This window comes from Henckelia pumila, chromosome 4 (genome assembly GCF_033568475.1).
Source record: "Henckelia pumila isolate YLH828 chromosome 4, ASM3356847v2, whole genome shotgun sequence".
NCBI classification, from domain to species: domain Eukaryota; kingdom Viridiplantae; phylum Streptophyta; class Magnoliopsida; order Lamiales; family Gesneriaceae; genus Henckelia; species Henckelia pumila.
Window position 1 is genome coordinate 180,262,402 of NC_133123.1, and position 144,179 is coordinate 180,406,580.

Genomic DNA, 144,179 nt, shown 5'->3' on the forward strand with positions numbered 1-144,179 from the left:
ATCGACAGCTCAATCAGAAAACGATGAAGAATAAGTATCCTCTTTCGCGGATAGATGATCTGTTCGATCAGTTACAGGGTACTTCTGTTTATTCGAAGTTTGATCTACGGTCGGGATATCACCTGTTGAGGGTTAGAGATGAGGATATCTCTAAGACAGCATTTCGTACACGGTATGGACACTACGAGTTCTTAGTAATGTCGTTTGGATTGACGAATGCTTCAGCAGTCTTCATGGATTTGATGAACACAGTATTTCGCGACTTTCTGGATAAGTTCGTGGTAGTGTTCATCGAAGATATCCTTGTGTATTCTCGCATCATTGACGAGCATGTTTTCCATCTCCGTACAGTATTGCAGATATTGAGAGAGAGGCAGTTTTATGCTAAATTGAGCAAGTGTGAATTCTGGATTGATAGAGTTTTCTTTCTTGGTCATGTGATTCACGAGACGGTGTTTCCTTCGATCCTAGTAAGATGGAAGACATTTTGAAATGGTCGCACCCGACGATATTTTTGGAGATTCGTAGTTTTTTTGGGATGGCAGGCTACTACCGGAGATTCGTGGAGAACTTTTCTCAGATTTCTAAGCCTTTGATGCAGCTGACGAGGAAGGATGTACCTGTCGTTTGGACGTCGGAGTGCGAGGAGAGTTTTCACGAGTTGAGGCGCCGTCTGACTACAGCTCCAGTGTTGGCTCTACCGTCTGGATCAGGTGGCTTTGTAGTTCACACTGATGCTTCTATCTAGAGTTTGGGATGTGTTATCGCAGAGAGGTCATGTGATTGACTATGCCTCTAGGAAATTGAAGATTCATGAGGAGAACTATCCCGTACACGATTTGGAGCTTGCATCCATTGTCTTTGCTCTTAAGATATGGCGTCATTATTTGAACGGTAAGAGGTTCGAGATCTTCACAGACCATAAGAGTTTGAAGTACTTTTTCACTCAGGATGAGTTGAACATGAGGCAGCGTCGTTGGATGGATTTGCTAAAAGACTACGATTGTGAGATCAAGTACCATCCAGGAACTTCTAATCCAGTTGCGGATGCTCTTAGCCGCAAATTGTACGTGAGTTCGCTTCACACTAGCTCAATTGCGCGAGTGGTAGAGGAGTGTTGTTCCTTGGGTTTCACTTTTTGGCATAAGAAAGAACAGCAGGGAGTTCGCATTTCGTCAGTGCTTGCCGAACCAGCCTTGTATACTCGTATATGTGAGTTGCAGACCGTTGATCTGAAGACGCAGAAGTTAGCCCGTTTGGCTCAGGATGGGAATACTTCTGGTTTTCATTTGCAAAATGATGTTCTATTGTGTCTCTCTGGACGTGTGGTAGTTCCTAATGATTCCACATTATGAGAGGAGATTCTGTCTCAAGCTCACCGTAGTAGATTTTCTGTACATCATGGTAGCATGAAAATGTACAAGGATCTACGTACGAGGTTCTGGTGGAAAGAAATGAAGCGCAATGTTTATCAGTTCGTGTCTCGATGCCTTGTATGTCAGCAGGTCAAGGCAGAGTTTCGACAACCCGGTGGTTTGCTTCACAGCTTAAAGATTCAAGAATGGAAGTGGGAGCATGTGACGATGGATTTTGTCACCTACTTGCCTATGTCTTTCAGAAATTGTGATGCTATTTGGGTTGTTGTTGATCGATTGTCGAAGTCCGTGCATTTCTTGCCTTACAATCGGGACTTTACTTTCGATCGGATGACACGTTTATACGTGCAAGAGGTTGTTCATCTGCATGGAATTCCATTGAGTATTGTCAGCAAAAGAGTTCCGAGGTTTACCTCTAGGTTTTTGGATAGCTTCCAGCGAGCTCTGGGCACTACTCTAAGTTTTAGTACCGTCTACCACCCAGAGACCGACGGGCAGAGTGAGAGTACTATTCGTACTCTCGAGGATAGGCTTCGAGCTACAGTGATGGATTTTGGTCCAGCGTGGAATGACCACTTGGCGTTAGTGGAGTTTGCTTATAACAACAGTTACCACAATAGCATTGGCATGGCTCCATTTGAGGCTCTTTATGGACGTCATTTTCGTACACCCTTGTTTTGGGACGAAGTTGGCGAGCGTCAAATCGAAGGTCCTCAAATGATTAAGCAGATGACCGATGAAGTGGAGATTATCCGTAAGAGGATTAAGGCAGCCCAGGATCGACAGGCTAGCTACGCTAACACTCACCGCAGACCATTACATTTCAATGTAGGGGAACATGTGTTCCTACGAGTGTCACCTTTCCAGAAGGTGATGAGATTTGGACTCAAGGGCAAGTTGTCGCCGAGATTTATTGGTCCGTTCGAGATTCTTGAGAAAGTTCACGTGGCTTATCATCTAGCTTTGCCACCGTATCTTTTCAGTATCTATGATGTGTTTCACGTGTCTTTGTTGAGGTAGTACATGGTGGATGAGTCGCACATCTTGCATCCAACTGAGGTGAAATTGGACAAGGATCTGTCCTATGTGGAAAGACATCTCCGAATTCTCGACAAGAAGGAAAAGTACTTTGCAATAAGATCATACCTCTAGTGATGGTGCAGTGGCAGCACAGAGGAACTGAAGAAGCAACTTGGGAACTTGAGATCCGGATGCAAGCTAAGCATTCAGAGTTGTTTTGATGTTTTGTACTTTTCTTTGTAAGAAAGATTTGTACATTGTAATGTTCAGTTGTAATAAAGAACAATTTTTGAATTTTCGGGTTTTCCTCTAGACTTAAATTTCGAGGACGAAATTTCTTAAGGGGGGGAGAATGTAGTGACCCATATCCAGAATTAACAATTAATGAGTAATTAATCATGTGATCATGTTTAGATTTAGTAAAACATGATTAAGGAAATTCCAAATGGATTAATGGAGTCCAAAAATGGATCCAGGACACTCGAAAATGGCCGGAAAGGTTCCGAAGGTTCGGAGGATCCGAACCAGGTTAGGAGGCTCCAAACCGGAACGGAGGCTCCAAACCTGAGCTCGGAGGCTCCGAACTTGCATGTCCAGCTGTCCGAGAAAAATACGTCATTGGTGACATAACTGATGGGACTTCGGAGGATCCGAAGTCAGGATCATAGGATCCGAAGGCGGGTTCGGAGGCTCCGAACTTCGCCTATAAATAGAGGGTCCAAGAGCTCATTTCACTCGTACCTCTCCTCTCTTCTCTCTCGATTTATAGGCCTTTTAACTCAGATCTAGGGAGTTCTAGATGTCCTATGGGGAATCCGGAAGTGGCATAGCGATCCAGGTGTCGTAGCAGAGCTGTGGCCTAGTTTTGAGGCAAGCGGCAGCAAAGGGCTAACGACGGACGCAGGTATAGCTTTGGCCTCCTAAAATTATTTAGGAGTATGGAATAGCTTAGTTAAGGCTTTTAGAGCTTAATTATTGATGCATGGGTAATTGTGTTGTAGTAGCAGTAGACTGGACTAGTAGGCTTAGAGTCTAGACCAGTGGTGCTAAGAATTGCCTGCAATTGATAGAGGTACGTAAGCACTAACCGAGATAGCCGGCATGATATATATGTTTACATGTTGCATGAGTATGTGCTATATGTTTTACCATTTTTTACGGCTTTAGCACATGCATATTTTTACGGTTGACTGCATCTGGTATGATGTGAGTCATTGATAGTTTCCATCGGTGAGGGGTTACTCCTTATGGATTCGTGTCTGGGGAGACTCAGCCCCTGGTTTTGCTATCACTAAGAGCGGCCTCGACGGTGGGTTTTGACTCTATAGTTGATAGGAGAATATACGAGTACCCCGCGGAGTCGCTCTCTTAGCACGGTACTGTATATTCATGGCGCCCTGAGTAGACTGTTTTAACCAATATTTTAAAGTCATTTGCTTGCTGCATATTAGTCTATATATCATTGCTTCCGTATTGAGCGTTGTCTCTCACGCCCCTGTGTTGGTTTCTTTTTGGATTCCTTGTGGCGGGGCAGGTTTGAGGCTGGACGGTCCAGGTGACTCGCAACAGGTTTGAGGTTGTTACCTGTTGCAGCGAAATTTTAGTGGTATGGTTTGTTACCCTAAGACTTTCGATTTGGTTGTATAAGAGTATTTATACACTAATTTTGTCGTCGGTTGTATTATGCCTATTGAATTTGTTGTATTTTAAACATTACGCTCTTTATGCTTTTAATGTTATTGCATGCGCTATTTAAACTCTGATTAGGTAATGGATCCGGGTAGGGTCGCTACAGAGTGAGAGGCATGTCATCACCATTCTTCTCTTTTCTTCCTCCTCCTTCACGCTGACACCGCCATTGAAGCGCCCATTTGAGCTTTTTGATTTCATTTTGTACTCAATCCATCCGATAGAATTTTAATCCGAAGGCAGATTCATGATCACGGCTGCGAGAGCTCCGTTGTACCGTATGTTTTTATTCGATCAACTATACTCCGATTTTTGGATGCCATTAGAATTTGATGATTTTTGGATATGTTGTTCTTGAGCTACCTTATATCGTTTATTTGAATTCAGATCGGAAAAAGAACGTTGTTCGGATTTGTTATGATTTTTAGGCTTAAATTAAAAAATGGGGTATTGGATTTTTTTGAATTTTTGGAGTTGTTCTTGTTGATTTATTGTTGTTTAGCCGAATTACTTGAGTACATATCAAATTAGACGTTTTGGAGGACTATATTGGAGTGGCCTTGGTTTTCGAGTTTTTCCAAGAGCTAGAATGCTTCTTATAGTTGCTCCAAAGTCTAGAGGAAGCAAGATATACTGCATTCACCTCGATCGGGAGAGTCGGTGAGATTGCGGTGATATATCTTGGCATCGGGATCCCAATTAAAGAAGAAATTCCCTTTGATTATCTGATAGATAATCTTGAACCCTGATGACATGCATTGCATTTTATTGCATTTGAATTGAGTTATTGTTATTCATTTTGTTGATATACTATGTGGAATTGCATGTCTGGTTGTTGATATATCATGTTTTGATATATTAGTTGATATTTCTTGTTATGTCTCTTTTAATGGGAATGTTATTCTCACTGGAGTTATCCGGATGTTTTCTTGTCTTTGTATGTGTGTTTGGCAACAGGTGGGGCAGGTTCGAGTCAGAGACAACATGACTAGACTGAGATTGTAATGATAGAAGTGAGGACTTGGTGTTAGAGTCGTTTATATAGTTCAAACTCTTTTGAACATGTTACGTATATTTTGAGATTGAACTAGTTTGTATCGATGCATGTTCTACCCTTCCGGGTTTATGATCAGCCTTAGAACTTTATGTATTGTTCGATACTGGATTCAGGTATTGTATCATGTTAGATTATTGATGAAATGCATGTTGTATATTGAGAAATGAGGATTTTGAAGTTGGTTTGGAGTTGTTTGATCTGCTGCCAATGTTTTATTTTTCAGAATTTTAGCAGGGAACGGACCCCGTGCCTATGTCCGTGTAGGGGTCCGTGTACCCTCGCATCTTGTTTATTTTGGAATTTGTTCATGCACGGACCCCAGACTACAGATTAATGCACGGACCCGGGCACGGAGGGTGCACGGGGTCCGTGCATGTATTTTAAAAGAAAATTCTTGACTTTTTTGGTCCGGACTCTCTGTCGATTATTGAATGATTATTTGATTAGATGATTAGAATCAAGGTCCTCACATTAAGTGGTATCAGAGAGATAAGATCTTGGACTGATTAGAAGTGAGCGGGGTAGATCGCGTCTGCATGATTTGAATTCTCGCATGTGATTGAATTATTTAAATGATTATTTAAATTTCATGAGAGCATGCTTATTTATTCCATGAATTATTTGAATTACATGATTATGTGATTTAAACGGTAAAACATGATATATTAGAAATGCGGATTTAAATATTCCTGATATGGAATGAAATTTTTGAACAGAGATTAGGGACACGAGATTGTTGAAATTGAGATATTTGTGTCCTAATTCTATTGAATATGAGATATGTTTTCTCGATGAATTTTGAACAAGAAACATTCAGCAGCGAACCCCGATCGAACAGAATTGTTCTGCGACTGAGAGAATGGATGCCACATCGACACCGATGGAAGCTTTACTGATGAGGTTTCAGTCGTTTAACCCGCCTACTTTGAGGAGTACTGAGAATGCTAATGGTTGTGAAATCCGGTTAGAAGAAATAGATCAGTTGTTTGATTCTCTAGGATACACCGATGACCGACGAATTTGGTTAGTTGTGTACGAACTGCGGTATTGCGAAAAGTTGGTGGATATCAAACAAAAAATTTGGAGAATCAAGGTACGGTCATTTCGTGGAGTCTGTTTAGATCCGAATTTCTTCGACAGATTCCGTTTCAACATGTGACTGGATATAGAGGGAGTAACTTTAGAGAACACCTTCAACCAAAGGGTCAACAATTCAAGAAATCTGGGAGCAGTTATTTTAGCTCCAGCGGATCGAAATAGTTTGGTTCAGGACAGAGTTCTGGATCTTCGGGTATATCTTGCAGCAATTGTGGAGGTCGACACCTCAGTGAGAATTGTGTTGTAATTCGTGGAAGCTTTCATATTTGTCATCAGCCCGGACACTATGCTAGGATGTGTCCTCAGCGAGGTGCTGATCGATCACAGAATGTTTATTCTTTTCAGCTACCACAGCATAATCTATTGGAAGTTGATCAAAATTTTAATCAACCTCCGAGGCAACATACCTTAGTATTTGCTCTTAACAAGGATCCGTAGACTCAGGCTGCACCTGATGATGACATAGCAGGTAACCGTTGATTTTGGTTTTTTTGCCATTTTGAATGATAGATATTAGGTGTTTTCCCTACCTTCTTATCTGAGGAATTTTGTTTGTGATGCGTTCTATGCCTTTTGAGCTTTTGAATTCAGTAGTTGCAATTCTTCGTTTGAGAGGAGGAATAGAGTTGCTGCAAGGTTAGTCCAAAATTTTGAACTTTTATTGAATGGGGATGTGATTGAACTGGGCAGTATGGTACTGAAGTATCAGATCTTGTTTTTATTTTTTGTTTAGCTGCTTTTATCAGTACAGGGCAACCGTGAATGGTTTTCAGAAAGTTGTCAAAATCAGATCTGAGAGGATAGACGAGTGGGAATCCTCTGGTAATAATTCTCGATTCAAGGATTTCTTTGATATTTGTTCTGTCGAATGACCGTTTGTTACAGAAATGTGCGGAGTAATTTTAGATGTTTACAGTTGATGTCCTGAATTGTAACCTGATTTGGTTGATATACCAGTGGTTATAGAATTTGCAGACGATGATATATCCGGATGAGCTTCCAGTTTTGATTCTGATTTGTAAGATCGAATTCAGCATTGAATTAAGATCAGAATATCATCAACTGAGGATTCATGAAGAAAATATTCTACAAATCGCTTTCAGAACGAGGAACCGAATCTTTCAGAAGTATTAGTTGAATTTAGGATTTCTTATCGATTATTCTCTTATTCTGTTCGAAGAGTTGTACTGATAATGCAAAGCATTTGAGAATCGTCTTACAGATTTGCGTGTCGAGCACTTGTATGCTATAATTCTATCGATGTCTGAATTCTGATGGGATCGAGTTGTCTTTTCCTCGATCATATTATCTCTGAAGCTGGAATTTATGTTTTCACCTCAAGACCGGAGCTGATATGAATTGACCTAGATTGTCATATGTACCTGAATTTGAACATTTTTTGGTTTAGCGAGTTCTATCGCAGATTCTTCGAGGGATTCTTATCGTTGTTAAGCCGATTTCTCAGCTAACTTCGAAGAATGTATTTTTGTCTGAACCGAATCTTATGAGATCAGTTTTATTGACCTGAAGAAGAGATGGTTTAGCACTTCAGTATTCTTATTTCTTCTGTAATGATGATCTTACAGTGCATTTCTTTTCTTATTGAGATTGGAGGTGTATTCTGTGGCGCCTAAAATCCAATCTACTAAATCACGTGCATTAAATTTGATAAATATTAGGATTATTATTTTTAGGTTTAATTGATTTAAATTCTTTATTTGAATTATGTTCTAATAAAATATTTTTATTATTTATTCAATTATTTATTTGTACTAACTATTTAATTAATGTTTTTAATTGTATAAGTTTATTTGTCAAAATAATTTTTATTATGCAATTTAATTGTTTTAATATTTTAAAGGTTTAAGCTTGCATACTTAAATGATTTTAATTAATTGTTTAGTTTATTCATTTAAATTATTTTAACTGTTTAACTTATTTGTTTAAATACTTTTGGGTGTCCAATTTATTTATTTTAAATAACCTAAGTTAGCGATTAATTATTTTAAATGCCTATATTATTTATTTAAATTCTTTTTAATTTTCCAAATCATTTTAAAAGTTTTATTCCGCTTGTGTATTTATTCAAATTGTTTTTTTTTAAAAAATATTTGTCTAGTTTGTTTAAAATTATTTTAATCGCTCTATTTGTTATTTAAATATTTTACTCATTGCCGTGACATCAGAGTATTTAAAGTGTTTAATTATTGGATTTTCAGACTTGATTATTTGCAAAATTTGGACCTAACACATTTACTCTCACCATATAAAATACTGCATTTTATATAGTATTTACCTACACACTTAAATATATGTGTTGAGCCGGTCCATTTCTATTTTTTTTTTCTAAGCCCTTTTACACGGCCCAAAGGAAGGGATTCCCACAGCCCGAGTTCCGACCCATTCTCATTTTCCCTTCTCCAAGCCTTAACCGATAACCCATTTCATTCTTCTTCTCCATTTCCTCTTAAGTGATCGACGTTCCCTCATTCCATTTCTAGCTTTGGGCTGCCGCAGCAGGGCATTTTTCCGATGAGATTTTCCATCCAGGCGAGCTGCTCGAGTTCCACCATATTTTCCTCGGCTCGATTTCCAGCTCAACAGAGTTTTCCCCATTTTTGATTTTAAGCGTGAGGCAAGATTATGGGTTTTCTTTGGCCACCAAGTAGATTATTACATTGTGTGCTTTTTTTCTTGCGTGTTTATGAATTTTATTTGATTTTATGGGCTGTCCATGTATTTTGTGCATTTTCCAAGCATGCCATCGGTTTCTCTGTTTCCCTTGCTTTAGCCATTTAGATTACTGATTCCCTTTGTCGTGTCTCCCTCGCTTGCATTTTGAAATTTCTGGACTTGGGAGCTCGATCAATTTTCTAATTTATTTAAGGGTCGCTCGATGTTTCTGTTTTCTTTTTTTAGCGGTTCGAGTCCATTTCAGATTCCTTTGGAGTTAAATACATGCTTATGATCTATTTATGTTGTTTTCTTGAGTTGGGCATGTGTTGAGAAAATAAGTGTTGATGAATGTGTGTTTCTGCCTTGTTCACGAATTCTCACTGTATTGGGCGTTTCTGGTTCGTTTTTGTTGCGTGGTCCTGGATGGTGATTTAGAGGCTGCTGTGGTTGAGACGTAGCTCACATGGCAACACTTAGGAAGTGTGAGTTTGCTAGCAAGTGTTAGGCGATGGGGCTGTCGATTGGAGGTTGTAGGAGTTGGATTTTCTGGGGGCTAGAAGCAGGGCTGTTTCGAGTTGGGGTTAGGCTTGAAGCAGGGCTGTTTTGAGTTGGGGTTAGGCTTGAGGCAGGGCTATTTCAAGCTCGGTTTTGGACAGGGACAAGGACAGGGACAGGGGCAGGGGCTGTTCTCGCCGAGTCGTGCTAGGCTTGGGGAGCTGCCCTTGTGGTTTAGAAAGATGCTATGGGTGGTCAAGTTAGAATATAATCTGGAAATTCAGAGGAGCTTGTTTGAAGGTCTAGAAGAGGATCCTAGTGGGACGTGCATGAGCAGAATTTTGCTAAGTAACATGGCTGTCCGGAAACTGATTTTTCAAAGCAATGTTATAATCATGTTTTAGTTAAGGGCTAGGGTTTGGGAATAGCCCAGGATTCTATGGAAAGGCCGTTTCAAGCGGGAACTAATTCGGTTAAGTTTTGGTAGATTTCTAGGCTATTGAATGTTGAGGTGCAGGATTTTAGATGTTAAGTGTGGCTGTCTGGAAACATTATTGACAGAGATTATTGGATAAGATTTGTACCTCGAGGATGACTTCCTAATTAAATATAGAGTGCATGAGAACCGTGTTTTCAAGTAGAAGTCGTTTTGTCTAAGTGTTGAGTAAGTTATAAGCATTTCAAGTGGATTGCTCGGGATATGTCCTAACTGCCAAAAAGTAAAGTCTAGATTCTTAGCTATGGTTTGCCACCTAAATCACCATCCTTGTCAACCATCTTACATCATTTACTTGTGAATCGAGTAATCGAGTAAATATTTTCAAAGAAAGTCATTTCCATAAATGCATGTTATATCTTTGAGTCGAGTCAAGTAAGAATGAAAGATAATATTTTTGAACGAAGTGAGTTGATTGTGACTATAGAAATGACATGTATGTGTGGGGTTGGGAGATGTTTTGACCTACCTTACCACCTGACGTGTATGTGTGGGGCTGAGAGACGTTTTGGTCTACCTTACCAAATATTTGACGTGTATGTGTGGGGTTGAGAGAAATCTTGGCCTCCCTTACCAATTACAGGAAAATATTGGGTTGGGTGATATTCTGACCTCCTTGCGGCATAGTGCACTGCAGCCATGATCATGATCGAAATCACAGGGTCACAATTCAAGGATTTAAGTTCGCAGTTACAATTACAGTTAAAGTTTCAATTTCAGTTACAGATCAATTCTAATTTGACTCGACTTCGTTTATATTCAGTTTCAGTCACACATGAGATTAAGTAAAGTTTAAGAAATTTCCCAAGCTAAAATGTGTGAGTTCGTTGCATGCATTACATCTCATTCTCATTTATCATTCAACTTTTCGGAGTAAGTTTCAAAGTATATTAAGTAAAAGTATTTTAAGTATTAAGCATGTACTTTTAAACCCTCATTATTTCCCTCATATTCTTGTTGGGCCCCTAGGCTCACTACATCTACTTGGTGCAGGTAAAAGTTATCATCGAGATTGTGGGGCAGGACTTTCGAGTGGACTGTGATGCGGGCACGACACATCCCTCTGACCATGCCAATCTTCCGCAAAAGTTTATTTTAACAATTTAAAGTCTTTTATTTTGTTGATTGGATAAATGATATTGTAAGAATTTATAGAATTATTTGTGGGCATGTAAATATGTAATTGCTTAATCTTTTGTTGTTCAAAATGTCGAAGTTCTTCTCCGGTTCTCGTTCCTTTCTCGGTCTAGTTTATTTAGTGTTGTTTGATTTTCTTTAAAATTTGATGTCTGTGACAGGTGGTTTGTTATTTAAATAGACAGGTCATGCCGAAATTTTGAAAAATCCATATTTTATTTAGTTTAATTATAAGAAGTAGTTAGGGTTGTTTCATATTCTTATTCAGAGGAAGTACGTGATAGCTTAGGCTTCGAGATAGTTGAAGTCGCACGAGACTCAAATGTCTGATTCTTGATTTTGAGCTCGCAGCGATCTTATTGCTTGAAAGATGTGTTCTTTATTTTATCTCTTAGCGATATCTCTCTCTTTTGAGCAATGATTACTGCACTTCCGATTTAGAATTCGAAGCAGATAGGAGGTCTATCAGAATTTTCTTTCGAACCGAATCCGAATTGATTGAGAAGATCTAGGAGTACGGGAATCTTATTCGAGTTTTCAGAATTCGTTAGGAAAAGTCAGATCTGGACACGGTCTGAGTTTCAGGTTAGTGTTGATGCCTTATTTGTGAGAAATCGTATTGTTGTGCCAGATGTTTTGGTTTGAGACAGCGTATCTTGAGATTGGCACTTTGGAGTCTATTCAGTGTTCTTCCAGATGACCAAAAGATGTTTGATGATTGGAGAAATCATATCGGATAGAGGATGATAAAGAATGAGGTTCGAAGTATGGCTTCCGATGTTCTGAACTATCCCTAGTTGATAGATGAGAGAGATAATGATCTGATTGTCGGTTGTACAGTTTATTATGTTCAGAATGGAGAGGGGATTTCTTTTCAATGAATATTGTTCCGAAGCTATCAATCAGTCTGAAATTGAGATGTCACCGAAGTATGTTTAACCGATTGATGAAATCTGCTACTGTATTCCATACAGAATGAATTTTTGACTCGACCAGATGATTTAATTTTGTCGGAAGGATTGTCAAATTGCTTGATTTGCCGAATTTAGTCTTTTCAGACAGAGATCCTCGAGTCTCCCTTTCTTTGGGCATAGTCTTCGAAGAGGCTTTTGTTATTTGATTACATCTGAGTTCAGTTTTATATCCTCAGAACGACGGATAACCAGATCATATGATTTAGATTTTAGAAGATATTGTAGAGCCGTAGTGCTTGACTTAGCACTAGTTGGCAAGATTCTTCACTCCTTGTGAAGTTGCGTAAAACATTGCAGCTATCTGATGATTATCTTGATGGCATCTTTCGATGAGTTGTACGAGCAGAAATGAACATCTCATTTGTATTGGGTTGATTTTTCTGAGTCCTCTGAATTGGGATCAGATATGTTTCGAGGTTCAGATAGAGAGATGAAGATTTCTGTCAAGAGTGAAGACGACTTAGTATAGATAGACGAAGTATTCGAATTTCCGACGCAGATCTTTATATTTTTTTATCAGGGAGACCGAGTAATTTAGAAGAATTCTACTTTCGGAGGTTCTGTCTGATTCGAGAAGAGAGAAATCGTCTACAAGATTGATCGATTCTTAGGAGATTCTGAAGAAGATAGGCGATCTTGCCTTTAGACGTGCGTTTGTTCCGTCTCTTGTTGCTAAATTTCCATATTTCTTTTGATGATGAGACCGAATTTGATGAGTTATCGAGTTGCTTTGACCGATCCCGATTTTTGACCAAACAGTGAAGCAGCTCCGGAACAACAGATTCAGTTGTGATAGTACTGTTGAGCCGATACGGATTGGAAGAAGAGATGTTTGAGACAGAGTTTGATTTGGAGCAAAAATTTTCTAGACTTATTCTGAGAGGTGAATTCTTATTGCAGTCTTTTGATTCTATCCCTTATCTTATGCGATTGAACTGTATTCGATTTCGAGGACGAAATTAGTTCTTAGAGGGGGATAATTGTAACACCCCAAATTAACTTAATCGAGATTATAGAAGATTAAGATTGATAATAAGATATTAGGAAATTTGAGGATTTAATTGATATTCGATCAGTGACAGAATTGAAATTTTTGAAAAATTCAGTGACCGAAGTGAAATTTCCCTAATTTTACTTGGTCATTCATATTTAAAGGAGTGAGAGGCATGTCATCAACATTCTTCTCCTTTCTTCCTCCTCCTTCACGTCGACACCACCATTGAAGCGCCTCTTTGAGCTTTGTGATTTCATTTCATGCTCGATCCGTCCGATAGAATTTTAATTTGAAGGCAGATTCACGATACGGCTGCGAGAGCTCCGTTGTACCGTAAATTTTTCTTCGATCAACTATACTCCGATTTTTGGATGTCGTTAGAATTTTATTATTTTTGGATATGTTGTAACTTGTCCAGATCGGAGCTACATTGAATCGAAAAAAAGGTGAAAGTCAACATCGAAACGAAAATGGACGAATACTCGAGTTCAGATTGATTCTCGAGTCCCTAAATCACATACATGCATGATTACTTGTTTTGTTTGATTTCATGCATTATTTGAATTATTTGAATATGTTTCGATTTTCATATGCATTCATCTTGAGCCGAATTACTTGATTACATATCAAATTAGACGTTTTGGAGACTATATTGGAGTGGCCTTGGTTTTCGAGTTTTTCCAAGAGCTAGAATGCTTCTTATAGTTGCTCCAAAGTCTAGAGGAAGCGATATACACTGCATTCACCTCGATCGGGAGAGTCGGTGAGATTGCGGTGATATATCTTGGCATCGGGATCCCAATTAAAGAAGAAATTCCCTTTGATTATCTGATAGATAATCTTTAGCCCTGATGACATGCATTGCATTTTATTGCATTTGAATTGAGTTATTGTTATTCATTTTGTTGATATACTAAGTGGATTTGCATGTCTGGTTGTTGATATATCATGTTTTGATATATTAGTTGATATTTCTTGTTATGTCTCTTTTAATGGGAATGTTATTCTCACTGGAGTTATCCGGCTGTTTTCTTGTCTTTGTATGTGTGCTTAGCAACAGGTGGGGCAGGTTCGAGTCAGAGACAACATGACTAGACTGAGATTGTAATGATAGAAGTGAGGACTTGGTGTTAGAGTCGTTTTTATAGTTTGAACTCTTAGGAACATGTTATGTATATTTTGAGATTGAACTAGTTTGTATCGATGCATGTTCTACCCTTCCCGGTTTATGATCAACCTTAGAACTTTATGGATTGTTCGATACTGGATTCATGTATTGTATCATGTTAGATTATTGATGAAATGCATGTTGTATATTGAGAAATGAGGATTTTGAAGTTGGTTTGGAGTTGTTTGATCTGCTGCCAATGTTTTATTTTTCAGGATTTTAGCAGGGAACGGACCCCGTGCCTACGTCCGTGTAGGGGTCTGTGTACCCTCGCATCTTGTTTATTTTGGAATTTGTTCATGCATGGACCCCAGACTACATATTAATGCACGGACCCGGGCACGGAGGGTGCACGAGGTCCGTGCATGTATTTTAAAAGAAAATTCTTGACCTTTTTGGTCCGGACTCTCTGTCGATTATTGAATGATTATTTTATTAGATGATTAGAATCAAAGTCCTCACAATAAATAAGGGTCCAAATTCCTCATTTTGAATTGCAAAATATCCTCTCCTCTCCCGGTAATGGCTCTATTTTAAGGGCATCGCGACTCTTTCTTTAAGAGTTGGAGTAGGAAGTAGTATTTTTTATAGCGGACAGTGTCTACAGCATTAGCTAGGCGGCAAAGCACTGGCAAGGCATCCAGGGGTCGTAGCTAGGCTATGCCCAGGCTCTGGGGCATGCAACATCAGTGGGCTGACGACGGACGAATGTATGACTTTGGTTCCCTATAGTAAATAGGGAGTAGGCTATGGCTTAATTAAGGAATTTTGAGCCTAGTAGATGATGTTTGACGTTAGATAATGCATGGTATTTATGTGTTATAGTGCTGCATTGATATGAATCTAGGAGGTGTTCGAAGATTCATATTGTTTCAAGAATTGTCCCGTGATTTGCCGTCAAGAATTGAAGGATTTGGAATTCATGGGAATCGAGTTGGACTATTTGAAGATCATTTTGGTGGAAGTTATAATAATATTGAAGTCCAAAAAGATCAAGGAAGTGAAGAAAACCTTGGAGAAAATACAAAAATAAATCAGCAAGTCCGTAGCCTATGCGCGCCCGCGCCATTCAAGTTGCGCGTCCGCACATCCGAGTGAATTTTGTTGATGCTAGATAGAACCATATGCGTGCCCGCGCCGTTCCAAAACCACACACTTCGGCGTGTTTGTTTGTGTGCGTGGAATTTTGAGTATTTTTTATATTTTGGTAGTATTTTTCCTATTTTAAGTGTTATAAGTATATTAGGAAAATTCTAGATGATATCTTTGATATCTTTTGCAATATTTTTGCATTATCTTTAGGATTTTGGAATTATAATCCAACTAGGAAATCTTTAGTCTAATTCTATTAGGATTTCTAGTTTATTTTCTTTTATATATATTGTAAACTTCTCATTCATGAGAGACAGTTAATTATGATTTATTGAGTTATTGATTTTTATCAATTCTTAAAATTCTTTTTAGAATTTTGCCAAAGCTTTGCTTGGTTTTTATCAAAATCAAACTTATCAAAGTTTAACAACTTTGTGGCGTTTGTCAATTGATTATCTTCGTGGATTGTTAGAAACAAGTTTTTTGAAGGTTCCGTTGTGAATAATTGTTTTATTCTCGTGATTATCAATTGCTAATTTCAAGTAAATTAGAGGTGGATATCCAAAAACTTACCTGTTCAAAAGATCGAGACAACATTATAAAATCTTTTTGTTATTGAATTTAGGGTACGATTTTAATATATTCATGTTTGCCTTTCATGCATCCAAGATTCACATCATTTGGTATCAAAGCTTAAGGTTCCATTGATTCAAGTAAGTCGTATCTTTTTATTTGTTCTTCTTATCTATTCTTCGTTCTTCTTATTCGTTATTCGTTTCTTATCTTTCGTTCTTCGTTCTTCGTTGGAGTCTATCCTTCGTCGAATTTTTGTGTCATTTCTTTTGATCTTGTTGCCCAAGTTCTTGTGTCTTGTGCTACAATTTATCTCGAAAAATAAAAAAAAAGAGTAAAAATAAAAAATTTCAAAAAAAAAAAGGAGAGTTCAAAATCGGTCAACAAAAAAATAGAAATGACCGAAGGCTTCAAAAAAATTTATATAGAAGAAGCAAGATAACTTGTGGAAAATTTCTTGTGTCTTGAGTCTTGGGTACCAAGTCTATTTCAATCTTCATAAGTCAAGTCCTTGTTTTTGTGAAATCTACGTGAGTCGATTGATAAGTGTTTACAAATTTTGAACTGAGTTTGATACACACAAAATCACAAAGCATAAAGCTATTCCATATTTTGAGTGAAAAAAAAGAATATTTGAGTGAATTCATTTGGAGTGACTTGTGAGATTTTGGGTGAGGAATATTTTATTACTAACCTTTTTCTTGCAGGTACAATGCTTGAAAGAAAATTCCATGGGTATGATAGTAGTAGGGGAGAGAGAAGAGTTGATGGGTATGGAGATGAAAGGAGATATGATGAAGGAGATATGAGAGATTTTGACTATTATTTGGATAGGTTGAAGAAAAATAAAATTTCATCGTTCCATGGAGATATGGATCCGGAGTCGTATTTGAATTGGGAGAAAATGGTAGAATTTTAATTTGAAGGTCGTGATTTTTCTGAAGCTAAGAAGGTTAAACTTGTCTTACAAGAGTTTGCCGACTATGCTTGCACTTGGTGGAATAAAGTGGTGATGAATAGAAAAAGGCATAGAATGAGTCCTATTTCTACATGGGATGAGATGAAGAGAGCTATGCGAAAACGTTTTGCTCCTAATCACTGTGAAGCTTCCAAACGTGAACATCAAGGTACATCTAAACTTTAAAATTCTAGTACCTTTGATATTGCATGCTTATGGTGTCATAGAAAAGATAAGCATGATATGAGCCTATGTTTTAAGGAGGCTATGATGAAAATGGCGGATTCTCGTGTAGAGATTGAATCTAATGTTGTCGTAGAGGTTGAATCAAAAGTTGAAGTTGAATCAAGAATTGAGGATGAAACTTCATTGATTGATGATGTGAGTGTTGAAATTTGTGCGGTGAATGGCTTGATGAAAAACCTTCTATTGTATATGGTATGGTTGATAGTGGTGTTAGTGTTGGCAAATGTAAAGTGGTAGGTGAAACGACCCTAACTCTCTAATATAAATAAATATGCGGAATTTTTTTTTTTTTTTTATATACTTACTAAGTAAAAATATGTACATGCATGCCCATACATATATGCACAGAATAAATAGATTTAAAAATAATAAACTAAATAAAAATGCAACCTTTAATAAATTGAATATCTGAGTCAATCATTTAATAAAATATTGACATAAGCAAAAACAAATAAAAATTGCATGCACTGAAAATATTTAAGTAAAATATCCCATACTGTCAACCACTGAATATAAATAAATAAATGTATAACATGCTAAAATATTCAAAACATGCATAAAGACTCAGACGACTATCACGGTCACGGGGTCACTGCATGTCCGCTCATATGTCCTCGCCGCCGGTGGGTACCACATCCTCCTCTACGTACTCACCTGCACCATACCAGTGTAGTGAGCCTAGAGGCCCAACATGCTAACATAACAAGGGTTTAAAATAATTTAAATCACTTTAATACTAATACATTCATATACATGAATGAGCATGCTTAAAAATATCATGACATAACATAACTTAAATTAACTTAAATATCATAATCATACATAATACATAAACATTGTTGAGCAAATGATTTTCTAACATCGCAAGGTTGTATCCATAGTGTAACCTTAAATCATACATTAAATACTGATCAGCGTGGAAACCAACGTACGTGGCGGTGACGAATCACCTCTTAAATTGGCAGTAAACTGCCCTTCAATAGTTCACATATGGGGACGAATCCCCCTCAAATTGTCACACTACTTCAACTTCCAACATAAAAATTATTTTTCTTTTGCTCAACTTTAAACATTAAATCATGCATAAAAATTATTTCATGAATGCATGTACTTAAATAAAATGTGTGTCCTTCATATATATTTAATTTAATTTTTATACTAACATATAAATACTAAAATAACATTCATGCATAAAATAATTAAATATATATTTAGGACACATGCACTTTCTCATGGTTTGTACTGAACTGCTGGCCCTAACACTCAGGCTCATTTTCTTAAATTCTGGCCCACTAACACTGAGACTGGCCCATTAACATACTTAAGCCCAATAATTAATTATTCTAAGCCCACTTAATTAATTAAAGCCCATTAACAAACTTAAATGTAGCCCATTAATTTAATTAATCTAATTAGCCCAATAAAACACTTAAATTTAATAATTAACTTAAAATTAAAAATACCCAAGCCCAATTAACTTAACCCGGACCCGGACCCAACTAACTTAACCCATGACCCACGGACTTGACCCGGACCACTAACCCGACCCGAAACCCTCATGAAACCCTAGGACCCGTCGCCCTATCCCCGTCTCGGCTGCGGCCGTGAGCAGCAGCCACTCCGTGGCTGCTGCCGGCCTGCTCCGGCCGCCCCTGGCCTAAGCACTGCCGCCCAGACGTAGCCCACGTCTGGGCGGACCTAACCTGCACCAGCCCCCAGCCCCCAGCCCCATGCAGCCTGGACCCCCATCACCGAACCTCCTTCTCCAAAACCCTAAACTTGCGCACTCCTGGAACCCGATCGACCTAGCTTGCTTCCTGGGCTCTTTTGGCTTGAAAACACTCGAGCCACTTGAGTCCAGACCACCCTCACACCACCTAGGAATCCTTGGCCAGCAGCTAGACGCACCCATGACTTAAAAACGTGAGCATGATTCCACAAAACATGAACAAGGTGCATAACAACCAAAATTAAACGAATTTTCTAAAATTTCCTTGAATAATTCTAATGCATACACATGCACACTATTAACCACTGATATGACACGAAAATTTGAGAAAGAAACATGCCTTGCACCGTTAAAGGAAGAGATAGGAGCATGTAGAACGAATCCGGGACGACGGGACGACGAGCAACCTTGAAACTTCGAAGCAAAATCGGCTATGGAGCCTTGGAGATTTCTGATCGATGAAGAAGATGAAGGAGAGGGGGAGATGTCGGCTGAGGGTTTGGAGGCGTGAGGGTTGGGTAGGTTTAGGGTAAGGTTTTAATTTAAAAATAGGTTTTTAGGATAATAAAATATTAATAGGGATTTTTAATTATGAAATATATAACTTAAAAACTCTAACTAATAATTAAAATCTGATAAGTAATTTAAAAATCCCGAAATAAATAATTAAGGGAATTTTAAAGATAATAAAAAGTCATTATTTTGGCTTATTTTGAATAAAAACGGACTCCTAAAATTATATAAAATTAAATACTAAAAATATTGAGGAAATAAAACTCAAAATAATATTTTTGGGCTCTTAAAAGGCTCATGAAATAAATTGGATAGAAAGTTGTCATCTCGTCCGTCCACGGTCCCGTCTACGCGATAAAATAATTCAAATACTAAAAATCATAAAATCACCAATTATGGGTTAAATGCTTAAAAATAAATTAAATCATGCACAAATAATTCACATAATTATTTAACCCATTATCTAAAATTTTAAATAAATAAATTTCCTAATTATGCATGCGAATTTACGTATTTAAAAATACCGGGTGTTACAATTCTCCCCTCCCCCCCCCCCCTTAAATTGGATTTCGTCCTCGAAATTAAAGTACTTACCCGAACAACTCCGGGTAGCGAGTCCTCATATCTGCCTCGGTCTCCCAAGTAGCTTCCTCCTCCGAGTGATTCAGCCACTGGACTCTGACCATCAGTATAACCCGTGTCCTCAATCTGCGCTCCTCCCTAGCCAAGATCCGTATAGGCCTCTCCTCAAATGCTAACTCCGGTGTCAACTGAAGAGGCTCAAAATCCAACACATGTGACGGGTTCGAGATGTATCTCCGAAGCATGGATACATGGAATACATTGTGCACTGCCGCTAGCCCTGGTGGTAGAGCTAAACGGTAGGCCAACGTGCCAACTCTCTCCAAGATCTCGAATGGCCCTATATATCTCGGATTAAGCTTGCCTTTCCGGCCAAATCGCACTACTCCCTTCATAGGTGACACCTTCAAGAATACATGATCACCTACAGCGAACTCCAAATCTCGTCGTCGAGTATCTGCATAACTCTTCTGACGACTCTGAGCAGTCCTCATGCGATCCCGAATCTGTGTCACAATATCAGCTGTCTGCTGCACAATCTCAGGTCCAAGTAAAATCCTCTCACCAACCTCATCCCAATGCACAGGAGATCTGCACCTCCTCCCGTACAATGCTGCATAAGGAGCCATACCTATAGACGACTGAAAACTGTTGTTATAGGTAAACTCCACTTATGGCAGTCTAGTCTCCCACGAGCCCTGAAAGTCGATGACACAAGCTCTCAGTAGATCCTCGAGAACCTGGATCACTCTCTCAGACTGACCATCTGTCTGGGGATGGAACGCTGTACTGAACAAAAGTCTAGTCCCCAATGCAGTGTGCAAACTCCTCCAAAACGCAGACGTAAATCTCGGATCTCTGTTTGATACATTCGACACTGGTATGCCATGCAGTCTAACAATCTCCTTGATGTAAAGCTCTGCATACTGTGTCAACGAGTAAGTAGTCCTCACCGGTAAGAAATGAGCTGACTTGGTGAGTCTATCCACGATCACCCAAATAGCTGTGCAACCTCTGGCACTCCTCGGTAAGCCAACTACAAAGTCCATCGTAATATTCTCCCATTTCCATTCCGAAATAGGAAGAGGTCTAAGAATTCCTGCTGGACGCTGATGCTCTGCCTTGACCTGCTGACAAGTCAAGCACTCTGACACAACTCTTCCGATGTCTCTCTTCATCCCGGGCCACCAATACAATAACTGCAAATCTCGATACATCTTCGTACTTCCGGGGTGAATGGAGTACGGAGATGTGTGAGCCTCTGCTAAGATCTCAGCTCTCAACTGATCGACGTTCGGTACCCACATCCTACCACGGTACTGAACAATGTCATCCACAACTGTATACAGAAGATTACCCTTGGCCTCATCTCTCTGTCTCCATCGCTGCAACTCCTCATCAGTAGACTGTCCATCCCTGATCCGATCTCGCAGAACTGGCTGCACCTTCAACACTGACAAGCTCGGTGCATGACCACTCGAGTAAAACTCCAAATCAAACCTCTGAATCTCACTCTGCAGTGGTAGCTGCACTGACAAACACGATACCACTGACGACTTCCGACTCAAAGCATCGGCCACTACATTAGCTTTACCTGGATGGTAGCTAATGTCACAGTCGTAATCCTTCACCAACTCCAACCATCTCCGTTGCCTCATTTTCAACTCCTTCTGAGTGAAGAAGTACTTGAGGCTCTTATGATCAGTGAAAATCTTGCACTTCTCGCCATACAGATAGTGCCTCCAGATTTTCAAAGCGAAAACCACTGCCGCTAACTCCAAGTCATGCGTCGGGTAGTTCTGCTCATGAATCTTCAACTGCCTAGATGCATAAGCAATAACCTTACCACACTGCATAAGTACTGCGCCTAAACCTAGCTTAGACGCGTCGGTGTATACCACTAACTCCTCGTGTGGTACTGTCATCTCTAAAACCGGTGCAGTAGTGAGTGCTTCCTTCAGCTGATCGAAGCTCCTCTGACAGTCTGAACTCCAAATAAACTTTGCGTTCTTCTTGGTTAAGGAAGTCAAGGGTACTGCAATAGAGGAAAAACCCTTGATGAACTTCCTATAGTATCCTGCCAAACCCAAGAAACTGCGAATCTCTGAAGCATTCTTCGGAATACCCCATTTCTGCACTGCCTCAACCTTCGACTGATCCACTGTAATCCCATCTCTCGAAATAATGTGGCCAAGAAATGCCACCTGCTCGAGCCAAAACTCGCACTTGCTGAACTTGGCATACAAACGATGCTCCCTCAAAGTTTGCAAGGCTGTCTGTAGATGCTGTCTATGCTCCTCAACGCTCCTAGAGTAGATCAAGATATCATCAATGAAGACTATGATGAACTGATCCAAATACGGCTGAAATACCCGGTTCATGAGATCCATGAAAACCGCTGGAGCATTGGTCATCCCAAATGGCATCACTAAGAACAAGTAATGCCCATAACGTGTCCGGAAAGCAGTCTTGAACACATCTGCCTCTCTAACTCGCAGCTGACGGTAACCAGATCGCAGGTCGATCTTGGAGAACACCGAAGCTCCCTGCAACTGATCAAATAAGTCCTCTATCCTCGGCAGTGGGTACTTATTCTTCACTGTGACCCTATTGAGCTCTTGATAATCGATGCACAGTCCCATACTGCCATCCTTCTTCTTCACAAATAACACTGGAGCTCCCCATGGAGAAAAGCTAGGACGAACAAAGCCTTTCTCTAATAATTCCTGTATTTGCTCCTTCAACTCTTTCATCTCGGTAGGAGCAAGTTTGTATGGTGCCTTAGAGATAGACACGGTGTCTGGCACTAAGTCGATGCTGAACTCCACATCTCTCACTGGTGGAATTCCTGCAACATCCTCCGGGAAGACGTCCGGAAAGTCACGAACCACCTCTATCTCTGATAATGATCTGCTAGGTGATTCTGTGGCCGTGACAATACTTGCTATAAAACCTTGGCAACCCCGTTTCAACAACTTCCTCGCCTGAATAAGAGATATCACATGAGGAATATCACTGCTCTAAGATGCATGAAAAGTAAACGGGTCGCCTCCCGGCGGTTTCACTGACACTGTCCTCCTAGGAAAATCAATCGAAGCTCCATTGACTGTCAACCAGTCCATACCCAATATCAAATCAAATCCACTCAGTGGCAAAACCACCACATCTGCGCGAATGGAGTGCCCCTGAAGCTCCAACTCCAGTTCTCGAATGACACTAGAGTTAGAAATAATCTGTCCTGACGGCATAGTGACATCATAACCACTGTCAACAATATCGGGTGTGATGCCTACCCGTCTGATAAACTCCAGGGAGATAAACGAATGCGTAGCCCCTGAATCTAGCAACGCAAACGTGGAGTTGCCTCCAACTAGAATTCTTCCTGCACGCAGAAGAATCCCAACAATTTCATACCACTACTAAACTTTCCCTAAAGAGTCGCTAAAACCCTTAATTCTAATCACAAGTAAAACATGCTTCTTATTCTAACATGAAAATAGATAATCCAAATAACAACAATTCCACAGAAAATGAATTTCTTAACCAAAAGAAGAAATTATAAAATACTAGAGGTAAGATATACCAGTGATCAAGGAGGTGTCTGGATCTGCCTCCTCTGCCTGCATGACGAACACTCTACCAGCGGTGTTCTTCTTCCTCGGGCAGTTAGCTATCTGATGCCTTGGCTCCTTAAAGTGGAAACAAACTCCTGCTCCCAACAGACAAGGTCCCGAATGCATCTTCTGACACTTCGGGCAAGTAGGAAAACCTATAGCATTAGGGTCCCCGCCCTTCAACTTCTGTGGCCTCTGCTGCGGATTCGGGCCCTTAGACGGCCCAGTAAACTGCTTCTTTGCAGAAGGCTGCGAAGATGGTCGCTGATACCCCGACTGAATCTATCTCTTCCCCTGCTGCTCTCGCTGCATCTCTCTCCTACCCTCCTCTGACCTCAGTGCTCTACTAACTGCCGCCTCATATGTAGCGACGTCCATCATACGTACGTCGTGCTTGATATCCGCTCTCAGTCCCTTCACAAACTGCCTCATCTTCTCCGGTGGACTGTTTGAAATCAGAGGCACAAAATGACAGCCCCTCTCGAACTGGATCACATACTCAACCACTGACCTGTCCCCCTGCCGGAGACTCATAAACTCCCGGATCATGAGACTCCTCACATCCTCCGTGAAATACTTGGCGTAGAAGATACGCCTAAACTCCGCCCAAGACAGTGTAGGAAGGTGTACTCCCCTGGAAGCACCCTCCCACCAAAGAGCTGTGTCTCCCCTCAACATATACGTCGCACAGTTCACCCTATCCGCATCTGTGATCCCCATATATGCAAAGATGGACTCCAAAGAACGAATCCACCCCTCAGCCACCAAAGGATCGGTGGTACCAATGAACTCCTTCGGCCCTTTCTTCTGGAACCGCTCAGCTACGTCCTCCTCATGGGACATTCTAGGACGTGAAGCCTGCTGCTCTAACAGCGCAGTAACCCCTGCCATCAAAGTAGCATTGGCCTGCTCCAATGCTGCAAGTGGGTTCTGCGGAGGTGGAGGTGGAGGTGTAGGTGTCGATTCCCCACGTCTGTTCATCGGTCTGGGAGGCATTCTGCACCACCACATATTTCTTTACGTAAATCGTCATGCATAACTAAGTGTTTTAACATTAACGCTAACTTAAATTCTTAAAAGTAAATCATGCTATAAACATTTAAAACTTACAAACCGGTAGCGTGGATTTCTGAGCTCGCATAGCAGTAATGACCCCTCCAAGGAACCTGGCTTTGATACCAACTGAAACGACCCTAACTCTCTAATATAAATAAATATGCGGAATTTTTTTTTTTTTTTATATACTTACTAAGTAAAAATATGTACATACATGCCCATACATATATGCACAGAATAAATAGATTTAAAAATAATAAACTAAATAAAAATGCAACCTTTAATAAATTGAATATCTGAGTCAATCATTTAATAAAATATTGACATAAGCAAAAACAAATAAAAATTGCATGCACTGAAAATATTTAAGTAAAATATCTCATACTGTCAACCACTGAATATAAATAAATAAATGTATAACATGCTAAAATATTCAAAACATGCATAAAGACTCAGACGACTATCACGATCACGGGGTCACTGCATGTCCGCTCATATGTCCTCGCCGCCGGTGGGTACCACATCCTCCTCTACGTACTCACCTGCACCATACCAGTGTAGTGAGCCTAGAGGCCCAACATGTTAACATAACAAGGGTTTAAAATAATTTAAATCACTTTAATACTAATACATTCATATACATGAATGAGCATGCTTAAAAATATCATGACATAACATAACTTAAATTAACTTAAATATCATAATCATACATAATACATAAACATTGTTGAGCAAATTATTTTCTAACATCGCAAGGTTGTATCCATAGTGTAACCTTAAATCATACATTAAATACTGATCAGCGTGGAAACCAACGTACGTGGCGGTGACGAATCACCTCTTAAATTGGCAGTAAACTGCCCTTCAATAGTTCACATATGGGGACGAATCCTCCTCAAATTGTCACACTACTTCAACTTTCAACATAAAAATTATTTTTCTTTTGCTCAACTTTAAACATTAAATCATGCATAAAAATTATTTCATGAATGCATGTACTTAAATAAAATGTGTGTCCTTCATATATATTTAATTTAATTTTTATACTAACATATAAATACTAAAATAACATTCATGCATAAAATAATTAAATATATATTTAGGACACATGCAATTTCTCATGGTTTGTACTGAACTGCTGGCCCTAACACTCAGGCCCATTTTCTTAAATTCTGGCCCACTAACACTGAGACTGGCCCATTAACATACTTAAGCCCAATAATTAATTATTTTAAGCCCACTTAATTAATTAAAGCCCATTAACAAATTTAAATGTAGCCCATTAATTTAATTAATCTAATTAGCCCAATAAAACACTTAAATTTAATAATTAACTTAAAATTAAAAATACCCGAGCCCAATTAACTTAACCCAGACCCGGACCCAACTAACTTAACCCATGACCCACGGACTTGACCCAGACCACTAACCCGACCCGGAACCCACATGAAACCCTAGGACCCGTCGCCCTATCCCCGTCTCGGCTGCGGCCGTGAGCAGCAGCCACTCCGTGGCTACTGCCGGCCTGCTCCGGCCGCCCCTGGCCGGAGCGCCGCCGCCCACACGCAGCCCACGTCTGGGCGGACCTAACCTGCACCAGCCCCCAGCCCCATGCAGCCTGGACCCCCATACCGAACCTCCTTCTCCAAAACCCTAAACCTGCGCACTCCTGGAACCCGATCGACCTAGATTGCTTCCTGGGCTCTTTTGGCTCAAACCACTCAAGCCACTCGAGTCCAGACCACCCTCACACCACCTAGGAATCCTTGGCCAGCAGCTAGACACACCCATGGCTTAACAACGTGATCATGATTCCACAAAACATGAACAAGGTGCATAACAACCAAAATTAAACGAATTTTCTGAAATTTCCTTGAATAATTCTAATGCATACACACGCACACTATTAACCACTGATATGACATGAAAATTTGAGAAAGAAACATGCCTTGCACCGTTAAAGGAAGAGATAGGAGCGTGTAGAACGAATTCGGGACGACGGGACGACGAGCAACCTTGAAACTTCGAAGAAAAATCGGCTATGGAGCCTTGGAGATTTCTGATCGATGAAGAAGATGAAGGAGAGGGGGAGATGTCGGCTGAGGGCTTGGAGGCGTGAGGGTTGGGTAGGTTTAGGGTAAGGTTTTAATTTAAAAATAGGTTTTTAGGATAATAAAATATTAATAGGGATTTTTAATTATGAAATATATAACTTAAAAACTCTAACTAATAATTAAAATCTGATAAGTAATTTAAAAATCCCGAAATAAATAATTAAGGGAATTTTAAAGATAATAAAAAGTCATTATTTTGGCTTATTTTGAATAAAAACGGACTCCTAAAATTATATAAAATTAAATACTAAAAATATTGAGGAAATAAAACTCAAAATAATATTTTTGGGCTTTTAAAAGGCTCATGAAATAAATTGGATAGAAAGTTGTCATCTCGTCCGTCTACGGTCCCGTCTACGCGATAAAATAATTCAAATACTAAAAATCATAAAATCATCAATTATGGGTTAAATGCTTAAAAATAAATTAAATCATGCACAAATAATTCACATAATTATTTAACCCATTATCTAAAATTTTAAATAAATAAATTTCCTAATTATGCATGCGAATTTACGTATTTAAAAATACCGGGTGTTACAGTAGGTGAGTTTGTAGGTGTTGAAGAGTCATCTAATATTTTTGTGGTAGATTAGAGTCATATGGATCTTCATAGTGGGACTAGTAATTTGTTGGATGAGTCTTGTAATATTGCTATTCAATTGAGTCCAAAATAATTTCTTGAGGATCAATTGGAAATTGAAAATTTGAGTGATATGGCTAAAAAAAAGAGTGATAAAAAAAGTGAGATAGCCATAAAAAAAGAAAAATAAAATTTAGAGGTCGAAAAAAAAGTGTAAAAAAGAGTGAGGTGGCCTTTGAGAGAAAAAAAGAGAAGAAAAAAAAAGAGAGGAAAAAGACCAAAAAAGAAAATATTATGGTCCAAAATTGTGAGGTTGAAAAATTTGTGCAATTGAATAAGATCTTTAAAGTAATTTTGTACAAAGAGGTTTTATCTCATTGTCATGATATAGCCGGTTCAATCCCGAGCATCGTTTGTTCTTATTTGCAGGATTTTGGAGATGTATTGATAAGAAAGCAAATGAGATACAATACAAAAAGGCTTAACATGTTGGATCTATGCAAAGTTGAGCAAGCTCTAGGTGAGGTTAGATATTTGAGAGTTGTTTCATTCGAGAGGTATGATTTAACTTTAAATATTTAATACCAATCAAATGTCTACTTTCAAAGGTATGGTCTAAATTCTAAATTGCTTGGATTAAATTTATTTGTTGAGAGATTTGTGACTATGATATCTATGAAATATGATTTAATTTCAAATAGTGATCTTAAGTCTCTTGAAATTTTGCATACTACAAGATTGAATGATTTGGATCATATTGATGTGTTGAAGTCACTTTTTGATCTCAAGGTGTTTGAAGAATTGAAGGATTTGGAATTCATTGGAATCGAGTTGGACTATTTGAAGATCAATTTGGTGGAAGTTATAATAATATTGAAGTCCAAAAAGATCAAGAAAATGAAAAAAACCTTGGAGAAAATACAAAAATAAATCAGCAAGTCCGAAGCCTATGCGCGCACGCGCGTCCGAGTGAATTTTGATGATGCTAGACAGAACCCTATGCACACCCGCGCCTTCCACTCGCGCGCCCGCGCCGTTCCAAAACCACACATTTCGGCATGTTTGTGTGTGTGCGTGGAATTTTGAATATTTTTGATAGTTTGGTAGTATTTTTCCTATTTTAAGTGTTATAAGTCTATTAGGAAACTTCTAGATGATATCTTTGATATCTTTTGCAATATTTTTGCATTATCTTTAAGATTTTGGAATTATAATCCAACTAGAAAATATTTAGTCTAATTCTATTAGAATTTCTAGTTTATTTTCTTTTATATATATTGTAAACTTCTCATTCATGAGAGACAATTAATTATGATTTATTGAGTTATTGATTTTTATCAATTCTTAAAATTCTTTCTAGAATTTTGCCAAAGCTATGCTTGGTTTTTATCAAAATCAAACTTATCAAAGTTTAACAACTTTGTGGCGTTTGTCAATTGATTATCTTCGTGGATTGTCAGAAACAAGTTTTTTGAAGGTTCTGTTGTGATTAATTGTTTTTTTCTCGTGATTATCTGTTGCTAATTTCAAGGAAATTAGAGGTTGATATCCGAAAACTTACTTGTTCAAAAGATTGGGACAACATTATAGAATCTTTTTGTAATTGAATTGAGGGTACGATTTTAATATAGTCTTGTTTGCCTTTCATGCATCCAAGACAGTATTAGCTAGGCGGCGGAGTTCCGGAAAGGCATCCAGGGGTCGTAGCTAGGCTATGCCCAGGCTCAGGGGCATGCGACATCAGCGGGCTGATGATGGACGAAGGTATGGCTTTGGTTTCCTATAGTAAATATGGAGTAGACTATGGTTTAATTAAGGCATTTAGAGCCTAGTAGATGATGTTTGACATGTTAGATAATGAATGGTATTTATGCATTATAGTGCTGCATGGTAGGCTTGGACCTAGAGGGGAGCTTCTAGGATCTGCCTTAGTAATGTACGGAAGTATTATTTGAGATATCCAGTTTGAATATGCATGTATTATGCGTTTGCATGTATTAGGTGATTGCATGTTTTATATGTCTTTATATACAGCATGTCGTGACTGTATGTTGCATACATAAGTATATTGAGCCTGTATCCTTATGGTATCTTGTATTAGGGTTTTTACCCTATCCTGTCAGTAGATGGTTGAACACATAGATTCCTGTTAGGTCACCGATATCAGTTGGACACTTGAGCTCGTGTCAGGTCACTAATATGTTATGTGTCATTTCTTACAAATCATGCACTTGCCACGTATGGGAGTTTAGAAAGTGGAAGAACATGTCACCTAAATTAATTAGCGTTTATGGAAGATTTAGCCAATAAAGATCTTATTGAATTATTTGTTCTGTTAATAACGTAGTGGTTAGTGGTTTCTAATTCTTAGCATTAATTTGTTATTCTGTTATTGTAAATGGTAAGACTATTTCTTTTATAAATAGTCAGGAGCTTATGGAATAGGGTCCGTTTGATACGTAAGATGAGATTATTAATGGAAAGATTAAAAAAAGATAAGTAAAATGATATTTTATAGTTGTGATAAAATTATTTGTGTTTGGTTGAGTTTTTATTTTCAGGACTAAAACTAGTAACACATTTCATATGACAGAATTACCCCTTCCCCACTATCAAATTTACTTCCACACAGCCTAATGACTCATCCTGCGTCAGTCGCCTCTACCTCACCTTATGAGTTTGCATAGCATCTCTCGAGATCTTCGATTTAAAATCTTAGCGTGATCCCCACCAGACCTATGGAATGGGTGAGTTATAAATATTTTGAGAAATCAATTCAAATCTCAGTCATAAATCTTCGGCAATTTTTTTAAATTTTGAACTTCGTAAACAATTGGGTGGGCAAATATTTTCTTTTGGAGAAGCTTTAAGTAACTCTTTTCGAAGAGGTAAGCGATTAGAGAGACTTAAATTTGCGGATTTTTTTAACAAATATTTAAAAACGCAAAGTTAAAAAAAATATTCTCAGGTGAAAGTTAATATTGGAAAGAAGAGTCGTTGTCTTTGTTACTGTATAAATGTGGACTAAGAATACCTTCTTAAAAGAAGGATTCCAATCTGCCGTTTTCACGCATGCACAGTGGAATTTTACCGGGCCCGAGAGATATCCTTTGTGCGTTAAAAATCCAGTCAAACGTTGGAATAATAGCTAATCTTGCCTCTATCACCCTTACCAAGTTTAGTCCATGAGCTAGTTTTCTTGAACTGAATATCTTGGTACCCAGTTTATTTGCATTCATGCGCATATAATAGTGTATACTCATACTTTCGTATTGAGCGTGTTAGACTCACTTCCGGTTGTTTTCTGTTATTTGGATATCTAAATATCTCTTAACAACAAAGTAAACATATTGTTTTCAAATTCCCTAATTTGTTTGGAGTGAAAATCAAATGATTTTCATATGCCAATTATTTACAACTAGAACTTTCTTAGTTATCATCTAAAGTTTCATTTATTTAAATTTTTCTTTGACCGAATCACAGTTTCATATTATTATTTTTTTTGTTTTTTCAGCAACCTAAGTTTCATTTATTTATATTTATATACATCTATGAGATTTTTTCACAAAAAACGTATTCAAAAAGCTATATCCCAGTCCTATAGGCTATAGGCTATATTGTTAAATATTCGAAAACATATTTCTAATAACTGAAAAAATAATATATCAATATCTTGTAAAATTTGTGAAATTCTTTTAAAAAAATTCTTAAATTTATAACCGATATAATAATGTTTGAAAGTGTATCGAATATCGATTGATAACTAAAGAGATCTCTTCAAAACAACCCTTTTCACACGATTTTTTTAAATACAATTTTTTTTTTGTTTTTACTGATTTTATATTCAATTCTTCATTATAGAATTAATCATTAAATTCAAACTATGATTAAAATAAATAAATTCTTGGTCATGTCAATAACCAATAAGCCCAGTTTATATAATGAAAGGAATTTAATGATTCTAATATATTTCAAAAGGCATTTCGGATTATATATTAGAATTTTTTTTTAGACATGATTACATATAAAACTATACAACTATATTGTGAAATTTTTAGCAAATAAAAAAAAATCATTTTAAAGATGAGTTAAAATAATTAAATTCTCAGACTAAAAAAAAAAACTATATTAAATTCCCCCTTGTAATTAAATAAAAAAATTCAAATTTCGTGTTTCACTCCCAAGTCCCAACATGGAATAGCCTTGTGGGATCAATGTTCTAAAAAACGCTAGGTGGTAGGTGGGTGGTGGCCTACCGCCTAGCGCCTAGCAGCCTAGGCGTTTTTTTTAAAAAAAACCTAAATAACTAATATCTTGAGATATTTATGAGTTCTACTATAAAATTTTTTTTATGTCTTATATTTTTTCAGCTTTTTTATGAAATTATTTTAGAATTTTTTTTAGGTAAATTATTTTAGAATTTTAATAATATAGTGATATAGTAATATAGTAAATAGTCATATATATTAATAAATATCAAGTCTTCATACATCTTTCTATATTATAAAAGTTGAGGCCCTTAGTGGTCCAACTTGATGACACCAAATAGTTTTTACAAAAATACTCATGTCCACTTAAAAACAATTTATAATTTACTCATAACTACCACATCTTATCCACTTTTAAAAGTTCAAAAATTCAAATATAATCTTTGACAAATCAAAGATTCATATATTATTTAAGAAAATTATATCCTTACCATCTTTATTATTTTACACATGCAACGCGTGTGCTCCGTCGCTAGTGATATTTAAACATCTTCAAGATGTGACTGGTGGGACAAAGTTAGTCGACGGTCGTAATTGTGAGTTTGTGGCCCTTTCTCTTCTTTTAATTTAAGTTTGCTTTATACTTTAAAAAAAAATTTAAAAAAAGATTTATTATTATTTATTAATGGGTAAACCGCCTAGGCAGCAGGCGCCTAGGCGGTGCCTCAACCGTTTAGGCGGCCAGTAAATCGGGCGACGCTCACTAATTGGGGCAGCGGTCCGCCGTCCATCGCCTAGGCGGGGATTTTTAGAACCCTATGGCCCCGTTTGGTTTTAAAAGCTAGGCCAAAAAGTACTTTTTAAGTGTTTTTCATTTAATAAAGTGTTTGGTTGATCAAAAAAGTGCTTAAATAAGCATTTTTTTAAGTCAAAATTAGAGCTTTTTCAAAAGCAAAAAATTATAGCTTAAAAAAGTGCTTTTTTAAAAAAATGTTTACCAAATTCAAACGGGGCCTATGTGCGATAAACCAAAAATGGGTTTTAATTTGTTCAATCTACCTTGATAATATTATCGTATTATTTTCACGGTAAATTCAATGACTATCATTGCATTTTTTTTAATGTGAGGTCAAATATGGTCCCCACATATTTGAATCAATGATAATCATTAGTTCTCTAGCGGAGAGTAATACGCTCATTGTAGGATCTCGTTAATTCCAAAACTTATTGAATCTTTTCGAATTAAACAAATTCAACTATTATTTTGTTTTATTACCAAATTAAGGATTCTAGACACATTGTTAATATTTACAACAATTATTGTCATGCGTGAGGTAAATACATTATCATAACTACCCATCCACAGGAGCACCGTTATGTGTACATAAAATATAAAATAAGAATATATTATAAATTTAAAACAAACATATAGGAAACATTCAATTAAGGAACCATTTTCTATTGAAATCAGAACTATCAAATGAGAAACTATTTGGATAGATAAAAAATTTAGATGGATTCCAGTGATGGGATTCAAATGAACATCAAATGATTTGATATGCGAATTAATTCCAACAAGAACTTTCTAAGTTATCATCTTAGGTCATTTATTTATATTTTTCTTCGACAGAATCATAGTTTTATTATTATTATTATTTGGTTTTTTCAGCAACCTTTCAAGTTTCATTATCATCTAAGGTTGTCTCTTCCACGAAAGTACTGAGAGAGACATCATATGCTTTTTATACTCCAAGAAGACCACATTGCACTACCACTAAAAAGCCATTTTTTCCCTCGAGAAAAGTCAAAAAAATATTGGGGAAAAAAAACCCAATAAACTTTGGTGATGTCTCTCAATCTTGACTTAGAAAAGCATCTATTTTTATGTGATCTCAAAACATGTAAAAGATTCATTTGCTATGTAGTTGTTTCTCAAGTTCCAAAATATGATGATTCTTGATCATCTACTTGTGCTCCTATCTCTAGTTTCTCTCTGTATTCTCCCACAAATCAGAGCTTCATCTTCTCCAATCAGTGAAATCTCGTGCCCTTTCGACTTCAAATATGTTTTGAAACTTCCATGGGATTCATCTTCTTGTCGAGATAGGAACTCAAAAGAAGAAGATGAAAGTAGCAATTGTTGCCAGACTCTTAAAAGTTTATATGGTGTAGCTTTCGCTGAACACCTTAGAGAAACATCTCTTTTTCGATTGCCGGATCTTGAAACGTCGGTTTCTTGTTTATTGGATTTCCAAAAAGTGCTTAGCTTCCTAAGGCTGCCTGAAAATCTCACTTCTTTGTGTTTTCAGGCCTCACAATTCGTTAACTCTACTGACATGTGTGCCGGAATTCAGACCGGCGCCGACTGGTTTTCAGTTGTGGGGTCGGATACGTCTCTAGAAAAGGGATGTAGTGAAGATTTATCAGACCTTACTGCCTGTGATTCATGTGTGCTCGCTGGTTTTAAGGTTCTGGCTCGGTTGATGAGTGTAGATGGGAATCATTCTCATTCAAAAGGCTGTTTTTACTACACAATTCTTTATGCTGCAGGAAAAGTTAACAAGTTTGGCCCTAAGAGTAATGGAGCACTTTCCTGCATTTTTGGTCTACCTTTGAACTTGAAAAAAGATGCAAAGAAGTGGGCTCTTGTTTTTGGCTCCATCGGGGGGAGTTTTATTGTCATAGCAACGATTTTTTTGATCAGTTTTATTCTGAGTGGGACTTATTGGCGAAAAAGGGAGAAAATTTCAGAGATTTCGTCGGTATTGGATCAAGATTTAGAAGAGAATGCTTTACTGAACTGGAGACCAAAGGCTGATCCGTTCTGGTTCGGTAGTGAAGTTCTTGAAAAGGCAACAGACTACTTTTCATCTAAGAATTTCATAGGACAAGGCCGGTTCGGCGTCGTTTACAAAGGGAAGTTACCTAATGGAACCATGATTGCTGTCAAGAAAATCGTGGATTCAGATTTTCAAGGGGACTTCGAATTCTACCGCGAAGTTGAGATCATCAGTGTTTTAAAGCATAGAAACCTTGTGCCTCTTCAAGGATGCTCGGTTTCGAGTGGAGATGCTTATAGTGAAAGAGACAGCCAGAAATACTTGGTATATGAATACATGCCAAATGGGAATTTACATGATCATTTATTCCCTCTGCGAAAAGGTAAATTCAGATATGGGAAGAAGCCAATGACTTGGCCTCAGAGAAAGAGCATAATCGTGGATGTGGCAAATGCAATAGCTTATCTTCACCATGGAGTGAAGCCTCCAATATATCACAGAGATATCAAGCCTACAAACATACTGTTAGATTCATGTATGAGAGCCAGAGTTGCAGATTTCGGGCTCGCAAAACAAGGACAAGAATCCGGATCCCATCTCACGACTCGTATAGTAGGTACTCACGGTTACTTAGCACCCGAATATGCTATGTATGGGCAGCTGACAGAAAAGAGTGATGTTTATAGCTTCGGAATGGTGATTCTTGAAATAATGTGTGGCAGAAAGGCTCTTGATTTGTCGGAATCGACGTTTTTGATAACAGATTGGGCGTGGCCGTCGGTGAAAGATGGAAAGATAGAGCATGTTTTGGATGCTTCATTGTTGGAAGAAGAGGGAAGTGGAGGAAAGAGATATCCAAAGGTGATAATGGAAAGATTTGTGAAGATTGGGATATTGTGTGCTCATTTGATGGTGGCTTTGAGGCCTACAATATTGGATGCTTTGAAAATGTTGGAAGGAGATATCGAGGTGCCAGTGATTCCTGATAGGCCATTTTATGCTAATAACAATATGTTCAACTCTACTTACAGAAGAGAGGGGATTTGAGAGTAAATCGATTCCAAGTTTTGAATCATCTGCAACACTAGATTCAATCTACTAAAATTGTAACATGTAATAATACAGAAGATTTCATGTGAGTGGGATGGACATGGAGTTGCTGTACAAAAGTTTATGGCTCGTTTGTTTTTTTGGACAGGCGAGGTCTAAGTTGCCACTTGCATTGTTATGTTAACTTAGTCACTATGTAGCATAATCATACAACATTTTAAATCAGTTTTATTTTTGTCCTTCAACGGGGTTTATGTAATTAAGGGTGTAACCTAATGGACAGAAAGGGAAAAAATTTCCTGCATTTTTTTAAATATATATTATATATTTACTTTTCCATCGCTGAAAATCATGAAATATGCTAGAAAAATGAATGCCTCACCCAACTGATGGAGTAAGATACCAATTTTATACCTTTTAGCCTACTCTAACAATCATATTTATTGTATAAAAAATATATCGATATCATGAATAAGAACAATACTTTCGCAGACAATTTAGATGAAATTTGTTTCCTACAAACAAGTAGGATTAAAATGTTTTCAGGGGGATTGGAAACAGCTTTCATGTTGGAACTACTTCAATACACTTCTGACAAATATTTACACATTATGGAGAAAAGTTCAAATTACATCTCCACACATGAAATATGTGATTCGATTACTCCACCAATAACCAAGTCTCGTCTCGTTCTTGACCAGCTAAAATTTGTGATTCAATCCTGTATAGTTTATGCTCCCCCTATGCAATTCATACACCATATTAACCTGGAAAATATTGTTTTAATATTTTCGACACATTAAGACTAGCTGATATAATGCCCATGATACAACAACAAAACAGGCATATATTACATCAAAAGACATACACGATGTTTGGAGGACAATAGCGACAAGGCTATGTCTTCGGTGGTGGAAGTTGCTCCCTAAGAAAGGGAATTTCCACCAGTGTACCAACGGCATTCTCACCAACACTTACAGAGTCTCCCTCTGAAGCCACTCTCCTCTTGATATATCCTAGTCCAAACAGCTCAGATCCTTTCCTACCGGCTGTGAAGCTTGTCAGTTTGCCAACCTGCAGTTTACAGCATTTGTTCGCAACTTTAGATGTTGAAAAAATACAGATGACAGTAACATTGAAAACGAAAATCAACTCCATCAATGGTTGTCCATTTTATACATGGAGAAATTAAAGCTCCCAGAAAAAGAATTTTTAATAATAAGCTTCTTGGGTTTTTACTTCAAAAAAATTGGTTTTGCATAGCAGAGAGAAGAACATGGGGATGACCTTTTTTCCATCAAAGGTAATAATATTGCCTGGTTCTGCTGGGGATGATAAACGTAAACCCCATAATCTCTGCTTGACTCCATCATAAGTTACAAGTCTAGATATGGTCTCCTGTCCTTTATAACACCCTGCCAAAGAAATCCATGGGTTCAAAAATCATATAAGCTTTCACTTAAGAAGAAATGTTGTTAGAAGTGCCACCTTTATTTAAAGAAACTGCCCTCCAGAGACCTGCCTCCAAAACATTATATTCATCTGTGAGTTCTTTGCCAGAAGCAGGGCGTCCTGCAAAAGTTAAGCATGTAACGTCTGCAAGAAATAGACCATAAATATGACAAATATAACATGACATGTAAATGAGAATCCCAAGGGGTGACACAAATTTCTGAAAATCTAAGATCCCAAAACATAGTAAAGAAATACTGTTGGAAAAGTGGCTCAACGTCAACGAATTACAGAAAAAACACTCACATGCCAAAATGTCCATGATCAACAAAAGAACAAAAAAAAAAGAGCCAAATTAATGACTTTAAGAGTATTTACCTTTTAAAATCCTCAATGTTTCCCAAGCATTAGCACCCAAGGGAACTGCTCCTTGACCTATAAGAGTCTTCCAGATAGATCCAGCAGCAGATGGAGACATCAATAAGGTAAATCCTTCTTCTGAAATCGTACTTCCTACTGCCACAGTCAAAGGCATACCACCGACCTGCATAACACAAGGAGTTCTATTGCTTCCTTTTGCATTAGATATACCAATCAATGAAAAGAATAGCAGAATAAAATAACTGTAACTACTCACATTCATCATCTAGATGTGCGTCTTATTAATTAAATAAAAACCGCATCTAATCTTAACTACATTCTTTTCATAACTCTAGAAATGAGTCCGCCGTTTGACAAACTATAAAAAAGTAACATCTTTCAGGAAGCTCGTAAGCTAGAAATGCAACCCAAAGAGCTCACGATGACTTCACAGACGATGGTAGCAAAAACTTCATTGTTACTAATTCATCCTTAACTTGAATTTCCAGTTTTGAATAGAGAAACCCAGAACCAGAGTGTCCACGGCGACTTGTGATTTAACACACATGTTGCATGTGCATATCTAATCTCAACTTTGCAGAAAATATAGCCACGATTCCAAGGCAATTGTATCTCAGGACACATTTACAAGAAACAATTAGTTTTATTCGGTGGGAAAAAATGAACTTGACAAGGCTTCAGCATCTTGAAACTAAAACTTACATTGTAATGCTTGTGAGAGCCATATGGTTGACCAACAAGATTACCCATATTCAAATCCTTCATCATCTGTTTCCGCATCACAAATCAGCAAAAAGAGAAGATGCCCAAGGACAGAAATGTAAACACAAAAAGGAAAAGATTCAACTAAAAAATTCAATCAACACACATACTTCAGTGCTTTTAGGTCCCAATAATGCAAACATCCTAGTCTGGTTGGTAATATCTTGAATTTCCACTTTGTCAGCAAAAAATATGTACCTTCAAAACAAAGATGTTTGCAAACAAAGAGATGAAAAACTGTGATTGGACAGCCAATGGTGTGTGCATTCGCATGTATGAATTACTGAATCACTTATTACCAACTTTTCAATCTTAAGGCTTATAGCCCATGATTTATATTGGTGGCATTTTATAGCCCATGACATAATTCAACATTTAAGATTCAACTAATTAGTTTACTCAAGACTGATTGTAAAAGGTTCAATAGCATTCACAGAACAACACAATAAAATTAATTCTGACTCACAAAACCAGTATTCAACTTATCAGTATCGCTGTCCAGAAGCACCCTATGTCACAAAAATATCACTATTCATAACAAAAAAAAAAAAAAAGAACTGGTACAAGAATAAATTTCTTGGATTGCCTTGAGTTCTGAATGGAAAAAAGAAATGTTTTGTGATAGTCACTGTAAAAAAGGAGAATATATCATTAATTCAGCACACTTTACGCGTTGAGTACAACCCCTTTATATTATATAATTAAGAAATACGAATCAAGATCCCTAGATTTTAGATGTTAGGATCAATCTATATCTATTTACAGAGAAATATATCCTAACAAAATACAAAGGATTCTATCACTTATAAAAAATGAGATTTGGTTTTGTCCAACCTAACTAAATATTTCTACATTCCCCCTCAGGCTGGACTATAATAGATGTTGATAAGACCAAGCTTGCGGACAAGAAATTCAAATATATTATTTGTTAGCCTTTTAGCTCAAGTAGCTTGACTAATTGTTGTGAAGTAGGAACATATCAATCTCGATTGTACCTTCCCCTGGTTATGAGCTACACTGTTGGTTGAATTGTTATCACAATACAGTTTCATAGGATTTTAAATCCTACTTGCAATTCTTCCATCACTCACTTAACCAAAAAGAGCTCACATTTTCCATGAGTCATAGCCTATATTCTGCTTCTACACTAAATCTAGCCACAACAGACTGTGTGGCTACGATATGTTACCAGATTCCCCCACAATATCGTACAATATTGTGATGATAATAATCAATCATCAATCGAACCTGCCCAATCAGCGTTAGCAAATCCCTTTAGACTTTATCCCTAGTTTTAGCAAAGAATAAGCCTTCTCCAGGTGCTAGCTTCAGGTATATCAGAATACAATACACAATATCGAGATGGCCCTGACATGGACAGAATTCACCACACTATAGGCAAACAAACGATTAAACATATTACACATTATCTCAAACAGGAGTATGGAAGGCCAACTATCTGTGGAATGCATGTAATGGCTGATCAAACTGACCGCGAATGCAGTATCCGACCTTGTATGTGAAAGATAGATAAGTCTTCCAACAAGGCATAGATAATTTCCCTTGTCAGACAGGTCTTCCTTCTGACATTTTATCTTTATTACCAAGTTCAACCGGAGATGAAAACTTGTTTATTAATTCCAGCACACTTGCAACCCCCTTTAAATGATTACACAATACAAACCAAGATTTTATGGATCACATTATATCTATCACAAAGAAATATATCTTAACCAAATTAAATGGATTCTAACAACTATAAATAAATGAGATTGATTTTATACAATCTAACTGAATATACACTTACACTCTGCGTCTTAAACAATGCCAAGAAAAAAATGTCACCGTCAGATTGATAACAGAAAGATGCATCCTCGCTGATAAGTGCAATTTTCGCACTTATATTTTTTATATATGATTTAGCTTGTCTTTTGTCATTTATCAAGCGATATTATGTGTGTTTTGTGCTGTTTGCAGGAATTTAGGTAACAATCATTTTTAGATGGGGTTAAAAGATGTGAAATAAGATGAAACGAGGAAAAAGAGATATGAACGAAGCGAAAGGAAGTGCGAGAATCGAAGTCGGAGCAAGAAATCAAAGAGCAAGGATTGGTGCACCCGTGCTAGGCGAGAAATCACGAAGAAATTTTTGACGCTGAACAGCTGCCCTGTGCCCTCTTTACAGCGCACCTGCGCCCGATCACAGAACACAGGTTTCGTTACTGCAGTCTTTCAAATTTTGGAAACTTTTCGTGACGGTTTAAAAGGAATTTTTGGGCGTTTTTTGGAGGACTTTTCGAGGGTTCGCAGTAGGAGACGACGGTTGGAGATTATTCGCACGCACAAGAACAAGAGAACTTGGTACGAAGACAGAAGACAGAAGACGACGGCATCCGGAGACGAAAAATCTTATTCTAAATTCGTTCTTGTTCTTCTTTTATTCTATATTTTTACTTTGATGGATTGTTGGAAGAACATGGGTTGTTTTATTTTTAAATTCATCATTACACAGTTGGCTATGAACAAGAGATCATGCACTGATCATCCTATTCAAAAATTTGTCTCATACAATGCTCTATCACCAAATTATCATGCATTTGTTAGTAATCTTGACATCATAAAAATTCCAAAGTCTATTCATGAAGCTCTTAAGAGACCAGAATGGAAAGCTGTTGTTGGGAGGAAATACGAGCATTGGAGAAAGCTGGTACTTGGGAAATATCAAAATTACCAGCTGGAAAACAACCAGTGGGTTGCAAGTGGATTTTTACAGTTAAACAGAATATTGATGGCAGCATTAACAGGTTCAAAGCACGACTTGTTGCAAAAGGATTCACTCAATCATATGGCATAGACTACCAGGAAACATTCGCTCCAGTTGCAAAACTTAACACTGTCAGAGTATTGTTATCTCTTGCCTCGAATCTTAACTGACCATTACACCAACTAGATGTAAAGAATGTTTTCTTAATGGTGATCTCGAGGCGGAAGTGTAAGAAGAATTAAAGAGAAAAATATAACTCTTATATCTTAATAATGATGATTACAATGATTTATATACACAATAGTTAAGATCTAAATTAGGAATATTAAATCCTAGAGAATATTTACTCTAATATAAATTCCACACAATCTGGGATATACATTGATTAAATAATTATAATTATGCACACAATCTTCCTTGATAAGGAGTAGATTTTCTGACACTCCCCCTCAAGCTGGGGAATGAATATCGTTCATTCCAAGCTTGCTTAATAGTCTCTGGAAACCAGCCCCAACCAATCCTTTGGTAAATATGTCTGCAAGTTGCTCTTTCGTAGAAATGAAGGGGATGCAAATCAATCCACTTTTCAGCTTTTCTTTTATAAAGTGTCTGTCCACTTCAACGTGCTTTGTACGGTCGTATTGTACCGGATTATGAGCAGTATTAATTGCTGATTTGTTGTCACAATAAAGCTTCATTGGATCTTTCCATTGAACCTTCAAGTCTTCTAAAACAAATTTCAGCCACAATAATTCACATATACCAAGAGCCATTGCTCTAAACTCAGCTTCTGCGCTGGATCTTGCCACAACGTTATGTTTTTTACTTCTCCAAGTCACGAGATTGCCTCCTAGAAAAGTACAGTAACCTGAGGTAGATCTCCTATCGATTATAGAGCCTGCATAGTCTGCGTCTGTGTATGCTTCAAGAGTCAACTCACCTTTCTTGAATAAGATACCCTTTCCCGGTGTGCCCTTCAAGTATTGAAGGATCCGATGTACATCTCTAAGATGTGGTTCTTTGGGGTTGTGCATGAATTGACTAACCACACTAACCGCATAAGCGATATCAGGTCTTGTGTGAGATAGATATATGAGTCTTCCCACCAGTCTCTAATAAGATCTCTTGTCCACGGTTGGGTCCTCCACACTATCACCAAGCTTGTGGTTGAACTCTATGGGTGTCTCTGCTGGTTTGGCACCCAACTTACCAGTTTCCATCAACAAATCAGTGGTGTATTTCTGTTGAGATATGAAGATTCCTTCTTGCGAATACGCTACCTCAATTCCCAGAAAATACTTCAGCCTTCCATGCTTTTTTATTTCAAATTCTTTCATCAAACAGTTCTTCAAACTCTCCATTTCCTCCCAATCGTCACCTGTGACTATAATGTCATCAACATAGACTAATAATGCAGTCACTCCCCCTGAACTCGAGTGTTTAACAAATAGGGTATGATCACCATGACTCTGTTTGTACCCAACATTGAGCATTGCCTTGGTAAACCTCCCAAACCAAGCTCTTGGTGATTGTTTCAATCCATACAAAGACTTTTTTAATTTGCATACCTGTCCTGTATTTGATTCAAACCCCGGTGGATCGTCCATGTAAACTTCCTCCTCAAGTTCTCCATGTATAAAAGCATTTTTGACATCAAATTTCTGTAATTTCCATCCCCGAATAACAGCCAAAGATAACAACACTCTCACAGTGTTCATCTTAGCAACAGGCGCAAATGTCTCAAGGTAATCGATGTCATATGTTTGAGTGTAACCTTTGGCGACAAGCCTTGCCTTGTATATTTCCAATGAAGCATCTGAATTATATTTGACTGTGAATATCCATCTACACCCCACTGTTTGCTTTCCCTTTGGCATTTTCACCAAATCCCAAGTCTTATTTTTTTCAAGTGCTTCCATTTCAGCCTTCATGGCATTCTTCCAATTCTGATCCTTCAATGCCTCGGATACTGTTTTGGGAATTTGGATTGAGTTTAGGCTGGTGAGAAAGGCTTTGTGATTGGGAGACAGATTCTTGTAAGACATGAATAGGTTTAAGGGGTGTTTAGTGCATGATCGGATTCCTTTTCTAATAGCAATTGGAACATCATCATTATTTTGATCATGGACATTCGAAGTATTATCAGTACAAGGTTCAGGGATTACCTCATTAGGGTCATGAACAGGGACTGATTTGGGTGATTGGACCTGCACTGGTTTGATAATTGGTCTCTGCCTTCTTGAATAAACCTGCAGTGGTTGAGTAGAGTTTTGAACTTTACCTGTAGGAGGTTTGGATTAGTGCTGAGATCTGGAGGAGCAGTATAATGAGGTGATTTAGGCACTAAAGGTTCAGTGTGTAGCTGGGTAGGTGTGTGAGCTGTAGGTGTGGCAGGAAGATCATGATTGAGGGGGAAAAAGTCATTTTCCTTATCATTTTCCTTATCTTCTGTCAGTGAGATCTCCCTCTAAAGATAAGGACTACAAAAATAGGAATCGTCTTCGTTGAAAGTGACATCGGCAGAAACATAGACTTTCCTTGTGGGAGGGTGGTAACACTTGTACCCTTTTTGAGTGGAGGAATAACCCAGAAACACACATTTAAGAGCCCGAGGATCAAGCTTTCCTCTGTTATGAGAGTGAAGATGGACAAACACAACACAACCAAATATTTTTGGAGCAAGATTGCAAGAAGCATTAAAATCTGGAAAGAATTTCAGCAAGGTATGCATGGGACTTTGAAAATCAAGAACTTTAGTAGGTAATCTATTGATGATATGAGTTGATGTTAAGACTGCCTCCCCCCAAAATTGTTTAGGAACATTTTTTTGAAACAAGAAGGCTCGAGTGACTGCCAGAATGTGACCATTCTTGCGCTCAGCCACCCCATTTTGTTGGGGTGTATTAACACAAGAAGATTCATGTATTATGCCTTTTTTTTGGAAATATGGTGACAGAACTTGATTAAAATAGTCCCTAGCATTGTCAGATCGCAATCTTTTGATGTCCCTATCAAATTGGGTTTTAATCATGTTACAAAAGATGGGAAAAATGGTGCTGACCTCCGATTTGTGTTTCATAAGGAAAATCCAAGTGACACGGGTACAATCATCAATGAAAGAGATAAACCATCGAGCCCCGGATATGTTAGAAATAGTGGACGGCCCCCAAACGTCACTGTGAATGAGATTAAATGGAACTGTGGTTCTTTTATTGCTTACTGGGAATGAGACTCGTTTGTGTTTTGCTAGTTCACAAACATCACACTTAAAATTATCAATATCCAAATCTTTAAACAATAAAGGAAACATAATCTTAATGACTCTAAACGATGGGTGACCAAGACGAAAATGTTGGAGCCAAATCTGGTCTTTATTGGATTTAGAAACTCTGAAAGCAATGAGACTGGGAAGGGGTTCATAACTTTATCCCAACCACTCGATTCTTCAAGATAATTGAGACCATTCTTTTCTCTAGCATGTCCAATCATCCTCCTCGTGCCCTGTTCCTGAAAAACACAATGAGAACCATCGAAAACAGCATTGCAATTAGAGTCTTTTGTGAGTTTTTGGATTGACAACAGGTTTGTAAATAGTTTAGGGACATGAAGGAAATTTTTAAGAGTGAGAGTTTTGTTTATAACAATGTCTCCTTGTTCTGCTACTGTTGTTGCAGAACCATCAACCATTGTTATCTTTTTTTGCCTTGGGCAAGTCTTATATGTGACAAATTTTTGTGGACAGTGGGTCATATGATCTGTAGCTCCTGAATCAATAACCCAAGAGCTAGTGGTGATTGTATCCAAGACATTAAAGGCATGAGAAGAAGAAGATATACCTGAGAACGCCAAAGTGCAAGTACCTGTTGTGGTGGGTTTTTCCAATGATCCCAGGAAACTTTTTAGTTTCTCCATTTCTTCTCTGTTGAATTCAATGGGTGATCCTTGAGAGTTATCTTCTCCAGCCTGTTGATCACTAGCAGCTGCATATGCCTTTCCTTGTCTCTTTAGATATCCTGCTTTTGTTGTCCAATTTTTATTTGAACTTTGTGGCCTGCCATGAATTTTCCAGCATTTGTCCTCCGTGTGATTATCCTTCTGACAGTGAGAGCACCACATCGAATTTTTATTGCCTGATTTTGATGAAAAAGTAGGCTGTTTATTATCCTTCTCTGTCGGCTGCTCAGCCCTAAAGTTCCTGCCTTTTGTGGTTGCAAGGGCTGAACTATTATTCACTGAATTGTGTTCTATCGTAACACATCTTCTTCCTTCTTCAGCTCGAACAATTGCAATTGTTTCGTTTAGTGTTGGCAGATCCTCTTTTCCAAGAATTTGTACTCTCACCGCATCAAATTCAATATTTAATCCAGCCAAGAAGTCATAAATTCGATCTTTTTCAACCAACCTTTTAAGAAGTGCTGCATCATCACTGCATTTCATTTGTATGCATTGGTAATGATCCATCTCTTGCCACAAACTTTGTAGAAGATTGGAATATTCTGTGATTGACCAACTTCCTTGTTTGGTTGATGAAATCTTTGTCTTGATTTCATAGATTTGTGCAGCATCTCGAACTTTAGAGTATGTTTGCTTCATTGTCTCCCTTATTTCTGCTGCAGTGGTGAGGAACATGCATGTGTCACTGATTTCAGGCAACATAGAATTCCATAACCAGGACATCACCATTGAGTCTTGTTCATCCCATGCTTGAAATCGAGGATCTTCCTCTTTTGGGCCCGTACCGAGTAGATGACTCAGTTTGCCTTTTCCCTTCAAGAATGTTCGAACCAGTTGAGACCACTTCAGGTAGTTTTTCCCATTCAGCCGATATGCTGAGTGAATGTTTTGCAGCTCACCGGTAGGCGTCAAATTGTTGCCTTCATTCGATGGGATCTCTTTGGTGACCTTAGCGCTGTTATTATCAGACACTTCTGACATATTTGTGTACCTACTGGTTACACGATTGAAGGTAATGGAGTGATCGACCATATAATGGTGACGATGTGAAGCTTTAATAAAAATTTTGGATTTTTTTTAACCTAAAGCTTTGATATCATGTAAGAAGAATTAAAGAGAAAAATATAACTCTTATATCTTAATAATGATGATTACAATGATTTATATACACAATAGTTAAGATCTAAATTAGGAATATTAAATCCTAGAAAATATTTACTCTAATCTAAATCCCACACAATCTGGGATATACATTGACTAAATATAGGGAATCCAAGGCACTCTAATTTTTATGAATAAGCTAATATGGTGTCGTGATCACTTTTTTACAAAGTATCGACCTTTCTAAATGATTATTGATGTCGTAAATAAGCAAATTATTTGTCCACAAGTCAATCAAAATCCGTATAGGTGTTTTAGCATAAGCATATTAATTAGGGAATCCAATGCACTCTAATTTGTTTGAATAAACTAATATGGTGTCGTGATCACTTTTTTACAAAGTATCGACCATTCCAAAGGATTATTGATGTCGTAAATAAGCGAGTTATTTATCCACAAGTCAATCAAAATCCGTATAGGTGTTTTAGCATAAGCATATTCAATAGGGAATCCAATGCACTCTAATTTTATTGAATAAGCTAATATGGTGTCGTGATCACTTTTTTACAAAGTATCGACCATTCAAAATGATTATTGATGTCGTAAATAAGCGATTTATTGGTCCACAAGTCAATCAAAATCCGTATAGGTGTTTTAGCATAAGCATATTAATTAGGAAATCCAATGCACTCTAATTTGTTTGAATAAACTAATATGGTGTCGTGATCACTTTTTTACAAAGTATCGACCATTCCAAAGGATTATTGATGTCGTAAATAAGCGAGTTATTTATCCACAAGTCAATCAAAATCCGTATAGCCGTTTTAGCATAAGCATATTAATTAGGGAATCCAATGCACTATAATTTGTTTGAATAAACTAATATGGTGTCGTGATCACTTTTTAACAAAGTATCTACCATTCCAAATAATTATTGATGTCTTAAATAAGCAAGTTATTGGTCCACAAGTCAATCAAAATCCGTATAGGTGTTTTAGCATAAGAATACTTGAATAAGCTAATATGGTGTCGTGATCACTTTTTTACAAAGTATCGACCATTCCAAATGATTATTGATGTCGTAAATAAGCGAGTTATTTATCCACAAGTCAATCAAAATCCGTATAGGTGTTTTAGCATAAGCATATTAAGCAGGGAATCCAATGCACTCTAATTTTTTTGAATAAGCTAATATGGTGTCGTGATCACTTTTTTACAAAGTATCGATCATTCGAAATGATTATTGATGTCGTAAATAAGCAAGTTATTGGTCCACAAGTCAATCAAAATCCGTATAGGTGTTTTAGCATAAGCATATTAAATAGAAAATCCAATGCACTCTAATTTTTTTGAATAAGCTAATATGGTGTCGTGATCACTTTTTTACAAAGTATCGACCATTCAAAATGATTATTGATGTCGTAAATAAGCGATTTATTGGTCCACAAGTCAATCAAAATTCGTATAGGTGTTTTTGCATAACCATATTAATTAGGGAATTCAATGCACTCTAATTTATTTAAATAAGCTAATATGGTGTCGTGATCAGTTTTTTACAAAGTATCGACCATTCCAAATGATTATTGATGTCGTAAATAAGCGAGTTATTGGTCCACAAGTCAATCAAAATCCGTATAGGTGTTTTAGCATAAACATATTAATTAGGAAATCCAATTCACTCTAATTTTTTTGAATAAGCTAATATGGTGTCGTGATCACTTTTTTACAAAGTATCGACCATTCGAAATGATTATTGATGTCGCAAATAAGCGAGTTATTGGTCCACAAGTCAATCAAAATCCGTATAAGTGTTTTAGCATAAGCATATTAAGTAGGAATCCATTGCACTCTAATTTGTGTGAATAAGCTAATATATGGTGTCGTGATCACTTTTTTACAAAGTATCGACCATTCCAAAGGATTATTGATGTCGTAAATAAGCGAGTTATTTATCCACAAGTCAATCAAAATTCGTATAGGTGTTTTAGCATAAGCATATTAAATAGGGAATCCAATGCACTCTAATTTTTTTTAATAAGCTAATATGGTGTCATGATCACTTTTTTACAAAGTATCGACCTTTTTAAATGATTATTGATGTCGTAAATAAGCAAATTATTGGTCCACAAGTCAATCAAAATCCGTATAGGTGTTTTAGCATGAGCATATTAATTAGGGAATTCAATGCACTCTAATTTGTTTGAATAAACTAATATGGTGTCGTGATCACTTTTTTACAAAGTATCGACCATTCCAAAGGATTATTGATGTCGTAAATAAGCGAGTTATTTATCCACAAGTCAATCAAAATCCGTATAGGTGTTTTAGCATAAGCATATTAAATAGGGAATCCAATGCACTCTAATTTTTTTGAATAAGCTAATATGGGGTCGTGATCACTTTTTTACAAAGTATCGACCATTCAAAATGATTATTGATGTCCTAAATAAGCGATTTATTGGTCCACAAGTCAATCAAAATCCGTATAGGTGTTTTAGCATAAGCATATTAATTAGGAAATCCAATGCACTCTAATTTGTTTGAATAAACTAATATGGTGTCGTGATCACTTTTTTACAAAGTATCGACCATTCCAAAGGATTATTGATGTCGTAAATAAGCGAGTTTTTTATCCACAAGTCAATCAAAATCCGTATAGCTGTTTTAGCATAACCATATTAATTAGGGAATCCAATGCACTCTAATTTGTTTGAATAAACTAATATGGTGTCGTGATCACTTTTTTACAAAGTTTCTACCATTCCAAATAATTATTGATGTCGTAAATAAGCAAGTTATTGGTCCACAAGTCAATCAAAATCCGTATAGGTGTTTTAGCATTATGCACACAATCTTCCTTGATTAGGAGTAGATTTTCTGACAGGAAGTATACATGGAGATACCTCCTGGATTTGATGATCTCACAAGTCCCAACAGTGTTTGCAAACTCGAGAAATCTTTATATGGTCTTAAACAATCACCAAAGGCTTGGTTTGACAGATTTACAAAAGCTGTGAAGCAATTCGGGTATGGTCAGAGCCAAGCTGATCAAACCATGTTTGTCAAACAGTCCACCTCAAATCAAAGGGCAATCTTTATTGTCTATGTCGATGATATTATCCTAACTGGAGATGATTTTGCAGAACTCAACAAACTCAAAAACTTACTCACCAAAGAATTCGAAATTAAGGACTTGGGGAACCTCAGGTACTTTCTTGGCATGGAGGTGGCTAGATCGAATAAGGGAATCTTAGTTTCACAACGGAAGTATGTGATGGATCTATTGAAGGAGACTGGGATGCTTGGATGTAAACCAGTCGATACACCCATGGATCAAAATTCAAAACTAAGAACTTTGGAGACAGTGTGGAATTCGACAAAGGAAGATATCAATGATTGGTTGGAAAACTCATCTACATGTCTCATACTAGACCAGACATTAGCTTCGCTGTCAGTGTTGTAAGCCAGCACATGAATAAACCAACTGAAGAACACATGGAAGCAGTTTATAAGATCCTACAGTATTTAAAAAGAACACCTGGTCAAGGTTTGTTTTTCAAAAAGACAAAAACAAAAAGGTTGAGATATTTACTGATGCTGATTGGGCTGGATCTATAGAAGATAGAAGATCAACTTCAGGGTATTGCACCTATGTTTCGGGAAATTTGGTTACTTGGCGTAGCAATAAGCAACCGGTAGTGTCCCGGGGTAGTGCAGAAGCTGAATTTAGAGCATTATCACTAGGCAGATGTGAGGGAATATGGCTAAAACGATTGCTGACTGAACTGAACATACACATGTCTGGGTCTGTAAAATTATTCTGTGATAACTAGTCTACCATCAGCATAGCAAAAAAACCAGTGTGTCATGATCGAACTAAGCATGTGGAGATTGACACACTTTGTAAAAGAAAAACTTGAAGCAGGAATCATCTCTCTTCATTACATCCCAACAAGTCATCAAACTGCAGATATCTTGACAAAAGCATTGCCTAGAAGACAACTTGAGGAGCTAAAATCCAAGCTAGGATTACTCAACATCTACAACCTAGCTTGAGGGGAGTGTTGAAATCCTTGCATATTTTCTAGATTTACACCCTGATATTTAGGGATTGATTTGATCTACTTACTAAATTAAACTTGTTAATTATGTCTTTGATTTGTACATATCTTTTCCTTTTATAGTTGCTGGTATTCTAGCTGTATAAATGTTTGTACAATTCTCTTTTCACGTAAGAAATAAAAATTTCATCTTCAGAATTTCTTCAATTATCATCTCGGTTTGTGCAACCATGAGAATTTATCGTATGAAAATAATAAAAATGTGTTGAATCCTCCACCAGGGTTCAATGATCAAAGGGTTGAAGGTAGACCATCTTTGGTGGAATTAGTGAATAATTATGTGTCAGAGTCAACAAAGAGATTTGAGAGGAATGAGAATAGACTTGATAACATTGAGACACACATGACCAACATTCATATCTTGAAATTAAAATCGGTCAACTTGCAAATGTCTTAAATAATCAGCATATAGGGGTTTTCCAAACAATACTGAAGTAAATCCAAAAGAGCAGTGTAAGCTCATTATTTTAAGAAGTAAGAAAGAGATTGGCGTAGAAGAACCAAATGTAGAAGATGACGAGAACCAAGTAGAAAAGATTGAGGTTGAATTAGAAAAAGCTAAGAGTGAGAATACTAATGAGCCTGCGGTTGTGTATGAGAAACTGTCTGTGCAAAAACCAGTTCTACCGTATCCTCAACGGTTCAAGAAAAACGCATTTGTTGATGCTTTGGAGCAAATGCCACACTATGCAAAATTCATAAAGAATGTGATGTTGAGAAAGAGAAAGTTTGAAGAATTTGAGACAGCGGAGTTGACTGAGGAGTGCAGCACAATCTTGCAAAAGAAACTGCCACAAAAATCAAAGATCCAGAGAGTTTCACCATTCCTTGTATTATTGGCGGTGTAACCGTTAATAGAGCATTATGTGATTTAGGAGCAAATATTAATTTAATATCTTTGTCTATTTTCGGGGTCTTGGAACATGATGAATTAAGTGAATCGTGTTGATGAGAATGATTGGGAACTTAGAGAACAATTTTTTGCTCTTGAAAGTTTGCCAAATGAAAAAGAGTCCCATTATCGGCTTGAAGAATTACTCGAGGAGTCCGCAAAAGAGGTGCCACTCTCTACTTCCGAATTAAAAGAGTTGCCGAGTCATTTATGCTATGCATTTTGGGGTGAAAATTCGACTTATCCGGTAAATTATTGTCTTCTTTGGGATGGTCGATTTCTGATATTAAGGGAATTAGTCCCACTATTTGCATGCATAAATTTTAATGGAGTCGTATAGTTCGTATGTTGATCATCAAATGAGGTTAAATCCTGCGATGAAAGAAGCAGTAAAGGCCATTACACGTTTGGTCTGTGTAATGCACCGGCTACTTTTCAACGATGCATAATGACAATTTTTTGGCAATTTTTTAAGCAGCTACATTGCATTCCTATAAATGATACATAGCCTCAAAAAGATTCAGTTCCAGATCATTATGTCATATAACAAGAGAGGCCATTTCTTTGGTGAAAGAGGGGAAGGAGGACGCTAGTGTTATGTAAACTCAGGAATATAAAAGTACAAAAGCATGCATGAGACAACAATTAGAAGCTAAAGGAAAGGATGGTAAATGCAGACTGAAAAGGAATATCAATAACATACTTCTTCAGCATTTCAATTATGATTCCACAAGTTGTTGGTGAGACCACCAATACTATTGCATTTTTCTGTCGATGTAACAACACGGGAACAAATGAGTATAAGTTTGTAGGAAATATTGGAAATCAACTATCTGTTAAAATTCAAAAATAGAGATTACCATGACCCATGCATGAGAAAGGTCGATTGTTCGAGCAGTTGGCGTCACGAAAACAGCATCACAACCCTAAAAGTATAACACGACAATCAACATCCGAGCCAAAACAGAGTCTTGCCTCTCTTGGAGCTTCATAAAATGAAAATTGTGAAAAATGCCAAAGGCTACCTGGCCTTCACTAAGACATTCAAAGTTTGCGGTAGTTTGGTTGTGCAGAAATTGTATTCGATCTCGCCCACTGACTTCATAAAAAATCAATACAAGAGTAAAAAAACAACCATTATATCCAAGATAAATTTAAAAGAGAATGTCGATGTATTCAATTGAGTTAATTTATAACATATATGCCAAGCATAGTTTTTACTTTAGGTATATAAATATGGAAACCATGAATGAAATCTATCAAACCGGATTGATAAATTAGTAATTCTGAGCACATAAGAAGAGTATTTGCGCTATGTAACCATCCCATCTAAACGTTTGACATGGTGGAGAAAAATAGCATTTAATAATTAATCTCTTCAATTTGAACGCTCATGGTGGCGAGATTAATTCCAATTCTAGGGTCATTTGCGTGAAACTTTCCTAGGTTTTTTGACAAGATTTCATACCATGTTAGATGATGATGTCATTGTAGAACTGAGTTGTTAGAGAGCAAAAGTTATATAATATTTATTCCTGTAAAAAAATTATGTTCTTTTGAAGCAACTGATTGTGTAATGATTTGTCAAAAAAGTCCAGTAATAAAATGAGAACCAACTTATAGATACGAATTTTATTTCTGCCGAATATAATTGGAAAGAGTTACCTCTAATTCTGCCATAATTTGAAAGATCCACAACCTAAAAAGAAAGAGAGCCAAATCAAATTTGTGGGACAAAGTCAATTCATTCAAAAAAATAATGTTTTGATTTCTAAGCTATAAATTAACAGGTGAAACAGCGGTGACAGTCAACACAGAATAAGAAAGAATGCAGAAATATTATCAAGCTAGGAGTTAAAAGAAAAGTTGCATATCGCAGAAGACTTTTTTACTTCCTTGAAAAGAAGCAACCCAAAACATCAAAGCGTAAACAAATTAACTTTTATGCATGTGTTCAGTGTACTGAAACTTTTGTGATCCACACCATGCTGGTATTACATTAGCTATTTTACTACCTGAGGAAAAGCAAGCACAAAAAGGTGTCGACAAAAACTAATAAAGGAAAAGAAGTGGTTCAGTCGCTGAGGAATTACAAATGGTTTCTACTTCATTCACTAAGAAGAGCCAGGTAAGTATAATTCAATTTTACCCATCTACATACCACAACATCATTGTTCACAGCATCTAATGCCTCATCATCATTTTCAAATTTATTTGTCATCCAATCTTCCAAGACTTCTGGTTCGACTTCTGTAGTTGTCTCCTGAAACAAAATCCCAAGAAACTTTACCAAGTGAGAACAAACAGATGCACTATTATTTTCCTTGGGAAGCAAAGGAGCATTTAAACTCTAAACATCCTATGTGATACCCTGGAAAAAATGCAAAGCAAGCAACACAAAGCATTTTGCTCAATTCCGGCACACAGTGAGGTTATCAGTAGTAATTCAGTAGTCGAACAAGACGTGCCTTTCCTATCTTTAATAACAGGAAATTCAATAGCTTGATGATATTTTTTTACGGCAGGGATTAGTCACTCACAACGTCATGCAACATAGTAACTTTAGAACTATCCATGTAGTTGAAATTTGATGATTAATAGTTTTAATCAGCCAAAACATGCAGTTAAAAAAGAATGAATTCAGAGGATTTTGACTTCCAATTAATCAGCAACCGAGACAGAAAACCGTCAGGGACGCATACGGAAGGGTCGAGGTCTATGGGCGGAGGAGAGAGGTCGAAAGGCAACGCGCAAGAAAGATACAGCTTCTTCCAGTGGACGCTTTTGCAGCAGCGAAACGCGTCGTGTGGGAGCTTCGGAAACAGTGCCGTATTCGGGAACAACCGGTGGGGAGAGCAAGCCGGAGAGGTCAGGAGCACGGCGGCGGATGACATTTGCGTCCCTTTCCGTTCAACGGATTATAGCTGGCGGCACGGAATGTTTGGATTTTGAATCGTCGTTAATAATCTTCTGAAAATGGTATTCATTTGTTCAATATATTTAGCGACGGAAACTGTTGGATTTTGAATCCGTCGCCACTAATTTTGTACATTTTCTGAAATGGGTATTTTTTTTTGTTCAACATATTTAGTGACGGAAACTCGTGTATTTAGAATCCGTCGCTAATAACGTTGTACATTTTCCGAAATTAGTATTTTTTTCCTTTTTCCTATGTAAATATATGTAAACCACTAAAAAGAACAATGATTCTATTTTTCCTTCTTTTAATTAGTGATTCTGCTATTTATTTATAGCAAACTAGTGTTTTGATACACGTAATTTTTTATACAAAGTTTTCTTGTAATTTAAATTATCAAAATTTACCGGAAAATTTTGGTAATTTTGGGATAATACATTAATATATCCTCATAGTTTCTTCATTTTTCTGTTATGTACTTCAAATTTTTCTTGTACCAATTATGTCCCTGATTTTCTAAATTATTTCCCAAAATTGTCTATAAAACTGAATAATTCCTATTTTGTCCATGTTTATATATATATATATATATATATATATATATATACAGAAATTTTCAGCTGCCCAATCAATGCTGCTCAACTCGTCTCCGACAACTAAAATCCGGTACCGTGTTTTAGTGATATGAAAAATTAAAAAAAAACAATTAAAATCCGATACCGGGTTTTAGTGATCGGGAACGAAGTGGGCAGGAATTGTTGGGCAGCTGAGAATTACTATATATATATATATATATATATATATATATATAGCCTATCATGCTTCCGTAAAATAAAATAAAGTTATTACCTCTTTGACCTGAATTGTTGCTGCCTGATTATATCCACCGGGTTTTATAGACTATTCCTTACAACCTAACCACACGATCGCAACTGATGGTTCCTGTCGTAGATCTCTTCAGCAACAACCAGCATAGCTCTGTTTTGTTTACTACCTCAAGACGTATAGTAATAGACTTAATTTGTGAATGAAAATAACATGATAAGGAAGAACCTGGAATTTTATTCAGACATAACAAATATTATTACATTAGTAACCTCCTGTAAAAGAGGAGATTACTTGTTTAGCTACTTATAGTAGCGGAAATTACAAAACACATAAACTAGAAAGAGAAATATTACAATTTTATTTTGAAGAAAAATGAAGATAATGATCGATGTCTTCATCTTCCTTCAGCTTGATATTTATAGAGATCCTTCACGGATTTGAAATCCAGACTTCAAGCTTGCTTACGTCTTTACATTATTGCTGACCAGCTGTTCTCGTGATTTATTGCTGGCACCTTCTTTTGTCGGGTAGTCCTGAGTGTTCTTTCACATCTAGTTGTGGTTGGGTCATATATTTTCTTTTATTTTTGTCGGGAAATCTTTGGTTTTTGAGGTCCCCGAGGAAAATACTTTGTGTGTGGGCCTTTTCCACTTAGATTTGTTTCTATAACTTGTTTTCGGTCAGATCATGGATGAAAACCCTTCTCGAATTCTGGCTCCTTTTAGTTTGGGCAATTTGGGCAGATTTTTTCTATCCATCTTCTCACATGAGTCATGTTGCAAAATTTACGGCGAGTTTCTTTATTCCCCTGTAACTTATTGTTCCACAGAAAATTTCTTTTCTTTCAAATGTATCTTCTGAAAATCATGTAGTTTTCCCTGTCATTGTATTTAACAAGAATGATCCGTTAACTGAATTCTGGTAAAATTTGAACGAAAACTTGACTTTTTCCATCTCTGTGAGACAGACCCATATTTCTCATGCTCTCTTGGTAGAGATTTTCTTCTTCACTAATTGTGGCAACTAGGGGCGTTTCTTCTGTTGGAGGGTCCTTAATAAATTTTTGAGCATTTATGTCTGGCCTCCTAAGTTTGATGAAGTGAAAGGCTTCATGTGAGCATTTCCCAGCTGGTTTTGCTGTTAAACTAAAAAAGTATATTTCCAGAATATCTCCTCTTGACAAATAGTCATTATTTGCCCAAGTTTCATGAACTGCTTCCTGGATCCATTTAGGTAACAAGGATATCTCAGGGAAACCTAGTGAGGTGATATAAACCAAGGCAAGGGCCACAAAATCATACCATAGTTTAACATCTTTTGGATGTGAGTTGGGTTTCATCCATGTAGCGACCCAACCCGGATCCATCTACCTAATCAGAGTTAAGAGCATAATTAAGCATGCATTAAATAAATTGCTGCGGAAGACTTAAATAAAAGCAGATCGGCAGAATACAACCGGTTAATCAAATTCGATTATACAACCCAATCAAATAAATAAGCCTAAAGGGTAAAAACCTACAGCTAATCCTGTTGTCTTCACTGGTCACTAGCTAATCCAAGCTCCTGGTGCTCAATCCTGCACCTACATCTGCCCCGTCGAATAGGGTGTCCAGATACACTGAAAAGACTGGACGTGAGCTCTAATCTCAATACGAAAGCACATGTAAAACATACAAATATGATGCATGCAAATGATAAGGTATCCATATCTGGGATAACAGTATACAACTGCTCAGTAATGGCGCATAGGACATGAGTGGTACAACCCGAGGATCAAACCCTGCGTACACTGCTCATTCCTAACGGACGTAGATCGTGTCTCATAGATGCCAATGCCGACTAACCCGTCGGTCGTGGGGCGCTCAACATCAACCGTCCGAACAGGGCTGAGCGGCCCTACATGGCTCATCTCAAAAGATGGACATGAACAATATGATATGCACATGCTGCATAATAATATGACACACAAATACAACATATAAGCATGCAAAACCCGCTAGCTATCTCAGTCAGTACTTACGTACCTTACTACAGGCAGCCCTAGCAGTTCCACTCTAGGTTCCAAGCCTATCATCAACTCTACAATGCAAATACCCATGCATCATTCAATAAGCTCTAAAATCTTTAACTAAGCTATTGCATACTCCCAAATAATTCAGGAGACCATAGCTATACCTGCGTCCATCGTCAGCCCGCTGATGACAATTGCCTCAAAACTAGGCCACAGCTCCGCTACGACGCCTGGATCGTTATGCCACTTTCGGAATCCCAAAAGGACGCCTATAATTCCCTAGATCTAAACTAGAAGGCTAAGGAATTGAGAGAGAAAAGAGGAAAGGTGCAATTGAAAATGAAATATCGGCCCCCTATTTATAGGCGAAGTTCGGAGCCTCCGAACTCGTCTTCGGAGCCTCCGTTCCTGACTTCAGAGCCTCCGTTCCTGTTCTGAGCCTCTGATCCTGACTTCGGATCCTACGAAGGCCCATCAATGATGTCACCAATGACGTATTATTCTCGGACAGCTGGCCATGCAGTTCGGAGCCTCCGATCTTAAGTTCGGATCCTCCGAACCAGTTCAGAGCCTCCTAACCTGGTTTGGATCCTCCGAACCCTTCGAAACCTTGGAACCTTCCCAGCCATTTTTGAGTGTCCTGGATCCATTTGTGGACTCCGTTAATCCATTTGAAATTTCCTTAATAATTTTTTACTTAATCTAAACATGATTATATGATTAATTACGCATTAATCGTTAATTTCGGGTACGGGTTACTACAATCCACATCCTTGGATATTTCCTGCAACATCAACCCGAATTGTAGCCGGATTAATTCCTACTCTGGTTTTTCATTTCTCAAAAGTTTGTTGATATACCTGAAATGGAGAAATTGTACTTTCGTTAGTATCAACCTTAGTTTTTCCTTTGTCAGTTTTAGGTCTAAGGTTGATCTCTCCCTCTTCAATCCCCGAGGTGGAGGGTTGTGTAGTAACCCGATTCCAAAAATAAGTGATTAACTATCTAAGCATGTTTATAATGGTTAAAACATGATTAAGAAATTATCGGATGAGATTAATAAGAATAAAATCGGATTCAAGACGTTCGGAAATGGTCCAAAGGGTTCCAAGTGATCGAACAGTTCGGAAGGTCCGAAGTTGAGCTAGGAATAGTTCAGTGGTTCCAATCCCTTCGGAAGCAGGATTAGAGTTCGGAAGTACCGAGCAGTTCGAAAGCTCCAAATTTTAGATCGGAAGCTCTGAATCTTTTTGCAATCAAGCAAGGTATGGGTTTTGATTTGATTATTGGACGTGACAGAGATCGAAAGCTCTAAACTAGAGATCGAAAGCTTCGAACTAGAGTTCAGAAGATCCAAACATTGTCGGAAGCTATGTTGTCCAATGATAAGTGCATTTTGTGCATTTAATTTGTTATGGTTTTTTACCTGACTTTTGTAATTTATTGGTAGATATTTTGTGAATTGCTGTTGTTTTTGTGCTTGTAGGAAGTAATGGACTTTGATGCGTTTAAGTGGATTTCAGCCTAAAAGATGGGAGTTTTAAGGAAGAATCAAGAGCTGAAAAAAGAGAAAAAAGGCTAAATTCGAGGTCCAGGCGCGCCCGCGCTTATTCAAGGCGCGCCCGTGCAATGTGTGAAGAAATTGGTGGAAGAATGCGAGCTGACAGCGCGCCAATGCCGATCCTTGGAGCGCCCGCGCCGTCCGGTGATTTTTGAAGAGTGAATGTGCGAAATAAAGGCGCGCCCGCGCCGTCGTGTTTTCTGAATTTAGGAGTCTTAGTTTTTATGGAAACTTTTGGGTTTTTCTTGGGCTTATTTTGGACGATTTCTAGGGCATATAAAAGGGATTTTTTTGAGTCATATGGGCATCTATAAGCCGCCAATACACACAATATTCTTGAGAGCAATTTTGTGAGATTTTAGATCGAGAATTGAAGATTGCTTAGAATGAAGATGAAGACTTTTCGACTAGACACGAAAGAAAGAATACGGCTTTGTTATTTCATCTTTATTTAGTACTTTTGATTGTTGAATTATGTTTGAGATATTGAACATTATTTGGTTTGCTATGAATTTGAGTATGAACTAAACTTTTCTAGTCTAGAGGTTGACGTAGCTTGGTTGAGACATATTAATGAATATTTGATTTTAATGAATTGAATTTTTGTAGATTAATTGTGTTTCTAGAATTGAATGTCTTCTTAATTTACTGGTCATAAATTGAGTTGTTATATTTAATTGGAATCGGGCACTCGGGAGAGGGGATTTTGAATAGGATCAATAGAAACTATACTGTTAATTGTATATATAGCTCGGGAGAGTATATAACTTTAATAGAACCTTTGAGGAACATCGTTTTACAAATAGCATTGCATCTAGATTTTTTATAGGGATATTTAAATCGAACTGTAGTTGATACACTCTATTTGTTGCTCGGGAGAGAGGAATAGAATAATCTAAGTGTTCTTGGTTATTAATTGAAAGATATTCATGAAATAGATTATTTAGGATTAAATATTGTCGAGACCAAGTGAAATCAAAACCTCTAGACCATTTCTCTCTGATTGATAATTTCTTTAGATTTGTGTGTGTGTGAGCTTGATAATTCTTTACTATTTATTTAATTTTTCAGCAAATCTCCAAAGTTTAATTTTCTAAATAAAATTAAGACTATTTTAATTACAAGTATTGAATATTTTCATAATACTCCTCGTGGGATTGACACTTTACTCATTCTTTACTAAAACTTGATAATCGTGCGCTTGCGAGCATAAATTTCGCAACAAGTTTTTGGCTCCATTGCCGGGGAGTAATTTTTGATTTTGTTTAGTCTTGTTACCAATTAGTCTAAGTTTTAATTTAGATCTTTTATTTTATTTTATTTTAAAGTACTAATTGATTTCTTCTTAATTTTAAATTGTAGTTTATGCGACGATCTCAAAGTGCGAATTCTTTACTGTTTGATCCAGATATCGAGAGAACTGCACGTGCTTTGAGAAGAGCTTGAAGAGAAGAAATTGATAGAATGGCTGAAGAAAATGTAAATCAAGCTCCCCTGGTGTCAATTAGAGATCACTTCCGGCCGATGATCCAGGCTCACTATTCTGGAATCGCTCGAGGGACCATTAACGCCAACAATTTTGAACTGAAGCCGACCTTGATCAATATGGTTCAACAGAACCAATTTAATGGGAGAGCCACTGCTGATCCTCACCTACACCTATGCTGTAACGCCCCGTTTTTATCTTAATTGAATTTATTTGAGTCAATCAGAGATTACAGAGTTCTCGAGCCGGTTTGATTTTGATCAGGGTCCTTTTTGCAAAAATTGGATTTTTCAGGGACTAAAACGCAATTATCGGTTTTTATAGATATTTATAAGGCTTTTGGACCCATTCTCTTCTCCATCACCTTCCTCTTCACGCCTCCCTCCTCCATTGTTGAAGAAATCGATTCTTCAAGCTTCCAGATTTCATCCCGAGCTCGATCCGGCCGTTGGAATTTATTTCTGAAGGCAGATTATCGATCACTGCAGTGAGAGCTCTGTTATATTGTAAGTTCTTCTACGATTGGATACATTCTAGTTTTTGGATGTTGTTAGAATCGTTCGAGATTCGAGTATGTTGTTCTAGACAGAGTTCTGATCGTTTATTATCTGTCGGTTTTGAATTAGAGCGACGTTCGGATTTGTTATGATTTTTGGAAGCCATTTTCGAAAATGTGGATTTTTAGATTGATGGGTTTGCTTTGTTATTGTTGTTTTGGGCATTGATATGAGTTGATATCGGTATTGAACTGCTGTCTGCATTTCCGGTTTGTTCAGTTTATAGTCGTTATGCCGTCGGTTTGAGTTTTGGGTTTTCGAATCGTTTTTGTATTGATTGAAGTCTTGGCGTGTGAGTGATCGTGGTTGTTGATCAACTCTTGAATTCTTACAGATTCGTTGGAGTTTGTCGAGCCCTGTGTTAGCAGCATTGTTCGTCGAGAGTTGGACGAAGAACGGTATAAAGAGTTTTCCTTGAACCGTTGCCTTGTTGTTGTTAGATTGTGTAGTTGTTTATACAATCTCTTTTGTAACTTATCCAGAGTTGGAGCTACTGCATTGAAAGGTAAAAGCAGTCATCGCAGCGGGATAGCATACTCGGGACTGTGGTTCTCGAGTTTTCCCTTTTGAAATCACGTACTTGCATCTACACTTGTTCTAGCATGAGGAACTGGTGTTTTGTTTGATTGTTTTGGCTTATGTTTTATGTTTCTGTTATGCATTCATCTTGAGCCAATCTTGTTTTCAGCGGGCAGAACCGCCCTTTTTGTTTAGACGTTTGGGAACTATGATTGAGTGGCCCAGGTCGTAGTCGTTTCGTCTGGTGCTAGCATACTCATTATAGTTGCTCAAAGTCTAGAGGAGTGAGATACGTGGCACCACCTCGATTGGGAGAGTCGGTGAGTTGTTACGTGATCTTACCCTCGGGATCCCAAAGGCACAGCTGCAATCCCTCGTTATCAGATTTAATATCCCTGTTTAAAGACATGCATTCATTACGATGTTATTGATTTTGTTATTGTATTGAAAGCATGTTTGTTACTTGTATTACTTGTTATGTTGCTTTTACTGGGAATGTTGTTCTCACCGGTTATCCGGTTGTTGCTTTGTTTTGTATGTGTACTTGGCAACAGGTGGGGCAGGAACAAGTCAGAAGAGGCATGGTTAGCTTCGAGGGCAAGTAGGAGAAGTGAGACTCGGTTTAGAAGTCGAATTAGCATGTTTATCTAGTTTAATATTGGAGCATGTTAGAACTCAAACTTGATATGTTTTGTATTCGAACTCGATTTGTATTTTGGATTTTGAAACTTAGAATTGATGCATGTTCTACTCTTTCTTGTAATTGAATACTTCGTTGTTGAAAAGTGTTAGTTGGATCATGTCGGAGCCTTTCCGGGTGTTGGATTGCACTTTTGGAGCCTTATTTTGAGCTAAAACAGCAGGCCATGCGCGCCCGCGCCTGGTGAGGAGCGCCCGCGCGTTCTGCTCTCTCGGAGGCCCGGGCAGGGCTGTATGCGCGCCCGCGCGTCACCCTGTTTAAAAAAAAAAAAAAAAACTTTGCTTTTAATCTTAGATCTTGTATGCGTAATTATTGTTTATTCTAAGATTAGATGATTAGAATCGAGGTCTCACATTAAGTGGTATCAGAGAGTTAAGATTCTTGGTCGAACTAGAGTGAGCGGGGTAGATTGAGTCTGTGTGCAATGACTTCTCGCATGTGTTTGAATTATTTAATTGTGTACTTAATTCCATGCGAGCATGCTTTATTGTTTGAGCATTATTTGAATTACATGGTTGTGTGATTTAAATTAATAAAGCATGATCTACTTGAGATATAACTGTTTCTGTTCTCGACTGGTATTCGGTATTCCAAGCGGTTGTAAGGGCACTGATGGTAGCAATTGAGATATCTCGTGTGCTAACCTTTGATTATCAGATGGGTCCTCGTCGAGTGATAAACAGAAACACACCACCAGTTATCCCTGCGACTGAGCAAGCTAGCACTGAGGTTGATCAGTTGGATGCTTCAGCGACTCCTATGGAAACCTTGCTGAAGAGGTTTCAGTCGTTCAATCCGCCATTGTTGATGGGTTCAGAAAATCCAGTTGACTGTGAGAGTTGGTTGGATGATATGGATCAGTTGTTTGATTCCATTGACTACACAGATGACCGCCGAATCAGGTTAGTAATTCATCAGCTGCGTGGTGGTGCTAAGAGCTGGTGGATCATGACAAAGAAAGCAATTGAGAGTAGAGGTACAGAGGTTACTTGGACTCTTTTTAAATCTGAGTTTTATAAGCGGTTTTTCCCTATCTCGTATCGTAAGGATAAGGGAGCAGAGTTTGCAAATCTGAGGCAAGGGAATCTGAACATTGAAGAGTACGTGGCTAAGTTCGATAGTCTGTTGCGTTTTGCACCGCTAATTGCCGGAGATGAAGAAGCTAAGGCAGATCAGTTCATCAACGGGTTGAACCCCGATGTCTTCACGTTGGTTAACACCAACAGGCCTAGCAACTTTGCGGATGCCATGAATTACGCAAAGGGAGCAGAAGCAGGCTTGTGGAGGCAAAGAGGTAATCAGGGGGCACCTCAGCAGCAGAGGCAGTATCAGAACCAACCATCTCAGTACCAGAATCAGCCACCTCAACATCAGAACCAGCAGCAGAGGTATGAAGGTGGAAACAGTGGGGGAAACAGAAAGGATCAGTACAAGGCAAGAGGTAAACAGTTCAAGAGACAGGGGAACAGTTCGTCCAGTTCCAGTGGTTCGAAGCAATTCGGTTCAGGACCGAGTTCTGGGTCATCATCCTTGTACTGCAGCAAGTGTGGAGGAAGACACTCACCGGATCAGTGTGTGGGAGTCTTCGGAAATTGTAACACATGTCAGCAACCGGGACACTTCTCTAAAGTGTGCCCTCAACGTAATAGAGATAGAGCTCAGAGTGGGAGTTCGTCTAGACCTGCAGCTCAGCCGGAGAGGCAGTCATCTGCAGTACACTCTTTCCAACCCCAGCAACAGCAGAACAGACAGGGAGGTAGCTCTAGTGCAAATCAGCCTCCGAGACAGCAAGCACGAGTCTTTGCATTGAAAGAGGATCAGGCTCAGGCAGCACCTGACGATGTCATAGCAGGTAAATGTTCGATTTTCGGTCATTCTGCTCATGTCTTGATAGATACAGGTGCTTCCCATTCCTTTATCTCTGAGAAATATGTGTTATTGCATGCTTTGCCAACTGAATTGTTGCCTACTGTAGTAGCTTTTACTTCACCTTTGGGTGGAGGAATTGTTTCTGTCCGACTAGTCAGGAACTGTGAACTTTGTTTTGAGGGAAATTTGTTAGAATTCGACTGTATTGTACTTGGACTGTCAGATTTTGATTGTATTGTCGGGATAGATGCTTTAACCAAGTACAGGGCGACAGTTGATTGTTTTCTGAAGGTTGTCAGGTTCAGACCTGAAATGGCAGACGAGTGGAAATTCTTTGGTAAGGGTTCTCGATCTAGAATTCCTTTGATTTCAGTGTTATCTATGACTCGTTTGTTACAGAGAGGTGCAGAAGGATTTTTGGTTTATGCGGTTGATGTACTGAAATCTAGCCCAGCTTTGGTTGACTTACCAGTGGTTAGAGATTTTGCTGATGTGTTTCCGGAAGATGTTCCTGGATTGCCACCCATTCGAGAATTCGAATTCAGCATTGACTTAGTGCCAGGTACTCAACCTATTTCAAAAGCTCCTTATCGTATGGCACTTGTTGAATTGAGAGAGTTGAAGGAGCAGCTTGAGGATTTGATTGCCAAGGGATACATCAGACCTAGTGTATCGTCTTGGGGTGCTCCTGTTCTATTCGTTCGGAAGAAGGATGGTTCTATGCGGCTCTGTATCGACTACCACCAATTGAATCAGGCTACAATTAAGAACAGATATCCTTTACCCCGAATAGATGACTTGTTTGATCAACTGCAGGGTTCTTCTGTCTACTCTAAGATTGATCTGAGGTCAGGCTACCATCAGCTGAGAGTGCGAGAGGAAGATGTTCCTAAGACCGCATTCAGAACGAGGTATGGTCACTTTGAGTTTATAGTCATGCCGTTCGGTTTGACTAACGCTCCACCTGTTTTTATGGGTTTGATGAACCGTATCTTTCAGCGTTATTTAGATGAGTTCGTCATTATTTTCATCGATGATATTCTTATCTACTCGAAGAACCGTACTGACCATGCAGAGCACTTGAGAATCGTCTTGCAGATTTTGCGAGTTGAGCAGTTGTTTGCCAAGCTATCGAAATGCGAATTCTGGTTAGATCGAGTTGTCTTTCTCGGTCATATTATTTCTGAAGATGGGATTTCTGTCGATCCCAGCAAAATCGAAGCGGTTATGAATTGGCCTAGACCGACATCAGTACCTGAGATCCGAAGCTTCATGGGTTTAGCTGGTTATTACCGTCGTTTCATCGAGGGTTTCTCATCTATTGCCAAGCCTATTACCCAGCTGACTCAGAAGAATGCGCCTTTTGTCTGGACTCCAGATTGTGAGGCTAGCTTTGTTGATCTAAAGAGGAGACTGACCAGTGCTCCAATTCTTTCTATTCCGAAGGGTACTGGAGGGTTCACAGTCTATTGTGATGCTTCTAACCGAGGTTTGGGTTGTGTTCTTATGCAGCATAAGCATGTGGTGGCGTATGCATCAAGGCAGCTGAAACCGCATGAGACTCGTTATCCGGTCCATGATCTTGAACTAGCTGCGATCGTCTTTGCTCTGAAGATCTGGCGTTACTATCTTTATGGTGAGTCTTTCGAGATCTTTTCTGACCATAAGAGTCTTAAGTACTTGTTTTCTCAAGCAGAGCTGAATATGAGACAGAGGAGATGGTTAGATCTGTTGAAGGATTTCGACTGTGAAATCAAGTACTATCCGGGGAAGTCTAATGCAGTTGCAGATGCCTTGAGCCGAAAGCTTTGTTCTTTATCTCTTTCTACTATGAGTGTTTCCCAGTTGATCGATGATTGTTGCACTTATGGTTTAGAGTTTGAAACAGATAGGGAGACTATCAGAGTGCTTGCTATTCAAGCCGAGCCAGAGTTGTTTGTTGCAATCAGAGAAGCACAGAAGTATGAGCCGAGCATCCAGATTTCAGTAGAGAAAGTCAGATCGGGCCATCAGTCTGAATTCCAGGTTAGAGATGATGTTTTGTTCGTGAATAATCGTATTGTTGTGCCTGATATTTCGGAGTTGAGACAGCGTATTCTCCGAGAGGCTCATTGCAGTCGGTTTAGCAATCATCCTGGAGGTCGTAAGATGTACAGCGATCTGAAGAGTCAGTTCTGGTGGAAGAGAATGAAGGACGATGTTGCAAGATTTGTATCTCGGTGTTTGAATTGTCAGCAAGTGAAAGCAGAGCGGAAGCGACCAGGTGGTCTTTTGCACAACCTATCTGTTCCTGAATGGAAATGAGATCACATTTCTATGGATTTTGTCACGAAGCTACCACGATCCGTTCGAGGATGCGATGCTATTTGGGTAGTGATCGACCGATTGACGAAGTCTGCGTGTTTTATTCCATACAGGATGACGTATCGTCATGATCAGATGGTTGAGTTGTATGTTAGCAATGTTGTGAGATTGCATGGTGTGCCGAAGTCGATCGTTTCAGACAGAGATCCTAGATTCACTTCTCACTTCTGGCACAGTCTTCAGGGGGCACTTGGTACTCGATTGCATCTGAGTACAGCTTATCATCCTCAGAAAGATGGACAGTCAGAGCGGACTATCCAGACGTTGGAGGATATGCTGCGAGCGGTAGTGCTAGACTTTGGCACTAGTTGGCAGGATTCTTTGCCTCTTGTCGAGTTTTCTTACAACAACAGCTTCCAAGAGAGTATCGGTATGGCGCCTTTTGAGGCTTTGTATGGTAGAAAGTGCCGATCTCCGTTGTTTTGGGATGAATTGTCCGAGTCACCAGATTTGGGACCGGAGATGCTTAGAGATATGGCAGAGCAGGTTAAGATCATTCAGACCAGAATGAAGTCAGCTCAAGATAGACAGGCGAAGTATGCGAATGTCAGACGTCGACCTCTGAGTTTTGAGCAGGGAGACCGTGTATTCCTTAAGATTTCTCCGTTCAGAGGCACCGTCAGATTCGGTAAGAGAGGAAAGTTATCTCCGAGATTCATCGGTCCGTACGAAATTCTCGAGAAAATAGGCGATCTTGCCTACAGACTTGCACTTCCTCCGTCTTTATCTGGTATTCACGACGTTTTTCACGTCTCTATGCTGCGAAAGTATCAACCAGATATTTCTCATATCCTTCAGCCTGACGAAGCCGAGTTAGACGAGACCCTGAGCTATTTTGAGCGACCGATTCAGATCCTTGATCGGAAAGAAAAGCAACTCAGAACCAAGTTGATTCCATTGGTGAAAGTGCAGTGGAGCCATCACGGCGTCAAGGAAGCGACTTGGGAGACAGAATCTGACATGAGACAGCGATTTTCGAAGTTATTCGGATGACGTGAGTTCTTCTTACTGTCTTTAGTTCTTTATTCTATCTTATGAGTTATGGTTCTTGTGGATTCGAGGAAGAAATCTCTTCTTAGTGGGGGAGAATTGTAACGCCCCGTTTTTATCTTAATTGAATTTATTTGAGTCAATCAGAGATTACAGACTTCTCGAGCCGGTTTGATTTTGATCAGGGTCCTTTTTGCAAAAATTGGATTTTCAGGGACTAAAACGCAATTATCGGTTTTTATAGATATTTATAAGGCTTTTGGACCCATTCTCTTCTCCATCACCTTCCTCTTCACGCCTCCCTCCTCCATTGTTGAAGAAATCGATTCTTCAAGCTTCCAGATTTCATCCCGAGCTCGATCCGGTCGTTGGAATTTATTTCTGAAGGCAGATTATCGATCACTGCAGTGAGAGCTCTGTTATATTGTAAGTTCTTCTACGATCGGATAAATTCTAGTTTTTGGATGTTGTTAGAATCGTTCGAGATTCGATTATGTTGTTCTAGACAGATTTCTGATCGTTTATTATCTGTCGGTTTTGAATTAGAGCGACGTTCGGATTTGCTATGATTTTTGGAAGCCATTTTCGAAATTGTGGATTTTTAGATTGATGGGTTTGCTTTGTTATTGTTGTTTTGGGCATTGATATGAGTTGTTATCGGTATTGAACTGCTGTCTGCATTTCCGGTTTGTTCAGTTTATAGCCGTTATGCCGTCGGTTTGAGTTTTGGGTTTTCGAATCGTTTTTGTATTGATTGAAGTCTTGGCGTGTGAGTGATCGTGGTTGTTGATCAACTCTTGAATTCTTACAGATTCGTTGGAGTTTGTCGAGCCCTGGGTTAGCAGCATTGTTCGTCGAGAGTTGGACGAAGAACGGTATAAAGAGTTTTCCTTGAACCGTTGCCTTGTTGTTGTTAGATTGTGTAGTTGTTTATACAATCTCTTTTGTAACTTATCCATAATTGGAGCTACTGCATTGAAAGGTAAAAGCAGTCATCGCAGCGGGATAGCATACTCGGGACTGTGGTTCTCGAGTTTTCCCTTTTGAAATCACGTACTTGCATCTATACTTGTTCTAGCATGAGGAACTGGTGTTTTGTTTGATTGTTTTGGCTTATGTTTTATGTTTCTGTTATGCATTCATCTTGAGCCAATCTTGTTTTCAGCGGGCAGAACCGCCCTTTTTGTTTAGACGTTTGGGAACTATGATTGAGTGGCCCAGGTCGTAGTCGTTTCGTCTGGTGCTAGCATACTCATTATAGTTGCTCAAAGTCTAGGGAGTGAGATACGTGGCACCACCTCGATTGGGAGAGTCGGTGAGTTGTTACGTGATCTTACCCTCGGGATCCCAAAGGCACAGCTGCAATCCCTCGTTATCAGATTTAATATCCCTGTTTAAAGACATGCATTCATTACGATGTTATTGATTTCGTTATTGTATTGAAAGCATGTTTGTTACTTGTATTACTTGTTATGTTGCTTTTACTGGGAATGTCGTTCTCACCGGTTATCCGGCTGTTGCTTTGTTTTGTATGTGTACTTGGCAACAGGTGGGGCAGGAACAAGTTAGAAGAGGCATGGTTAGCTTCGAGGGCAAGTAGGAGAAGTGAGACTCGGTTTAGAAGTCGAATTAGCATGTTTATCTAGTTTAAGATTGGAGCATGTTAGAACTCGAACTTGATATGTTTTGTATTCGAACTCGATTTGTATTTTGGATTTTGAAACTTAGAATTGATGCATGTTCTACTCTTTCTTGTAATTGAATACTTCGTTGTTGAAAAGTGTTAGTTGGATCATGTCGGAGCCTTTCCGGGTGTTGGATTGCACTTTTGGAGCCTTATTTTGAGCTAAAACAGCAGGCCATGCGCGCCCGCGCCTGGTGAGGAGCGCCCGCGCGTTCTGCTCCCTTTCTCGGAGGCCCGGGCAGGGCTGTATGCGCGCCCGCGCCTCGGGTGGCGCGCCCGCGCGTCACCCTGTGTAAAAAAAAAAAAAAAAAACTTTGCTTTTAATCTTAGATCTTGTATGCGTAATTATTGTTTATTCTAAGATTAGATGATTAGAATCGAGGTCTCACATATGCACTTTCTTAGAGATAACCGATACTGTAAAAATTAATGGTGTGTTTGAGGATATTATATGTTTACGCTTGTTTCCTTTTTCTCTAAGGGATCAAGCAAGGAGTTGGTTGCAGTCACTGCCGCTAGGGAGCATTACTACATGGGAGGATATGGCGGTCAAATTTTTTGCAAAATATTTTCCACCGGCCAAGTCCACCCGGCTGAAGATTGAGATCATCACCTTTCATCAGTATGATTCAAAACAACTATATGATGCATGGAAAAGGTATAAAGATTTGTTGAGGCGTTGTCCTAATCATAATTTTGCAGATTGGGAAGAAATAGAGCTTTTCTACAATAGGTTGAACAAGCCTACAAGAATGTCCGTGGACTCTGCTGCTGGTGGTACCATATTTTCCAAAGACCCCATTCAAGCCTATGAGATGCTGGAACAAATGACTATCAATAGTTATCAATGGTCATCTGAATGTATGAGAGTCAAGAAGGGAGTGTATAGTGTTGATCCTCTCACTTCCATCACTGCACAGCTATCTGCGTTGAGTACACAAGTTGCTGCTCTGAACAAGGTGAATGTATGTGAACCTGCAGGTGTGTCGGTTGCCATAGAAGAATCTCATCCACCTGAGGAAGCTCAGTACATAAATCCCAGAGGCTACGAAAATTATTGAGGTAATCCTACGCCCAATACTTATCATCCTGGTTTAGGTAATCATGAAAATTTTTCCTATGCCAACAACAAAAATGTGTTGATTCCCCCTCCAGGATTCAATACAAACAAGGGTGAAGGAAAGACGTCTTTGGAGGATGTTGTCGCTACATATGTCAATGAATCTAACAAGAGGATGTCGAGAACTGAGACTCGAATGGACAACATGGAGACATATATGTGCAGTTTGGGGGCTATGATGAAATCTATGGAAACACAGATTGGGCAGCTTGCAAATGCTTTGAAAGATCAAAATCGAGGACAATTTCCCAGAAATACTAAAGTGAATCCAAAAGAGCAGTGGAAAGCGGTGGAGTTAAGAAGTGGTAAGAAATTAGAGGTTGAAGAGAGAAGCGATGAGCAGAAAAAAGGCAAAGAAGCTGAAGAACCAGTGGAGGAGGAAAGTGTTGAGGAGAAAAAGAAAGAATCTGAATCCAAACCAATGTACAAGCCACAGCTTCCATTTCCACAGAGGTTCAAAAAAAAGGAACTTGATGAGCAGTTTTCCAAGTTCCTAAACATCTTCAAGAAGATACACACCAATATACCATTTTCAGATTCCTTGGAACAAATGCCCAATTATGCCAAGTTCATCAAAGATGTGATGTCCAAGAAGAGGAGACTACAAGACAATGAAGTGGTGAATCTGACAGAAGAGTGCAGCACAATCCTGCAGAAAAAGTTGCCACAAAAGCTTAAGGATCCAGGGAGTTTTACTATCCCTTGTTTTATTGGTGATTCTAAGATAAATAGAGCTTTATGTGATTTAGGAGCAAGTATAAATTTAAGTTGGAGAAGTCAGGGCGACCACCATCACATTACAGTTGGCTGATCGGAGTATCACATATCCACGGGGTATTGTGGAGGATGTTTTGGTGAAGGTCGACAAGTTCATATTTCCAGCAGACTTTGTGATTTTGGACATGGATGAAGATGAAGAAACTCCCTTGATTTTTGGGAGACCTTTTCTAGCTACTGCACGCGTGCTGATCGACGTCCACAAGGGAGAGCTCACACTTCAAGTTGGTGGTGAAGCTGTGATTTTCAATATTTATCACACCATGAGAGGACCAAATGAGGTAAGTACATGTAAAAGTATTGAAATTATTGATTTTCATAATTCTTTTTCATGTGCAGGAATCACTGATCCACTAGAAACATGTTATGTTTGGTGGCGGATAAGGTATTTGATAAGGAAGAGGATTGGGAGCTACATGTACAAGAAGCATTCCTTGAGGGAGCTCCAAAAGAAAAAATGGTGAGTACTAAGGAATCTGAAGCATTGGAAAATAGTGCACCAGAGGTATCTGCTGAAACTCATGATCTTAAATAATTTCCTGCACATCTATGTTATGCATTCCTTGGTGAAAATTCTACTTGTCCTGTTATTATTTCTGCTCACCTGTCTGCTGTAGAAAAATATAAGTTGTTGAGAGTATTGAGAAATTTTAAAACTGCTTTAGGATGGTCAATTTATGATATTAAGGGTATTAGTCCAACAATATGCATGCATAAAATTTTGATGGAAGAGTCTTATACTCCTTATGTTGATCATCAGTGGCGGTTGAATCCCGCCATGAAAGAGGTAGTTAAGAAGGAAGTTTTAAAGTTGTTGAAAAATGCGGGTGATATGAATCTTATGTATGAAAGGCAACACGATTTCAATGAATCGCACCTCAATTCGATAACAAAAGAATTCAATAATGTTGTCCTGACTTTGAAACAAGTAACAGATTTTGGAATCTCCACCTCTAGTTGAACCTGTAACTAGCAACAGAGAATTCACGATAGAAAACAATCAAAGATTCAATTAGACCTTCAAAGGAACCTGTCTTTGACAACCGAATTGAAAATCGATTGACAAACACCACAAAGCTATGAAACTTTGTTAAGTTTGATTTTGGGTAAAGCAAAAGCTTTGATAAAATTTTAAAGAGAATTTTGTATTGAATAATCAATAATCTGAAAATCTTAGTTATCATTAAAATAATGAATGTTGTAGTATTTATATTACAACCCAAAATATTGAAAGATAACGCAAAATAAATCAAAAAGATATCAAAGATATCTCCTAAAGTTTCCTAGTAGGAATAAAAGACCTAAAATAAACAAAGTAAATCCAAAATATTAAAAATCCCGAACACACACACAAACACCTTCGATGCATGTAAAAGGGCATGGCGCGGGCGCGCCGAAGTTGCGCAGACAATGGTGCGGGCGTGCGATAAGGTAGCGCGGGCGCGCCGAGAGCTCGCAAAACATCGTCAATTTGGCATCCGTAAGCGCGGGCGCGCGATCATGAGGCGCGGGCGCGCTTCTTCTTCGCAAAATAATGGTGCGGGCGCGCGAGTCTGGGGCGCGGGCGCGCCTTGGCTTCGAGCAGGGTCTTCAATTTCTTCACTTTCTTGACCTCTTTTGACCTCAATAAGATTATAACTTCCTCCAAATTGAATATCAAAAAATCTAACGCCCTCTTGTGTCTTCAACAACAAAGATTGAAGTGCTTCCTTAAAATTCTGAGCTCGGCCTCTCGTAACCGGTTCTCGTGGTTTCTCCAACGGATCCTTAGTCACTTGATCAGCATGCGAGCCATACATGATCGCATCATCCTTCCCTTCTTGAAAAGGATTTGTCCTCAAATCTTGATCATCACCTACATCAAACGGAGATAAATCAAAAACATTAAAAGTAGCACTGACATTATACTCACCTGGCAAATCTAATTTGTAAGCGTTGTCGTTGATGCGCTCCAATACTTGAAACGGTCCATCGCCTCTAGGTAGAAACTTTGAGTGTCGTTTTTCAGGAAACCGCTCTTTCTTCAAATGCAACCACACCCAATCTCCTGGTTCAAACACAACTCTCTTCTTTCCCTTATTTGCTTGCTTTGTATACTGCAAATTCTTTTTCTCAATGTTCGCCTTCACTTTTTCATGCAAATTTCTCACAAATTCCGCCTTTTTCTTACCATCCATGTTAACCCTTTCACTCATAGGCAAAGACATCAAATCCAATGGGGTTAAAGGATTAAAACCATACACAATTTCAAAGGGTGAAAAATTTGTAGTAGAATGCACACTACGATTATATGCAAACTCAACAAATGGCAAACATTCTTCCCAACTCTTCAAATTCTTTTTAATTATAGCACGCAACAAAGTTCCTAACGTTCTATTAACAACTTCAGTTTGACCATCCGTTTGAGGATGACATGTAGTCGAAAACAATAGTTTAGTACCAAGTTTGCACCATAATGTTTTCCAAAATTAGCTCAAGAAACGAGTATCTCTATCAGACACAATACTCCTAGGCATGCCATGCAATCTAACAATTTCATTAAAGAACAATTCAGCAACATGAGAAGCATCATCAGATTTATGACAAGCAATAAAATGAGTCATCTTAGAAAATCTATCAACCACAACAAAAATTGAATCCCTCCCCTTCTTAGACCTCGGTAGTCCTAAAACAAAATCCATAGAGATATCTACCCACGATTCACTAGGAACGGGAAGTGGATTATACAAACCATATGGATGTTGCCTAGACTTTGCTTTCTTACAAGTCACGCATCTTTCACAAATTTTCTCAACATCATGCTTCATATGTGGCCAATAAAAATGTTCATGCAAAGTTTCATAAGTTTTAGCCACTTCAAAATGTCCCATTAAGCCACCCCCTGAAAGAGTGGGTGCCCGGTGAGCCAACTTGTGGCTAAGGGCTTTGATGACTCTTTGTATAAACAATCTTTTGTTTAATATTATATACACTTTTATTAATGGCAATGACTTTATCTTTCTTCATATTGTTATATTGTGATATACTATTGTTGTTTTGATAAAGACCTTGAATATACTATAGTGTATGTAAGATGTGGTAGAACATGGAGATGTCTATCATGAAACAGATCTTATAGTCACTGTATATTCTAAACTGTTCCTAGTCGATTGAGCCGTCCGATAATAAGGATAAGGATCGCTCGAGTTTGAGACTAGCATTTGCGATGCAGAGTACCACGTTTCATTGGTAAGAAACATAGAGATGTTCGAAGCATGCAAATGGATATTCATATGATGAATGATCGAACTACCCTATCCGGACTTTCCAAGTGGTTATCACTTATCGAGTGGATAAAGTCCGCGGTTTTGGTTGTACACCATTAGTCCTTACTACTTGAAACATCATTGAGACTCTATATGCTAGTACTTGAAAGAGTAGGTGCCCAGTGAGCCAACTTGTGACTATGGGCTTTGATGACTCTTTGTAAAAACAATCTTTTGTTTAATATAATTTACACTTTTATTAATGGCAATGACTTTATATTACTTCATATTGTTATATTGTGATATACTATTGTTGTTTTGATAAAGACCTTGAATATACCATAGTGTATGTAAGATGTGGTAGAACATGGAGATGTCTATCATGAAATACATCTTATAGTCACTGTATATTCTAAACTGTTCCTAGTCGATTGAGCCGTCCGATAATAAGGATAAGGATCGCTCGAGTTTGAGACTAGCATTTGCGATGCGGAGTACCACGTTTCATTGGTAGGGAACATAGAGATGTTCGAAGCATGCAAATGGATATTCATAGGATGAATAATCGAACTACCCTATCCGGACTTTCCAAGTGGTTATCACTTATCGAGTGGATAAAGTCCGCGGTTTTGGTTGTACACCATTAGTCCTTACGACTTGAAACATCATGGAGACTCTATATGCTAGTGCTGTGCTTTGACTCGTTTACCGACTCTATGGGGGTCATCAGGTGTCGAGATTGGGTACAGTTACGACACATATAGGAGTCGATGCATTGTTGTCAAGGATTCACCACATACTTGCGAGTGTGGATATCCAATGCGATCTGAGGAGATATTAGTGTGACAAATCTCTGGCCAGAGTACTTGATGTGATTTAAGAAATGGTTTCTTAGTAGCACATGCGATGTCACTAATTTGATCTTCAAGATGTATTGCATAGTTATCGAATCTTGAGCGACTCTCGATATACCAATGGTTGTTGATTCGATCGGGATATTTGGATGAAGGGACCGTACTGTACGCTAACCAAAATCTACTGGTTCTTGTAGGCACTATCAGTGATACCTAGGGAATCATGGGGCGATGTTGCTAGGCGCTTTACCATGATTCGTTGGGCAAGTCGGAAAGTGTTGTTCCGAGTCACAAGGAGTTGTGAGCCCACGGCTAGCTGTATCCCTGAACCATTGAGGGTCACACAGTGTAAGGGAGTTTTAATCCCCGTTGAGATAGTTAAATTTAAAGAGTTAAATTTAATGAACTAAGGAGTTGGACTTCTTAAATAAGAGTAAGGGAGTAGGATTTCCTAAAATGACATAGGGATGGACATTTTTGGAAACCACTGAATTCGGATTCAGGAAAATTTATCTTGACTTTAAAATGTGCAGAAATGGTTTCTGTGCACATTGGTAAAATCGGTTTATCAATCGGAGTCACGATGAATTTTATATTAATTTCTGAACATGCGGGCTTTGCTTGTCGGGCCTCAACTTATGACTAATGGGCCCTAAGGTGTTAGTGGCCTGCATTATAAATAAGTTATTGCAGTACAGAAATTACATACAATAGGTCATAATTTTGAGAGCAAAATTTCGAAACCCTCATCTCTCTCAAACAATTCGGCCGCCCCCCCTTTTTGCTCTGTCAGAGAAATTTCCGGTCTGTGATTTTGAATCGCAGTCTGAAATAACGAATCAGATTCGTTTAATCTCTTCGCAGAAAAACTTCTGATAGATTTTCTAGTGCAATCTATCAGAGGGATTTAAACCCCATTCGTGGACCTGATTGAAGGAGTTCATCGGTTCCAGGGAGAGACAACAAGAGCAGATTAATTCTGTTGGTGTCCAATAATCTCGCTTCGAGATTGAAGGTAAAATTTGATTAATTGTTATTTGAATTTTACACACTTATAATTTAATCGTTGAACGGTTGATACCCACACTATGGAATTGTTCCATAACAAAATTTTTAAACTTCCGCTGCACCGGGTATCAATCGTGATTGATCTGACCGCCAGTTTTCCAACAGTGGTATCAGAGCCAGGTTGCTCAGATCAAACGATTAAATTAATCGATTGTACAAAATTTTTGAGTCTCGGTTTTTGAAACAAAATAAATATTTTTAAATAAAAAAAAAAAAATTTTCGGGGCAAAACCCGGGCAGCGATTGGATCGCTGCCCGGTGGGGCAGCAATTGTTGCTGCCCCGGGCGGCGACCGTCGCCGCCCAGGGCGGCGCACGGCGCTGCCCTAAGGGGGCAGCCGGGCTGCCCCCGGCCCGCGCCCCGGGTGCGGGCCGGCCCGGGAGTGTACCGGGCGGCCCGCGGGAAAAATTATATTTTATTTAAAATTAATTTTAATGTGTTAAAATTTTATTTTTGGTCCGGTCAAAAATTGTTTTTGATTGGTTCACGAGATTTCGGATCGAATTGTTCGAGTCCGTAAATTTTAAAATTGATTTTTGGATAAATTTGAATTTTTGGAAAATTTTAATATTTTATCCTTAAATTGAATTTTGAAATCAATTATTTTTGGTACAATTGATGATAAGATATGATCTTATAATATATTAAGTAAAATATGATTTTATCTGTAAAATTGGATTTTATAGATAAAATATGATTTTATTTGATATAGAGATAAAATATGATTTTATGTGTAAAATATGATTTTATATATAAAATATGATTTTATCTTGTTTAAATTTGAATTGCCACTGCATGTTATCCAATAAATTAATTTTGAATTAAATGTTATTGGATAAGGATGATCGATTGCCATGACCAATTTTGTAGGTGTATGTTAGGAATTTACATTTTGTTTTATTGTTGTTGGTTTTATTAATGGGCCTGGTTTATGGCCCGATATGAATGTCATATGTAATAAAAGTGGGCTTGGTTTATGGCCCGTTCCCACCCCTAAAAATGTATCCCCTGCTTGTCATTGTTATTTATTGTAAATACATTAGATTTAGTGGGAGATCAAGATTTGAAGATGGTGGTCCCAGCAGACAATAAAGACTGAAGAAATGTAAATTGGAAGCACATGTAATAGGATTGCATTGCATACTGCATATTACCTAGGATTGGACTAAGACCCGTGATTGGCAACCACGGGTCAATTAGAAATGGAATCGATCATCCTATATAATATGATATTATGATTGTATGCATGTTTAGACATAATTGCGTGAATCCGGCAAGCATGCAATAAATTGAATATGATGAGACAAATATTTTATAATTAAAAATCCCTCATTTTAAATATGATTTAAAATTGATATCAAGATAAATAAAGGAAATTTAAATTTGTTTAAATGTTCCTACCTTCCATCAACGGTCAATGTATGTGATGCTACCCGCGGATACGGTCCGGCTCATATTATTGGGGGGGCCCGTCCGTCGGAAAGCTGTACATTGGATCGACACATGTTGTAAGTTGGGTGGAACTCCCATGGGATCGGCTCATATTATTGGGGGATCCACATGGCGACCGTCCATCACAACTTAATATTGATGGGTCATCTTGACATGTCACTTTAAACGGCGTCATATTATTGGGCCCTTATTGGACATGAGGTAAATACATGGGGGTTGCTTTGGAAGCAATTGGGCTCTACCTTTTGAGAATTATGGTTGGCTGATATTATTCGGGACCATAAGTTTGTCAATTGGACTCCATGTTCTCACTAAGGAAAAGTTTCCCGTTTTCACTAGAGGGTGGTGAAATCGTTAAAATAGTGGGAGTGAGATTCATAAAATAAAATTCGCCAATTTTATGTCTTAGTAAATTGCTTAAACAATCATTGATATATGTCTGTTTTTCTTTTCAGTATTTCATACGATGAATTCGCGTAATCCTTTATTCTCGATCCTCGAACAAAACAAGTTGACTGGCGCCAACTATACGGAATGGTTCCGGAAGTTGAAGATTGTCTTAACTTCGGAGAAAATGCTCTACGTGTTAGAGAAAGCACCTCCGAAGGAAGCACCAGCTGATGTAAGTCCGGAGGAATTGGCCAAGCTTGATGCATGGTGGGACCATGACATCAAGACCAAATGCTATATGCAAGCCTCGATGTCTGATGAACTCCAGAGGCGATTTGAGGACACGGTGAATGCTGCTGACATTCACGCGCAACTCAAGGAACTTTTTGGGGCTCAATCGAGGGCTGAAAGGTTCGCAACTGTTAAGGAGTTGATGACGTGCCGCATGCGTGAAGGGACTTCGGTCCGTGATCATGGGGTACGAATGATTTGGCTCATACAAAAGTTGGCGACCCTTGATTTGGTGTTGGAGCATGAACTCAATGTGGATTTACTGCTTCTGTCTCTTCCTTCTTCATTTGATGGATTTGTGATAAATTTTAATATGAACAAGATAGAGGCCACCCTTGAAGAGATGGTCAATATGCTCGTTACATATGAATCCACACTTAAGAAGGATAAGCCCGTTTTCTTGGTGGGCTCCTCATCTTCTGCTAAGAAGGGGCCAAGTATGAAGGGCAAAAAACGTTCTGCCCCACCCAAGAAAGTCGAGCCCGAGAAGAAGCAAAAGACAAAGGCTTCAAACAATGGAAAATCCAAGGATGTTTGCCATTACTGCAAGAAGCCGGGACATTGGAAGCGTAACTGCAAGGAATATCTAGAGCAGTTGCGAACTGCAAAGGGTATGTTCTATATTGAAATTAACGTTTCGCTTAACACTACTTCTTGGGTATTGGATACCGATGTGGATCTCACATTTGCAATGATTTGCAGGTGATGACAAGAAGTCGGAGGCTTAGAATGGGTGAGACCCAGCTGAGGCTCGGGAATGGTTCCAGAGTTGAAGCTACAGCCGTAGGAGACGTTTGTTTAATTTTGCAGAACGGTTTTAAGTTATTATTAAGAGATGTTTTATTTGTTCCAGATTTAATTAAAAACATTATTTCTATTTCTATGCTTGATAGAGATGGTTATTCTTGCAATTTTGTGAATGGGATTTGCAATATTTACAAGAATGAATGTTTGATTGGAAATGGACAACTTGAAAACGATCTATACAACTTAAAACTAAAAGACGTTCCAATAAATTATATTGATAAACCGGCGACAACAACAAACAAAAGGAAAATCGATAGTCAAAACCCGGCAAACCTTTGGCACGCTAGACTAGGTCATATTTCCTCAAGGAGGATGAACAAGCTAGTGGGAGAGGGCATGTTTGATATGTCTGATATTAACTCTCTACCTACTTGTGAATCCTGCCTAAAAAGGGAAAATGACTAAATCTCCTTTTAAGGGGAAACCTGAGCGTAGTCAAAATCTGTTGGATTTGATCCATACAGATGTTTGTGGTCCATTTAGAGTTGGGACTCAACATGGCCACACCTACTTCATTACCTTTACTGATGATTATTCAAGATATGGGTATTTATATTTAATGAAATATAAGTCTGAAGCATTTGAAAAGTTCAAAGAATTCAAGGCTGAAGTAGAAAACAAGCTAGGTAAAAGTATTAAGGCACTTCGATCGGATCGAGGTGGAGAATACTTGAGTACCGAGTTTTTGGACTATCTGAAAGAGAATGGGATTCTCTCTCAGTGGACTCCTCCTATGACACCACAGCTGAATGGTGTATCGGAGCGTCGTAATCGAACTTTGTTGGACATGGTTCGATCCATGATGAGCTTCACTGAGCTTCCACCTTCGTTTTGGGGATATGCGCTTGAAACGGCGGTATTGTTGTTGAACAACGTCCACACTAAAGCAGTGGACAAAACACCATACGAGTTATGGAATGGCAAAGCTCCTAAGTATTCGTACTTGAGGATTTGGGGATGTCCTGCTTACGTAAAGCGGACAGTGGGAGATAAGTTGGATAGTCGATCCAGCTTATGTTATTTTGTAGGGTATCCGAAGAATTCAATCGGATATTATTTCTATTATCCTGCTGAAACAAAGGTGTTTGTTTCTAGGAATGCCACCTTCTTGGAGAAGGAGTTCTTATTGGATAAGAAAGGCGAGATGATGGAACTCGAAGAAGTTCGAGAAAAACCCGAAATACAAAATAACGATCCTACACCTCAGGAACCATTGCTGGACACGCCTGAACCTAGAAGATCCGAAAGGACTTCTAGACCTCCTGTTCGATATGGTCTTCTTCTTGAAGGGGATCAAGATGAACCCGACATTGGATGTGATCCAAGAAACTTCAAGGAAGCAATTTCTGATGCGGATTCAAATTTATGGCTTGAAGCTATGCAGTCTGAATTGGATTCAATGCATACAAACCAAGTTTGGTCTTTAGTAGATCCTCCTGATGGAATTGTTCCAATAGGGTGTAAATGGATCTACAAGAGAAAGCTTGGGCCTGATGGTAAGGTATTGACCTACAAGGCGCGATTGGTGGCGAAAGGTTACACTCAAAGACAAGGAGTTGACTATGATGAAACCTTTTCACCAGTTGCAATGTTCAAGTCCATAAGAATCCTTATTGCCATAGCTGCATGGTATGACTATGAGATATGGCAAATGGATGTGAAGACTGCTTTTCTTAATGGAGACATTAAGAAAGAAATCTATATGAAGCAGCCAGAGGGGTTCACATCCATGGGAAGCGAGCATAAGGTATGCAAGCTTCAGAGATCAATTTATTGTCTAAAACAAGCATCAAGAAGTTGGAACCAGAAATTTGATGAAACAATAAAAGATTTTGGTTTCATCAAGAACCCGGAGGAACCATGCGTGTACAAGAAAGTAGTTAAGGATGCGGTGACATTCTTAGTACTTTATGTTGATGACATCCTACTCATTGGGAATGACGTAGGGATGTTGCAGTCAACAAAGATATGGTTATCAGGTAGATTCTCGATGAAGGATTTGGGTGAGGCATCCTACATTCTTGGGATACAGATCTATAGAGATAGGTCTATGAGAATGATAGGACTCACTCAATCAACCTACATCGATACCATATTGAAACGGTTTTCAATGGATGGGTCCAAGAGAGGACATCTACCCATGTGTCATGGAGTTTCTCTATCCAAGTCTATGTGTCCCAAGACTGATGCAGAGATAGAGAATATGACACATGTACCATATGCGTCAGCTATAGGTAGTATCATGTATGGGATGATATCTACCAGACCGGATGTAGCATTTGCTCTGAGTGTCACGAGCAGATATCAGGCTAATCCTGGTCAAATGCATTGGAAAGCCGTGAAGGACATTCTTAAGTACTTACGAAGGACTAAGAATATGTTCATGGTATATGGAGGACGAGATCTGAAATTGGAAGGCTATACCGACTCTAGCTTCCAAAGTGACGTGGATGACTCGAAGTCAACCTCTGGATTTGTGTTCATGCTCAATGGCGGTGCTGTCTCTTGGAAGAGTTCCAAGCAGGACACCACAGCGGATTCCACCACCGAGGCTGAATACATTGCAGCATCAGCTGCTGCTAAAGAGGCCGTTTGGATGAGGAATTTCGTCCAAGAGTTGGGCGTCATTCCTGAATTTGTTGGTCCAGTCCCGGTGTACTGTGACAACACGGGTGCCGTTGCTCAAGCAAAGGAACCAAGGTCTCATCAAAGATCCAAACACGTACTGAGGAAATACCACATCATCCGGGAGATTGTGGAAAGAGGAGACATCACTGTCGAACGAGTGGCCTCTGCAGACAATATCGCTGATCCGCTTACTAAGCCCTTGCCAGGACCATTGTTTGACAAACATCGCGAAGCAATGGGTCTACGTAGTATGACTAGTTGGCTATAGGGCAAGTGGGAGATTGAAAGAGTAGGTGCCCAGTGAGCCAACTTGTGACTATGGGCTTTGATGACTCTTTGTAAAAACAATCTTTTGTTTAATATAATTTACACTTTTATTAATGGCAATGACTTTATATTACTTCATATTGTTATATTGTGATATACTATTGTTGTTTTGATAAAGACCTTGAATATACCATAGTGTATGTAAGATGTGGTAGAACATGGAGATGTCTATCATGAAATACATCTTATAGTCACTGTATATTCTAAACTGTTCCTAGTCGATTGAGCCGTCCGATAATAAGGATAAGGATCGCTCGAGTTTGAGACTAGCATTTGCGATGCGGAGTACCACGTTTCATTGGTAGGGAACATAGAGATGTTCGAAGCATGCAAATGGATATTCATAGGATGAATAATCGAACTACCCTATCCGGACTTTCCAAGTGGTTATCACTTATCGAGTGGATAAAGTCCGCGGTTTTGGTTGTACACCATTAGTCCTTACGACTTGAAACATCATGGAGACTCTATATGCTAGTGCTGTGCTTTGACTCGTTTACCGACTCTATGGGGGTCATCAGGTGTCGAGATTGGGTACAGTTACGACACATATAGGAGTCGATGCATTGTTGTCAAGGATTCACCACATACTTGCGAGTGTGGATATCCAATGCGATCTGAGGAGATATTAGTGTGACAAATCTCTGGCCAGAGTACTTGATGTGATTTAAGAAATGGTTTCTTAGTAGCACATGCGATGTCACTAATTTGATCTTCAAGATGTATTGCATAGTTATCGAATCTTGAGCGACTCTCGATATACCAATGGTTGTTGATTCGATCGGGATATTTGGATGAAGGGACCGTACTGTACGCTAACCAAAATCTACTGGTTCTTGTAGGCACTATCAGTGATACCTAGGGAATCATGGGGCGATGTTGCTAGGCGCTTTACCATGATTCGTTGGGCAAGTCGGAAAGTGTTGTTCCGAGTCACAAGGAGTTGTGAGCCCACGGCTAGCTGTATCCCTGAACCATTGAGGGTCACACAGTGTAATGGAGTTTTAATCCCCGTTGAGATAGTTAAATTTAAAGAGTTAAATTTAATGAACTAAGGAGTTGGACTTCTTAAATAAGAGTAAGGGAGTAGGATTTCCTAAAATGACATAGGGATGGACATTTTTGGAAACCACTGAATTCGGATTCAGGAAAATTTATCTTGACTTTAAAATGTGCAGAAATGGTTTCTGTGCACATTGGTAAAATCGGTTTATCAATCGGAGTCACGATGAATTTTATATTAATTTCTGAACATGCGGGCTTTGCTTGTCGGGCCTCAACTTATGACTAATGGGCCCTAAGGTGTTAGTGGCCTGCATTATAAATAAGTTATTGCAGTACAGAAATTACATACAATAGGTCATAATTTTGAGAGCAAAATTTCGAAACCCTCCTCTCTCTCAAACAATTCGGCCGCCCCCCCTTTTTGCTCTGTCAGAGAAATTTCCGGTCTGTGATTTTGAATCGCAGTCTGAAATAACGAATCAGATTCGTTTAATCTCTTCGCAGAAAAACTTCTGATAGATTTTCTAGTGCAATCTATCAGAGGGATTTAAACCCCATTCGTGGACCTGATTGAAGGAGTTCATCGGTTCCAGGGAGAGACAACAAGAGCAGATTAATTCTGTTGGTGTCCAATAATCTCGCTTCGAGATTGAAGGTAAAATTTGATTAATTGTTATTTAAATTTTACACACTTATAATTTAATCGTTGAACGGTTGATACCCACACTATGGAATTGTTCCATAACAAAATTTTTAAACTTCCGCTGCACCGGGTATCAATCGTGATTGATCTGACCGCCAGTTTTCCAACAGTACTGTGCTTTGACTCGTTTACCGACTCTATTAGGGTCATCAGGTGTCGGGATTGGGTACAGTTACAACACATATAGGAGTCGATGCTTTGTTGTCAAGGATTCACCACATACTTGCGAGTGTGGATATCCTATGCGATCTGAGGAGATATTAGTGTGACGAATCTCTGGCCAGAGTACATGATGTGTTTTAAGAAATGGTTTCTTAGTAGCACATGCGATGTCACTATTTGATCTTCAAGATGTATTGCATAGTTATCAAATCTCGAACGACTCTCGATATACCAATGGTTGTTGATTCGATCGGGATATATGGATGAAGGGACCGTACTGTACGCTAACCAAAATCTATTGGTTCTTGTAGGCACTATCAGTGATACCTAGGGAATCATGGGGCGATTTTGCTAGACGCTCTTACCATGATTCGATGGGCTAGTTGGAAATTGTTGTTCCGAGTCACAAGGAGTTGTGAGCCCACGGCTAGCTGTATCCCTGAACCATTGAGGGTCACACAGTGTAATGGTTTTTTAATCCCCATTGAGATAGTTAAATTTAAAGAGTTAAATTTAATGAACAAAGAAGTTGGACTTCTTAATTATGAGTAGAGGAGTAAGATTTCCTAAAATGACATAGGGATGGACATTTTTGGAAACCACTGAATTCGGATTCAGAAAAATTTATCTTGACTTTAAAGGTGCAGAAATGGTTTCTGTGCACATTGGTGAAATCGGTTTATCAATCGGAGTCACGATGAATTTTATATTAATTTCTGAACATGCGAGCTTTGTTTGTCGGGCTTGAACTTATGACTAATAGACCCTAAGCTGTTAGTGGCCTACATTATAAATAAGTTATTGCAGTACAGAAATTACACACAACAAGTCACAAAATATTTTTAAAACCCTAGCTGCATTTTTAATAAGTGGCCGCCCCCTCCCTCCCTCTGCTCGAAAAATCCAGTCTGTGAATTTTGAATTGCAGTCTGGTTTAACGGATCAAATTCGTTAATATCTTCGTAGAAACTTCTGATAGATTTTCTAGTGCAATCTATCAGAGGGATTAAATATCCGTTCGTGGACCTGATTGAAGAACAGTTCGTCCATCAGTTCCAGGGATATACAACAAGAGCAGAGCAATCTGTTGGTGTCCATAAATCTCGATTCGAGATTGGAGGTAAAAATTTATAATTGTTATTTAATTTTTACACACACAATTTAATCGTAAGGTTGATACCCATTATGGAATCGTTCCATATAAAAATTTTAAACTTCCGCTGCACCGGGTATCAATCCTAATTGATATGATCGTCTCGTTCTCCAACAGTGGTATCAGAGCCAGGTTGCTCAGATCAAGCGATTAAATTAATCAATTGTACAAAAAATTTTTAAGCCTCGGTTTTTGAAACAAAATAAATATTTAAAAATAAAATTTATTTTTTTCGGGCAAAAACCCGGCAGCGATTGGATCGCTGCCCGGGGCAGGGGCAGCGATCGTCGCTGCCCCGGGCAGCGCACGGCGCTGCCCTGCGCAGCGTTGGGCGCTGCACAGGGCGGCGCACGACCCGACCCCATTAGGGCGCGGGCAGCCCGGGAATGTCCCGGGCGGCCCGCGGGAAAAATTATTTTTAATTTTTAAATTAAATTTTAATATGTTAAAATTCTATTTTTGGTCCGATCGAAAATTGTTTTGATTGGTCCACGAGGCGTCGGATCTAATTGTTCGAGTCCGAAAATTTTAAAATTGATTTTTGGATAAATTTGAATTTTTGGAAAATTTAAATATTTTATCCGTTAAATTGAATTTTGAAATTAATTATTTTTGGTACAATTGATGATAAGATATGATCTTATGGATATATTGAGTAAAATATGATTTTATGTATAAAATTTGATTTTATAGATAAAATATGATTTTATTTGATAAAAAGATAAAATATGATTTTGTATGTAAAATAAGATTTTATATATGAAATATGATTTTATCCTTTTAAATTTAAATTGCCATTGCATGTTATCCAATAAATTAATTTTGAATTAAATGTTATTGGATAAGGATGATCGATTGCCATGACCAATTTTGTAGGTGTATGTTAGGAATTTACATTTGTTTTTATTGTTGTTGGATTTATTAATGGGCCTGGTTTATGGCCCAATATGAATTGTCATATGTAATAAAAGTGGGCTTGGTTTATGGCCCGTTCCCACCCCTTGAAAATGTATCCCCTACTTGTCATTGTTATTTATTGTAAATACATTAGATTTAGTGGGAGATGAAGATTTGAAGACGGAGGTGGGCCCAGCAGACAATAAAGACAGAAGAAATGTAAATTGGAAGCTCAATGTAATAGGATTGCATTGCATACTGCATATTACCTAGGATTGGACTAAGACTCGTGATTGGCAACCACGGGTCGATTAGAAATGGAATCGATCATCCTATATAATATGTGATATTATTGTTGTATGCATGTTTTAGACAAAATTGTGTGAATCCGACAAGCATACAAAATTTTAAAAATCATGAGACAAATTTTCAAAATTAAAATCCCTCATTTTAAATATGATTTAAAATTGATATCAAGATAAATAAAGGAAATTTAAATTTGTTTAAATGTTCCTACCTTCCATCAACGATCAATGTATGAGATGCTATCCGCGGATACGGTCCGGCTCATATTATTGGGGGGGCCCGTTCGTCGGAAAGCTGTACATTGGATCGACACATGTTGTAAGTTGGGTGGAACTCCCATGGGATCGGCTCATATTATTGGGGGATCCACATGGCAACCGTCCATCATAACTTAATATTGATGGGTCATCTTGACATGTCACAATAAACGGCGTCATATTATTGAGCCCTTATTGGACATGAGGTAAAAACGTGGAGGTTGCTTTAGAAGCAATTGGGCTCTACCTTTTGAAAATTATGGTTGGCTGATATTATTCGGGACCATAGTTTGTCAATTGGACTCCATGTTCTCACTAAGGAAAACAGTTTCCCGTTTTCACTAGAGAGTAGTGAAATCGTTAAAATAGTGGGAGTGTGATTCATAAAATAAATTTTGCCTATTTTATGTCTTAGTAAATTAATTAAACAATCACTGATAATTGTCTGTTTTAACTCAGTATTTCATTACAATGAATTCGTAATCCACATGTTCTCGAACAAAACAAACTTTCTGGCGCAACTATACGGAATGGTTCCATAAAGTTAAGAATGTCCTAAGTTCGGAAAAGATTTTCTAAGTGTTAGAAAAAGGCTTCTCCGAAAACAGCCCCGGCTGATGTAACTGCCGAAAGGTTGGCCGAACTAGAGAAATGGTTGGACCATGATCTCAAGGCCAAATGTTACATACAAAATTGGACAAGTCTAAACAAGTTTGCCATCACTGCAAGAAACCCGGTCATTGGAAACGTAACTACAAGAAATACCTCGAGCAGTTGCGAACTGCAAAGGGTATGTTTTACATTGAAATAAATGTTTTTCTTAATACTACTTCTTGGGTATTGGATACCATATGTAGATCTCATATTTGCAATGAGTTGCAAATGATGATAAGAAGTAATAGGCTAAGGATGGGTGAGACCCAGTCAAGGCTCGGGAATGGTTCCAGAGTTAAATCCATAGCTATGGGAAATATTTATTTAATTTTGCAGAACGGTTTTAAGTTAATTTTGATAGATGTTTTATTTGTTCCAGATTTGATTAAAAACATTATTTCTGTTTCTATGCTTGATAGAGATGGTTATTCTTGCAATTTTGTGAATGAGATTTGCAATATTTACAAGAATGAATGTTTGATTGGAAATGGACAACTTGAAAACGATCTATATAACTTAAAACTAAAAGACGTTCCAATAAATTATGTTGATAAACCGGCAACAACAAACAAAAGGAAAATCGATTGTCAAAACCCGGCAAACCTTTGGCATGCTAGGCTAGGTCACATTTCCTCAAGGAGGATGAACAAGCTAGTGGGAGAAGGCATGTTTGATATGTCTGATATTAACTCTCTACCTACTTGTGAATCCTGCCTAAAAGGAAAAATGACTAAATCTCCTTTTAAGGGGAAACCTGAGCGTAGTCAAAATCTGTTGGATTTGATCCATACAGATGTTTGTGGTCCATTTAGAGTTGGTACTCAATTTGGCCACACCTACTTCATTACCTTTACTGATGATTATTCAAGGTATGGGTATTTATATTTAATGAAATATAAGTCTGAAGCATTTGAAAAGTTCAAAGAATTCAAGGCTGAAGTAGAAAACAAGCTAGGTAAAAGTATTAAAGCACTTCGATCGGATCGAGGTAGAGAATACTTAAGTACCCAGTTTTTGGACTATCTAAAAGAGAATGGGATTCTCTCTCAGTGGACTCCTCCTATGACACCACAGCTGAATGGTGTATCGGAGCGTCGTAATCGAACTTTGTTGGACATGGTTCGATCCATGATGAGCTTCACTGAGCTTCCACCTTCGTTTTGGGGCTATGCGCTTGAAACGGTGGTATTGTTGTTGAACAACGTCCACACTAAAGCAGTGGACAAAACACCATACGAGTTATGGAATGGCAAAGCTCCTAAGTATTCGTACTTGAGGATTTGGGGATGTCCTGCTTACGTGAAGCAGACAGTGGGAGATAAGTTGGATAGTCGATCCACCTTATGTTATTTTGTAGGGTATCCGAAGAATTCAATCGGATATTATTTCTATTATCCTGCTGAAACAAAGGTGTTTGTTTCAAGGAATGCCACCTTCTTGGAGAAGGAGTTCTTATTGGATAAGAAAGGCGAGATGATGGAACTCGAAGAAATTCGAGAAGAACCCGAAATACAAAATAACGATCCTGCACCTCAGGAACCATTGATAGACACGCCTGTACCTAGAAGATCCGAGAGGACTTCTAGACCTCCTATTCGATATGGTCTTCTTCTTGAAGGGGATCAAGATGAACCCGATGTTGGATGTGATCCAAGAAACTTCAAGGAAGCAATTTCTGATGCGGATTCAAATTTATGGCTTGAAGCTATGCAGTCGGAAATAGATTCGATGCATACAAACCAAGTTTGGTCTTTAGTAGATCCTCCCGATGGAATTGTTCCAATAGGGTGTAAATGGATCTACAAGAGAAAGCTTGGGCCTGATGGTAAGTTATTGACCTACAAGGCGCGATTGGTGGGGAAAGGTTATACTCAAAGACAAGGAGTTGACTATGATGAAACCTTTTCACCAGTTGCAATGTTCAAGTCCATAAGAATCCTTATTGCCATAGCTGCTTGGTATGACTATGAGATATGGCAAATGGATGTGAAGACTGCTTTTCTTAATGGAGACATTAAGGAAGAAATCTATATGAAGCAGCCTGAGGGGTACACATCCATGGGAAGCGAGCATAAGGTATGCAAGCTTCAGAGATCAATTTATGGTCTAAAACAAGCATCAAGAAGTTGGAACCAGAAATTTGATGAAACAATTTTGGTTTCATCAAGAACCCGGAGGAACCATGCGTGTACAAGAAAGTAGTTAAGGATGCTGTGACATTCTTAGTACTTTATGTTGATGACATCCTACTCATTGGGAATGATGTAGGGATGTTGCAGTCAACAAAGATATGGTTATCAGGTAGATTCTCGATGAAGGATTTGGGTGAGGCATCCTATATTCTAGGGATACAGATCTATAGAGATAGATCTAAGAGAATGATAGGACTCACTCAATCAACCTACATCGACACCATATTGAAACGGTTTTCAATGGATGGTCCAAGAGGACATCTACCCATGTGTCATGGAGTTTCTCTATCCAAGTCTATGGGTCCTAAGACTGAAGAAGAGATAGAGAAAATGACACATGTACCATATGCGTCAGCCATAGGTAGTATCATGTATGGGATGATATCTACCAGACCGGATGTAGCATTTGCTCTGAGTGTCACGAGCAGATATCAAGCTAATCCCGGTCAAATGCATTGGAAAGCCGTGAAGGACATTCTTAAGTACTTACGAAGGACTAAGAATATGTTCATGGTATATGGAGGAAGAGAACTAAAATTGGAAGGCTATACCGACTCTAGCTTCCAAAGTGACGTGGATGACTCGAAGTCAACCTCTGGATTTGTGTTCATGCTCAATGGCGGTGCTGTCTCTTGGAAGAGTTCCAAGCAGGACACCACAGCGGATTCCACCACTGAGGCAGAATACATTGCAGCATCAGCTGCTGCTAAAGAGGCCGTTTGGATGAGGAATTTCGTCCAAGAGTTGGGCGTCATTCCTGAAGTTGTTGGTCCAGTCCCGGTGTACTGTGACAACACGGGTGCCGTTGCTCAGGCAAAGGAACCAAGGTCTCATCAAAGATCCAAACACGTACTGAGGAAATACCACATCATCCACGAGATTGTGGAAAGAGGAGACATCACTGTCGAAAGAGTGGCCTCTGCAGACAATATCGCTGATCCACTTACTAAGCCCTTTCCAGGACCATTATTTGACAAACATCGCGAAGCAATGGGTCTACGTAGTATGACTAGTTGGCTTTAGGGCAAGTGGGAGATTGAAAGAGTGGGTGCCCGGTGAGCCAACTTGTGGCTAAGGGCTTTGATGACTCTTTGTATAAACAATCTTTTGTTTAATATTATTTACACTTTTATTAATGGCAATGACTTTATCTTTCTTCATATTGTTATATTGTGATATACTATTGTTGTTTTGATAAAGACCTTGAATATATTATAGTGTATGTAAGATGTGGTAGAACATGGAGATGTCTATCATGAAACACATCTTATAGTCACTGTATATTCTAAACTGTTCCTAGTCGATTGAGCCGTCCGATAATAAAGATAAGGATCGCTCGAGTTTGAGCCTAGCATTTGCGATGCAGAGTACCAAGTTTCATTGGTAAGGAACATAGATATGTTCGAAGCATGCAAATGGATATTCATATGATGAATGATCGAACTACCCTATCCGGACTTTCCAAGTGGTTATCACTTATCGAGTGGATAAAGTCCGCGGTTTTGGTTGTACACCATTAGTCCTTACTACTTGAAACATCATTGAGACTCTATATGCTAGTACTGTACTTTGACTCGTTTACCGACTCTATTAGGGTCATCAGGTGTCGGGATTGGGTACAGTTACAACACATATAGGAGTCGATGCTTTGTTGTCAAGGATTCACCGCATACTTGCGAGTGTGGATATCCTATGCGATCTGAGGAGATATTAGTGTGACGAATCTCTGGCCAGAGTACATGATGTGTTTTAAGAAATGGTTTCTTAGTAGCACATGCGATGTCACTATTTGATCTTCAAGATGTATTGCATAGTTATCGAATCTCGAACGACTCTCGATATACCAATGGTTGTTGATTCGATCGGGATATATGGATGAAGGGACCGTACTGTACGCTAACCAAAATCTATTGGTTCTTGTAGGCACTATCAGTGATACCTAGGGAATCATGGGGCGATGTTGCTAGACGCTCTTACCATGATTCGATGGGCAAGTCGGAAATTGTTGTTCCGAGTCACAAGGAGTTGTGAGCCCACGGCTAGCTGTATCCCTGAACCATTGAGGGTCACACAGTGTAATGGATTTTTAATTCCCGTTGAGATAGTTAAATTTAAAGAGTTAAATTTAATGAACAAATAAGTTGGACTTCTTAATTATGAGTAGAGGAGTAAGATTTCCTAAAATGACATAGGGATGGACATTTTTGGAAACCACTGAATTCGGATTCAGAAAAATTTATCTTGACTTTAAAAGGTGCAGAAATGGTTTCTGTGCACATTGGTGAAATCGGTTTATCAATCGGAGTCACGATGAATTTTATATTAATTTCTGAACATGCGGGCTTTGCTTGTCGGGTTTGAACTTATGACTAATGGGCCCTAAGCTGTTAGTGGCCTACATTATAAATAAGTTATTGCAGTACAGAAATTACACACAACAGGTCACAAAATATTTTTAAAACCTAGCTGCGTTTTTAATAAGTGGCCGCCCCCTCCCTCCCTCTGCTCGAAAAATCCAGTCTGTGAATTTTGAATTGCAGTCTGGTTTAACGGATCAAATTCGTTAATCTCTTCGTAGAAACTTCTGATAGATTTTCTAGTGCAATCTATCAGAGGGATTAAATATCCGTTCGTGGACCTGATTGAAGAACAGTTCGTCCATTAGTTCCAGGGATATACAACAAGAGCAGAGCAATCTGTTGGTGTCCATAAATCTCGATTCGAATTGTTTTTTAATTTTTACACACACAATTTAATCGTAAGGTTGATACCCATTATGGAATCGTTCCATATAAAAATTTTAAACTTCCGCTGCACCGGGTATCAATCCTAATTGATCTGATCGCCTCGTTCTCCAACACCCCCATGTGATTCCCTCACAAGTAATTCACGAATAGACGACTTAGGAATACATAACTTATCCTCCTTAAACAAATACCCATCATGCATTAAGAATTTATCTTTTAGACCATGCAAACATGACGCATATATCTCACCAAAATCAAGATCACTAGTATATAACTCTTTCACATACTCAAATCCTAAGAATTCAGAATCTAGAGTAGATAAAAGTACATACCTTCGTGATAGAGCATCCGCTACCACATTTTCCTACCCTTGCTTGTACTTGATAACGTAGGGAAAAGTTTCCACAAACGCCACCCACTTAGCATGCCTCTTGTTTAGTTTTTGTTGTCCTTTGAGATGCTTCAATGATTCATGATCCGTATGAATCACAAATTCCTTTGGCCTCAAATAGTGTTGCCATGTCTCAAGTACCCTTACCAACGCATAAAACTCCTTGTCGTAGGTAGGATAGTTCAAGGACGCCCCACTAAGCTTCTCACTGAAGTAAGCAATCGGTCGCCTACCTTGCATCAAGACACCTCCAATTCCTACACCTGACGCATCACATTCAATTTCAAAAGTGTTAGTAAAATCAGGTAATACAAGTAAAGGAGCATTAATTAATTTATGCTTGACAATATTAAAAGACTTCTCTTGCTCCTCGCCCCAATGGAATGGAACGTTCTTTTTTATCACTGCAGTCATAGGTGCCGCCAAAGTACTGAAATCTTTCACAAATCTTCTATAGAAACTTGCAAGACCATGAAAACTTCGAACTTTACCAATAGAAGTAGGCGTTGGCCAATCTCAAATTGCACTTACCTTGTCCTCATCAACTCTGACACCTTGGGAACTCACAACAAAACCAAGAAACACAAGTTCTTTTGTACAAAACACACACTTCTTCAAGTTAGCATACAATTGTTCAGCTTTTAGTGTGATTAGCACAATTCTCAAATGTTCGACATGCTCATCCAAATTTTTGCTATATACCAAGATATCATCAAAATATACCACAACAAATTTTCCAATATAAGAACGCAACACATGATTCATCAATCTCATAAAAGTGCTAGGTGCATTAGTTAGTCCAAAGGGCATAACCAACCACTCATACAAGCCGTATTTGGTTTTAAAAGCAGTTTTCCACTCATCACCTTCTCTCATCCTAATTTGATGGTAACCACTTTTTAAATCAATTTTACTAAAGACGCTAGAACCATGCAACTCATCCAACATATCATCTAGTCTAGGAATAGGATGCCTATACTTGATGGTAATGTTATTAATGGCTCTACAATCCACACACATTCTCCATGAACCACTTTTCTTAAGAACTAACAAAACAGGCACAACACATGTAGTAACCCAGATTCCATTTTAAGATAATAATATGTTAAACATGATTAAGGGTTAGTAATTAACTGATTCCGGAGTTTAATTTGGGCTTTAGATTTTGGGCCGGATCGGAAGCTCCGAGCCCAGATTGGAAGCTCCGATCCTAGCCACTTCGGAACCTCATTGGAAGCACAGAGATCGGAAGCTCCGATCCTGGAACGGAAGTTTCGATCTCCAGCTGCCAGCAATGCTCGATGACTCAGCCGCGAGTTTTGACAAGAGTTGAACGTAGAGCAGATCGGAAGCTCCGATCGCCCGATCGGAAGTTCCGATCCCGACGTGTCACACATGCACGCAGTGAGCTGGATCGGAAGCTCCGATCCTGAAATCGGAAGTTCCGATCCTGGCCGGGAATTTTGCCTATAAATAGGGCTTCTCAGATTCATTTCTAAATACGAATTCCCGAGTTTCTTTCTTCAGTTATATAGTGTGAGATATACACTTGAGGGCCCTATAGGTTATAATAGAGGTTCTGGAATAACCAAGGTGTGGTTATAGTCATCCGGGACTAGCGACTTCAAAGGGCTAACTACGGACGAAGGTATGGTCCGAGAATCTATTTAAGTTTTGGGAGTACTTATTAGCTTAGTTAAGGATTTAGAATTTATGTAGTGATACGGTGAACTTTTGAATATAGGCTTGGAACCTAGGATCCTACTTTACTTGAACTAGCCTAGAGGTACATACACATTGTCTGAGATTGCCAGCGAGTATACATGTTTATATGTTGCATTTATTTGGAATTATTATATGGCATGAGATATGATTTACCGTTTTCTTTATTCATATGTCATGTGCATATACACGTTGAGCCTATACCTTGTTATACTTGACTATAGAGCCGCTCAGCTCTATACTTGATAGTCTGTCACTGAGAGTACCGCGACGGCGGGGGAATTTATGTCTGTTTACTCTGGTGTACTAGACGAGTGTGGTTGCACCCAAAGGTTGATCCGTGCGGTGGCAGCACTTATGTGGCACCGGTACTGAGCATGATTTTCGGATGACCCGTTACCAGTCATCATGTTGCATGCATCATATATTTACGTGTACTCATGTTTATGTACTGGGCATTAGCGCTCACGTCCTAGTTGTTATCTTGGACACCCTATCCCATGGGACATGACGCAGGATGGACGGAGCTGGTAGTTCAAGGCAGGACTAGGGAGCAGGAGCCTTGAGGATTTTATTATACAGCAGGGTTCGATATAGCTGTATAATGTTTTCTGCTTAAGTTTTTCGATTTGGTTGTATCACTACAGATTTAAGCCTGGATTTTATTACTAAGCTGATATGTAATTTATGGTTTTATTTCCGCATGTTTTACTCTATTAAGTTATTTCGCTGTATTAAGTTTAATGCATGCTATTAGTTGCCAGTTAGTAGGTGATACCATGCAGGGTCACTACATTTTTGGTATCAGAGCATGCTGAGATTTTGGGATTAGTACTTGGGATTTAGTTGAGTCTTGAGTAATTCTTGCGCATTGGGATTTTAATGTGCAATTCTTTTCAGGATATGGCTGACGAGAGTCACGGTAGTGTTGGCCAGGGAGGTGGTCATCATCATCGTCATCACTGCCATCATGATGATCAACATCATCATCATGAGGGTAGACGTCGCTACTCTATCAATAAATTCATGCAAGTAGGACCGAAACCCTTGGTGGAAGGCGAGAATCCTGAATAGGCGAGGAGTTGGATGTCTAAACTCGAGAGTACTTTTCGTGCTTTCGATTGTACTGAGGATCAGAAATTGGAAGTTCTAGAATTTGTTCTAGAGGATCGAGCACGTTTTTGGTGGGATGCCAAAGCTGTTTAGGCACGTACTGAGAGAGGACAGGTGACTTGGGGGGATTTCTGTCAGGAGTTCCAGAAATTGTATTTTCCTCCGGCTGTTCACCAAGCACGATCTATGGAGTTGCTTACTTTGAGGCAAGGATCAATGACTATTGATCAATATCAGCAACGATTTCTTGATCTGCTACCTTTCAGTCCTCATATTAATGAGAGTGATGCATTGAAGTATGATATCTTTCTACAAGGTTTGAACCAAGATATCTACTCTCAGGTTTTCATCTGTGATGACCCGGTATCTTTTGAGACTTTGGTGAACCGTTGCCGTCTTGTGGAGACTAGCAATAGGCAGGCACAATTGTTGATGCCAGCACAGCCTAGTGGATCTTTTGAGCCTCGAGCTCAATCTGTTGTGCAATCCGGACCTACGTCTTCTTCTACTCCTACTACTTCATCTGGATCTCGTGGTTCACGAGGTATGTTCCATTTTGGGAAGAAGAAGAAGAAGGAGGAGTTTTGTAGTCATTGTGGAGGGAAGCATCCTGCAGCTTCATGTCGGAGAGCTACTGGTGCTTGTTATATTTGCGGTCAGCAGGGACATCTGCAGAGAGATTGTCCTCAGCGCATGGGTTCTGCTAGTTGATCGGGATCACAGGTTGGATCTCAGGCTTCTATTGTTCCACGTCAGCAGCCAGCACCACAGAGTTCTTTTGGTTATCGTCCCCAGACTCAAGGGCAGGTGTTTGCTCTATCTCAGGAGCAGGCTACAGAGGAAAGCGATCGCATGTTGGTAGATACCTTTCTGTTATGTGGTATTCCTGCACTTGTATTAATTGATACTGGAGCATCGCATTCCTTTATTTCTAGTCGCTTTGTTAAGAGACATAGATTACCTTATGTATCATTAGATATGGATTTAGTTGTATCTACTCCATTGGAGCAAGAGATAGTAACTAAACGTCTAGTGATGGGTTGCCTTCTGGAGTTTGAGGGTAATGTGTTAGCAGCTAATTTGATGATATTAGCGATGGCAGATTTTGACTGTATCTTGGGAATAGATATGCTGACTTTGTATCACGCTACTGTGGATTGTTATCAGCGTCTGGTACAGTTTCATTCGGTTGAGGGTGATAGCTGGTATTTTTATGGTGAGGGTGCGCGACCTCTGATGCCACTTGTTTCGGCTCTGAAGGCATGTCATGTCTTGGAGTCAGGTGGGGAGGGCTACGTCATCTATGCAGTTGATATGTCCACGAGTAGTACGGGTATTGATCAGTTATCGGTTGTCAGCGAGTTTTCTGATGTATTCCGTGATGAGATTCCTAGTTTTCCTCCGGTGCGAGAGGTTGAATTTGGTATTGATTTAGTACCAGGAACTACACCTATATCCCGAGCACCTTATCATCTGGCACCGTCAGAGATGAGGGAATTGAAATAGCAATTACAGGATTTGCTTGATAAGGGATATATTCGTCCAAGTGTTTCTCCGTGGGGAGCACCTGTTTTATTTGTCAAGAAGAAAGATGGATCGATGCGATTATGTATTGATTACAGGCAGTTGAATCGTGTCACCATCAAGAATAAGTATCCTTTGCCGCGGATTGATGATCTGTTCGATCAATTACAGGGTACTTCTGTTTACTCGAAGATAGATCTGAGATCTGGATACCATCAGATGCGGGTACAAGACTCGGATATATCTACGACTGCTTTCAGGACCAGATACGGGCATTATGAATTTCTGGTGATGCCATTCGGTTTGACGAATGCACCGGCAGTCTTTATGAATCTGATGAATCAGATATTTTGAGAGTATCTGGATAGATTTTCCATCGTCTTCATTGATGATATTCTTGTCTATTCTCATGACAAGGATGAGCATGCACAACATCTAAGGATTGTTTTACAGACGTTAAGAGATAAGCAGATGTATGAAAAATTGAGCAAGTGTGAATTCTGGCTTGATCGGGTAGTGTTTCTCGGTCATGTGATTTCTAATGAAGGGATATCTGTAGATCCTAGTAAGATAGAGGCAGTGCTGAACTGGTCTCGTCCGATGACGGTTGCTGAGATTCGTAGTTTCTTGGGTCTAGTTGGATATTACCATCGGTTCATCGAGAATTTTTCACAGTTGGCCAGGCCTTTGACTCAGCTTACTCGGAAAGATGTTACCTTCATTTGGTCCTCGGATTGTGATGAGTCATTTCACGAGCTGCGTAGACATCTTACTACTGCACCTGTGCTAGCTCTACCTTCTGGATCAGGAGGTTACGTTGTCTATACTGATGCCTCTGGTAAGGGGTTAGGATGTGTTCTGACACAGCATGGACATGTTATTGCCTATGCTTCTCGACAGTTGAAAACGCATGAGACTAACTATCCAGTGCATGATCTCGAGTTGGCCGCCATTGTATTTGCACTCAAGATTTGGAGGCATTATCTTTATGACGAGAAATTTGAGATATTTACGGATCATAAAAGTTTGAAGTATTTATTCACTCAGGCGGAGTTGAATATGCGACAAAGACGCTGGATGGATCTTCTGAAGGATTATGATTGTGAAATCAAATATCATCCAGGTTCTGCTAATCTTACTGCTGATGCCTTGAGTCGGCAGGTGAGACTTTCTGCACTTCAAACTAGTGAAATATCTCATATGATTCAGGAGTGCTGTTCATTGAGTTTTACGCTCAAGCACAAGAAAGGGAGAAATGAAATTCGGTTGTATACTATTTTGTCTGAGCCAGCATTGTATTCTCGGATCAGAGATGCTCAGATATCTGATGTTAAGACTCAGCGTTTGGCACGTTTAGCCAATGGAGTTAATACATCTGGATTCCATTTTCAGGCAGATGGTTTATTGTGCCTATCTAATCGAGTGGTTGCACCTAATGTTGCGGAACTTAGGAATGATATTCTATCTCAAGCTCACAGGAGTCGATTATCTGTTCATCCTGGAATCATGAAAATGTATAAGGACTTGCAAACCAGATTCTGGTGGAAAGGGATGAAGCAAAGTGTGTATCAATTTGTTTCAAGATGTTTGGTTTTTCAACAGTTCAAAGCTGAACACCGACGACCAGGTAGATTACTACAGAATCTTGATATTCCCGAATGGAAGTGGGAGCATGTAACTATGGATTTTGTTACCCACTTACCTATGACTTCACGTCAGTGTGATGCTATCTGGGTCGTTGTTGACCGTTTGACAAAATCAGCACACTTTATTCCTTATAACTGGGAGTATTCTTATGATCGCATGACATGTTTATACATCTAGGAGATAGTACGATTACATGGGATTCCAGTGAGCATAGTCAGTGATAGAGACCCGCGATTTACCTCATGTTTTTGGGGTAGTTTTCAGGAGGCATTGGGTACCACTCTGAGTTTGAGCACTGCATATCATCCGGAGACTGACGGGCAGTCAGAACGGACGATTCGTACGCTGGAGGATATGCTACGTTCTTCTGTCATGGATTTTGGCTTATCTTGGCAGGATCAGTTATCTTTGATCGAATTTGCCTACAATAACAGTTATCATCGTAGTATTGATATGACACCTTTCGAGGCATTGTACGGTCTACGGTGTCGTACTCCATTATTCTGGGATGAAGTCAGGGAACGACAAGTCGAGGGTCCTAAATTGGTGCAGCAGATTGTAGACAAGGTAGATTTGATCAAGCATAGGATCAAAGTTGCTCAAGATAGACAAGCTAGTTATGCTAATATTCATCGCAGGCCACTTCAGTGTGAGCCTGGTGAATATGTGTTTCTCCGAGTATCACCTTTTAGAAAGGTGATGAGATTCGGCGTGAAAGGCAAGTTGTCTCCTCGTTTTATTGGACCTTTCCAGATACTGGAAAAGATCGGAGATGTTGCATATCGTTTGGCTTTACCGCCAAATCTTTCCAGTATACATAATGTTTTTCATGTGTCGTTACTTTGACAGTATATAGCTGATCAATCTCATGTGATTCAGTCTACTGATATTCAGCTAGAGCCAGATCTGTCTTTTGTTGAACGACCAATCCGTATCCTAGACAGGAAGGAGAAAGTTCTTCGGAACAAGACTATACCACTTGTGATGGTACAGTGGCAGCGCCGAGGTATTGAAGAAGCAACTTGGGAAACTGAAAGTCGTATGCAAGCGGAATATCCTGAGTTGTTTGCTTTGTACTTTTGATTTACCATGTAAGATGTAATTACAGTTGTTGTAATAAAACATGGTTTGATGTTTCATATTGTTATCTTGATTTGTCTTTAGATGTTATTTCGCGGACGAAATATCTAAAGGTGGGGAGAATGTAGTAACCCAGATTCCATTTTAAGATAATAATATGCTAAACATGATTAAGGGTTAGTAATTAAATGATTCCGGAGTTTAATTTGGGCTTTTGATTTTGGGCCGGATCGAAAGCTCCGAGCCCAGATCGGAAGCTCCGATCTTAGCCACTTTGGAACCTCATCGGAAGCACATAGATCGGAAGCTCCGATCCTGGAACGGAAGTTCCGATCTCCAGCTGCCAGCAATTCTTGATGACTCAGCCGCGAGTTTTGACAAGTGTTGAACGTAGAGCAGATCGGAAGCTCCGATCACCCAATCGGAAGTTCCGATCCCGACGTGTCACACATGCACGCACTGAGCTGGATCGGAAGCTCCGATCCTGAAATCGGAAGTTCCGATCTTGGCCGGGAATTTTGCCTATAAATAGGGCTTCTCAGATTCATTTCTAAATACGAATTCCCGAGTTTCTTTCTTCAGTTATATAGTGTGAGATATACACTTGAGGGCCCTATCGGTTATAATAGAGGTTCTGGAATAACCAAGGTGTGGTTCTAGTCATCCGGGACTAGCAACTTCAAAAGGCTAACTACGGACGAAGGTATGGTCCGGGAATCTATTTAAGTTTTGGGAGTACTTATTAACTTAGTTAAGGCTTATATAATTTATGTAGTGATACGGTGAACTTTTGAATATAGGCTTGGAACCTAGGATCGTACTTTACTTGAACTAGCCTAGAGGTACGTACACATTGACTGAGATTGCCAGCGAGTATACATGTTTATATGTTGCATTTATTTGGAATTATTATATGGAATGAGATATGATTTACCGTTTTCTATATTCATATGTCATGTGCATATATACGTTGAGCCTATACCTTGTTATACCTGACTATAGAGCCGCTCAGCTCTATACTTGATAGTCTGTCACTGAGAGTACCGCGACGGCGGGGGCATTTATGTCTGTTTACTCTAGTGTACTAGACGAGTGTGGTTGCACCCAGAGGTTGATCCGTGCGGTGGCAGCACTCATGTGGCGCCGGTACTGAGCATGATTTTCGGATGACCCGTTACCAGTCATCATGTTGCATGCATCATATATTTACGTGTACTCATGTTTATGTACTGGGCGTTAGCGCTCACGTCCTAGTTGTTATCTTGGACACCCTATCCCATGGGGCAGGACGCAGGATGGATGGAGCTGGTAGTTCAAGGCAGGACTAGGGAGCAGGAGCCTTGAGGATTTTATTATACAGCAGGGTTCGATAAAGCTGTATAATGTTTTCTGCTTAAGTTTTCGATTTGGTTGTATCACTACAGATTTAAGCCTGGATTTTATTACTAAGCTGATATGTAATTTATGGTTTTATTTCCGCATGTTTTACTCTGTTAAGTTATTTCGCTATATTAAGTTTAATGTATGCTATTAGTTGCCAGTTAGTAGGTGATACCATGCAGGGTCACTACAGCACAAGGTGACATGGACTCACGCACAAAACCTTTATCTAAAAGTTCACTTACCTGTCTTTGCATCTCTTTTGTTTCCTCCGAGTTGCTCCTATACGCTGGACGGTTTGGCAACGCACTTCCGGGCACAAAATCAATTTGATGTTCAATCCCCCTCAAAGGTGGTAAGCCTTGAGGCAAATCCTCCGGAAATAAATCTTTAAATTCCTGCAAAAGAGAAACAACAGTGCTCGGAAGATTTCCGGCTATATCACTTGTGTTAAGGAGAAACTCCTTATAGAAAATCAACACAAGTGGAATATGCACATGTAAAATCTCTCGCAACTCACTCTTTTGGGCCATAATTATTTTTTTATCGGCCTCTTTCCTCTCAATTTTTTTTTCATCTTTTTTTCTCTCAATATTTTTTTCTAAGGCCATCTCACTTTTTTGTTCACTCTTTTTTTCGGCCTCTTCTTTCTTTTTCTTTTTCAAATGGTCCTCCAACACTTGCTTTGGAGTCATCGGTAACAATACAATAGGCTCCTTTTTCAAGGTAAAAGAATAACGATTTTTAAAACCGTCATGTATCATCTTTCTATCAAATTACCACGGCCTACCCAACAAAATATGGCAAGCTTGCATAGGCACCACATCACACAACACTTCATCTACATATTTACCAATGAAAAACGGTACTACCACCTGCTTATGCACTCTCACCTCCAAGCTATCATTAAACCACTACAATTTATAAGGTTGAGGATGCTTTATAACAGGCAAACTCAACTTTTTTACCAGCTCATAACTCGCTACATTAGTGCAACTCCCACTATCAATAATAACACTACATACTTTGTTATTCACAAAGCATCTAGTATGGAATAAATTCTCCCTTTGAGTTTCTTCCTCCTCCTTTTGTTGTACATTCAACACTCTCTTGGTCACTAGCAATTCTCCAACCACCGCATCATATCCCTCTTTATCAGGATCCTCCAACGCAGGCATACTATCATATTTCTCATCCTCACTCTCCGATTCAATCTCACCACCACCAGCATTCATAATCATAATTTTTTTATTAGGACACTGACTAGCAATATGACCAAGTCCTTGACATCTAAAACATTTAATATCCCTAGAACGAGTATTAGTAGTTTCAGGTGTACCTTTACCCACTTGTTTTGGTGCCTCCAATTTGGTGTCAAATTTTGGCTTGGACACCGACTTGTTGTCCTCCCATTTTGCAACGCTTGGACTCCAAGGAGTTGGCGATCCTCCACCAGTAGGAATTTGACCAACTCCTCTCCTCTTTAGCTGCTGCTCCACCTTCATGGCTGTCTGCACCATCTCATCCAAATCAAAATAGTGGCAAAGCTCCACTTGATCTTGGATTTCTCTATTCAAACCACACAAAAATCTGGCCATTGTAGCTTCATTATCCTCCTCAATGTTGGCCCGGATCATCGTGGTTTCCAAATCCCTGTAGTAATCATCCACGCTTCTTGGACCTTGATTCAGAGTTTGTAATCGCCTGTACATGTCACGATAATAATAGTTAGGCACAAACCGCTTCTTCATGACATGCTTCATCTCCTCCCACGTCTCAATAGGCGGCTCTCCACACCTTATTCTAGTGGTCACTTATTGATTCCACCAGATTAACGCATAGTCTACAAACTCAACCACTGCCAACCTCACTTTCTTAAGGTCAGAATAGTGATGGCAATCAAACACAAACTCCACACGCTTCTCCCATTCCAAATACGCCTCCGGGTCAGACTTCCCATGAAACGCTGGAATTTTCTTCTTAATACTACTAATATTTCCATCCTCCTTACTGCACTCCGTATGTTTTCCTCGTACTGCTTCTCGCCTATGTCTAACCTCATGTACTCTTCTCTCTCCATCCCAATTCTCATCAAAACTCTCCTCATCTCCTTCAAAATTATTCCCCTTCCTATATTTATTTATTTTTCCATTACCACTACTCTCCTCCAATCTACTCATCCGCTCATGAAGAGGTTCCAACTCCGACCTCATCACCCTAGTAAATTGACCCATCAACGCATCCATTTGAACCTTGGAAATTCCTTGATTCGCACTTTCACTAGCATCTTTATTAGGATTTATGGTACCTGCAAGAAAAAGGTTAGTAGTAAAATTCCTCACACAAGTTCTCACAGATCACTCAAAACGAATCACTCCAACACTCTTTTTCTTTCCACTCAATTTATGTAGGCTTTTGATTTGTGTAAAAGTGAATTAAACTCTCAAGTTCACAACTTTTAGACGCTTGAAGATCGACAAAAAAAACAAGAAGAAGAAATTGATGGATGCTCGAATTTTAACTTGCACCCAAGGATGAACAAGAACGAAAATTGCCCACAAGTTATCTTGCTTCTTCTATATTTTTTTAAAGCTTTTTCGGTCTCTACTTTTTTTTTTTGACCGATTTCAAATCTTTTTTTTTAATTTATAACTTGTAGCACAAGACACGAGACTTGGATAACAAGTTTGAAAGAATGACACAAAAATTTGAGATGATATAGATGAAGAACGAAGAACGAAGAACGATGAACGAAGACTAAAGAACGAAGAAAGAATATAGATTAAAGAAGGATACGACTTAATTGAGTCAAAACCTTAAGCTTTGATACCAAATGATATGAATCTTATGTATGAAAGGCAACACAATTTCAACAAATCTCACCTCAATTCGATAACAAAAGAATTCAATAATGTTGTCCCGACTTTGAAACAAGTAACAGATTTTGGAATCTCCACCTCTAGTTAAACCTGTAACTAGCAACAAAAAATTCACGATAGAAAACAATCAAAGATTCAATTAGACCTTCAAAGGAACCTGTCTTTGACAACCCAATTGAAAATCGATTGACAAACGCCACAAAGCTATGAAACTTTGATAAGTTTGATTTTGGGAAAATCAAAAGCTTTGATAAAATTCTAAAGAGAATTTTTGTATTGAATAATCAATAATATGAAAATCTTAGTTATCATTAAAATAATGAATGTTGTAGTATTTATATTACAACCCAAAATGTTGAAAGATAACGCAAAATAAATCAAAAAGATATCAAAGATATCTCCTAAAGTTTCCTAGTAGGAATAAAAGACCTAAAATAAACAAAGTAAATCCAAAATATTAAAAATCCCGAACACACACACAAACACCTTCGGTGCATGTAAAAGGTCATGGCGCGGGCGCGCGATAAGGTAGCGCGGGCGCACCGAGAGCTCACAAAACATCGTCAATTTGGCATCCGTAAGCGTGGGCGCGCGATCATGAGGCGCGGGCGCGCTTCCTCTTCGCAAAATAATGGCACGGGCGCGCCTTGGCTTCGAGCAGGGTCTTCAATTTCTTCACTTTCTTGACCTCTTTTGACCTCAATAAGATTATAGCTTCCTCCAAATTGAATATCAAGAAATCCAACGCCTTCTTGTGTCTTCAACAACAAATATTGAAGTGCTTCCTTAAACTTCTGAGCTCGGCCTCTCGTAACCGGTCCTCGTGGTATCTCCAACGGATCCTTAGTCACTTGATCAGCATGCAAGCCATCCATGATCGCATCAGCAGGTGTGATTTATGCTATTTCTGATAGTAGTTGGGTATCTCCTATTCAAGTGGTGCCTAAGAAAGGTGGGATTACTGTGGTTAAAAATGAAAATAATGAGTTAATCTCCACACGTACAGTAACTGGTTGGCGAGTCTCTATAGATTATAGGAAGTTGAACAAAGCTACTTGTAAGGATCATTTTCCACTTTCTTTCATTGATGAAATGCTTGATAGACTGCTGGTTATTGCTATTACTATTTCTTAGATGGTTATTCAGGCTATAATCAAATTGCTATCGCACCGGAGGATCAGGAGAAGACTACTTTTACGTGTTCCTATGGCACGTTTGCTTTCAAGAGGATGCCTTTTGGCCTGTGTAATGCACCGGCAACTTTTCAGAGGTGTATGATGGCGATTTTTGCAGATATGGTGGAGGAAGTGATGAAAGTTTTTATGGATGATTTTTCAGTATTTGGTTCCTCTTTTGATCATTGCTTGCATAATCTGTCTCTTGTTTTGTAGAGGTGCCAAGAAAAGAATTTAGTTCTTAATTGGGAGAAATGTCATTTTATGGTTCAAGAGGGCATTGTCCTTGGACATAAAGTGTCATCAAATGGATTAGAGGTGGATCGAGCCAAGGTGGTTGCAATTGAGAAGCTTCCACCTCCGAAGAATATCAAGGGAATCAGAAGTTTCTTAGGCCATGCGGGGTTCTATAGGCGTTTCATCAAAATTTTTTCAAAAATCACAAAACCCCTATGTAATTTGCTTGAAAAAGATTCTACATTCATATTTGATGATGATTGTTTGCAGGCCTTTGAGAAGATCAAGACGGCGTTGATCACATCACCCATTATGGTTGTACAGGATTGGAAGGAACCTTTTAAACTGATGTGCGATGCTAGTGACTATGCAGTAGGGGCTGTTTTGGGCCAGAGGAGAGAGAAAATGTTTCGAGCCATCTATTACTTCAGTCGCACCATGGATGCCGCACAACAAAACTACACTACTACAGAAAAAGAGATGCTTGCAGTAGTTTTTTCTTTTGATAAATTTCGTTCGTATTTAATTGACACTAAAGTAGTTGTTTACACTGACCATGCAGCGATTCGCTATTTATTTGCCAAGAAGGATGCCAAGCCATGCTTGATAAGGTGGATTCTGCTTCTACAAGAATTTGATTTTGAAATCAAAGATAAGAAGGGTAGCGAAAATCAGGTTGCTGATCACTTGTCGAGATTGGAGCTAAAAGATGTTAAGGAGGAGGAAAGCATAAAAGAATTGTTTTCGGATGAACAGATCTTTCAGGTAAGTTCCTCTATTCCATGGTTTGCTGATATTGCTAATTTTTTGTCTTGTGGTGCTATGCCTCCAGAGTTGAACCAACATCAGAAAAAGAAGTTTTTCCATGACGTTAAGTTCTACTTGTGGGATGATCCCTACGTTTTCAAACGTTGTGCCGATCAAATGATTCGGAGATGTGCGGCGGGGCAAGACGCACATGAAATTCTAGAACAATGCCATTCAGCGCCATATGAAGGACATTTTGGAGCAACCCGAACTGCTGCTAAGGTACTACAATCTGGTTTTTATTGGCCTACGTTGTTTAGAGATAGTTATACCTTAGTGAAATCATGTGATAAGTTTCAACGAACGGGGAATATATCAAGAAGGAATGAATTACCCCTCACAAATATTTTAGATTGGAATTGTTTGATGTGTGGGGTATTTATTTTATGGGTCCCTTTCCCCCTTCTTTTGGGTACACTTATATTTTATTAGCAGTCGATTATGTGTCGAAATGGGTGGAAGCAATTGTCACCTCTACTAATGACGCTCGTGTTGTAGTAAATTTTCTGCAAAAGCACATTTTTACAAGGTTTGGAACTCCACGAGCGATAATCAGTGACGAAGGTACGCACTTCTGCAATAAAATTTTTAATACCTTGCTCACTAAGTATGGTGTCAGGCATAAGGTGGCATGTGCATACCATCCTCAAACTAATGGACAGGCTGAGATTTTTAACCGGGAAATCAAGCAAATCTTGGAGAAAATGGTTAAGAAGAATCGCAAATATTGGGCAATAAAGCTAGATGACGCTATTTGGGCCTACCGCACTGCATTCAAAACACCTATTGGGATGTCTCCCTATAGGTTGGTTTTTGGTAAGGCGTGTCATTTACCTTTGGAATTGAAGCACAAGGCATTTTGGGCTGTGAAGAAGCTGAACATGGATCTCGAAGCATCCTGGAAGTTGCGGAAACTACAACTGAATGAATTGGATGAATTCCAAAATAAAATGTATGAGAATGCCAAGATATACAAGGAGAAAACAAAGAAGTGGCATGACAAAAACATTGTGCGTAGGGAATTCGAAACAGGTCAGAAAGTTTTGTTATTTAACTCTCGTCTGAAATTATTTCCAGGGAAGTTGAAATCACGTTGGTCCGCGCCTTTTCTCGTGGAGACTATTTATCCACATGGTTCCATTGAATTGAGATGCACAGATGGAAGAACTTCCAAGGTAATTGGGCAACGAGTCAAGCATTACTTTGGCAACGAAGTATAACCTGCGGCTACCACATTGCTTGAAGACCCTAAATAAAGACTGGTGCAAGTCGGGCTGATGACTTTAAACAAAGAGCTTTTTGGGAGGAAACCCAAACTTTTTAGTTTTTGTCTTTATTTTTTTTTAATTTTTGTTTATTTTTGGTTTTCAGTTTACTAATTTTATTTTTGTGTGTTTTGGAAGTAATTTTGATTATTTTTATGCAATTTTTTAGGAATTTCGAGCCTTAGTTCGAACAGAAGGCGCGCCCACCCCATCATCTTGCGCGCCCGCGCCCTGAAACCCTAATAAGTTTGAAAAATGCCCAGAAACGGCGCGCCCGCCCCATAATCTTGCGCGCCCGCCCCAATTGAAAGCCCTGTTTTTTCGAAGAAATGGCGCGCGCGCCCTACACATCCGTTCGCCCGCCCCGTTCCTGAAGCCTTCCCGTCAAAATAAATGCGAAGAAAAGGCGCGGATGCCCCACTCCTTTGCGCGCCCGCCCTGATTGTCATTACAATTCTTGCGAGTCTGCGGCGCGCACACCTCGAACAATCGAGCACCTGCCCCGTCCTTATTTATGCCATCTATCCGACTTCTCCCTCTTCTATTTAACTTTCACCCAATTTCTCTCTACCCTAATTCTCCCACCCTCTTCCATACTCATGCCTCCTTCGACTCCCCTAATTACCAAATAGGACACTCCTTCTCATCCTCTCAAACCTTAAGCCTCTATCTCCTTTATCATAATATTCTCGAGGCGGGTCGGTGTTTGCCACGTTCCACAAGGCATACAAAGGAGTCAATTTCTGTTGGCTACAAACAGGGGAACCAAGTGTCTTATCTTTTTCTCTATCACGATCCGGGGTAAGTGCTTCGTTATTGAAATCTCAAAATCGAGTTGTGTCAGGACTTTCGGGATTTCTGTTGAGTGCCGTGAATGGGTATTGAGGTATTGTGTTGATAAAACAATTGTGGAGTGTGGATTGTCTTGCGAGTTTCTGAATTATTGATTGTGGGTTCTAATCCAGTTTGGGGGAGTTGTTGGTTGTTGAAATTTTGTCAATCATAGTTGTTCATTGTGGTGCATACCAAGTGTTTGAAGAATGGCGCCAAAGAAAAAATTGAAATATGTTGCTTCTTCTTCTAGTTTCGCTCCGGCTCCAGAACCTCAGCGTTTTTGGAACGAGACTGCTGAGGAGCATTATCAACGCTGGTTAGGGAAAAAGATTCTACCTGAGCGTGGTTTTGATATGTCAATGGGATTTGAGAAAAATAATTTCATGAGTAGTATTGGCCGGGCTGTGGTCGGTCGTCAATGGCAAAAATTTGTTAAGCCACCCCAGGATGCAGTCGTCCCATTGGTTCGTGAATTCTATGCAAACTTGTAAGTTAAACATATGCAGTTCAAAGTGCTAGTTCACGGGAAGTTGGTCCCTTTTGACGCTCATACTATCAATACCATGTATAACCTTCCGCCGGTGTTTCATGATGAGTATATGGAGTACAAAGCCAATGAAGTGGATTATGCGGTGATTTTGAGCTGAATATGTATTCCAGGAGCGGAGTGGCGATTGGGCCGTGATCATTTGCCCTCAAAATTGAAGAAGACAGAATTGATTGCTGATGCTAATCTTTGGTATAATTTTGTGTGTGTTCGACTTAAACCGACAGATCACGAGCATGAGGTTATCAGGGAACACGCTATTCTTGTCAATTGTATCTTGGAGGGCAAAGCTATTGACTTGGGGCAAATTTTCCTGATCTATGTGAAGAGGCAGGGGTGGAGTGGAGCCTGAATGAAGAACTGCAAAAGCCTATCGCTCTTATTGTGTGCCATGCACAATTACAGATGGTGTCGACTTCTGAGAAGAGAACACGTGCTGAAAGGAGAGAGTTTAATGAGCGAGCAGCTGCAATATGAGGAAATGCACCCCGACCTCAGGCTCCCCCTGTCGCACCTGACCGTGTTAATAGTTTGGAGGAGGAGTTGCGCCAACACCGTCACAAGTTCCGGACATTTCAGCAGACCACTAGTGTCTTTATGGACTATATGATGGGCTTTACTGATGCATTGAGACATCAGTTCCCACAGGCTGCGAGTTCGGCTCACCCATTCCCTCCGTATCCACAGTGGCCACCCACCTTTGGCCCTTATGATCCTGCCCACGATGGCATTGCTGGTGATGGTGATGACCACTGACGATCGTCATTTGCGGTACATGTCCTTTATGATTTCATGTTTTGTTCCTTGAGGACAATGAATGTACCAAGTTTGGGGGGATGTCATATTTGACAATTTGTTGCTGATTTGGTTTTTCTGTTTTTGTTATGCTTTTGTTTTGTTGTTTAGGAGTTGTTGTGTTGTGTTGGTGTGTGGCTGAATTTGGGAAATGTATGTGGTTGTGAGTTGGGGTGATAAGTTAATGTTTCAAGAAGTCATGAAGGAAATGGATAAATGGCCAATGATATTAGAATTTTTATTTTGTAACTGAAATCCATGAATATCTGCCTAGCTGACAAAATTTTGAATGAATGGAACCAAGTGAACGATTGAACTCCTATATGTTCTGTGATTTTGCTTGAATTTGAATTTTGAGACAAACAAACATAGAGATTATTGAGGCATTGTTTGAAATTTTGGGCTTGATGTTTGTTGAAATTTATTCTTAGATTCCCGCTTGAGCCTTCACGATTGAACTCCTATATATTCTGTGATTTTGCTTGAATCTGAATTTTGGGACAACCAAACATAGAGATGATTGAGGCATTGTTTGAAATTTTGGGCTTGATGTTTGTTGAAATTTATTCTTAGATGCCCGTTCGAGACTTCACGAGATAAATGAGTACATGAGGTAAAAAAAAATCTGAAATTTGTTGTGGAAATCATCGTTTAATGTTGATGATTATTTATTCTGCACTGATTGGAATTTGTATGAATTTATTGTGGATTGAGATTTGTCTAGAACTAGTTCAGACACCCCTCGAGGTGAAATACGGGCATAACTGTGATTAGGAATGTTTTAGGCAATTTTTCTAAATTCGTTTGAGCCTTTCAAGCTACCCATTTATGCTTGTTATCCTTAGTACTTTGTTTGAGCCTTATTGATAATCGAATGACATGCGTGTAAACGTGTGATAAACCCCCATTCGTCATCGTTTCAAGGTCCTACATTAACTACCCAGTAATAGCCTAAACATTGTTTTCTATCTTTAAGGGAGTAATTTGAATGTTAGAATTTTATGTGCTCTTATTTTATATTGGTGAAAATGGAATGGTGTGGTGGAAAATAATTGAAATTGAAGAAGGTAGTTGTGAAAAGAAACAAAGAAAAAAAGTGGTGGAAAAGAGTTGAAGAAGTTGAGAAAAGAAAGAAAAAATGTTGTGAAAAAAAAAGAAAAGAATGAAAAAGTTAATGGAGTGAAGAAAAGTGTGAAATTTGAATGAAAAGAGTGAAAATTAGAGATTGAACATTATTTACTCCCTCTTTTGAATTCTTATTCTTTCATTTGTAGCCATGAGCCAGGCCTGAAATTATAAGCTAATTAAGTCCTTCTGACCGAGTCACAGTTGCCCAATATATTAGTGGAAAGGGGTTGCGAGAATTTAGCCTATGGACTGTTGATTGACACTTTTAATGATTATGAATTCTTGATCGAAACACGCACACACTATGTTTCTTTGAATTAACCCGATTGTGAGTGTTTGATTTAATATCCAATATCTTCTCCTGTGCTACCTTGAAAAGTCCTCATGATTTGTGAATGTTTGAATTGAGTTAAGAGAAGAGTATTTTGAAACGTGAGTTGCGGAGTTTACGAGTTTATGAGGTTGAATTATTTTTTTTGCTAAATAATTTTTCAAGTGTTAGTAGGTTAGATATGATTGGATTTGAATTGTTTTGGAAATCAAAGCTGAGGCCATTGATTCATAGTAATTCTTGATGGTTCTTGTTCATGTGTTATAAGTATTGGGTTTTGTGTTAGTTTTGCTCGGGACGAACAAAAGTTCAAGTTTAGGGGAATTTGATAAGTGAATTTTGTGCACTTAATTTGTTATGGTTTTTTACTTGACTTTTGTAATTTATTGGTAGATATTGCGTGAATTGCTGTTGTTTTTGTGTTTGTAGGAAGTAATGGACTTTGATGCGTTTAAGTGGATTTCAGCCTAAAAGATGGGAGTTTTATGGAAGAATCAAGATCTGAAAAAAGAGAAGAAAAAGGCTAAATTCGAGGTCCAGGCACGCCCGCGCAATGTGTGAAGAAATTAGTGGAAGAATGCGAGCTGACAGCGCGCCCGCGCCGATCCTTGGAGTGCCTGCGCCGTCCCGTGATTTTTGAAGAGTGAATGTGCGAAATAAAGGCGCGCCCCCGCCATCGTGTTTTTAGAATTTAGGAGTCTGAGTTTTTATGGAAACTTTTGGGTTTTTCTTGGGCTTATTTTGGACGATTTCTAGGGCATATATAAGGGATTTTTGAGTCATATGGGCATCTATCAGCCGCCAATACACACAATATTCTTGAGAGCAATTTTGTGAGATTTTAGATCGAGAATTGAAGATTGCTTGGAACAAAGATGAAGACTTTTCGACTGGACACGGAAGAAAGACTACGGCTTTGTTATTTCATCTTTATTTAGTACTTTTTATTGTTGAATTATGTTTGAGATGAACATGATCTGGTTTGCTATAAATTTGAGTATGAACTAAACTTTTCTATTCTAGAGATTGACGTTGCTTGGTTTAGACATATTCATGAATCTTTGATTTTAATGAATTGAATTTCTGTAGATTAATTATGTTTCTAGAATTGAATGTCTTCTTAATTTACTGGCCATAAATTGAGTTGCTATATTTATTTGGAATCCAAAACTCGGGAGATGGGATTTTGAATAGGATCAATAGAAACTACACTGTTAATTGTATATATAGCTCGGGAGAGTATATAACTATAATAGAACCTTTAAGGAACATCATTTTACAAATATCACTGCATCTAGATTTTTTATAGGGATATTTAAATCGAACTGTAGTTGATACACTCTATTTGTTGCTCGGAAGAGGGGAATAGAATAATCTAAGTGTTCTTGGTTATTAATTGAAAGATATTCATGAAAAAGATTATTTAGGATTGAATATTGTCGAGACCAAGTGAAATCAAAACCTCTAGACCATTTCTCTCTGATTGATAATTTCTTAAGATTTGTGTGTGCGTGAGCTTGATAATTCTTTACTATTTTTTTAAGTTTTCAGCAAATCTCCAAAGTTTAATTTTTCTAAATAAAATTAAGACTATTTTAATTATAAGTATTGAATATTTTCATATTACTCCTCGTGGGATCAACACTTTACTCATTCTTTACTAAAACTTGATAACTTTGCGCTTCCGAGCGTAAATTTTTCAACATCCAATCAAAGGACACACGTTCGGAGGAGGAAGTTCGGAAGGACGATCGGAAGTTTCAAAGTACATTCGAAAGCTCCAAACGTGAGATCGGACATTCTGATCATGGTCTATATAGGGGCCGAGAGCTCATTCTTCCTTTCTCATTTCTCTATTCTCTCTCGACTTCCAATGGTTTTCTAGACATTTCTAGGTGTCGTTTTGGATGCTATTCGATAGCGAGGTGCTATTGGGATCGTAGTGGATTTGTGTCTAGGTTCTGAGGTCATCGCCATCAAAGGGCTAATGACGGATGCATGTATATATATTGCTAGACTCTGATTAGCCTCTGCGAGTAGCTATTAGTCTAGTTAAGTCTTTTAATAAGCGATAAGTGATATTGTGATATTTGTTTATAGGCTTGTACTAGAGTACCAGATTGGATAGGTGACTTGAGTTGCTTGATTTAAGGTACGGACGTACTATCCGAGATATCCTGGTTGAGTATGCATGTTCTATATTTTCATGGTTTATATGACATTGCTTACGGGCATTTATTATGTCACAATTATTAATGCTACATGCATTATCATGTTGAGCCTATACCTAGACACTACCAGTAGAGGGGTCGCTCAGCCCCATGATATTTTGTGGATGGATGCCATGGATTTGGGTCCGATTATGTCCACTGTAGTGACCCGTATCCAATACAAGGTGATTAATGGATTAATCACAATTAATTAATTTAATTTGGGATTAAATAAGATTAGAGAATTTATAATCGAACTCAGGACGTCTAGTAATGGCCGGGGATTTTTCCTAAGTTGGGACGGTCCGAAGTAGAGGATCAGAGGTTCCGATCTAGGGAGAGTTCGGAAGCTGCGGTCGGGGATCGGAAGCTCCAAAGGAGTTCGGATGATCCGATCGGAGTTCGGAGGCTCCGAACTCTAGTAGCCAGTTGTTCGAAATATTATTTCATTGGTGACATCACTGAGGGGACTTTGGACGCTCCAAACTAGTGTCAGCAGGCGTCCTCTGGAAGTTAGACACGTGTTTGGACAGGAGAGATCGGACGGAGGGATCGGAGGCTCCAAACCCGAGATCGGATGCTCCGATCTCCGTATATATAAGGGGTGTCGAGGCTCATTTGTGAGGTGCATCTAGTTCCTTTCTCTTTTCTTCTTCTAGATAGTTTTAGGCTTTCTAGGAATCTTATTGACGAGCAGAAAGTGGCTAGGCGCTACGAGCTAATAGTGGAGCTGTGCCTAAGTTTTTGAGGCAATCATCATCAGCAGGCTGGAGACGAACGCAGGTATAGCTTTGGCTTCCTAAAAATATTTAGGAGTATGGAATAGCTTAGTTAAGGCTTTTAGATAAGGATGTTTGAGTGATGAAGACACCATATTGATAGGCTCAACGGGGTTGAGTATGCATGTTCTATGTTTTCATGGTTTATATGGCATTGCTTACGTGCATTTATTATGTCACAATTATTACTGCTACATGAATTATCACGTTGAGCCTATACCTTGACACTACCAGTAGAGGGGTCGCTCAGCCCCATGATATTTTGTGGATGGATGCCATGGATTTGGTTCCGATTATGTCCACTGTAGTGACCCGTATCCAATACAAGGTGATTAATGGATTAATCACAATTAATTAATTTAATTTGGGATTAAATAGGATTAGAGAATTGATAATCGAACTCAGGACGTCTAGTAATGGCCGGGGATTTTTCCTAAGTTGGGACGGTCCGAAGTAGAGGATCAGAGGGTCCGATCTAGGGAGAGTTCGGAAGCTGCGGTCGGGGATCGGAAGCTCCAAAGGAGTTCGGATGATCCGATCGGAGTTCGGAGGCTCCGAAATCTAGTAGCCAGCTATTCGAAATATTATTTCATTGGTGACGTCACTGAGGGGACTTCGGACGCTCCAAACTAGTGTCAGCAGACGTCCTCTGGAAGCTAGACACGTGTTTGGATAGGAGAGATTGGACGGAGGGATATGAGGCTCCAAACCCGAGATCGGACGCTCCGATCTCCGTCTATATAAGGGGTGTCGAGGCTCATTTGTGAGGTGCACCTAGTTCCTTTCTCTTTTCTTCTTCTAGCTAGTTTTAGGCTTTCTAGGCATCTTATTGACAAGCTGAAAGTGGCTAGGCGCTACGGGCTAGTAGTGGAGCTGTGCCTAAGTTTTTGAGGCAATCATCATCAGTAGGATGGAGACGGACGCAGGTATAGCTTTGGCTTCCTAAAAATATTTAGGAGTATGGAATAGCTTAGTTAAGGCTTTTAGAGCTTAATTAGTGATGCATGGGTATTTGCATTATAGACGCAGTAGTGTGTACTTGTAGGCGTGGGATCTAGACCGACATGCTAGGATTTGACCTGCAGTGTTAGAGGTACATAAGTAATGACCGAGATAGCCAACATGATATATATGTTTATATGTTGCATTTGTATGTGTTATATGTTTACCATGTTTTACTGCTTTAGCACATAAAATTTTTATACTAGACTGCATTTCGTGAGAGGTGGGTCATTGACAGTATCCATAGGGAGCATGTATCTCATTTTGGACTCGAGTCGGGTATTGACAGTTTCCATATGAGACTTGTATCCTGTTTTGAATTCGGGTCAGTTTTGGGGAGGCTCAGCCCCATGTTTTGCTATCACTGGGAGCGACAACGACGGTGGAGTAGACGCTATAGTTGAAAGGGTGAATATACGAGTATCCCCGCGGAGTCGCTCTCTGGCATGGTGCTGTATATTCGGTGGCTCCCTGAGCAGATTGTTTTAACCAGGATTTTAAAGTCATTTTCATGCTCATATTTGTTTATATATCATTGCTTTCATATTGAGCGTAGTCGCTCACGTCCCTCTATTTGGTGTTCTTGGGATACCTTGTGACAGGACAGGTTTGAGGTTGGACGGTCCCGACTGTTCGCAGCAGGGTTGAGGCTGGTACCTGAGTGAAGTAACAGGTCCATGGTTTCTTCCTCATCCAGACTGACTAGATCTTTGGGTCCGAGATGCCAGTACTTTAAGAAGCAGGGAGACATTTCTCCTTCTTCTTTCGGATCTGACGGAGTGCTCCATTTCAGTGACCAGAAGTGGAATCGTTGCCAGCAGTGTAGGCGGAGGCATCCTGCAGGTCAGTGTGCTCGAAAGACCAGCGGTTGTTTCCATTGTGGATAGGAGGGGCATATGAAGAGAGATTTCCCTAATCTGATGGGAGCAGCTAGTGGTTCCGGAGGATCTCAAGCATCTGTACAGCACCAGCAGCCGCAGTATCAGCAGCAACCGCAGTATCAACAGCAGCCCTCTCAGTAGCAGCGCCAGCAGTCGCAGCACTCTCAGACTTCTTCCCGTGATCATTCTTCTCTACGGCCACGTGTTCAGGGGCAAGTCTTTGCACTTAACTTGGAGTAGGCGGAGGCTGACAGTGATCGAATGATTGCAGGTACCTGTAGTTTGTGTGATTTTCCTGCATATGTCTTGATTGATACTAGTGCATCTCTGTAGTGACCCGTATCCAGAATTAACGATTAATGAATAATTAATCGTGTAATCATGTTTAGATTAAGTAAAACATGATTAAGGAAATTCCAAATGGGTTAACGGAGTCCAGAAATGGATTCAGGACACTCGAAAATGGTCGGGAAGGTTCCGAGGGTTCGGATGGTTCGGAGGCTCCGAACCGGGTTAGGAGGCTCCGAACTGGATCGAAGGATCCGAACCAAAAATCGGAGGATCCGAATGGGTTCAGAGGATCCGAGCTTGGATCGGAGGCTCCGAAGATAATGCGTCATGGGTGACATCATTGATGGGACTTCGGAGGATCCGAAGTCAGGATCGGAGGCTCCGAACAGGAACGGAGGCTCCGAAGTCAGGAACGGGGGATCCGAAGTCGAGTTTGGACGGCCCAAACTTCGCCTATAAATAGAGGGCCGAGATTTTATTTTCAAGTGCACCTTTTCCTCTCTTCTCTCTGATTCCTAGGCCTTCTAACTCAGATCTAGGGAGTTCTAGGCATCCTATTGGGAATCCGGAAGTGGCATAGCAATCCAAGCGTCGAGGCGAAGATGTGCCTAAGTTTTGAGGCAATTGTCATCAGCGGGCTGACGACGGACGCAGGTATAGCTATGGTCTCCTTAAATTAACTAGGAGTATGCAATAGCTTAATTAAGGCTTTTAGGGCTTAATTATTGATGCATGGGTATTTGCATTTAGAGCTGATATAGGCTTGGAACCTAGAGCAGGACTGCTAGGAACTACCTGTAGAAAGGTACGTAAGTACAGACTGAGATAGCCAGCGGGTTTTGCATGCTTATATGTGGCATTTGTGTGTCATATTATTATGCAGCATATGCATATCATATTGCGCCTGTCCATCTTGTGAGATGAGCCATGTAGGGCCGCTCAGCCCTGTCTGGACGGTTGATGCTTAGTGCCCAGTGACCGACGGGTTCTGGGTTACTACATCTGGGGGACACAGTCCACGTCCTGTAGGAATGAGCAGTGTACGCAGGGTTTGCTCCCCGGGTTGTACCACTCATGTCCTAGGCGCCATTACTGAGCAGTTATATACAGTTATCCCAGATATGGATACCCTATCATTTGCATGCATCATATTTGTATGTTTTACCCAGTGCTTTCATATTGAGCTTAGAGCTCACGTCCAGTATTTTCTGCGTATTTGGACACCCCATTCGACGTGGCAGGTGTAGGTGCAGGATTGAGCACCCGGAGCTTGGAGTAGCCAGTGACCAGTGAAGACAGCAGGATTAGCTGTAGGTTTTGCCTTTAGGCCATTTATTCGATTTGGTTGTATAAATCGAATTGGTTTAACCGGTTGTATTCTGCCGGTCTGTTTTTATTTAAGTCTTCTGCAGTGATTTATTTAATACATGTTTAATTATGCTCTTAACTCTGATTAGGTAGCGGATCCGGGTAGGGTCGCTACATTTATTGGTATCAGAGCATATGCATGCAAGAGACTTGGGATATAGTAATGAGACTTTGGGTCATCCTTATAGGATTGATTAGACCTTGGAAGAGGTGATGTTGTGGCGATTAAGTTGCCCGAAGACTATCATCATCGGCAGGATTTCTAAAGATTTGGCTTATGGGATACCAGGGAATGCCTCGAGTGCCTAAGGCATGACAGGTTTCGAGCGTAAGGTCTTTAACCTTATGCAGTACATGGTTTTGCCGGTATGCTGATATCGATGCGTTCGGTAGGCACATGGGAAACTTCATGTTCAAAAGCATGATTTGGTTACAAGAAGAACGCTGATGGTAGATCGTGAGCAGAAGAGGTCGACTGACATGCACTGACGCAGAGCATAGCTGGTTAGCTATCACGAGCCATTTCTCCAGAGTTCTTCGTAGGAGGACATGTAGAGAGACTTGGTCGGGAGTATGCTTGTATCGATGCATGTGTCGATTAGAAGCTTCATGCTCAAGAAACAAAGACTAGTACGATGATTTAAATACTGTATCGTTGTAGTTGTAAACAATATTTCAGTTGTAATGAATCATCATACTTTGGTTGTATCATTTCAAGTTTGGTTGTACATTTCATTGTATTTTGAATACTGTATGTATTACATGAGATTGTAATAAAAAGAATTGTACATAACTTGAAATAAGTGATACATGTTTTATTTATCCAGCAATTCGTGGATGGTTGCATGATTTTGCTAGGATTGACATTGTTTTAGTTGATTAGTGTTCAACTGTGGTAACTCATGGGATTTGAGTGGGCCGACTACGACAATTTGACTTGTGGTTAGTCTAGGCGTTTTCCTAGGATTGACCTAGTTAGTTAGTGGACTATGTTAGTGCCAGCGATGAGTGGACTCATCTAGAGGCATTAGGAATATTGTTCGGTTTAGAACATTTGGGCTTTGTTCTAGATTGTTTTCTTGGAACAGTAGGCTGTCTGACCTTTGTTAGGTTGAGGCTTGTGATGATGGGTTTTCATCGGGATACCAGGTCCAGTATATGCCAAGAGTTATGGACTATGACCAGGACTAGACGTGATGGGGCGCGACCCTATGCCAGTATTACTCTGGGAGTCTTTGTACTTTAGAGGATACCTGGGAGCTTTGTGCTTCAGGAGATGGCGGTGGGAAGGCTACTCAGTCTAGGGATTTGGTGACAGTCACGACGAGGTATGACCTTGGATTAGATATCAGGTTTAATATCGATGGTTCGATATCGTCTGGTGTGCCAGAGATATTGATTATGTTCTGCTGTGGGAACCAGTCATGGAGGGATTTTCTTGACAAGTGTATACTCTGAGCAGATAGGTTTTAACCTTTGGGTTACTGCTAGACGTGTGGATCTAGTAGGTGGACGGATTTCTACCAGCGATGACTAGGGGTTGTCATCAGAGTTGTGATTAGAATTTCCTTGTAATAGGAGTCATCCGATATACGGGATGAGATACTGATTCAAGACTTAGACTCGAATAGGAGAATTACTTCATGATGATGGACTTCATTTGTGATGTTTTATACCGTATGCTAAGGATTGTATAAACATTAATTGAGATGTGAGGGAAGCGTGGCCTATACCCGTGAAACCTTGGTGATTGTCCAGGTGGGTTATCGTGGTAAGCTACCTCAGTCTTAATTTGTTGTACAATCTTAGCGAGGGATATAATCAGGAGCATGTCCGGGAATGTTGGGAATTTTTGGAATTCCTTAGGTATAACTTTGGACTTGACGAATCGCGATGTTCATCCTGAATGAACGAGGCAAGGATAGTGAGTTCGGTTATTGCACTAAGTACTGCCTGACATTTTCAGATATTGAGCGTAGGATTTCCATGGGATGGAAATGAGTTTAGTTTATCTTGATGTTTGCCTTGGGTGAACAAGACAACGATTAGTAGTGCTGAAAATGCGCAGGACTTGTGCCAAGTAAACTACTTATGTACTGTGATCTGACACCGTTTGGAAATGGTTCTTTGTGGCAGTTGAGTCATAGTTATTGACCGAGCCATGTAGGTTGGATGATCAGTGTTGGTCTAATCTGATAAGTACGAGCTTAAGTAGATTGACGAATTCGATTGGTTGAGCCAATCAGGGTTGATCAGGATGTAGCAATTAAGAAATACTTGGGATAGTATTTTGTCGAGTAAGTGCTTATGGGATGAGTACTGAATACCATCTCAGAAAAATCGGAGATTTGAGTTATTTAGTCTCAATGATCGCCAGAGATGAATCTTCTGGGATTGCTGTAATCGGGAACGATTGCAAGTGGACTTGTATGATCAAGTTAGGTGCTAACATGACAGTGGAGACAAGCAAGGGAGTTGGTAGTTTCCAGTATAGTGCATTCTTGTTAAGAAGGAAGCTGATATTGATCCAATCAATTGCTTAGTGATAGCAATAGGTCAGGAAAGGATCATGTTGTTGTTTCATGTGAGAGTTTTCCATTGAAAAACAATAGTGAAGATTGTTGACCGGACATTTTGGTTAAGTGAGGGCATCTATGTGTACCGTTGTGATCGGATCCGACGAGTAGTAGGAAATGCTAATGGACATTAGCAAGGAAACATCAGTTGTCTGATCTGTGTGACATTAGCTAGGATCGGATCCTCGAGATCTAGCAGGATGTGTCATTAGTCTTCTAGTGTGTGATGAACGATGTCTCTGAAATGACAGAGATAGTAGAATTTGAACTTAGTAGCCAACGAGGTTTGCCTTTGGGATGGAAGATTTCGCAAGATCGTGACGGATCGAAAATTGTTCTTTCGAGCCAGTGAGTCACATCTATGCGGATTGTTTTGTCAAGAATATTGCGCATTAGCAATAATCGATATTCGGATGTGCGTCGGTTGACAAGTTACTTCGAGCACAAGTATTTCCCAGGATTGACTAGGGAATCGACGAATTAGATCGTTCAGTGCTGAGACTGATGCGTTCAGCAAGGGAGCGATTTGACTATTGAGAATCCGTTGGGATTTATTTCCAGAATCAGTATGATCAACCTTGGGAGGTTGGTATGAGCTGATGGTATTATCAGAGACTCTGAGTTGAGTTATACCAGGTGCAATGACTATCGAGTTTCGAGACGGAATAGGAAGCTTTTCCATATGTCTGTGCACTGTGGAATGTCCCAGTCGAGCATATTGGTGGGAGTTTGCCTTAGTCTTGATGAGCGTATAGTGATTGAAAGTATGTATGACTATCAAGAGGATGTTTATCGACCAAATTCATGAGGTGAATAACCTATGATCGAGATGGTGTAGATCATCAGAGGCGTGATGACTTCCATTGCAATGTATGCGTGATTTCGCAGGCCAATGGCTAGGAGATGACGTAGCGTCATGAATTGCAAGTGATGATAGTTATCATCAGGGCACAGTGTCGGGGATATACTAAGAAACGTGGACAGCAGAATGTACTAGACATGATGGTTTAAGTTCCCAGTATTTCTTGGGAAGCCGGTTGTGCTTCAGGGAGAGTGGGGAGGATAACCAGTCTAAGGAACATTGCGAGCAGTTACGTTGAAGTATAGACTTGAACAACTAGATTCTCTTGAGGAGAATTTGAGCTTTGTTGTGTTGGCACAGTGTTGGGAATAGTGTTTCCTGATTAGAGGTGTTGAGCACCGAGAACTTTTGGAACTATTAGATGGTTAATTTGATTAGTGATTCGACGATTGTCGTAAGCCAGTCAGGTTATGACTTGGTCTTCGTTAACTTAAGATTTTACTTGAGATGATGATCTTGATCAAATGGGTGTTTGTATCCTTCGTGATCAGGAAGATCGTGGTCCGAGTGAAAGATGTATCAGTGTTACGATATGCTAGCGCTAGGGAAGTTCGATTGTCGACCAGTATCGCAGTGATTTTCGGTTGGGAAAATGTTAATGCGGTTCAGCATTAATGGAGCTTATAGAGAATTCGACGGGAGTCTGAGTGTATCGGAGGATATTTCGACCAGACACTCGAGCAAGGGTTTCTTGTACGTTCTCGAGGTATTACCTTAGATTTCGAGGACGAAATCTTTTAAGGGGGGGAGAATGTAGTGACCCGTATCCAGAATTAACGATTAATGAATAATTAATCGTGTAATCATGTTTAGATTAAGTAAAACATGATTAAGGAAATTCCAAATGGGTTAACGGAGTCCAGAAATGGATTCAGGACACTCGAAAATGGTCGGGAAGGTTCCGAGGGTTCGGATGGTTCGGAGGCTCCGAACCGGGTTAGGAGGCTCCGAACAGGAACTGGATCGGAGGATCCGAACTGGATCGGAGGATCTGAATTCGGATCGGAGGCTCCGAAGATAATGCGTCATGGGTGACATCATTGATGGGACTTCGGAGGATCCGAAGTCAGGATCGGAGGCTCCGAATAGGAACGGAGGCTCCGAAGTCAGGAACGGGGGATCCGAACCAGTTCGGAGGATCCGAAGTCGAGTTCGGATGGACCGAACTTCGCCTATAAATAGGGGGCCGAGATTTCATTTTCAAGTGCACCTTTTCCTCTCTTCTCTCTGATTCCTAGGCCTTCTAACTCAGATCTAGGGAGTTCTAGGCATCCTATTGGGAATCCGGAAGTGGCATAACGATCCAGGCGTCGAGGCGAAGATGTGCCTAAGTTTTGAGGCAATTGTCATCAGCGGGCTGACGACGGACGCAGGTATAGCTATGTTCTCCTTAAATTATCTAGAAGTATGCAATAGCTTAATTAAGGCTTTTAGGGCTTAATTATTGATGCATGGGTATTTGCATTGTAGAGCTGATATAGGCTTGGAACCTAGAGCGGGACTGCTAGGAACTGCCTGTAGAAAGGTACGTAAGTACAAACTGAGATAACCAGTGGGTTTTGCATGCTTATATGTTGCATTTGTGTGTCATATTATTATTCAGCATATGCATATCATATTGTGCCTGTCCATCTTGTGAGATGAGCCATGTAGGGCCGCTCAGCCCTGTCTGGATGGTTGATGCTTAGTGCCCAGTGACCGATGGGTTATGGGTTACTACATCTGGGGGACATGGTCCACATCCTGTAGGATTGAGCAGTGTACGCAGGGTTTGCTCCCCGTGTTGTACCACTCATGTCCTAGGCGCCATTACTGAGCAGTTATATACAGTTATCCCAGATATGGATACCCTATCATTTGCATGCATCATACTTGTATGTTTTACCCAGTGCTTTCATATTGAGCTTAGAGCTCACGTCCTGTCTTTTCTGCGTATTTGGACACCCCATTCGACGGGGCAGGTGTAGGTGCAGGATTGAGCACCCGGAGCTTGGAGTAGCCAGTGACCAGTGAAGACAGCAGGATTAGCTGTAGGTTTTGCCTTTAGGCCATTTATTCGATTTGGTTGTATAAATCGAATTGGTTTAACCGGTTGTATTCTACCGGTCTGTTTTTATTTAAGTCTTCCGCAGCAATTTATTTAATGCATGTTTAATTATGCTCTTAACTCTGATTAGGTAGCGGATCCGGGTAGGGTCGCTACAATATCACTCATTCATCTCAGCGTGTTTTGCTAAGAGGTATAGATTACCGTTTATCCTTTTAGACGTGTTTCTAGTGGTATCGACTCCGGTGGGGAGCGAGGTTTTGGCTAAGCGTCTAGCGGTTGGTTGCACTTTGGATTTTGAGGGGTATCAGATTAGTGTTAACTTGATGGTTCTAGCCATGGATGACTTCGAGTGCATTATTGGGATAGATCTCCTGACTACCTATAGAGCTATAGTTGATTGCTATCAGAGGTTCGTTCAGTTTCGTCCTGAGGATGGCGAGGTGCGGTACTCATATGGAGAGGGAGTGCGACCCCCGATGCCAGTGGTTTCTACTCTGAAAGCCCGGCGTGCTTTAGAGTATGACGGGGAAGGCTACCTTATTTATGCCATCGATGCATCCTTGGACGGACCAGACATCCAACAGATACCCGTAGTCCGTGAGTTTCCCACGTATTTTCGGAGGAGATTCAAAGTCTACCACAAATGAGTGAAATCGAGTTTGGCATTGAGTTACTACTAGGACAACGCCGATTTCCAGAGCTCCGTACCGATTAGCATCTTCAGAGATGAGATAGTTGCAGAAGCAGCTACATGATCTTCTTGATAAAGGCTATATCCGACCGAGTATTTCGCCATGGGGAGCCCCAGTCTTATTTGTCAAAAAGAAGGATGAGTCGATGCGTCTTTGTATAGATTATCGATAGCTTAACGAGGTGACTGTGAAGAATAAGTATCCTCTTTTGTGGATAGATGATTTGTTTGATCAGTTGCAGGGTACTTCCGTTTACTCAAAGATTGATCCGCGGTCGGGATATCACCAGTTGCGGGTTAGAGAGAACGATGGGTCGATGCATCTTTGTATAGACTATCGACAGCTTAACCTGAGTGGAACGATGAACTTTGTCACCCACTTAACTATGTCTTCCAGGAATTGCGATGCAATATGGGTTGTTGTGGATCAATTGTCGAAGTCTGAACATTTTTTGCCGTATATTCGAGACTTTACTTTTGATCAGACGACACGTCTGTATGTGCAAGAGGTTGTTCGTCTGCTTGGGATTCTGTTGAACATTGTCAGTGACCGATATCTGAGGTTTACCTCTAGGTTTTGTGGTAGCTTCCAGCGAGCTCTTGGTACCACACTGAGTCTGAGTACAGCTTATCACCCGAAGACTGACGGCCAGAGCGAGAGGACTATTCATACCCTCGAGGATATGTTTCGAGCGAAAGTGATGGATTTTGGTCCAGCGTGGCATGATCACTTGGCATTGGTAGAGTTTTCTTATAATAACAGCTGCCATCGCAACATTGGCATGGAACCTTTTGAGGCCTTATATGGACTCCGCTTTCGTACGCCTTTGTTCTGGGATGAAGTTGGCGAGCGTCAAGTTGAAGGTCCACAGCTGATTCAGTAGATGATCGATGCAGTGGAATTGATCCGTCGTAGGACTAAGGCCGCCCAGGATCGAAAAGCGAGCTACGCTAACACTCACTGCAGACCATTGCACTTCGAGGTAGGGGAGCATGCGTTTTTTCAAGTATCACCTTTTCGGAAGGTAATGAGATTTGGTCTCAAGGGCAAGTTTTCGCTGAGGTTCATAGGTCCATTCGAGATCCTTGATAAGGTTAGGGACGTTGCTTATCGTCTAGCTTTGCCACCCTATATTTTTGGCATTCATGATGTGTTCCACGTATCCTTGTTGAGATAGTACGTGGCGGACGAGTCGCACATCTTGCATCCGATTGAGATGCAATTGGACCAGGATCTGTCCTATGTGGAAAGACCTCTCAAGATTCTTGACAGGAAGGACAAGGTTCTTTGCAACAAATGTATACCATTGGTGATGGTGCAGTGGCAGCGTAGGGGAACAGAGAAAGCAACTTGGGAGTTGGAGAGCCGGATGTGAGCTAAGCATCCAGAGTTTTTCTGATCTGTGTACTTTTCTTTTGAAGGATGTTGTACCATGTAATGTTCAGTTGTAATAAAGAAAATTAAATTTGTTTTACGGTGTTTTCCTCAAGACTTAAATTTTGAGGACAAAATTTCTTAAGTGGGGGAGAATGTAGTGACCCGTATACAATATAAGGTGATTAAGGGATTAATCACAATTAATTAATTTAATTTGGGATTAAACAAGATTAGAGAATTGATAATCAAACTCAGGACGTCGAGTAATAGCCGGGGAGTTTTCCTAGGTTTGGACGGTCCAAAGTAGAGGATCAGAGGGTCCGAACTAGGGAGAGTTCGGAAGCTATGGTTGGGGATCGGATGCTCTGAAGGAGTTCAAACGATTCGATTGGAGTTCAGAGGCTCCGAACTCTGGCAGCCAGCTGTCCGAAATATTACGTCATTGGTGACGTCGCTGAGGGGACTTCGGATGCTCCAAAGGTGTATCGGACGCTCCAAACTAGTGTCGGCAGGCGTCTTCTAGAAGCTAGACACGTGTTTGTCAAGGAGAGATCGGACGGAGGGATCGAAGGCTCCGAACCCAAGATCGGACGCTCCGATCTCCGTCTATATAAGGGGTGTCGATGCTCATTTGTGAGGTGCACCAAGTTCCTTTCTCTTTTCTTCTTCTAGCTAGTTTTAGGCTTTCTAGGCATCTTATTGACGAGCCGAAAGTGGCTAGGCGCTACGGGGCTAGTAGCGGAGCTGTGCCTAAGTTTTTGAGACAATCGTCATCAACGAGCTGACGATGAACGCAGGTATAGCTTTGGCTTCCTAAAAATATTTTGGAGTATAGAATAACTTATTTAAGGCTTTTAGAACTTAGTTAGTGATGCATGGGTGTTTGCATTGTAGACGCAGTAGTGTGTACTTATAGGCGTGGGATCTAGACCGGTGTGCTAGGATTTGGCCTGTAGTGTTAGAGGTACATAAGTACTGACCGAGATAGCCAACATGATATATATGCTTATATGTTGCATTTGTATGTGCTATATGTTTACCATGTTTTACTGCTTTAGCACATGCATATTTTATACTAAACTGCATCTCGTGAGAGGTGGGCCATTGACAGTTTCTATAGGAAGCATGTATCTCATTTTGGACTCGAGTCGGGTATTGACAGTTTCCATATGAGACTTGTTGTAACACCCGGAAATTTTAAACGTAAATCCGCATGCATAATTAGGAGAAATTAATTTTTAATTAAGGGTTAAATGTATTTATGTGATATTATGTGATTTATATGCATGATTTAATTTATTTTAGCATTTAACCCATAATTATGGAAATTCTAGATTTTTAAGAAATTTATTATTTTTGATTGCGTAGACGGGACCGTGGACGGACGAGATACCAAAATTCTTATCAAAAAATATTTAATGAGTTTTATGAGCCTTAAAATAATATTATAAGGTATTTTGTCAAGAAAATTTTAGTATTTACTTATATATTTATTTAAGAATTGATTTTTGGCCAAAATAAGTCATTTTAATGACTTTTATTGATCTTTAAAAATCCTTTAATATTATATTTCGGGATTTATTATTATATATCAGATTAGTAGGTATTTTTAAAATTTTAAAATCTTATATTTATGTTATATTATATATCTAATTAATTTATATTAGTTATTATCCTAAATCTACCCATTATCTACTCAAATTTAAACCTAAAATTAATTCCTTTAGCCAATCAAAAACGCATCAGCCGCCTCCTATCATCATCTTCAGCCTTTCTTCACGATTTCTTCAGAAAACTCATCCTCCATAGCCGTTCCAACCTAGCTCTTTGAAGATTTTGGTCCGTTCGTCGTCCCGGAGGCTCGTATACACATCAATTATCGTCCTAGAATTGTCAAAGCATGTCTAAAACTTTTATTTGGCTACCATATAAGCTATTATCCATGCATGATGTTTTTGTTGTAGAAGTTATCAGGTTCGAATATTGCAAGATATGAATTTTTTGTTGCATATAGTTGTGTATTCTTGTCCATGAATCACGTTTTCTTCCTAGCATGGTGTGGTCCAGGCTGATGGCTGTTGTCAAGGGATGTCTTAGGGTCCTCATGGTTGAGCTATATGGTTGGTTTGGGGCTGGAAAGGTCCAAGTCGAAGCTGTTCAAGTTGGGTGCAGCAGATCGGGCATTTTAGGATTCTGAGGAAGAAGACTTCGTTCTCCTTCCTCGGGACACCATTTTGAGTGAGGTTTGTTGGGTTTGAAAGATTTAGATGTTTTCTAAGATTGAGAGGTGGTTTCAAGGTCTTTTAGTGGTCGGAAGAAACCGCACAATCAAAAGTTTGGGGACTGCTCAGTCTGCGCGCGAGGAGGAAGAAGGTGTCTGGTGCAGAGCTTCGTTCTCACTCCTCGGGCTATGGTTTGGTCTGATTCTTGTTGTGTTGGAACCCCCTGAATGTGGGCTATCTGGTGGTGGTGGTTCCCCAGCATTTGGTGACCGGAGGTGGCCGGACGAACGTCGGGAATGGGGACTACCGCTGAGCCGAGAGGAATCTAGGAGAGGGAAGGGTCGGGCTTGGTTGGGGAGTGGCTGGGTCGGGTTCTTGGGTTAGGGTTGGGTCCGGGTCGGGTCAGGGGGTCATGGGTTGGGTTAGGATGGTCCGGGTCCGGGATAGGTGGGTCGGACTTGAGTATTTTAATTTTTAAGTATTTAGTGTTTTAATTGGTTTTTGAGCCAATTAATTAGAAATAAAATTATTTGGGCTTCCAAATAATTTTATTTGGGCTTTCAAATTTTTTTTTTATAGTTAGCCCAATGATTTTCATGGGCTTGTGTGCCCATAGGAATTTTTGGGCCAGTCAGTGATTTTATTGGGCCAGTCCATGAATTTATATGAATTAATTAGTTAATGGGCCTAATTATTTTTATTTAAGCCCAATAATATTTAAGTATTTTATTTTAGTAAAAAAATTATAATTTTTAAAATTATTTATTTAATTATGGGCTTTAAGTTAGTTAATGGACTTTAAGTCAGTTAAGGGGTTTAGTAGAGAGACCAGCAGTCTGGACCAATCAATGAAAAATAACTAAGTGCGGAATATATATTTAATTATTTTTATGCATGAAGTTTATATTTTAAGTATTAGTATATTTATTATGAAAAATCAATTAAATATATATTGCGGACAAATTTTCAGTGCATGCATTCATGAAATTTTATATGATATGATTATGATTATGTATGAGTTGAGCAATAAAATATTTTCTTGATGGAAATTGAAGTAGTGTGACATAAGGGTGGTTATCCACCATATGATTTATGATTTATGCGGTAGTTTACTACCATAAGAGGTGATTTATCACCGCCACGTACGTTGGTTCAAGAGACTGATCAGTATACACAGATAAGCGTCACACTTACGGATAGGACCATAGACTGTTTCAAAAATACCATGCTCAATTATGTTATGTATGATGAAGAAAGATGATGTTTATGATTAAGATTTATGTTTCAGTATTTATGTTGTGGAAAATATTGTAATGCATGTTCATGTATCATGTATATGTATTAGTATGATTATGTGATGCATTATTTTAAACCTTGATATTCAAGTTTAGACATGTTGAGCCCCTAGGCTCACTATGCTTATATGGTGCAGGTGAGTCAGATGATATTTATATAGCTCCTACCGGTGGTGATGACGTATGAGTTCACGGAACAGTGGCCCCGTGACCGTTGCAGTTTTTATGGGATGTTTTAAGATACATTTATTTTATTATGTTGAGTTTTAAACATGGAATACTTACTATTTTGTTTCATGCATGAAACCCTTTTAAATTATTTAATTGTTTATTTTTATTTAAATTACTACGTGTAGCAGTAGTTGATTTTAAATGTGATACATATATGTATGGGCATATATGTATAGTATATATATATAAAAAAAAAAGTTTTCCGCATTTTAAGTTTTAAGAAGGTCTAGATGTTTCAATTGGTATCAAAGCACGGTCCTTGGAGGGTGTCCATCTGCCACGTGAAGCTCAGAAATCTCACTATCGGTTTGTAAGTTTTTAAATGTTTTATTTGATTTATCAGGAGCATATGTTATGACTTAAGACTTTATGTTAGCAAATTTTTAAAATACTTAGTTATGCATTGCGATTTACGTGAAGAATGTGTGGTGATGTAGTATGCCCAAGACATGTTATACGACAGGTTGTCCACAAGGAATTTCGAATTTGGGAATTTGGTTTTATTTTGTTGAAACTAAGTTTGATATTTATGATATATGTATTGTCACTTGAATTTTTGTAGTAACTTATTGATTTTAAGTTAGAATGATTTCATTGATAAATTATTGGGTTTGTGATGGTAAGAGGTAGCGAGCCTATCTAGGAATTTTTTTTATGAAGGCATAGCAAAAAATAGAACAATAAAGGTAAATTTTGATAAAAGGTAGTAAGCCTTTGTGATAGCAATAGAATTATTGCTTGAGGCAAGAGTAGGATTCCTCGCAAAATGATTAATCGAGGGTTGTATCATTTTCTTCTTTGTGAATTTAAAATGTTACTTTATAGAGTCTAGTATATATTTTTGGGAATTAAGTTCGCATGTGTCAAATTATGCTAGTGGGTTCACAGATATCATATTGTCATTCATTTAACTATTAAGGTTTTTCCCTTGACGAAGAAGTCATGATTTTCTTGGAGATGACACTGCTACCATAAGGTTATAGTTTGATGGTTTGTGGTTTTAAGTTTGTACTCTAAATTATATGAGGTATAAATTGATGATAAGTATGTTTTGCATTAGATTCTTGAATCTTTGAGAATAAAAAATAATCATGGAGTTAGTTTGATAAAGAATTGGGCAATCTTTGATAAGAATTAAGGGTTCGCATGGTTGGTGTTACCAAGTAAGCTGTATTGGGTTTGACGTTCAAGTCACTACGTTTAAATAAATAGATTTGGGAACTTGTCAGCCTGACTTATAGATATTGTGATGACTGAATGATGAAGGTATAAATTTTTATAGGCTTGTGTAATTGGTCAGGTGTGGCATAACACTTGTTATAAAATTTTGGTTTCGATGTCAAGTGTAATATAAGCTTTAGATATGACCTAAGAGTTGACGATATATATATATATATATTTTATGGAGTGAGTTCTTTTGTTAAAAGTTGAGTCGTTTGAGAATTTGGGTTGTTGGTTCTACGCACGTATGAATATTTGAAGCACTTGGAATAATCACGAGTCAGCGTAATGACTTGATAATATAACTGTTATCTCGATACTTTCGTTTTACGTTGGGGTTAATTGTATATAAGTATTTGTATGGATGTTCTTTCAATATCCTTGAGTTGTATAAACTTGAATTATTGGGTCATGTTATAGGAGTGTCTCCACCAAGATTTTTGGGATGCATGAGCAAAAAGGTACTGGTTGTGTTTTGACTGTACATGGGACCAACATGTATTACTTGTGAGCGGATTATTCAGTTTATTAGGTAATTGACTTAGTATTTTGATTTTGAGGAGTTCAGATTCCATGGACTATAAATAGAGGCAACTAGGAAATGATATGGAATTAACTATTGAATGTTATATTATTATGCTATTTAGAGATGATGACATGTAAATACTATTCGGGGAATTTCACTCCTCCAATAGGAGAATCTAAGTGACTTAAGCCTAAACTAACCATAGAATTAGAATTCATATATTTTAAGCATATTCCTGACGTTAGAAGAATTTATGTTGTGCATGAAGTTTGACACTAAATTCACTTTTTGGATTTCATGGATTTATAGCACTCGAGATTTAAGATTTTCAAGCGTTCGATAATTGAAAGTGTAGTGGTAAATGGATAAGTTGAAGGAAATTGCGATGAATGGCAGATGTTCGACTCAAAGATGTTTAACTTGTTATAGAAGGCTAGAGTGTGGATAAGCTTTACAAGTTGAATTTATTGGGGTTGATATTGTAATCATATGCTTTAATAAGTAAACTTGGTAACAAAAGTTCGGCTCACGAATGTTGGAGGATTGATAAGTAGAGTGTATAAGCATATAAAATCAGTCAAGTTTTGGCATAGTGTGATTGTTGTGTTTAGGAAAAAAAATGATTAGTAAAGTTAATATTTTGTTTATCAGAGTGCGCAGCAGAAGCATGACTTTTGGAATACTGAAACTTGGGAACTAGATGGGTGATCGTGGATAGACTCACCAAGTCAGCTCATTTCTTGCCGGTAAGGACTACTTATTCGTTGACACAGTATGCAGAGCTTTATATCAAGGAGATTGTTTTACTGCATGGCATACCAGTGTCGATAGTATCAGACAAGGATCCGAGATTTACATCTGCTTTCTGGAATAGTTTGCACATAGCATTGGGGACTAGATTATTATTCAGTACAGCGTTCCATCCTCAGACAGATGGTCAGTCTAAGAGAGTGATCCAGGTTCTCGAGGATCTACTGAGAGCTTGTGTCATCGACTTTCAGGGCTCTTGGGAGACTAGATTGCCGTTGGTGGAGTTTACCTATAACAACGGCTTTCAGACATCTATAGGTATGGCTCCTTATGCAGCTCTCTACGGGAGGAGATGCAGATCTCCCGTGCATTGGGATGAGATTGGCGAGAGGATTCTACTTGGTCCTGAGATTGTACAGCAGACTGCGGATGTTGTGATTCAGATTCGGAATCGGATGAGGACTGCTCAGAGTCGTCAGAAGAGTTATGCTGATACTCGACGATGAGATCTTGAATTTGCTGTTGTGATCATGTGTTTCTGAAAGTATCACCTACGAAAGGGGTGATGAGATTTGGTCAAAGAGGTAAGCTGAATCCGAGGTATATTGGGCCTTTTGAGAACTTGGAGAGAGTTGGCACGTTGGCCTACCGTTTGGCTTTGCCACCAGGGCTTGTGGAAGTGCACAACGTCTTCCATGTATCCATGCTACGGAGATACGTCTCGAATCCGACACATGTGTTGGATTACGAGCCTCTACAGTTAGCACCGGATTTAGCATTTGAGGAGAGGCCGATTCGGATCTTAGCGAGGGAGGAGTGGAGACTGAGGACGCGGGTCATAACGATGGTCAAAGTCCAGTGGTTGAATCACTCCAAGGAGGAAGCCACTTGGAAGACCGAGGCAGACATGAGAACTCGCTACCCAGAGCTATTCGGGTAAGTACTTTAATTTCGAGGATGAAATTCAATTTAAGGGGGGGAGAATTGTAACACACGGAAATTTTAAACATAAATCCGCATGCATAATTAGGAGAAATTAATTTTTAATTAAGGGTTAAATGTATTTATGTGATATTATATGATTTATATGCATGATTTAATTTATTTTAGCATTTAACCCAGAATTATGGAAATTCTAGATTTTTAAGGAATTTATTATTTTTGATGGCGTAGACGGGACCGTGGACGGACGAGATACCAAAATTCTTAGCCAAAAATATTTTATGAGTTTTATGAGCCTTAAAATAATATTATAAGGTATTTTGTCAAGAAAATTTTAGTATTTACTTATATATTTATTAAGAATTGATTTTTGAGTCAATTGTGAATAAATCCCTAAACTCAAACCTAACTTTTTTATAAATTCCTACAATAAAAATTCTTTCTTAAAACTCCCTAGGACCACCAAACTTGGTCAAATCCAATGTTTAATTCTTGTACCCAATTTATGCATTTATGTACTCCATTTATGCAATGTTTGTGCTCAATTATGGTACTTGAATCATCCGCAAAAATGGTATCAGAGCTTTAGGTTAAATATTCATACTTAATATTATTCGTTAACTCATACTTTTCTTTGTTGAGGAGAAGATTTTTTACAAAAGATGACTTCAAACGAAGGTTTGAATCAAGAGGATTTTATTTATATGAAATCCTATATTACAGCAATCAGCTGTATGAAATACCTCGGCAGATTGAAGAAATCCTTAAGAAACAAGAAGAAATTCTTGTAACCCTAAAGGATCTTCAAACTAAAATCACAAATCTAGAACAAACTTCAGGTTCTAGAAAAGGAAATACAGGAGGAAGGTTACCACTCTCGTTTGGTACCGAACCGTTGTTACATCAGAAAGGTAAAACCAAAATAGTTCAAAAACCTTTAACTGATGATGAAAGGATGATTAATATTATAAAAGCAGTATCAGAGAAAAACACTATCTGATGACTACTTTAGAGAGATTAAATCTCGAGGATCTACAAGATCTCGCAGATTCTTTTGCGAATCTCAAAATAGTAGATCTAAAAATGAACTTCCCTGAGGGTGAACAACCCATAGGAAAACTGTAAGGCCCGGGATTATGTAATTTTAATCCAAGAATATTTAATTTGGGAATATTTAGAGTTTAAAATTAAATTCTAATATTCTTAAATTGAAAAGGATTGAAATTGAATTAAATCGCTTTTCCGGGAACTGAATTGCAAATAGCTGAAAATTCAGGGACTAAATTGCAAAATAGCTTATATATATCTTATTCATCAGATTTTAAACGGCAAAAAGGCAGATAAGAAGAGAGAAAATCGTTCAAACCCTTCCCCAACTCCATTTTCAGATTTTCGCTCCGTAAAAGCTTCGATAACTTGCGTTCCGGTTATCAGAAATTCAAAAGAAATATATATCTGCGATCACAGCTCCGAGACCTTCGATTTGGTACAAGTTTTATTCACATATCTCAGATTTTATTTTTATGTGAAAGATGGAAATTTATGATTTTATCATATATGCGTATATCAGCTATATCGATCGTATATTCGCAGACGGTTCGGAAAAAAGACTGTCGTTTGGATTTTATATGAATTTAGCAAGCATAATTCGAAACCTACTTGATCTGAATATGATGTTCTTGGCTGGTTTGAGTTGATATAATGGATTTTCTTGATTGATATATTTATTTGATTATGGTTTGGATTGCCGGTTTGTAGTCGTTACGCCGTCGATTCGAGAAATGTCAAGACTTTGATATGATTGATTCAACGAAGCATGTTTGAGTTGTATCTGATCTTGTTAGCTCTTTGACATATTATTTCTCAGCTTTCAATCAAGAAATTGACGACTCGAGATTGCCAGAATCGAATCGGAAAGGAAGTAAAAAAGACTTGAAGTATTATCAGACACGAATTTGAAAGGTATAAATGGCAGCGAATCCAGATGGGATAGAACGCTTGAAATAGCTTTCATTTCAAGTATTCCCATGTCAATAAAATACTTGCTTATTTATGTTTCTTATGTGATTACTTGTTTGTATTGCTTTGCTTGCTTATATGCTTAGTTGTTCAAGATGTGTTTAATAGCTTTTAATGCATACAACTTATGTTACATTCATCTTGAACTCCAGCCTAAAAGCACAGAGGGTTAAAAGCCTAGAGTGCATTGACTTTTGGTGGATTATAGTTGAGTGGCATGGATTGCAGCCTTCGCTTTCAGAGCCAGAAGACTCTCTATAATCGTACCAAAGTCAGAGGACTAAAATACTTGATGCCGCCTCGAATGGGAGTGTCGGTGGTTTGATAGTTATTTTATTCCTTGGGATCCCAAAGAACTAAGTTTTATTGATATCAGCTTGATAGCCTTCCTTTGCCATTTGCATTGCATTCACGTTTATTATCTCGCGCTTTATGTTGTTTATACTGGGATTTTATTCTCACCGGAGTTATCCGGCTATTGCTTTGTTTTGTATGTGTGCATGGAAATAGGTGGGGCAGGAGCTAGTCAGAAGAGACAAGGATAGCTCAAGCTAGATGTGTAGCAAGCGAGGACACGGGTTTAGCAGCAAGTCTTGTCGTTTGTGTTGTTGAACAATGCTAGAAAGATACAAGAACTTTGTATATTATGGCTTGAACACATGCTAGTTGATGTATATCATGTTTAGAAGTTTATAACAGCTTATAAGATGGCATGTAGTGGTTGTTGTAGCATATATGCATGTTTATATTAAATTTGTACAAGGCTTGACAGCAGAATTTGACAGCAGAAGTTGCTGAAACCTGTGCTCGCTCGATCGGTAGAAATGCACCGATCGAGCGAGGCCATATTTTGGAAAAACAGAGGAATCGAGCAATGTGCTCGCTCGATCGGTAAAAATATACCGATCGAGCGAGGCATGGAATTCTGAAACAGAGAGCTTGAGCACTTGTGCTCGCTCGATCGGCAAAGTTTTACCGATCGAGCGAGACCTCCTATCTTTTAAATTTTTTTTTTTTAGCTCTTATTTCTTTACTTCTTTTAAGTACTTGTTTAATCTTTAATTAAAATAAATTGCCCTAAGATAAGATTAGCAACCCGGGTCCCCACAACAGGTGGTATCAGAGCTTAAGTTTCTCGATTTAGATAGAAGTTGATGAGCGGGGTAGATTGAGTCTGTATGATTGTTTGATATTGCATGAGATTACATGTTGTATCTGATTATGTGCATTATATGCTAGCATGCTTATATATAGCAATAATGATGTGATTGCATGATTATGTGCTTTTATTGTTACTGCATGCTATATATGCACTTGTATTCCAAATTATCCTCAGTCAGAACCTGAATTCTCATGAGAATGCTTATCAGAGAATGATGGAATAAATTGCTGCATATTATATTGTTTATGCACTAATCTGTTTGACAATAATATATGCCTCCCCGTAAAGCACTGGCCATTAGACAGCCATTAGTGGTTCCTCCAGCTGAACCAGCACAAGTACCACCGCCAATTGTTGAAACCCAGAATGCACAGGGTAGTACATCCAATGACCCATTGGATCCTACTGCTACTCCAATGGAGACTTTATTGAAGCGATTTCAGTCTTTCAAACCGCCAAAATTGAAAGGAGCGGAAAATTCAGTTGATTGTGAAAGTTGGCTCGAAGATATAGAACAGTTGTTTGAGTCCCTAGACTATACAGATGATCGTCATATCCGATTGGTGATACATCAACTACACGATGTTGCTAAAAGTTGGTGGATTACAACAAAACGGGCATTAGAACAACGAGGTACGATTATCACCTGGACTGTCTTTAAAACTGAGTTCTATCAACGTTTCTTTCCAGTCTCCTACAGGAAGGATAAAGGTGCTGAGTTTGCCAATCTAAGGCAAGGCAATTTGAATATTGAAGAATATGTGGCAAAATTTTCAAGTCTATTGAAGTTTGCTCCACATATAGCTGCGACTGACGAAGCAATGGCGGATCAATTTATCAATGGCCTTAATCCAGATGTGTTTACCTTGGTGAACAGTGGAAGACCAAATACTTTTGCTGACGCCTTGAACAAAGCTAAGGGAGCAGAAGCAGGTATATTATGAAAACGAGGAACACCGTTCATTTCCCAGCCAGTATCACAGCCTGTATCAGCATCACTTCCACAGAATCCGCCACAGTTTCAGCAACCATCTCTCAGATTTTAGGGAGGAAGAAGTGGCAGAAAGGATTCTAGATTCAGGCCGAAAGGGAAACAGTTTAAATGGGCAGGTAGTAGTTCTTCCAGTTCTAGTTGTCAGAGACAGTTTGGTACAGGACAGAGAACTGTGGAGTCAGGAGTCCTTTGCAGTAAGTGTGGTGGAAGACATTCAAGTGATCAGTGCAAGGGTGTGACAGGTAATTGCAATATTTGTCGTCAACCAGGTCATTATGTCAAGGTATGTCCTCAAAGAGCTATAGGTGAAAGTTCTTCTCGACCAGTACCTCAGGCAAAAAGGCAATCAGTGCATTCCTTCCAGCCTCAGCAACCTCAGCAACAGACCAGAGCAGGAGGAAGTCAAACTGTGACTCAACCTCCTAGACAACAGGCTCGAGTTTTTGCACTTACTGAGGAACAGGCTCAGGCAGCACCTGACGATGTCATAGCAGGTAACTGCTTTATTTATGGTTATCCTGCCTATGTTTTGATAGATACAGGTGCATCTCATACATTCATCTCTGAAAAATTTGTTATGATGCATTCGTTATCTTCTGAGCCATTGCCTGCTGTTGTTTCTATTTCTTCACCTTTGGGTGAAGGTATTATATCTGTTCAAATGATTCGAGATTGTGCTTTGCAATATGACGGGAATGTGATTGATATCGATTGTATAGTACTTGGATTATCAGATTTTGATTGTATTGTCGGTATAGACATGTTAACCAAGTACAGGGCGACTGTGGATTATTTCCAGAAATTGGTTAGATTTAGACCAAAAATGACATCAGAATGGAAATTTTACGGTAAGGGTTCCTGATCCAAGATCCCTTTGATATCTGTGCTATCTATGACCCGTTTATTGCAGAAAGGTGCAGAAGGATTTTTGATTTATGCAGTCGATGTATTGAAATCCAGTCCAGCAATAACAGATATTCCAGTTGTGCATGAATTTGCTGATGTATTTCCTGATGAAATTCCTGGTTTACCTCCAGTACGAGATATAGATTTCAGCATTGATTTAATACCAGGAACACAACCAATATCCAAAGCTCCTTACAGAATGGCACCTATTTAATTGAAGGAGTTGAAGGATCAATTGGAAGATTTGTTAGCCAAGGGGTACATTAAACCGAGTGTTTCACCTTGGGGCGCTCCGGTACTGTTTGTACGAAAGAAAGATGGTTCCATGCGCTTATGCATTGATTATCGGCAACTGAATAAGGTAACCATCAAGAATAAATATCCACTGCCTAGAATAGATGATTTGTTTGATCAGCTACAGGGTTCAACTATCTATTCGAAGATTGATTTGCGATCTGGATATCATCAACTGAGAGTACGAGATGAAGATATTCCTAAAACTGCTTTTAGAACAAGGTATGGACATTATGAATTCATCATCATGCCTTTTGGTTTAACCAATGCTCCTGCAGTATTTATGGGATTGATGAATCGGGTATTTCAGAAATATTTGGATGACTTTGTCATTATTTTTATCTATGATATCTTGATCTATTCCAAGAATGTACATGAGCATGCTGAACATCTCCGACTCATTTTACAGACTTTGAGAAATGAGAAATTATATGCCAAGTTATCGAAATGTGAATTTTGGTTGCAGAAAGTTGTGTTTCTTGGGCATATTATTTCAGGTGATGGGATTTCAGTGGATCCAAGCAAGGTCGAGGCTGTATTGAATTGGCTTAGACCTACACCAGTTCCAGAAATACGAAGTTTTATGGGCTTGGCAGGTTATTATAGACGCTTTATCAGATATTTCTCCAGTATTGCGAAGCCTATTACGCAACTGACTCAGAAGAATAAGCCATATGTCTGGACTGAAGCTTGTGAAACTAGTTTCTTGGAGTTGAAGAAGAGGCTTACCAGTGCACCTGTCTTGACGATTCCATCAGGTACGGGTGATTTTGTAGTATATTGTGATGCTTCTCACAAGGGTCTGGGTTGTGTGCTTATGCAGAGAGGGCATGTTGTTGCTTATGTTTCGAGACAGTTAAAGCCACACGAGACTTGATATCCTATCCATGATCTGGAGCTTGCTGCTATTGTCTTTGCATTGAAGATATGGCGGCATTATCTTTATGGTGAGAAGTTTGAAATCTTTTCGGATCACAAAAGATTGAAATATCTGTTTTCGCAATCAGAATTGAATATGAGACAGCGTAGATGGCTTGATTTATTGAAAGATTTCGATTGCGAGATTAAATATTATCCAGGAAAATCTAATGCAGTTGCAGACGCCTTAAGTAGAAAGGTATGTTCTTTATCCTTGTCTACGATAGGTGTATCTCAAATGGTGGAAGATTGTTGTATTTCTGGATTAATATTTGAAACAGATATGCAACCTATCCGTGTTTGTGCTATACGAGCTGAGCCAGAACTTTTGATATGAATCAAAGAAGCACAGAAAGAGGATCAGAATATTAAGAATTCTATTGCTATGGTCAGATCTGGACATCAATCTGAATATCAGGTCAGTGCTGATGATGTTTTATATGTGAATAATAGACTTGTTGTTCCAGATGTTTCAGCTTTGAAACAGCAAATCTTGAAAGAGGCTCACAGTAGTCGATTCAGTATTCATCCTGGTGGCAGAAAAATGTATAATGATCTGAAGACACAGTATTGGTGGAAACAGATGTAAGCAAATGTCACAGATTTTGTGTCTAAATGTTTGAATTGCCAACAGGTAAAAGCAGAAAGAAAGAAACCAGGTGGTCTATTGCAGAGTCTATCAGTTCCAGAATGGAAATGGGATCACATTTCCATGGATTTCGTTACACAGCTACCACGTTCATCCAGAGGGTGCGATGCCATTTGGGTGATTATTGATCGTTTGACAAAATCAGCATGTTTTATTCCGTACAGAATGGCGTACAGACATGATCAGATGACAGAAATCTACGTCAGAAAAGTGGTAAGATTACATGGTGTGCCTAAATCTATTGTTTCAGATCGAGACCCTAGATTTACATCACACTTTTGGTATAGCTTGCAACAAGCTCTTGGTACTCAATTGCATCTGCGTACAGCTTATCATCCTCAAACAGACGGACAGTCAGAGCGGACTATCCAGACACTTGAGGATATGTTAAGAGCTGTAGTACTAGATTTTGGTACTAGTTGGCAAGATTCATTACCACTTGCAGAATTCTCTTATAATAATAGCTATCAGACGAGCATTGAAATGGCTCCTTTTGAAGCACTGTACGGAAAGAAATGCAGGTCACCGTTGTACTGGGATGATATCTCAGATGTTCCTGATGTTGGGCCTGATATGATCCGAGAAATGACAGAGAAAGTAAAGGTTATTCAGAAAAGAATGAAAACAGCTCAGGACAGACAAGCAAAGTATGCAAATATCAGAAGACGACCTCTATCTTTTGATGAGGGAGACAGAGTTTTCTTGATGATTTCTCCGTTTAGAGGTACGGTCAGATTTGGCAAGAGAGGAAAGTTATCTCCACGTTTTATTGGTCCTTATGAGATTATCGAGAAGATAGGCGATCTTGCTTATCGACTTGCTCTTCCTTCATCTTTGTCTGGTATTCATGACGTATTCCATGTCTCTATGCTGCGGAAGTATCAGCCTGATCCTTCCTATATTCTTCAGCCTGATGAAGCTGAACTTGACGAGACTCTCAGTTATTTTGAGCAGCCTATTCAGATTCTTGATCGCAAAGATAAACAGCTCAGAAACAAGACAATTCAGCTAGTCAAGATTCAGTGGAGTCGGCATGGCACTGAAGAAGCGACTTGGGAGACTGAGTCAGATATGAGACAGAGATTTCCAGAGTTGTTTCATTGATGTGAGTTCTTATTCTGTTTTATGTTATTTCCTTCTCTTATGTTTATACAGATTGTCTATACAGCTTGCTTATGATTTCGAGGACGAACTCATGCTTTAGTGGGGGAGAAATGTAAGGCCCGAGATTATGTAATTTTAATCCAAGAATATTTAATTTGGGAATATTTAGAGTTTATAATTAAATTCTAATATTCTTAAATTGAAAAGGATTTAAATTGAATTAAATCGCTTTTCCGGGGACTGAATTGCAAATAGCTAAAAATTCAGGGACTAAACTGCAAAATAGCTTATATATATCTTATTCATCAGATTTTAAACGGCAAAAAGGCAGAGAAGAAGAGAGAAAATCGTTCAAACCCTTCCCCAACTCCATTTTCAGATTTTCGCTCCGTAAAACTTCGATAACTTGCGTTCCGGTTATTAGAAATTCAAAAGAAATATATATCTGCGATCACAGCTCCGAGACCTTCGATTTGGTAAAAGTTTTATTCACATATCTCAGATTTTATTTTTATGTGAAAGATGGAAATTTATGATTTTATCATATATGCGTATATCAGCTGTATCGATCGTATATTCGCAGATGGTTCGGAAAAAATACTGTCGTTTGGATTTTATATGAATTTAGCAAGCATAATTCGAAACCTACTTGATCTGAATATGATGTTCTTGGCTGGTTTGAGTTGATATAAGGGATTGTCTTGATTGATATATTGATTTGATTATGGTTTGTATTGCCGGTTTGTAGTCGTTACGCCGTCGATTCGAGAAATGTCAAGACTTTGATATGATTGATTCAACGAAGCATGTTTGAGTTGTATCTGATCTTGTTAGCTCTTTGACATATTATTTCTCAGCTTTCAATCAAGAAATTGACGACTTGAGATTGCCGGAATCGAATCGGAAAGGAAGTCAAAAAGACTTGAAGTATTATCAGACACAAATTTGAAAGGTATAAATGGCAGCGAATCCAGATGGGATAGAACGCTTGAAATAGCTTTCATTTCAAGTATTCCCATGTCAATCACATACTTGCTTATTTATGTTTCTTATGTGATTACTTGTTTGTATTGCTTTGCTTGCTTATATGCTTAGTTGTTCAAGATGTGTTTTATAGCTTTTAATGCATACAACTTATGTTACATTCATCTTGAACTCCAGCCTAAAAGCACAGAGGGTTAAAAGCCTAGAGTGCATTGACGTTTGGTGGATTATAGTTGAGTGGCATGGATTGCAGCCTTCGCTTTCAGAGCCAGAAGACTCTCTATAATCGTACCAAAGTCAGAGGACTAAAATACTTGATGCCGCCTCGAATGGGAGTGTCGGTGGTTTAATATTTATTTTATTCCTCGGGATCCCAAAGAACTAAGTTTTATTGATATCAGCTTGATAGCCTTCCTTTGCCATTTGCATTGCATTCACGTTTATTATCTCGCGCTTTATGTTGTTTATACTGGGATTTTATTCTCACCGGAGTTATACGGATATTGCTTTGTTTTATATGTGTGCATGGCAATAGGTGGGGCAGGAGCTAGTCAGAAGAGACAAGGATAGCTCAAGCTAGATGTGTAGCAAGTGAGGACACGGGTTTAGCAGCAAGTCTTGCCGTTTGTGTTGTTGAACAATGCTAGAAAGATACAAGAACTTTGTATATTATGGCTTGAACACATGCTAGTTGATGTATATCATGTTTAGAAGTTTATAACAGCTTATAAGATGGCATGTAGTGGTTGTTGTAGCATATATGCATGTTTATATTAAATTTGTACAAGGCTTGACAGCAGAATTTGACAGCAGAAGTTGCTGAAACCTGTGCTCGCTCGATCGGTAGAAATGCACCGATCGAGCGAGGCCATATTTTGGCAAAACAGAGGAATCGAGCAATGTGCTCGCTCGATCAGTAAAAATATACCGATCGAGCGAAGCATGGAATTCTGAAACAGAGAGCTTGAGCACTTGTGCTCGCTCGATCGGCAAAGTTTTAGCGATCGAGCGAGACCTCCTATCTTTTAAATTTTTTTTTTTTAGCTCTTGTTTCTTTAATTCTTTTAAGTACTTGTTTAATCTTTAATTACAATAAATTGCCCTAAGATAAAATTAGCAACCCGGGTCCCCACAAAACCCCCAATATATGTGGTTAAAACAGAAGAACCACATAGTGAGTTTCAGGTTGGAGAAAATTTACATCCAGCAGGAACCAGATCAAGAAGGAGTAAAATCCCACTCCATCAAACTCCTTACGGAAAAACTGTTTTAGATCCAATACATCCTTACGGGGTTATGTTAAACCTTGATGTTTTGGACTTCAAAAACAGAGAAGATCTTATAGATGATTGGACGTCAGCTATGAGAATTGCAGCAGGGACATTAGATCTCAATAAAGAAGGATTCATTAAACTTCTAGAAATGAGTCTAATGGGATCTGTCAAGATTGCTTGGGAGATGACTATGCTAGATACGAAGGAATCAATCTTAGCAGGAGAATCCCTCAGCGAAATTGGAGAAAGAATGGCCACCCTATTTAAAACACAATTCATAGGGGTAGACTATTTCAACAATCAAGATACAGAGAAAAAGAGAAGATATATTCAAGCTCTGTATAGCCTTGAGTTACATGATATCTGTTTAGTTGATGAATACATTATGTTATTCACTAAATACAGATGGAATTCAGGAGTCGAGGAAAATGTAGCTATTCAGCTATTTTTCGCAAAAATGCCAAGTCCCTGGAGAGAAATGTTGATTAAAGAATACGTTCCAGGTCATCTTGACACTTTGGCAAGACGCGCGTCCTTTTTGAAAGGAAAATTGGCAGAATGGTGCCATATGGTGTTGGAGAACGGTGATCAGATCAATCAGAATTGATACCCGGTGCAGCGGAAGTTTTAAAAATTTATATGGAACGATTCCATAATGGGTATCAAAACTTTACGATTAAATTGTGTGTGTAAAAATTAAATAACAATTATAAATTTTTACCTCCAATCTCGAATCGAGATTATGGACACCAACAGATTACTCTGCTCTTGTTGTATATCCCAGGAACTGATGGACGAACTGTTCTTCAATCAGGTCCACGAGCAGAGATTTAATCCCTCTGATAGATTGCACTAGAAAATCTATCAGAAGTTTCTACGAAGAGAATTAACGAATTTGATCCGTTAAACCAGACTGCAAATTCAAAATTCACAGGCAGGATTTTCCCGACAGAGAGGGAGGGGGGGCGGCCACTTTTAATAAAAACAACTAGGGTTTTCGAAAATTGTGAGCCTCTGTTGTGTAATTTATGTACTGCAATAACTTATTTATAATGTGGGCTGCTAACAGCTTAGGGCCCATTAGTCATAAGTTCAAGCCTGACAAGCAAAGCCCGCATGTTCAGAAATTAATATAAAATTCATCATGACACCGATTGATAAACCGATTTCACCAATGTGCACAGAAACCATTTCTGCACCTTTTAAAGTCAAGATAAATTTTTCTGAATCCGAATTCAGTGATTTCCAAAAATGCCCATCCCTATGTCATTTTAGGAAATCTTACTCCTCTACTCTTAAATAAGAAGTCCAACTTCTTTGTTCATTAAATTTAACTCTTTAAATTTAACTATCTCAACGGGGATTAAAAATCCATTACTTTGTGTGACCCTCAATGGTTCAGGGATACAGCTAGCCGTGGGCTCACAACTCCTTGTGACTCGGAACAACAATTTCCGACTTGCCCATCGAATCATGGTAAGAGCGCCTAGCAACATCGCCCCATGATTCCCTAGGTATCACTGATAGTGCCTGCAAGAACCAATAGATTTTGGTTAGCGTACAGTTCGGTCCCTTCATCCATATATCCCGATCGAATCAACAACCATTGGTAAATCGAGAGTCGTTCGAGATTCGATAACTATGCAATACATCTTGAAGATCAAATAGTTACATCGCATGTGCTACTAAGAAACCATTTCTTAAAACACATCATGTACTCTGGCCAGAGATTCGTCACACTAATATCTCCTCAGATTGCATAGGATATCCACACTCGCAAGTATGTGGTGAATCCTTGACAACAAAGCATCGACTCCTATATGTGTCGTAACTGTACCCAATCCCGACACCTGATGACCCCAATAGAGTCGGTAAACGAGTCAAAGTACAGTACTAGCATATAGAGTCTCTATGATGTTTCAAGTAGTAAGGACTAATGGTGTACAACCAAAACCGCGGACTTTATCCACTCGATAAGTGATAACCACTTGGAAAGTCCGGATAGGGTAGTTCGATCATTCATCGTATGAATATCCATTTGCATGCTTTGAACATCTCTATGTTCCATACCAATGAAACGTGGTACTCGGCATCGCAAATGCTAGTCTCAATCTCGAGCGATCCTTATCCTTATTAACGGATGGCTTAATCGACTAGGAACTGTTTAGAATATACAGTGACTATAAGATGTGTTTCATGATAGTCATCCCCATGTACTACCACATCTTACATACACTATAGTATATTCAAGGTCTTTATCAAAACAACAATAGTATATCACAATATAACAATATGAAGAAAGATAAAGTCATTGCCATTAATAAAAGTGTAAATTATATTAAACAAAAGATTGTTTATACAAAGAGTCATCAAAGCCCTTAGCCACAAGTTGTCTCACCGGGCACCCACTCTTTCATATGGCAGTATTACAGAAGAACTACAAGAAAATAAGGGGTATAAATAAACGTACACCTTTATGTTGTAAAGATAATGATCTTCCAACGATAATTGGAAAAAGA

At 39.0% G+C, this 144,179-nt stretch overlaps 4 protein-coding genes across 5 annotated transcripts; 2 read left to right on the forward strand and 2 right to left on the reverse strand.

Annotated features, from left to right (window-relative positions):
• The first annotated feature begins 33,235 nt into the window (after nucleotides 1-33,235).
• On the forward strand, nucleotides 33,236-35,523 carry LOC140863783 (probable receptor-like protein kinase At1g11050). Its single transcript, XM_073267436.1, has one exon. The coding sequence runs from the start codon at nucleotides 33,395-33,397 to the stop codon at nucleotides 35,273-35,275; it is 1,881 nt and encodes a 626-aa protein (XP_073123537.1). The 5' UTR covers nucleotides 33,236-33,394; the 3' UTR covers nucleotides 35,276-35,523.
• A 219-nt stretch (nucleotides 35,524-35,742) lies between these two features.
• Nucleotides 35,743-53,726, reverse strand: LOC140864214 (putative transferase At1g60990, chloroplastic). 2 transcript variants are annotated; one of them, XM_073268225.1, is made up of 13 exons: nucleotides 53,408-53,726; nucleotides 52,867-52,968; nucleotides 52,371-52,404; nucleotides 51,731-51,804; nucleotides 51,566-51,631; nucleotides 51,409-51,473; nucleotides 37,984-38,071; nucleotides 37,814-37,879; nucleotides 37,109-37,274; nucleotides 36,767-36,850; nucleotides 36,566-36,693; nucleotides 36,147-36,352; nucleotides 35,743-36,045 (listed from the first exon to the last, which is right to left on the reverse strand). In XM_073268225.1, the coding sequence occupies exons 1-12, from the start codon at nucleotides 53,597-53,599 to the stop codon at nucleotides 36,176-36,178; spliced, it is 1,242 nt and encodes a 413-aa protein (XP_073124326.1). In that variant the 5' UTR covers nucleotides 53,600-53,726; the 3' UTR covers nucleotides 35,743-36,045; nucleotides 36,147-36,175. The 2 variants fall into 2 exon arrangements, with proteins under 2 accessions (XP_073124326.1, XP_073124325.1); XM_073268224.1 differs by having other exon boundaries at nucleotides 35,743-36,352.
• On the reverse strand, nucleotides 43,062-45,572 carry LOC140867448 (uncharacterized). Its single transcript, XM_073272516.1, has 2 exons — nucleotides 44,474-45,572; nucleotides 43,062-44,144 (listed from the first exon to the last, which is right to left on the reverse strand). Exons 1-2 carry the CDS (start codon nucleotides 45,570-45,572, stop codon nucleotides 44,110-44,112), a joined length of 1,134 nt encoding a protein of 377 aa, XP_073128617.1. The 3' UTR covers nucleotides 43,062-44,109.
• Nucleotides 53,727-68,733: 15,007 nt separating the features above from the next.
• On the forward strand, nucleotides 68,734-107,435 carry LOC140862379 (uncharacterized). The gene is made up of 7 exons (XM_073265401.1): nucleotides 68,734-69,172; nucleotides 69,347-69,891; nucleotides 104,645-104,888; nucleotides 105,006-105,403; nucleotides 105,844-106,213; nucleotides 106,259-106,356; nucleotides 107,412-107,435. Exons 1-7 carry the CDS (start codon nucleotides 68,734-68,736, stop codon nucleotides 107,433-107,435), a joined length of 2,118 nt encoding a protein of 705 aa, XP_073121502.1.
• Nucleotides 107,436-144,179: the final 36,744 nt, after the last annotated feature.

Bases quoted from the DNA above. Each gene is read 5' to 3' on its own strand.
- LOC140863783 (XM_073267436.1), top strand. From the start codon at position 33,395: ATGATGATTCTTGATCATCTACTTGTGCTCCTATCTCTAGTTTCTCTC.
- LOC140864214 (XM_073268225.1), bottom strand. From the start codon at position 53,599: ATGTCATCCGCCGCCGTGCTCCTGACCTCTCCGGCTTGCTCTCCCCAC. The intron at 51,632-51,730 runs GTAGCCTTTGGC...TTATACTTTTAG, and splicing joins AATGTCTTAGTGAAGGCCAG to GGTTGTGATGCTGTTTTCGT. The intron at 36,694-36,766 runs GTGGCACTTCTA...TTTCTTTGGCAG, and splicing joins GGCAGTTTCTTTAAATAAAG to GGTGTTATAAAGGACAGGAG.
- LOC140862379 (XM_073265401.1), top strand. From the start codon at position 68,734: ATGGCGGTCAAATTTTTTGCAAAATATTTTCCACCGGCCAAGTCCACC. The intron at 69,173-69,346 runs GTGTGTCGGTTG...TTCCCCCTCCAG, and splicing joins GAATGTATGTGAACCTGCAG to GATTCAATACAAACAAGGGT. The intron at 69,892-104,644 runs GTGATGTCCAAG...GATTGTTTGCAG, and splicing joins ATGCCAAGTTCATCAAAGAT to GCCTTTGAGAAGATCAAGAC.
- LOC140867448 (XM_073272516.1), bottom strand. From the start codon at position 45,572: ATGTCAGAAGTGTCTGATAATAACAGCGCTAAGGTCACCAAAGAGATC. The intron at 44,145-44,473 runs GTATATCTTCTT...TGTGTTTTTCAG, and splicing joins TTGCACTTTGGCGTTCTCAG to GAACAGGGCACGAGGAGGAT.